General features: G+C 39.6%; 4 protein-coding genes and 1 long non-coding RNA gene across 11 annotated transcripts; 2 read left to right on the plus strand and 3 right to left on the minus strand.

Annotated features, from left to right (window-relative positions):
- Window positions 1-18,005: 18,005 nt before the first annotated feature.
- Window positions 18,006-31,721, minus strand: C14H16orf87 (chromosome 14 C16orf87 homolog). 2 transcript variants are annotated; one of them, XM_074839508.1, is made up of 4 exons: window positions 31,431-31,713; window positions 27,152-27,248; window positions 24,387-24,569; window positions 18,006-18,553 (listed from the first exon to the last, which is right to left on the minus strand). In XM_074839508.1, the coding sequence occupies exons 1-4, from the start codon at window positions 31,494-31,496 to the stop codon at window positions 18,435-18,437; spliced, it is 465 nt and encodes a 154-aa protein (XP_074695609.1). In that variant the 5' UTR covers window positions 31,497-31,713; the 3' UTR covers window positions 18,006-18,434. The 2 variants fall into 2 exon arrangements, with proteins under 2 accessions (XP_074695609.1, XP_074695610.1); XM_074839509.1 differs by lacking the exon at window positions 24,387-24,569 and having other exon boundaries at window positions 31,431-31,721.
- A 1,671-nt stretch (window positions 31,722-33,392) lies between these two features.
- Window positions 33,393-72,059, minus strand: LOC141929896 (uncharacterized). Of its 5 annotated transcripts, XR_012625130.1 has the most exons (7): window positions 71,850-72,059; window positions 71,382-71,444; window positions 55,088-55,198; window positions 50,034-50,152; window positions 37,306-37,409; window positions 34,014-34,134; window positions 33,393-33,902 (listed from the first exon to the last, which is right to left on the minus strand). It is a non-coding gene; the product is annotated as an uncharacterized LOC141929896 (long non-coding RNA). The 5 variants fall into 5 exon arrangements; XR_012625131.1 differs by lacking the exon at window positions 50,034-50,152; XR_012625134.1 differs by lacking the exons at window positions 50,034-50,152; window positions 55,088-55,198; window positions 71,382-71,444; window positions 71,850-72,059 and adding exons at window positions 38,843-38,912; window positions 42,352-42,452.
- GPT2 (glutamic--pyruvic transaminase 2) lies at window positions 42,262-69,992 on the plus strand. The gene is made up of 11 exons (XM_074839911.1): window positions 42,262-43,012; window positions 53,478-53,567; window positions 55,067-55,175; window positions 59,006-59,139; window positions 61,186-61,429; window positions 62,189-62,268; window positions 62,945-63,081; window positions 63,751-63,925; window positions 64,741-64,896; window positions 65,944-66,056; window positions 67,275-69,992. Exons 1-11 carry the CDS (start codon window positions 42,665-42,667, stop codon window positions 67,363-67,365), a joined length of 1,677 nt encoding a protein of 558 aa, XP_074696012.1. The 5' UTR covers window positions 42,262-42,664; the 3' UTR covers window positions 67,366-69,992.
- Window positions 71,856-79,725, plus strand: LOC141929895 (borealin-2-like). Of its 2 annotated transcripts, none has more exons than XM_074839913.1 (10): window positions 71,856-72,029; window positions 72,719-72,847; window positions 73,815-73,855; window positions 74,191-74,251; window positions 74,897-74,955; window positions 75,726-75,793; window positions 77,094-77,192; window positions 78,294-78,426; window positions 78,668-78,754; window positions 79,555-79,725. In XM_074839913.1, the coding sequence occupies exons 1-10, from the start codon at window positions 71,900-71,902 to the stop codon at window positions 79,597-79,599; spliced, it is 852 nt and encodes a 283-aa protein (XP_074696014.1). In that variant the 5' UTR covers window positions 71,856-71,899; the 3' UTR covers window positions 79,600-79,725. The 2 variants fall into 2 exon arrangements, with proteins under 2 accessions (XP_074696014.1, XP_074696016.1); XM_074839915.1 differs by lacking the exon at window positions 71,856-72,029 and adding an exon at window positions 72,343-72,614.
- Window positions 79,726-82,556: 2,831 nt separating this feature from the next.
- DNAJA2 (DnaJ heat shock protein family (Hsp40) member A2) lies at window positions 82,557-96,033 on the minus strand. The gene is made up of 9 exons (XM_074839912.1): window positions 95,856-96,033; window positions 92,907-92,966; window positions 91,722-91,945; window positions 90,254-90,334; window positions 89,805-89,938; window positions 87,927-88,123; window positions 85,106-85,250; window positions 84,807-84,934; window positions 82,557-84,299 (listed from the first exon to the last, which is right to left on the minus strand). The coding sequence occupies exons 1-9, from the start codon at window positions 95,931-95,933 to the stop codon at window positions 84,111-84,113; spliced, it is 1,236 nt and encodes a 411-aa protein (XP_074696013.1). The 5' UTR covers window positions 95,934-96,033; the 3' UTR covers window positions 82,557-84,110.
- Between the last annotated feature and the right edge of the window lie 29,903 nt (window positions 96,034-125,936).

Genomic DNA, 125,936 nt, shown 5'->3' on the forward strand with positions numbered 1-125,936 from the left:
GTTGGTATCAGGAGTATTCATCACTAAAGCATAGTAGGGCAGTGCCAGCCACACATCTAGTAACAGCACATCAAGATCTTCTCAGTGTGAGAAAATAGGAGAGTAGATAAAATGCTGGGCTGGATGCTGGAAAAGACTGCAGTAATATTCTGCAAAGAGGTGAGCAAGTTACACCTGGCAAGAGTCTCTACATACAGTCCATGAAAATGGTGCAATACAGAGTTCCCTGGCTCTTTTTCAGCCACAAGAAGGACAGAAAAATTTTGCAAAAGTTTCTCTAAACAGAATTTAGTGAAGAGTGGATCTTACGAACTTCTGTACTGACAACAACCCCATTCAAAAGTGTACTGAGACACGTTCAATGCCCCACAGCAACGACTGGCAGCTTTCTACCTGGCTTACCAAGACAAACGACCACCAACAGCCATGGTAAGAACTGCCTCACGGAGCAGGATGACCCAGTCAGTCGTTTGATAACTTGTGTCAATATCGTCTGGCCCTAAGACTGATAAATTTGTATAAAGCAAAACCCAGAAACAAGAAGGTCAGTCAATCACCAAATTTGTAGCAAACGATTTTCTTTTTACAGCAAGAGAGGTCAAGGAAGATGTAATTCAAACTGTGCCAAGTCCTAAAGAGGTGCTGATTATTAACCAGGACCTTGAAGCTGAAGCTTCCCACACTGGGTTTCTGGGAGACTTCAGCTGAAACTGGGAACAGAAGCCCACCAAGAAAATATCCACAACAGAGCTATTTATAGTAAAAGGGCATTTCTTTTTAGTTCTACCCAGCCCCATACAATACCAGTGATCATGCAATGACAGTTCTGGAAGTAGTCAGGTCTCTGAAAAGAAGCATTCAGGACAGTATGTATACCTGAACTTGGAGGCATGCATAAATATGTTGGATGCGCCAGCAAGTACATGTACTGCTCAAGCCTGAACACCAAAATGAGGACAAAAATGAGAGAGTAAAAGGTGAGTCACAAATATAGAAGACAACAGCAGGAGAACCTGCTAACTCCTGATATCTCAATTCAGCCATGGGAGAAGGTGAAAACAAACCTGTTTTGTAATGTCAGAGACTATATATAGTTTACTACTCTAGTTTCTGGGATATGAACTGTCTGAAAGAATACTCAATAGAGTATATTTAGACTGCAAACCACTATACACTGGTGCAAAATTTAAATTGGAGCATATGACATTCTTCTCTTGAGTTCCCACAAAGCCTGGGAAGACAGTGTTAGCAACTGAGATGCTCAGAAATTTTCTGGCCATGTATTTTTCTAAAAATCCCAATCCTTCAAAATGGCTTAATACTTTCACCGATTTTTTTTTTCCCAGTCTGTCTGCCTTCCTACTAGTTCTCCACAGCGTTCTGCACATAACCTGACAAGACTCTGGACCCAAGGATGGTAGTTCAGGCCCCCCTGCACTATGCAGACTGTCCCAGAGCCTGGGATCCCAGATCTGGTCTGATGAGTAGAGGAATGACTCTCCAGGTAAACAGGAGCCTGAACTGCAGGTGTCAAGGCCTGGTCTCCATCAGGCCTACCCTAGCAGCTCTGTAATTCAAGCATCAAATAGCTACACAACTGTACACTACTGAGACAACTGTTCAAAGAGAGATTAAAAGAAAGGTAACTGTTGTTCAGTGCAAGACATTAAAAAAATGAATACACAAAGATCAATATGTGAACCAAGAGTACCTGAGGAGTTCCAAATAACCCTTCTCAGGACTCCCAGAAGTAATCAGTCTGAGTAGCAAAATCAGCAAGATGTTACCCAAAAAAATGAGTGGAATGCACACCCCCTACCACAAACAAGAGGTAGCAGAGGAACACCAAGATTAGCTTATGTGAAGGACTAGGGGACTTCAGATAACTCATTAAGTGGCCACGTCCTAAATAAAGAGTCAGCTCTAGCAAGCCAGCAGAAGAGAGCAGCACCACCAAGTTAAAAGGATTGATGCAGCTGAACACGAGAACTGTTCAGCTTATCGAAAGGAAAGGCCTGAAGGAAGTATAGGCAACTTGATCTTCAGGCACATGCTAGAACACTCCTATCAATTTTGGAAACACAAAATGCCTCATCTTATTGCATGAGCATGAACTACACCCTCCATTGTACATCTGAGCAATAACACAAACTTCCAAGCAATCTGTAAACACACTCAGGTCACTGTTTACAGAGCTGCTAGTGTTATGAGTCCCTCCATAACACCAGGAGCAGCTGAGGCCAGCCACTTACTTGAGTACAAGCAGGCAGATCATCAAGTACTATGCCAGAAAGAGACTACAGTCAACAAACATGCAAACAACAGGTTCCACACTGCAACCACTGAAATCAGAAGTGTACATACACTCCAGCTCCTACCGGAACAGGCTCAAGCCCAATTTACAGGCGGCCATTCTGCATGGGAGACGAGAGCTCTCACTAAGGTTGACATTAAATTTACAGATTAGAGCAGTTCTCGCCAACTTTAAGAACCGCATGCATAGTCCAAGACAGTATTTATCTTTACATGCTTCTCTGCTGGTCATATCCTCCAAAAGCATCCTTCCCTTTATAATGTTCCATGAATTTGAGTGCTAGCTTTGTGAACAAAACAAAGAATGATTTTCCAAGAGATAATGAGTTTGGTAAACTGGTTGGAGTGTTGTAATCCCATGCAAGACATCCAAAACAAAGTTATTTTTGATTCTTAGCTCACTGAGGACTAGGAAAGCTAATAAATCAAACTAAATCTAAAATAGCTTTTACCCGTGGGCCTTAACATGTTTTCAGAAAAGAAGAACCATTATCACTAGTTTTACAGAAAGAGAAATTGAAGTAATAAATATGAAATAATTACTCAAGTCACCCAACAGGTCAATTACAGAGAAACAAGATACTCTGAATTTCATTATAGCCTTTGTACTACTGCAAAATACTAACTCTGATCTGCGCAGAGCCAAGCCACAGAATGCCTTGTAGACAGATAACTGCAGTACTGACTTTTTTCCCCACAAGACATGGCTAGTCCAAAAAACCCTGTATCATTTGCTTCGATGGTTCTAACGCCACCTTCTGTAGTCTTTCCTGAAATATTTTTCATTGGTAGTCCTCCATCAATAGTCAAAAGAAAGCTACATGTATTTCAGGCTGTTCAGTATCTTTCTTTAACAAAAAACTGAACATCAACAATTTAAACACAACATTATCTGTGCAGCATGAAGAACAGTTGAGTAGTATATCCAAATTAACAGACCAAAATGTTTTCCTTCCAAGGATTATTGCCATAAATAAGACAATAAATCATGTGGCCACAGGGTTATGAAACATATCTAGTCTTCTAAGCCATTCTGTTTCTTACGTAACAAATGATAACCAAAAAAAAAAAATCATATTGTACTCTTGGCTATATTAAATCCATTACATTATACGAATTTAATGCTTTCGAACAATAGCCCACTTGTTGAAATTAGTGGAAATTTTGTCCTTTTATTCAACTGGGCCAGAATTTGGTTTATTACTGTTGATTTAGTTCATTTACTCTATTGGCTCTTTAAAGAACAAAGATGATTACCAATATAAACTCTTTAAGAAAACCCATTAGAGCTATTATTGAACAAAGTATATGAAGAAATCCTTTCTTCAAAACTTTGAAGAATGGTCTTAAAAACCCCACAACAATCTGATCCATTCTCATTTAAAATGCAACCTCCTACATTTATTTTTTTTAATTACTTGTATGTTACTATATATACATAACATTCTTTTTAGGGTTGCTTAAGTTCATTTTCTCCTTCTCTCTGGATGGTAACGGTCTTTTCAGCAACTCAAAAAGTAGGCAAATGCAAACAAGCTAAACAGAAATAGTGTTTCCCTAGACTTCGTACTATTGTAACAGCTGAAACTTAACTCCACAGATAGCTTTAAAACACAGTGTGGTCTGATGAATAGCTCACAACGGTAGAAAAGCAGATTCCTGTTCTCTTTTCCACCAGTGGTGTCTCTGTCTCCCTCCTCTTGCAGGGTTTGTGGTCTGTCCATGGGTCATTTAAGCTTTCAAAGACAGACTCTGTTTCACTTTGTTTCCTCAGACCCTTGAGCAATGGGGTTCTGATCTCACACCTACTACCACAGAGCACACCTTTGAGGCATTGAGTGCCCACTGCTCAAGCTGATTGAGCTGCTCTTACCACAGGTCAAATGGGCTCATGCAGAATTTGGCTCCTCACTGCATCTCCTCAGTGTGAGCCTGCCTGACAGATTCATTGTCTTAAAACTCTCAGACTACGACAACTAAAGTGGAAAGCTGTAACAACCAACCTCCACATAATTTGAATGGCAGTCTGTCATCCTATACTGCAAATACACCACTGAGAACAGAAGTTTTACTGTGCCAAGGCTCTCACAAAAAATAAATTTATTTACAAAGGCAAAGCCTGCACTCATCATTTCAGAAACACCTCCTTGACATTGGCAGGTGTTTTGCAAGCCAACAGACTGCACAACCTGGCCAAGAATGTCAAACATACAGCACTTTATAAAAGGCACAGCAACCAATGCTGCATTTAGAAAATTTTTACTTTCAAACTAGGCTCACAATAACACACTAAGGAGTCCCTTACCGTAAATCTCTTTATGTAATCCGAAACACAAAATCCTCCCATGCTCAAACGAAGAGATCTGTGCAGGGAAGATTCTTGATATAAAGTTCCCATCCTGTCTGGCTTGTATGGTGGTCACCCAGGTAGCCTGCAGCCTTTTACTGAATAAAGCTGCACAGCCTCCCTGGATCTTGCTAGAATTCTGCTTGTGTGATAAACTAGGCATTTCATCTTATCTAACACTACACCAGGCATTTCAATCATTTCACTTCCTTATCAGCAGTACTAAGTTCTATCCGTATCCCAGCAGCTCACTTCCTGAATTACTGATAACAGCTACTGTAAGGCACGGAAACAACAGAAGATGACAGCCAAATCTCTCAAGTCACTAAAAAGTCCCTTCTTATTTCTCTGTTCTTTATTTTCGTCCAATCTAGCTTTGCTTTAGCTGTAACTTAAGGACAGCATGCTTGCTTCAGCCAAACAGTGACAAGACTGTCATTTATCTGACTGCTGTTTTTTTTCCAGTGACACTGATTACTGCTGCAGGCTATTTGCTTTAACATAACATAATTATTATACATGTGGGCATTTATTTTATTTCTAGTTTCTTAAGCATAGGAACAGACAGAACAAAAGAATGGATAAAAACGGACAAATATTCATCCTCCATCAGAATTCACATACCTATTTATGCCTTCAAGACTGTTTCTACAGCCTGGTGCTATGCACACAGAGCCATTCACTTCAGTCTGTAAAACACCTTACAGTCAAACAAAAGTACTCACACAAGTGTATGTTGCCATGAAGTCCATGGAGGCATATTTTGAGAGCCCTTTGATTTAGAATCTTTTATTTTTTTTCTACCTACACAGTTAGATTAATAAGCAGCCATAATGCACCTAAATGATGTTCCTCCTCACACATTTGTTCCTCAACTAATGAATTCCTTTTTATTTTGCCCTGTGTAAAATACACATTTTTTAAATTGAGTTCTTACCCGTAAAACTGCATCAGTGGAGTACAAATATGCAAAGACAGCAGGTACCAAGATGCTGGATGACCTAAGGAGGAAGTTAAGTTCTGGAGAAGTAGAAACAAGTCTACTTTCAGTTTTTATCTGTGCTGTGCCTTCCCTTCTCACTCTGCCAACAAGCTGCAGTAGAATTAGCTCTGTTTGGTTACTAGCTTCAAGTGATCTAACATTAACCTGACTCACATCAGGCATGGATATACTAAATGACAGCCACTCACTATGGACCAGCAGGCTTTGAGCAGATGGACAAGCATCTCAGACAGCAGTATCTGGGCTTAGCATGGGCCATGTCCTCACTGCTTAAATCAAAATAGAAGTGTGTTTTACCACAGGATGAGTGCACATGTACTCTCAAGGAAGCAATGGAGATAAGACACTGTACCTTTATCATTACGATTTAAGAGACGTCAGGTCCAGAAGTGTGGGTATAGATCTGGCTACCCCTCTCACAGCAAAAATACGTGCTTCGTTTCCACTTGAGTTTGTACAGCAAGATAACAAATATGCTGTTAAAAAACAAAACCAATGTGAGTACATTCAAAACCAGTGAATTAAGTTGAATGAGAAACTCTCGCAGGGCAAAAGCCAGGCAGGAGATGGCCATGCTTGCTGTGCTGCAAGTGTTTTTTACTGCCTGACAGAATGTTTTTCAGGCCGTTCAACAAACAAGTGAAAAGGCCAGGGGTTGCCTGGGGTAAAGGATGATGTGACCACAGCTCATATAGATGAGATAGTTCTACCAAGAGGTGAGTAGTCCAACATCCTGGTAGAGGGACACAGACTGCCTGAGATGCTGGACTTAGACCTCCAGAAATCTGAGATCAGTCTCAACTTCCAGATTCTTGTGTAATTTGTGACTCAAACTCTGTGCCTTGGCTTTTCCACCTGTAAAACTGAGTTAAACTCTTCCTAGCTCACAGAATCTCTTATTACTATTTCCCTTTTAAAAGGCAAAACCAACTAATAAATCCTAGGTCAAAATTGCCCCCCAATTTTTTATGTCCATCAGCTAGTTCCATGTCGTGGTACAGGAAAACTGGTGTTGAGCAGTTAGTAGTGAGACTGCTGCTGAGCCATTTTGCCTGGACAGGGTGAGACTGTTGCAGGCTTTGTGGCAGCACCTCAAGCATCATTCCTGGCATTCGCCCAAGGAACACTACCCAGCCATTCTCAACGGGAGAGGAGACTGTCCACATGGGCATCAAGCTCTTGAACATGGCCTTAAGCTTTTTTATTAACATGTAACCGATTATATGAATTAAAGACCCCTACTCCAGATCTCAAGAAAACAACAAATACTACAGCTATTCAAAAGATATAGTGCTTAATAGATGAGTCAGGAGACCCCCGGACCCAGGGGAAGAAAAAAAGTATTTTTAATACATTTGTGACTTACTCTAATAGCACAAATCATCATGTTGTTACTCCAGATTTAATAAAGAGGCACTATTACTTAATGTGGCAGCAGAGGCATGTACAGCATGTAAGCACCATGCCACGGGGAAAAGCTTGCATGACAAAGAGAATCCTTTAGGAAATTTGGCAAGCACTCCGGAACAAGCAATGCTCAGCCTGCAACCTTCTATTAGCAGATCTAAATACAGAACTGTAGTGTAAAACAACACCTTCCTGCAGTATTTTCATTAATTAATACTAAGAATATAATTATTATGATGATGAGCTTCACCAACTTTGCTTTTTCTCCATTTTAGCTTCTGAAAAGAATAAATTTGGAGTTTTTCCTCTCCCTCATTTTCATTTCAGATCTTATGATGTCAATGCTGGACTGTGTTTTCAGAAGAGTATTAAAAGCAACAAATCAGTAGCAACTATATAACATTCAATCCACAAGGAAACAGTCCACTTTTCACAAAGTTACATGTATTGCTATGGATAGAAAACAGGCAATGGACACAGGACCGTATTTTCTTTAGCACTAGGGAAAAGTATAGTGGATTTTACACACAAGGAAAAAGAGTTAGGTGCCTTGCCCTAAAATATTAAGATCTAGAGACAAGGAAAGTGCTCACTTTGAGTATAGGTATTCCAGTATAGGCTTTGTAGATGTCACAAGACGTCAGTTACTTATAGAGTAAATACAAGGCTTTTCCAAAAGTCATGCAAGTAATAGCCAAGATCAAGGTTGGTATTTTAGCTTTTAGAGCAACTCTTTGAATATGCTATACTTAAACTTCAAAACTCTTTCAAACCAAGAGAAGTTTTAATAACTAAACCAGTACATTTGGAGTAAAGACCAAGAAAAGGAAAAAGGTAATGTTAAGAGGCTATTAATTATCACTAGCTTCCCCATCCAGCTGCTGACAGATACGCCAATTCCTGCACTAACTACAGAGTAAAACGAAAGGGCTCAGCATTTTTGAGGTGACCCCTCTCATCTCCCAGCATCTGCCTCTGGGAATTAGGAGGAGGTGCACTGCTCCACAAACACTTTCCATTTTGAGGGAATTTATAATCTAAACAACATCCTTAGTTGAAACTGTTAACATGGCAGTTAATACAGATTACCTTCCTTCCTGAAAACAAATAAGGAGAAGTTTTAGTCCCTTGGCACATTTTTTTCACGCACACTTAAGAGTTACTAAATTACTAAAGTATCTCAGAGCCCTTCTGGCATTAATACTAATATTGATGTCACCCAGTTTAACTTATCACGACTATGCCCAAAACACCTAATTGAAGGTTCACAGTTCTCTTCCAAAAGGGATTTCCAAACTCTACCAATAACTTACCCTTTCATTACGCTTCCATCCATGCAACAAGCTAGAACTGAATGCCAGCATACAGGAGTGTTCCCAGGGAAATGCACGCAGAATCAGCAGGCAGAGTATTGATACCAGAAATGTTCAAGTCCCCTTCTGTACCTGATCAGGAGTCTGTGAAGACTTTGACTGATGAGGTGTTTTCTAAGAGCAGTCAATTCCTCGTTGTCTCTGTGCCAGTATCAGCACATTTCTAGAGCTGCTCCACTCACAATGGATTAGTATTAAAGGCCAGGTCTGAAAGCCTCCCCACCTCATTAATATTAATTTTATATTTTAAAATCCATTTACACAAGGACTCACCCCCAAGGCTAGAAGCCATAAATTATATCCCATCTTTAAACCTGCAGTATTCACTCTTATTGTTTCAGAAGGAAAACACTAGAAGACACAGCTTTACGCAGGTTACTTTTGTTTAAAAGAACAGTATCATTAGCCCACGAAGATTTGCACTACCAGGAGCCCTGCCTGCAAAGCACAAACACAACTGTCAGCAGATTTTCATTCTTTCTTTATTCTGCTTTTGTTCCAGCTGCCAAAGCTGGTGGGTATAATGTCTGCAGCTGACCAAACTCATGAAAGGCAACTTACCTGGTTAACACTTCAGAAATAGGTACAATCACCACGAAAACAAATTAAAAGACACTAAGTGACTCAGTATTTACTTTGTCTCCTGGAAAGCATGGGTAGATGATTTTGCATTCAAAGCATACCACATTACAAAGCAACCTGGCTTTGATAGTCACAAAAAAGGTCCAAAGGAGAACAGATTCATGCCTTCTCTGTAAGGATGAGGACAAATTTTCAGGTAGCAGTCTTTATGTCTGTATAGCACAGAGCCTTGTTACACACGTCAAGCCTACAGCCAGCAACAAACTAGTTTGGGATGCTGAGGCAGACAGCATCTGCACCCTTCTAGTCTCCACTAGTGAAAGAATGAACAGCAGAAGGAAAAAGAAAGATGAATTTTTCTAGTTTTACCTTATTCTCCTACACAAAGCATTTGTTGTAACACAGATTTACTGTTCAACAGCCTGTTGGTTTTTAACACGGAGAGGTAACCTTTTGCAAAAACCTGAAACCAGAAGAATTTGACAGCATTCCTCCACTTGCCCTCAAAAAAGCCTACAGCAATAAGAACAGATCAGGCGTGTTTCCCATAAGATGGGATAAGTAGGCTATCACTTGTATTGGATGATAGATTTTTATCAAGCTCCTATTTTGCACAAGCACTATTCTGTACTTTTTATAAAGAACTAACACATACTCTCTTGCTCACCCTGTGGCAGCCACAAAGCATAGTTGGTAATTACTACCTCCCATTTCAGTGGTCCATTAACTAGAAAAGATATCATTTCTGTAAGCCCCATAAAGTACACATGCAGCACGAAAATTGTATGTCCAATGAATATACATGTGGAAATCAGATTTATAGGATCCTTTACAATTGAGTTTGAAATTCAGAGGTATTTTAGATGCATTTTAACTTTGGCAGTCTGGATTGATGACTTTTTTCTCTCTTTTAATCAGTGTGCACTAACTAGGTTCATTCTGGTACTCAAAAACCTTCTTTACAAGATATCTCCTCATTTTGAATCAGCTCTGAAAAACAAAGATTAACACTCTCAATCCCACTTCCAGTGGTGGCAGGGGACCTTGTTCATCTTCCACATTGTGTCTGCATCAGTTTCCCACAAGAAAAGCCCAGTAAACTCACAACTAAGGATACAGATGGGGAAACCCAAACAACACAAGAAAAAAAAAAAAGAATATAGCCTCTGGAGAACCCCTTTCTCAAACCACTGTAAAAGGAACTGCTCAACTCTGAGAACAGCTTGAGTAGCAGTATCTTTACTCCTCCTACAAATACAGCACCTCTCCAGTCACCTCTCCCTCATTCTCCAAATTGCCCTGCTCCTCCTCACATCTCCAGAAATCTGAAACACGTGCACTGTTTTCTCCACCATGACATCCTACAGAAGGTCTCCATGTCTCTCTCCCAACAGCCTTAACATTCATCTTTAATTCTCGTCATTATACCCTTCTCCATTGTCTAGCTAAGTCTAGATTTTCTTTTTTCTACCCTCACCATTCCTAGCTTGGTCACTCTGGTCCCTGCCTCCTTCTCATGTCTGGAGTGAGTGCAGTTACCTTACTCCCTTTGCTACATAAGAAAACTCCACTGCAGCTGTAATGCTGGCTAATAATGAGAACTGCGTGCCTGAAATCCCAGAAATTGAGATTAATGTAATCATCACATAATAACAATCTACCAATGGCCTTTCAGGTCATTTTGCTTTTGAGTATTACTGCAGTCATAGAGAGTGCAAGCTGTCAAAACCCCCTTAAGATATCACAGCTTGATCAGCAAAGAGGCAGCAGTAAATTGACAAACAGCAAACAACAATCTCAGAAATAATTAATAGAATATAATCTCAACCCATCTGTTAGTATCACAAAATATCTATATATCATTTTTGGGACTTTCTAATATTCCCCATGTTCAAATAATGAATCTTCTTGTTTCCCAGGAATGCATTTGTAACATAGGCATTCGAAACAGAATGTGTCCCTTGCTCTCTTCTATTTGCTGTATTTTTATTTTTGATCTTTCTACACTGGTAGGAGTAGGGTTCTGTTAATTTTGTTTTCAAGTTCTTGAAATACATTAACAACCTTATAAAGATTTTAAAAGACAAAACATTTTATGAGACACATTTTCCTATATACTATTGCCATCAGTCTCAAAATCAGAATTGCTGAACAGTATCTGTTTCCTCTTCCAAACTCTGTACTCCTTTAACCTTTTTTTTCCCCCCCCAGAACTACATTTAGATGCATACACGAGCTGTACATAAATGTGAGCTTCACTGTTGCTAAGTAACTCTGTGCCAGCAGATAGCACTGCAAATGTTGCAAGCAACATCATACAAGTTGCCAAGTTCGCAATTGGGTCAGTGCCAAGAAATGTAAGCTAAATATTTTGGATGAGACTCTCAGTCTTAAAAACAGGCATGAGTAACAATGAAAGAAAAATACATTGAGAAATCACTGGACTCATGAGTAATCCTACATGCTGTGGGACACTTTTTCCCTATCAGGACAGTTCAGCTATTCTTCAGAATGCAGCTATTCGCATTTATATAAATTAGGCTGCTTTCTCAATTTCCATTCAGCCCATTATTTACTGCTTTGAAGTACTATTTTCAAAACATTCCTCTATATAAGTGTTAGAAAGACATTACATAATTTTAATCATTCAGTTAAATAAATTGTTTTAAAAGCACCTTCTTGGAAACCTTTCATTGGATGTCAACACCTGTCGTGAAAAAAAATACTAAGAGCAAATTCTAATGCTAATTTTCAAATCTTAAGCTGGATTTGTTTGCTCAGTTTGGTAGGAAATTCTACTTGTACAGTTTTTATGGATTTTTTAAAGTTTTTAATTTAGTTTCTTCTTTTTCAGCAGAGTTAAGAGGTAAAACTACAGGATCAGACTCTGAATCAGTACTTGGCCAAGACTCAATATCTCAAGCATTTCATAGCTTACTGTATTATTTTTCATTCTTTGGAATTGCTGTCTTAAAGAACAGAGAGATTTGCTACTTTTTCAAGATGACAGGAAGTAATCATTACCCTCCACTGTTTCAGAAAGCTGAAGTAAAAAGCAATTATACCTTAATTCTACATTCTAAAGTAACACAGGTTCCTTAGTGAATTTTAAAAAAATTGAGCCTTGCATTTCTAACTTCATTTGAGATTACACATCAATTTACCATAGTTTTAATGCAGTCCTCCAGCTGACAGTCTCATGCAAAATGAACAGCTATTGTTTTCAAGAGTTTCTTACACTCATACCTTTTCTCTGACTTCTGTCTTGTGTTCAAGACAAAACCCTCTGTGTAGTTTCAATAGACTTAATACCTAGTGCACCTCTTAGACGTTATGACAACACTAGATCATTCATGAACTATGCTGTTAAACTGTATCCCTTTACTTAAAGAAAACTGTCCTTTAATACATGAGAATTATTTTAATTTATTTGCCAAAGAAGTAAACTCCATCAATAAACATTACTTTCAAATACATTACAGACTATCATGCAGTGCCAGCCAAATCAGGTGTTAGGACTCAGTATCATTTATTCATTTTACTGAAAACCAGGACTTCTGGTTCACCTCTTGCTCCAGCTAGATCAGCAGCCTTCGATGAAACACTTCTTTGCTGTTGTTGAGGTTCAGGACCTGGGGCCCAGACCACCCACATAGCAGACTCCAACCGTGCACCTCATCATTACGCATGCTCACATGCACATGTACACAGACACACACATTCTGACCCACAACTTCTCCAAATAAAGCAACTCTGATCTCAGCCTGAAGATTTTTCTTTATTAGCAAGATATTTTCAATAAAATACTCAAAAGCTGTTTATTCCAAGACAAAACAAAAACCACTGAGACTTGGAAAACTGCCAGACTATTCATGTTTGTACTCCTGTTATCTGGAACAGTCTCTGTTCCTAACAGCATTTTATGGTCTTCAACACTGTCCAGGATTAAAAATAAAATTTATTTCTTAACCCTTATGGCAAAAATTAAAGACTAATTTATGATTGACAGAAATAATGCATAGTAGGAGACAAAGGCAGCAAACTAACCTTTATAAGCTGGAGTTTGGGTTCCATGTACAAAGCTAAGAAGCACCAAGAAAAACACCATGCAGGGGTGGGGGGAAGATGAGGGAGGGGTACCTGACCTTTTCCTGGGGGATATGCTGCATGATGACACCAAATGATTCATAAGAACTGTGCTTTGAGCTTGAAATTAAACAACTTTGGTGAAAGCAGGTTTAAGTTTTCTTCTGAAGGAAAAAAAAACACCACACAGTTTTATTGATTTCCAGTACCTTCTGCCTAATCAATTTCTTGCTTTTTTACTTAGATTGCACATCCCAATCCACAGCTAGCAGCTATGAGCAATCCTTTTTAAAGTAAGAGCAGAAAAAACCCTAAACCATGCCAATACATTGATTTACAGATACTTTCTGTTCAAATAAGAGGGAAAAAAAAAACCAAACCACGCCAATAGATTGATTTACAGAGACTTTCCATTTATTATGAACTCACAATATCTACTGAAATCATGCAGTGTATTTCTGCAGCGTCTGATCAGCCACAAGGCAGCAAAATTGATCATCTTAATCTCAAAAGAAAAACTGCTTAATCAGATATAACTGTAGGGCAGTCAGACTGTTAGAATTCTGTAACTACTAGTGAGTTTTGAAAGTGACAGCCTAAAAAAAGAGGAAAAAAAATATTATTCCACTACTTATTAGAGCTGTCCTACCACCACTGCTACCTAAATGGCAACCTCCAAAAAGGGTGGGCAAATAACTGTGAAAAGTAACATCCTGAAATCCTACTGTAGATTCACTAGAGGTTATTTGCCAGAATCTACACTGAAGTAAAAAAGTAGGAAGTCTACTACAAAACACTGATGACATTGTTAATACTTTGAAGGATAACTTGCTTTTAGAGCCACCTGAAAGCATTGGCTAAACTTATTAACATTTGCTCTGCTGTATTTTCATAATAAGCAAGAAGCGAGGCACAACAGAAAATCTGTAGAGTGAAACAGTTGGTGCTGAAAGCCCAACACCTGCCACAGGTAGTCCTAGTCCTGCAGACCAAGCACCCACTAACAGTTGAAGGATGTCTTCAAGGTCAAAGGAATCTACTTCCTGCGCCCCAAGACCATTCCATGATGCAAACATAAGCGCTGGAAGTAGAGACTATCATGAGATTTGCTTGAAACACATACTCCTAACCCAAACAAAACCACTTGCGTAGATGCACCCAGAGGTACATAGGACACCAGCAGTAGCTGCACGTGTTCATGCATGCAGAGGAACAGTGTTCTGGAGAACAGCAACTCAAAAAGGCTTAAGCTAAACAGCGGCTTAAGACAGCTTTCTGATTACAGTTTAATTACAGGTTATCAACACCTTAAAGGTTATCAGTATCTTAAAGAACAAAAGTCAAGCACCACGTCCAGTTAGGCAATAAGATGCTAAGCATCCTTGACAGTACAGTCCAAGATACATGGAACAGACACAGTGCTGCCAGCAGCCATGTCAATCACTGTTCCACTCTAAAAACCCTAGAAAAACTCAAAAAAATTAAAAAGCACCAAGTAAAAACAACCCAAAGACCTTGTCTGGGACCTGCTATCTGAAGCAAATAATTCTAGTTTCCCTCTCTGTAAATCCTGCTGCCCAACCACAGGGTGATGATAATTTGTGAAGTATTCCCCAATACTTTTGCCCCATTTTCAACCATAACAGTATTAGAGTAAAAATAACAGGATAATTAGAGATGTCTGTAAAATTTGCTCAAAGAAAACTTACTTATATAGGACTTCCAGAGGAGGTGAAGAAAAGTTTCCTTAAACCATTTTTTATTAAATTACCAACTGAAAGTTCAGATTTCTTTGGTCTTGACAAATTATTCATCTTTACCAATTTTCACAGCTCAAGAGCTAACATCCCACACAACTGATGAAGCTATCTACTTTCAGTGCAGATAGCCAGCAACACCCATTAGCAGGATTTTAAGCTCCCAGTTAGATATGAATGAGTTATGTTCTAAAGAAAAATAATCTTTCAGTGTACGTTCGCTGAAAACTGAATACTATGCTCTTCCTAGTTTGAACAGTAAGAATGCCTGCATAGACAGCAGCTGTCTTTAGAATAAGGCTGCCATCTAGTAGCAGAATAGAGTAAATGCAGAGAAATCTCAAGCCAGAATTCTAACTGTGAACCCGCTTGATGGTCTGACACGCTATTACACAGAACTACAAACACCGGAAGCATTGTTCTTCAGGAAAAAAAAGGGAAAAGAAGTGGCAGGAAGCAGAACTTGCTAGATGGTGGTTTATAAACAGAAGTTCTCCAGTACAATCCTAACCTATTCAGTTCACAACAAAGTTTATCTAGTCAGGTAAGTCAACATGGAAACGCAGTATAGAGGTGGAGTGGTATTTTTTTGGTGGTGATATACTTCATCGTCTTTCAAGTTAATTAGAAAACCTGCAGCCTAATTCACTTTTTCTGAAGGATTTTTTCTGTGTGAGGTCTCATGCTACAACGTGCAATGAAACAAATTAAGTTAGACTGAACCACGAAGACATTCAAAGGCAGGGCCTAACATCTTATACTGGAACTAGAGTCACACACAAAAAATTTTGCATAAGCAACTTCCTGAAGCGTTACCATATTTATTCTCGCTTCTTGGCAACTATGCAGTTTCCAAGTCAGAGTTGCAGTACATAAAAATTTTACTCCCTCATCATTTAGCTGTCACTGGCTTTATTTTAGTTTTGTAGACTGAGAGCCAATACATTCTACAGCTATACTGCACAATGACTTGACACAGCATTTCATCCATTGATCATCTCTAACAACACAAAGGAAGAGCTCTTGAGATGTCATCACACTGATGCCCATTTCATACAATGCAGATGCTTTCCAGTTCAGTCACTGAATATATTCCAAGAAATCTATGTCTTAGCATAACACAGTCAGAGTTACCAGGGTTTTTGGAAGATGCTGAAGTGTCCTGTCTATGTAGGAAAGACTGACTTGTTTCTGGTTTGTGAGAAGAGAAAGCCAGGACTCTTGTTTTGCAAGATCCACTGGCAAAGAACCACTCTCTCCCTAGGACATTTTCAAGGCCACCTGCTTCCACTGCAGCTTTCTCGAAGAAACTGGAAGTCAGCAGGAGAAGAAAAATAACATGATGGCAAGCGGGGAAAAAAGCTGACAGCAGAGACCTGACGAAGACAAAGGGAAGAACCACAGAAATAGAATTCAACCGCTGTTTCAAGTGTCTCCACCAATGAAGGAGAAAAAACAGCCTTGCACTTTTGAGAGGTATGAACATATTTTTCAGTACTTATCAGAGAAGGCACCAATCTAGATGTAAAATAAATCGTAAAGTTAAATTTGGTCACATCTAACAACATTAACGTCAGTCCTCTGAAGATAATTTTAATTCCATGTACAGGAGCAGAAAGAAGTAGATACCTGTAGGAACACAGGTTAGAGTGTTGAACAAACTGCATGAGTAGTTCCCTTTGTCCCTCCTTAACACAGTAGATCTTGTTCTAGCAACAGAAGCCACATAAGCCTGCTCACATCCTTAAGTTTTCAAAATTAGAACTTCCCTTTTTTCATTCTGACTTTAATAACTTACCATGCAAACATATCCTCTATCCTTAAGAGTTACTCATCTGTCCTTACTACTGGTATCTGTGACAGGCTACAGTTCTGGAAAGCAGAAGTCTACATGACGTAGGGAAGTAGGTCTTGTGTTTGCAATTCCTCATTTACTGGAACAAAGACAAATGTACATTAGTGGTTCAAGCGCATTTCCAAGCCCATCCCTCTCATCCAGTGTGAAAAAGGATCCCAATTACTCTTCAGCAGTTAAGAATTCAAAATCACTTCCCACGTTTCCTGCTTCTGCTTACAAAGTTTGCATTTGATTAGTCCCTTGTGGATTAACTCAAAACTGTCACAGCTCCTTCCTTGAACCAATAACTAGTAAACATTCAAAGCCAGACTAACAAATAACAGTATTTGTTAGTCTAGCTTTACTAATAAAATATCTGCTTCCACCCGGAGATCAGTTCTGTAGCAGAATCTCATTAGGTATCTCTATTAAAGTAACATGATACTGAAAAGCACGACTAATATTGAAGAAAACCCAAGACATTTAGTTGCATTTCCCTTCTTAGAAAACAGTGAATGAAAAGTGACAAAAAGCTAGTATGTCAGATTTTATGAATTACCTCCTACACCGCCTTCCTCAGAACTTTACAGGGCTTGAGGTTTTTTTTTCTTGGTAAGACAAAACCTGCATGTATGTGCTAAAGTAATAGTGCAATTTGAGCCAAAACTCTATCACTTTAACAAAGACTACTGTGTTGAATGTCTTCCCCAAACCTATTTCTACAAAACCAGTTCATTCTTGCACTCTCAGGTAGACTTTTGCTTTGGTATTTACAGTCAACAGTTCAAAGACTTTTAAAAGACAGACAATAAAACTATTGAGAGTAAAAGGAACTAGTATATCCTCATCTTTTGGAAATACCAGTAAGATGTTAGCTGCAGATCTACATCTCTGACGCCTGCTTCTCCCCCTCTCCAGTAAACAATGGGCCAAGAAAGAGTATGGGAGAAGTACTTACCAGCTGGACAAGGCAGACACCCAACAAATAGTTGTGACAAAACAAGTATTTAGCTCTCAAACTTCAGGAATCTGACCCCAAGAAGTATATGTGATTTTTAAAAAAACTAACTCTATCTAACAGGGAATAATTTTCTAGAGAGAATTCATAAACAAAGTTGTCAAGCAGAGTAATCCCCTAAAATGAAACCACTTGAATTTTCTTCCTATCAGAATTATAATCACACCTATTAAAAAAATGCAAATTTAAAGTCATCCCTAGGATGAATACCAGATTTCTAAGTGGATTAAAACCAACACACCCAAAGTATCATAAATGTACTTCATTCCCAGTTCAATAAAATATTGGAATATCAATTTATTAAAAAGTTATGTGAACTGTACATACGTAAACTGCAATATAGCTGAAAAATCTGAAATATATAATTTTAAAGGAAAATCATTTATTTCTGAAAATATTTAAAATATTGCATTTCTGGCAGCAAATTTAAAAGAAGTGCTCTGGAATGGGTGCAGTCTCTCTGTGCATTTGTCTAGCATTTGTCTTCAAGGCGTAAAACATATCTGCTTTCTGATTTTTCATAGCACAATCCTGTGAACACTTCCTTTCTCACTTGTGGAGACAGAATTCGATTTCCAAGAACAGCAGCAGAATTTTAAGAGGAAATACTACGGTCCTTTGATGGTGCAGACAACACGCTTTCCGAGTCCACGACACCTTGGAAATATGCTAGCCATTCTGCATATAAATGCATCAGATTGTGCTCACAAGTTACAAAATAAGTCTTTGATTGATAATTTTTCTGTTTATTTCCGCCAAGGCCACTGAAAATACGAAGGCCTTTTCATCTGAAAGGTTAGCATACATGTCAACTTCCTTTTCTTGTTTCTCTGTAGAAGAAAAAAAAGTCACTATTAGAAGCTTTTTCCATTATCCGAAGTTAATGCAAGTTACATAGTAGTTAATAAATTATGTGAATGGAGTACTGGAATTGAAAAGAAGTTAGACAATCAACTCCTATTCATGGAAGGATTGAGAAAGAGGAGGAAGAAATGGAGGCACACAAAGGTGCTAGAAGAGTCACATGATTAGTCATCCAAAAGCATGACTGATTTTCTGTTCTTTAACGATGAAGAAAGAATGAGTCATTAACATGATATTGATGCCTGACACAAACGAGTATTCAAGTGTACCTCCATTTTTTTTTTGCTTTTACATAAACAGCTCCCATCCTAGAAAACAAAGTTATTTTACAATATCCTCATTAAATAAGACATTTCTCCCCTTATTTTACATCTAAATAACAGAAATCCAATAGTTTAATTACAGTGTCCAAGACCAAAGAGCAAATACATGGCAGAAGTCAGGTTCCAAATTTGTCACCATGAACATTTCTGGACTTTCTATACTGCAGACTTTCAATCTTATCCCAGATAATGAACAGTGCTAACACCTCAGTAAGCAAGTGAAAGCCTCTGAATTCCCTCTGCTGGCATTGGCTTGTTTCAATGCTACAGACACACAACAGCAAGCCATCAAAAATTTCCATACTGCAGTGCTGAAGTACACTTAACACTCTAGCATGTGACAAAACTCATAGAATAGTACAATTTCATAAATACCACTTACTCCAGATCATGACTATTTATATCTCAGTTTAGCTAGCCACAGGTAGCTGACACAACTCATTAAGAAACAACAAACAAACAAACCCCCCCAAAACAGCTTTGTCAGCAGAAGACCAGGCTTGTAGACACAAAGAAGAGAGAAATACATATAGAGCTTTAATGTTGTTGTCTAGCTGTGGAACTGCATCGCTAATCCCAGTTCCACAGTGGCCTGTACTAATTTACAATCACAACACAACGCTCACCTGACAGAGCCCTCTGTCTCATTAACACACAGACACATGGTGCACACTCATTTTGCCCACAGCACGCTCTGGCAGACTGCTCCACCAAGACACCTAATTCAGCAATGGTTAAGTGAAAGACAAAGCAGCATTGGAACATAATGGAAAGCACCATGTGGAAAAATCCCAGTATCTCCTATCTCCATCTACTCACACGGTTATTCCTTCAATGGGTCCACATTCATAACAACATTTTTAGATTTGGTTTCACATCTGTGTTACAGCTCACAGACGCTATTCCAACAGACTGCCTTCCCTGTGAAGTCAAGTGCATGTGGTAAACAACTAAGTGGGAGAAACTGAAAAATCCTTTACCACTTTGTTCTGACTTAACACTGATAGAGACACACAGCAACAAAACCCTCTACTTAAAAACTTCTAGAGAACTGAAATCACATACAAGCTCACCCTTCCCTGCAAGTAAAATTGCTTAGTGAGGAGCCTGGACACAGAAAGATGTATCAGTTTTTAATCTGAAAACAGAAACTTGCTTAGCAAACTAAGGTAATCAAAGCACATTTGATATTTAGAGTGTGATTTCTGCTGGTTCCCTGGCTATGCAAGACAATATCCTCTAGTGTATTGAGTTTGAAATGAAAGCTAAGAAACGGAGTTTCACTTCAAGTCCTACCCTGTAGTTCAAGACAAATCAGTTTCTATATGTACACTCAGTCTGGGTTGCTCCACTTCCTCCCTCCCACCATTTACAAATTAACAATGCTGGGAGTTGTTCTGAGCAGAGACACTACACACACTGGTTATTCCACATTAACCTTTTCTATTTTCATATCTAAACCTCTCCCCTTTTTTTCATACTTCCCAATTCAAACAAACCCAGCCATCACCTGAATATGTCAGCACCCAGCAGATTTTTTTCTCCCCCCTGCTAACAGATTGTAGACCTAAAAAAAAAATTCTCAAGTTTCCCTTCCCCCTGTCCTCCCAAAGGACTGGCTTGTTTTGAAAGACTTCAGCTTTAAAGAATTTAAATCTTGATATCAAACAGTATCAAGGATTAACACAGGTTTGGGAGCTTTATGTATTCTTAAAACAATTCCAGTTCTCACTGTAACTACTGAGGAGCTTGCCCTGCATGATGCTTTATCATATGCTACTCATAGGATATCATGGTTTCTACAGACACTATTAAAACTTTCTGCTTCAGTCTAATCTGAAAGTAGTTTTGACTCATTTCTCTATTATTAGCAAAAGACTGTCTTACAGAATCACAATAGTATTTTTAACATCTTACAAAAATGGTAAGTCTTTTGCTATACAACTGAAGGGCTATTTAGGTGAAAATCTTCAGTCTTTCTGGAGAAGGTATCTCACAACCCCAGATCTCCAGCAACACACTAGACCCACAGCCCTTAAAATTGTGATTATGTATAAATCAGATATGGACCCTACCCCTCAAAAAATTTGTATCGATTCAAAATCCAAAGTTCTGAGATTTACTATCCAGGACAATAAGTTAATTCCAATGTGCACGCTGGGAAAGCAAATGTATGAGTGATACACCCGGAAATTACTGAAAAAAGAAAACTTCCATCAAGAAATTTAATTCAGCTTAAATTTTATCAGGACACTGAGATGTAGGTTATCTTTATAAAGATTCATCCCTTGTTAAGTATCAAGTATGCTTTAGTAAGGCTCCAGCCACTTTTACTGGGTCTCACTTGATGGTAACCTCTTTCAGAACAAACAATACCACTTCCTTCAGCATATGAGGGTTTTTGTGTTTGTTTTAATATAATCAGAGTTGTTACCTAGATAATAAGGCAGCCTGGGAACTGGTTTAGCTGTGTATCACAGTCCCACACAGTAAAACAAAAAACATACCACCACCACCACAAAAGCAGAATCAAATGATTATGAAGTGTTTCTATTTTTAAAATATATTGTAGCATTTCTGACAAAGAAATTGACAATTTTGACAAGCCAAGCCTGCAGGGACAAGGTCCTGTTTTCCAGGGTCATCACATGGCTCTGAAACATGTGACAGGAGTATTGTCTGAGTCCCAGCTCAATCCACGTCAGCTTCCTCTTTCCTCCCCCTCCGTTTCTTCTTACTAAATCTGCAGGGAAAATAGCTTATTTTAAAAAGCCCTTTTGCTTCTCCTATTCTCCTTAATTGCTGTTCAATCCTGCTGCTCTTTGTTCTAATGTGAGCCAGTCACAAGGATACAAAAGAACTAGTCAAAGGCACAGACATAACTGAGAACAAGCAGCTATGTATGAAAAGAGCACAACAAGCTACGAAGCAAAGTTGCAGATGTCATGGGTGTCCTCAGGAAGAAAATTTTCACAGCTGGATGGTCTTCAAATGGACAGTTTATCTGCTCTTGAATGCTATTATAATACAGGTGTTCTCTGTCCTCCTAATTTTCCATCTACAAATGCAGTAGGCATTGCAGAGGCACCAAATATTTAACAGCTTTGCAAGCAGCAGCCTCTTTTCAAGTCTTTTGGGGGAAGAAGAAAGCACAATCTCTAGTGGCAAGTAATGTGTACCGAAAATATCCTAGAAATATACAAGAGGCAAGAAAATAAGATAAAGTCTAACACTAAACCAATGTCTTGCATTCCAGAGCTGACTTTCAACACTATGTAGACTGATACAAGGATATCACACAAGCAACGTGTCACACAAAAATCACTTTAACTGTAGTAGAAGAATTAAAGCTGCTTAACATTCTTTTACACAAACAAGACTATCAAGCAGCAGTTTTGGTAAAGGAATAATATGTTTAGAATTCCCACTGATTACACATAGTAGTTATGTCAATTTTATAAGCCACTTGAAAAGGGAGAAGTCAGTGTTAACTTGTTTTATAGTAATTACTTACAAAATGATGGGTTCTCTGCTGAATTTGGTTTTATAGCCTTGACAGCCATATATATCAACTTTTTGTTTGTTTTGGTTTTTTTTTAAATCTGCCCAATAATCACCACAGTGGTCTACACCCATTACAGTCTGACATAACCAGAAATAAGAAGTAAGAGAATATCCTAAGCCCACTTATTCCTAGCAGCAAAGTGTGCTGTACTGATGAGGAGCAAAGATAATTACAAATGGGCGTGAACCCAAGCTCTGTACCAGCTCTGCAGAAGAATTCAAGGAAGAAATAGTAACAGTAGTCACAATACCAAGTAAAGGGGATGGTAGGACAGGACAAGATGAACGCAATCTTCTCAAGTGAGATTCAACTTTAAAAAAACAAAAAACAAACCACAACACCAAACACCACACAGGCACTCTTACTCAAAAATCTCACTGCATCTGTACTTCTAGTTTTCTGCCTCAGAGCACTGGTATATTGTCACACTTTGGCATATGCAGCAAGAGCTTAAAAACATTCAGCCTAGTTTTAAATATGAAAACATGTTCTCTAAATATCCCTCACACTTTCAAATTCTTGCTTTTTGGAGACTATAAAACATGCATTAAGAGAATGGATCTTTTCTTTTGATTGCTTTCCTCTTTTTCCAGGGGACAGGAAAGAAGATTTACCAGGAAACCCAACTAGCTTACAGGAATTTTCTAACCAAAGCTGTGTGCAAACTAGACTGGTGGTAAAATGCCTAGAAATGATCCTGTAGGTGCTAGACAAAGTCTAGCTTGGATCAGTAACAAATAGGGAAACTGTATTCTGTGAAGCTACGTACATCATTAAGCCATATGCAACAGTGAAGAGATAAGTGTATCCCTGTTACAGTAAAGCAACTGCCGTCCAGAAAACATACAGAAATCAAATTCTATCTCCTCTTTCCACAGCCAAAGCACTAAACCAACAAGAAACCCCGATTTATTCTTTGGTTTTATAGGAAAGAAACTTTAAGAACAGATTTACATTAAACAACAGAGACAACAAAATTGGTTTGAAAACTTAGATGTTAAAAGGAACTCACTTTGCAATATGGATTCACACCCGTTTGTTAACAAATAAGGTGGCAGGGAAAAAAAAATTGCATTTCTGAGTTGTGCCACAAGGTACGCTTGAAGGTTTCAGTAGTTTTAAGAACAAGATCTTCTAAATATTTATATGAAGCCTTGATCTTCCCCTCCTACCTGCCTTCCAGACTTTTAAGTCCATGATAAGTTCTGGATTCATAATTCAGGCCTAAAATTACTATCTCCAAAACCATAGATAGCAAATGCACTGTCAATAGGCTCTGAAAAAAATAGGAATCATAAGCGACAGTCACATACTTGAAGGGCTCCAAAATTACCCTAGAACATGTAACAGTCTCTTTATTGTATAAAGATTAAAAACAGCAGGTCACCAAGGAACCTTGCTTATTAAATAAGCAAGGAAGAATTCTTTCCTCTACAGTACTATTCTGTAGAAACATGGGACAAAAATTCAGGTCATAGTACTGACTCAAAATGCCCTTTTTACTTTGACCCTTTGAAAGGTTTCAAGGAACTTAAGCAATCCAGTCATCCTAATCACTCTGACAACAGGCATCATTATATTGTTTGTCCTTGTGATATGGAGCAGCGGTACCTCCAAAAAAAAAAACCCAAACCAAAAAACTACTAAGCACTACAGTGCAATGGCTTTCAATGTAAATGTTGAAACTTGATATGGCGGCTAAAAACACAGACTTAGTTCTTTGTAGTCAGTTCTAACCAGACACTGAAACATAAAACCAGAGGTCTCTATAGATGTGAAACAGTCCTTTCCCCATATTAAGATATCAGGTATTGGGTGAGCTAGCCTAGTTACTTAAATGATTTGAATGGTATAAAGGTTTATTGATACAAAAAGAAAACCCAATGAACATTATTTCTCCAGTTCTCATACCTCTTTCTTCCTCGTGCTTTTTGGCTGAGGCACTCTTAGGTCTTCCTCTTCCTCGTCTGCTATGATCTGAATGGCTGTTAGACCTCGATCTTTTTCGGTTTTCTAAGTCTTTATTTACTGCAGAATTTATCTTCTCTCGCTTAACTCTCTCTGTCCGTCTCCTTTTGGCCTCACTCTTGTTTTCTGTGCAAATGAATAGAGATGGTATGATCTAGGGTTGTTTTCATCTTTGTTCTCAATTTATTCTTAGTGCTTACCCTACCCAATCACCTTTTTTTCTTTAAATATCTTAGCAAAAGTGGTTAGATGTCTGTACCCTTACACAGCAATTACATCTGCATGATATCCATGCAAAAATTAAGGTGTCAGATCTAGAATGACACTTCACTTCTTGATTACAAGGATCAAGCCTTTACGTAACTACTTCAAATGCATTTTGCAACACGAGACATCTGCTAGTGTACAGGAAGTTCACTGTTTCCCATGCAAAGATGGAAAAAACTATCAAGACAGCCCATTGCATTTGTTTCCACTAGCCAAAAAAAAAAAATTATCATATAGGTAAACAGCAAAGTACTTCATCTTTTAACACTAACAATGAAAACATTCCCACTGCTCACAGAAATCAAAATGCTGAGTCAACAATGCTGTCAGTAAATGCCACATTACACAGCATACATGTCCCACCAAATCTAGCCTATGACAAGGCCTCAGAATACTTAATGCTGAACAGGTGTATTGTTTTCCTACACACCAGGGTAAAAAAAAAAAAAGTATTTACACAAGTGTTAATCAGCTTGGGTACTGAAAATAGTACAGTCACCACAGAACATTATTCAACACAGGCTAGTTGCACAGTTGCAAGGCTGCAGCACTGTTTTGCAGTAGCTATATTGTTGAAAATAGTGGAACATCGTTTTCTAAAAGAAGTTGCAGTTACCTTATGAGCACAATATAGACATACATGGTCTCCCACTATACAGTCCTGGGGAACTGGTTTCCTTTTGCTGCAGTTGTCCCATTAATCTTGTATAGACAAAGGATACAAATTGGACAGTAGGATAACTTGTCACTAACTGTAATACAAATGCTGTATTTCACAGTATCACAAAAAGCTTGAGGTAGCAAAGGACCCCTGGAGACCAACCTGTTCAAGCCTGCTGCTCAAGCCAGGCCACCAAGAGTCAGTTGCCCAGGACCACATCCAGGTGGCTTTTGAGTATGTCCAAGGATGGAGACTCCATAACCTCTCTGGGCAACCTGTGCCAGTGCTCGGTCACCATCACTGGGAAAAAGTGTTTCCTGATGTTCAGAGGGAACAGCTTGTGCTTCAGTTTGTGCCCATTGCCTCTTGCCCTGTCACAGGGCACCACTGAAAAGAGCCTGGCTCCATCTTCTTTACAACCTTCCTTCAGGTATTTATATACATTGATAAGATTCCCCTGAGCCTTCTCTTCTCCAGGCTGATCAGTCCCAGCTCTCAGACTTTCAGAGGAAAGATGCTCCAGTCCCTTCATCATCTTTGTAGCCCTTCACTGGACTCTCTCCACTAAGTCCGTGTGTCTCTTGTATTGGGGAGCCCAGAACTGGACACTGTACTCCAGGTGTGGCCTCACCAGCGCCAAGTAGAGGGTAAGGATCCCTTCCCTCGACCTGCTGGCAACACTTTCCCTAATGCAGCCCAGAACACCGTTAGCTGCCTTTGCCACAAGGGCACATTACTGGCTCACAATCAACCTGCTGTTCACCAGGACCCCTTTCCTGCAAAGTCCCTTTCCAGCAGGGTGGCCCCCAGCACATATTCGTGCATGGGGTTCTTCCCCTCCAGTGCACTGCCTACATACAAAGCTGAATTATACAAGAGCTCTGCTCTACCAGATTATGGCCTTCAGGCGGAGGGGGGACTTGGGGGAGAAAATTGACCAACACTTCCCAACTACCACAGACATTGCTTAACCTCCTCCACCTTGAAAGTTCAGTTATCTAACATAAAGTCATATAATTCCTACAAACTGGTAGACTACAAGTATCCTTCAAAATAGTGATACAAAGTATCAAATATTTAGCTTCCATTTTGTAGGCCTGGTAGATTATTTTAAAGAGTAGAATTTATAGATAACATACTTTTTTTAAAAAAAACATCTTCCCTGACAGATGCTTGTTCTGACTAATTCCTACTAGGACTGAAGGAAGTGATAAAAACGAACACAAGGAGAATGTTAATCATGTCAAAACGCACGTTCAACTGACTTCTTATCGAGCCCATCAACAACAAAAGACATACAAATTAGACAAACAAAAAATACACTATTTTTTAATTTAACCCATGCAGACAGAAGCAACACCCACCTGGTTTTTGATTAAACATATACCAATTTTTACTTTCAGAAAACCCAGCTTCAATCAGCATGTACTCTGAAATCTGATCCCTTTGGCACCTCTAGACGTTTAGCTTCAAAATAGGATTAACAGAAAGCTTCCTGTAAGGAGTTATTTTGTACAGTGACCAATGTGCACAGCTAGAATATACACAGAATAAATGCCAACATCACAAGTGCAAAGGAAGTAAGACTGAAAACACCAGTTTCCCTCTCCCTTAAAATTCAAGGAACATTTAACATATTCAAGTCTACCATGCACAAATTCAAGGGAAAGTGAACCTGACAATAGTCAATTTACACAGAGAAGTAAAATACTCCATCCTTTGCCTCTAAGAAATAAGGGGAAAGAACCGTTGCCCCCTTCTTCCCAACTCTAAGTATTACCTGTGATGGGTGGCGATCTCTCAGCACGTTTAGCATGCAAGAGTTTTCGACTAATAAATATGTAGCCACAGGGACATGATTTACATGCAACAGGAACCTAGGAAAACAAAAGACAAATATTTCAGTTCATTTCAAATTATGACAAATTTCCTGTCCAATGAAGAAAAAAACCAAGTAACTCACATTTTGTCCTCACAGATTCAGTCTGTACTGCAAAGTATGGCCTGTACTATTATACAATTATATTTAAACACAGTAAAAACAGGCTCTGCTGTGAATCACCCAGCAAGCCTTTTCTTTATGCAGTTGTTAGAAAACAAGCTTGAAATGTACAGCTGTTGTGACTGCTTTGTACTGCAAACCCTTTTCCCTAGACTGTCAGGAAGGGGGTGGGGGAAAGTGGAAAGCACTAAAGCAAGGGTGAATTAGGATAAAAATACAATTTCTCTTCAGAGCTCTCAAATATCCCCAGTCAAATCAGTCAGACACTCCCAGTTTTGCTTCCTTCATTTACTTCTAAAAAGAATTTAAAGAAAAAGTATGAGTTAAAACTGTCAGTACATTCTGAATACATCCACTTTCAGAAGCATCTGAAAGCAACTCCTTTAGAAAGCAGGAGCAGCTTTAAACAGGAGGCACAATAGAGCCCGAAGCAAAACAGATGTATTTGTACCACACTCTACGCCGGTGGTTACAGAAGGACCTAGTTAATTCAAAATGCAAATAACCTACCACAGCTAGTTCCACCACCATAAGACAATTTAAAACAAGATCAGAAAATCTAGAAAAGCCACACTTACATGAAAAGTGATCAAAAAAAAACTCTGAGAAATTAAAAAAGTGATACTGATTAATTAATTACAAACCTCACTACCTTCACTTAAAGCCAAGATCTTCTGAGATCTTTTAAAGTAGTAAGGAATACACCATATTGCTTTGATTAGGTTTAAGACCGAAAACACAAATCAAAGCAAGTTTAAACAGAGTTCTGGAAGAGATTAACATAACACACATTAGAGTCAAGTCATGTTGAAGCATGACAGTGGGGAAAAAAGCAGGAGGTAATTTCTCAAATGTAATTCTTTAAGACAGGTCTCTACAACTTCACCAATGTCCATTGAAACAAACAGAACCATGACTGCCTGCTCAATTTTACCAGACATGCAGAAGAACCAAGTTCCAATGTTCTACAGGCTAGGAAAAAACCTGCCACATTAGCACATGAATTTGTAAAGGGCAACCTAACTGCTACTCAGAACAAACAAATTATTTTGCTTTATGTAGCACATCTTAACTCCTGTACTTCACCCTTTGAACAGCTTACAGACAGCCTTTTGATATTGGTTTTATATAACTAGAGACTTTTTAATTCCCTTTATGGAGACATTGACATAATAAATACTAACCAAGGTTTATTGAACCTTAAAGCTCAGAATTTAGCAGACTTGTGTGCACACTTATCTCCTTGTTCTTATGTCAGTGTAAGAGTACCGAAAAACACTACCTAGCAGAGTTTGTCTATATTGCTAAGGTGATATAGGAGTTCCATTTAAACCTATTTTTGAACATCTGGGTCTTGCTGATAATTCCATTTCGAGGCTCAGCGTGAAAAAAATTGGGGAAAGCCACCCAAGGGGATTGGAGCAGACCCAATATTTTTCAGCGAACTTAGCCATGTTTAATATTGTTCTCCTGTTACAGGTTTGGCATGTAGGAGCGTGTGCCATTGCAGGGGGCGGGGGGGGGGGGGATTAAGTAGGAAGGGGCTTATTCACTGAAATGTATGGCTTATCCTTTGAAGATCTACCCTGATAACATCCTGTGACATAATTAAGGCAACGCAGCCCTACAAACACTATTTTACTGTTTAACATTTTCCTAACCAAAAAGAAATTTAGTTTCTCATACAAGAAAGTTTATGCGAAGGTAAATTAAGAAATTATAATTATTTCTTCTGATTGACTGAAAGGCTCCCTAGTTTAATGGGGCAATGCTTTGGTTGGGAAAATATAATCAAAAAACCTTTTTTTTTTTTTAACTTTAAAGAAGTCTAAATGGCAACTATATATCATCTAAATTACAACAAAAAGTTTAAAAGCATAAGAAGTGTTACTCAATATTATGCTCCAGTATTTGTGGCTGTCTAAGTATTTCCATGCGTGCCACTTCTAGTGAAGAAATCAGAAACAAATGCAAAGCCCTTGTTTATGGAAAAATTTAAGAAATGCTAGTACAGGACATAACCACTTAAGAGTCACACAAGACCTTCCCCACACTGTGCAAAGGGCTGACTTGTACTGCAGGTTTTAGGTTCTTGTCCTGTCTCAAACATTTGGCACTGGAAAACAAGGCCTTATGAGCAATGCTTGTGCCGGGGCAGAACACATATGCACATTAATTCCACATTAGCCACAGAAAAGCTGCTAACAGAAAATCTATACTGACATATGCATATCATGTGTTTTAGTTTTAAAGCACAGAACAAAGTGAAAGTTTCAGCATCAGCTTAAAAATAATGTTTGCTTACTTGCTCTTCCTATTGTTGGTGGTTTGACATTCACTACATTTATTTAAAAAGAAAAAAAAAAAAAAGGCAACCAAACCCAAAAAAGCCTCACCACCACTTTCATACTCCTCACTCAGTTTCTCCTTTCACCAACTGAATAACCAGAACTTGGCACACAATTTTTTCTCAGAAATAGAACTTGAGTGACGTGCTTAACATGTGAGCATTTGCAGTGGTTCATCTACTGCTTAAAAGATGAAAAGAAGGCCCCACACAGCTTAACATTCCAAACTGTTCCAGGATGAAACTACAAAACCTGTGCAAGTCGAAACAAGTAAGATGACTTTTTAAAAATCTTTTTAAGAAAAATGGCACGAGATTATTTGAGTATGGCTGAAATAGCATATACCAGTCAAGTTTCAGGATCAAATAACAGAACCGTGTTTCCCCTGATGACATGTGGAAGCCTCTCCCCCTGCCCTGAGCCCCACAGCAGCCTTCTGCAGCGCTGCGCTATTGTTCCAGCAGAGGAGCACTGCTGTAACAAACCGGCCTATTTTTAACAGTAACATCATTACCAGTAAAGAGCGTAAATGAAGACAAGCTCGTGATAGAGTAGCAGTGAAAATTTGCTGTTGTTAATGTTTAAGTATCTCCATTTTTCGCACGTAACAAAACTGCAGCGAGACATCAACAGTTCACGTATGCATTTGGATTACACGATAGAAATTGCAGTGAAGGTCTCAATTTTGCTGTTTCTAAACTACTCCGTGAGAGAACACCACAACTGAACGCTCTTCCGACTAGCCTTGGGCACATTAGTCATCCAAAGGGCGAACTGTACTGTAAAATTACTAAGTTCATAGTATTTTTAATAAATTGCATAGTTACTAAACAATACTAGCACATAAACAAGCAATTCTGCACGTCGTAAAGAAATCCTTCAGCATAATGTAACTACCACGCTACCCTGCAAGCGGAACACGGTATTTAATCCACATTCCAAGCAGAGACGGCAAAGGGAAACCATCATTTACATCATCCAAACATCGCTCCACAGCGGCACCGAGACAGCCGCGTCTTTCCCCTTCCTCCCTCAGAAGCAAACCGCTCCGCCGGCAGCTGCCCGCCCTGACCCTGCGAACGCGCGATGCGCGGCGGGGGGCACCAACCGGCGGCCACAACCGACGGCCGGCGGAGAGAACAGGAAGCCGGGGCTGCCCGGGCCGCCGCGGGGGGCAGCGCGGCGGCGGGGCCCGGCAACGCGGCCGCCGAACTCCGCTCGGCTCGGCCGGGGCTGGGGCCGGGACAGCGCGCACCCGCCGCGCCCCGCGGGGACGGGCCTCGGCCGGGTCGGCGGCGGCGCCGCCTCTGCGGGACGGTGGCTCGGGGCGGGGAACACCGGGGCTGCGCTGAGGGAGCGGGTGCCGCGGCCCCGCCACCGACCGCAGCCGAGGGACCCGCACCCCACCCAGAGACGACCCGCCGACGGGGGCTTCAGCCCACCGCCCCCCGGTCCGCCCGAGGCTCCCAGACCCTTCCGGAGCCCCAGCGCCGGGAGCACCTGTCCCCGCGGAGGTAGCCGGCAAGCCCGCCCGCCCCGGCGCACCCGGCCGGCGGGGCGGGCTCCGCACCCTGCCCCGGGATGGGCAGAGGCAGCGGGACCCGCGCTCCCCCCGCTCACGGCGCCGCTGTTTTAACCCCCGCGACCACTAATTGCCCTTCCCCGGCGGGGACGGCCCTCGAGGGGAGCGGGCCCGGCAGACGCCTCACCTGCTGGTCGCACTCCGGGCAGGACTTGGTGGCCATCTTCACTTTCTTGGCCCTGCTCGAGGACATGCTCGCTGCTGCTACTGCTGCCGCCGCCGCCGAAGCGCCGGCCGCCCCGCCCCGCGGTGGCGGGGAAGGGCGGGCGGAGAGAGAGCAGGGGCGCGGCGCCGGCCGGGGGCGCACGACCGCCAGGAGCCTGCGCAGCCTCCGCGGGCCCGTCTGTCTGTCCGCCCGCCCCCGGCGCGGCGCTGCGCTCCGACAAAGGAGCGGCTCGGCTCGGCGCCCCGCCGCCACCGCCGCTCTGCCCGCCCCGGCGACGGCACAGCCGGGGCGGGGCGCGTGCGCGCGGAACCGGCTCCGCCGCCGGATTGGCTGCGCGCCTCGCGCCGCCGGGGCCGCGCGCGCGGGGGGGGGGGCGGGGACTGGCGTCACGGCCGGGCTGCCACGGGGCGGGGGCGGCTGCGGGGCCCCGGGCGGAGGTAGCGGCGGCGGCGGGGGCGGAATGGGGACCGCGGCCTCTCCCTGTCGGTCGGCCGCCCCTCTCGGGGGAACACTGCCCGCCGGTTCCCGGCTGTCACGTTTCCACGGTCCGGGGCTTGACTCGAGGTAATCGGTGCCAGGGCAGCAGCTCCTTCACTGCTTCCCGCCACCTGTGCCCCTCGAGCGGCGCCACCGGGATGAAGTTACACTGAAACGCACAAGCAGTCGGGAAGTCTTAAATCCTGTTTTTCTGCTCTTCATCTCAATTCAGAAAAAGACTGAAGTCGAGAGGGAGGGTTATCACCTGCTGTTCCGTTATCTTTGGGAGCCTGGTGGTTCTACAGTCAGGGCATTCAATCACGCCTCTGGAAGTTGTTATCCTTGCAAATTTGATGTTTTTACATTAGTATGTTAATTTTCCTGCCACTCTCACCTAAAAATATGAATAGCAACATGTAAGCTAACTGCACTTTAATGTTTCTCAAAAAATACATTTTTAAAGAAATACAGCAGCTAGAAATACTCATTTCAACTCCAAAATTCCTTCAAGATAGAGCTCTTGGACTGAAACTCCACATCAGCATGTAAAAGCTTTGTATTCCTACAAAATGTTTATATCTGAATCACCTCTGGAATTAAAAAAAGAGGAAGGTGATCATGACAATACTGTGATTAACAGGAGTCTGGATGATTATTTTTTTTTACTACAGAATGTCTACAGGAGAAAACTGCAGCAAAGTCTTAACAGAAAATTCTTTTTGAAGATTACTGTTTAAAATAGCCTGAAGTACTGCTGCCAACTAATATTTAAGAACTGTACAGGAACTGTAATGCTTTCACATGGGTAGCGATGAATGCATCTGTGAGGCTGGCTCTGGGCCCAATATAACAGAGTTTTTATTTTATGTTTGTAGTTCAGTCTTGAACTCAGTTTGCTGAACCTACATATTGAGAAAAAACACTGGAGGAGAGGCAGTTTTAGTAAGACTTTTGTCTATACTTCTCTTTCAGGGAAATAAACCTAAAGTTTGAGGGAAACTTTTTTAAAGTGATTTTTACAGCTATTTAAATGTTAATACTGTCTACTAGCTCATTACTGAGTTACTTTGATGCATTTGGTCAGTTCTTGGTGGACAGGAATCTAGAGGGAGTATTTATTCATCTGCCAAGACAGCTCAAATAATTTTTCCCCTGCCAGGCAAATTAAAAAGACACTTCTTCCTTCAGGCAGAAAAAGACTGGCACTTGTCAGAGCTCCTCACAGAGGAAAATTCTCCCTACAGCTGAAGGCCCAGTGGTCTTACATTCCTGTGGCTTGATGACCCTCCCTACAGATCAGATAGCTCACGGTATCCTAGTTGCCAAGTAAGCTTGTCCAGAGTCTCACTAGTGCTTGATTTATTCAGCTTAATTGTTGAGGCTAATTTATTACAGGTTCTGTGAAACCTGAAAATGGAGTTTCAGATTCAAAAAAGACACGCATGCTCTAGATAAGCAATATGTTTTTATTACAGATGTCTAAGGGACATGATTGTGGCACACACCTTAAACGTCGACTGTAAAAACTAAAATCTTCTGAAAGGCCACATGGAGTAACAAATACATATATCTTTTCTGAGGAATGTCTGAACATTTAGGAGATAACACAGGGAAGTCATGTGATATAATAAACTTAACAACAGTAAAGAGGTACATCCTCACCTGCATCATCTGAAATATGGTTGTTCTTAGCCATCTTGATGGTTATTCTTCTCATACGACAAAGTCCACAGGTGACAATCTTAGGGTAAAATTTTCCTTTTCTCAATTTTAAAAACAAGTGTCTTTCACTTCATACTAACCATGATGTCCTCAGAGTAGATTCCTCACATGTACTGTTTGAAGTGGGAGGTTGCAGTTCTGGCTCCAAGTACAATCACTCCAAGTCATTTACTGTCTTCTCTTGTTGACAACTTGTCTCTATGATTGCCAGGGGCAGATCTCCAATGAGAGCTCCTGGACAAAACAGAATAACAGAACTCTGGACTATGCTATTTTTCACATGCAAACTGAGGAAATGCAAGGGTTTTAATCACTTCTAATCTATTTAGGCTTCACTTTTCCCACCTGGCCCAGGAGAACATCTTCCCACCCTTCCTTTAGCAGTCACCCCAAAGAGAGAGAAGCCATCTCAAAGCATCCTAGAGGAGAGGGGCATATCTTGACAGAGACACCATGAAGACAGCCCCTAAATGAAGAAGATTATGATCCATATTTGTACAAAATACTGTACTTCTCATTGTACTTCTCACTGTACGTTTTTAGAAGTCTTTCATATAAATATTTATAACTTTGTGTATTCACTAATATACACGAGTTAATTAAAGACACTGAAAAATCTGTTCAGTAATAGACCAGCTGTACTGTTTCTTTGTTGTCCCATGTTCTGGCCACACTCTTCCTAAATTAATTAATGTAAAACTGTTCTGAGATTTAAATGACCAGAAGGATCTGTTTGGGGAATAGGTTTTCTACCTGTTTTCCACTGGAAGTCCTACATGTCACAACTGGCTGCAGTAGAAGCTTTCACATTATTTCACAAAAGATTTTGATTTCAGGTGATAAAACAAATGCATATAGAGGTAATTCCTCCAGATAGCTTTATATTTTTGCCAGGGTAAAAAGTAAATACAATAAAATAACCTCAACATTTTGATTCTAAATTACTCACATAAAGCAAAAGAGGATGGATGCTTATTAAACTATTCTACAACTAAGATTTTCACCACTAGAATACACAGTAGTAGTGAATTGTAGGCAAACAAAAATAAACACATAATATGAAGTACATACAGTCAAAATATAATTAGAAGTGGTTTAAATCCTGAATATTGATAGTGGGGGAGCATCACCGAACTCTGATTATCATCTCTCCACACAAATACTCCGAGTGGTTTTCTAGATGCTGTGGGTATCTAGGTGCTGTAAGTTACAATGAGCATATGTAAGTATTAACTTTGTCTCTTATAGATAAATGTAAGATACACAGGTATACAGTTTTGTTTGATCTAGTTTTACTGATTCTATGCCCAATGCCTCAACTATAATACCACCCTTACTGCAGCCTCATACACGAATTTCTCTTCCTGAAGACCGCAGTCAGTGTTCTCAGACAGCAGCGTGCACTACCAGGACCAAAGCAACAGGAAAAGCACTTAGACCTCTGCTATCTCAGCAGGGCCTGAATTTCTGAGAGGTAAATTACATTTATGCCCTAGAAAGTATCCTTCACATTCCCAGTTTGTCATGCCAGCTTTCTCCATCCCTACTACCAATATTGTATGATGAATAAAGAATCAAACATCATCTGCAATATCCTTTCCTGTGACAGTACAATCTATTGATTTTTTTCTATCATTCCTCCTGCATGAGTCTCTGTCTCGAGCCCAGTTCCCACGCAGGGCATGAGAACATACTCTTCTGTACTTGTGAGCATCGCTCCCCCATGTATGGTGGTTTCTGCATGAGTACAGAGTTACTGAATTGGCTGATGTGCCCTTTTTGCTTTTCTTCTTAGTATTTAAGCAATGTCTCAGAGGGTGGGGCTTGTTTTCCTGTTCTCTCTGCGTATTGTTTTCAGCCTATACTGAATTTCAATCCATTACCAGCAGAGGTCTTTCTCCAGAGATACACAAAGACAAGACAGGTTTATTTTTTATATAAACTGTGACTGTTGCCAAAAGCACGAATGTGTTCTATGTATGCAGGACATCCAGATTTCATTCCTGAATCGAGACAAAATCCATGCAACCAGGACCTTGAGACTACTTTGGGGTTGGTTTGGTTTTTTTTTTCCATCTTAACCAAGAAGGTCTAGCATAGTAAAACATAGAAAGACTCTTCTGGTATTTCAGAGGGTCTTTATAACAGCAGGGGGCTCTGCTGTGTATAGTAACAGTATCTAGTAAAGAAGTTAATGAATATACAAGAGAACTAACAGTGATTTATTACAATACCCTGCCTTTCTTTCTAGAGCAAATAAACCAGTCAGTGACAGCTGTTCAACTATTCTAATACAAACAAAAATATTTTCCTTATTAAATGCAAACAAGATAGTATTCGTAGCTAGACATCTGATTATTAAGAGTTGCCACAGACATCTTTTTCTTGTTACTCTAATTTATTACCACAGTAGTTTTGAGTTCTGAAAGTCCAAGACTATTTCTTTTGCACTATTTCAGAGATTTAATCCAGCACCGAGAAAAAACAAAACAAACCAAAACATTTTTAAGGGTATACGTACCTCCTCTCTTAAGAGAGTCAATAATGAGTGGCACTTTGCAAGACCAAGCCTCCTTTAAAATGGGTTTTACACTAATTTAAAATAGAAAATAAGAAAGTTGTGCCATTTCTTTATTTAATGAATAGCTACACATGCCTCTGTACGTGTCTATTCCTGATGGCTTCTTTTCTTTGCTGTTGTCACAACAGAGTCCAGCTGACCTGAATGGTCTGAGATCTTGGGGTTCTTTCCCCCCTTCACTGGAATGCAGTGTATATGTCTGCTACCTCTACTTCTTCCACACTACAGTATTTTGGCACGCAAGTATAATTTTACACAGAAAAAATCCCAAAGGAGGAACAATTCACATATCTAATCCACATTAGAGTTGGAGAGAGAGGGACTTCATAAGTTACATTTCTGCTCAGCACTACAGACAACTGGAAGCATTCTGCTCTCCTGCAGCAGTTCCCTGTGAGCTCTCCTGCGAGGGCTGACAGTCTCAGACTTGCCTAAGAGCTGACAATATGCAGCAAATTGAAAACTTAAATTTTTAAAATGCTGTGCAACCTTATGTCAGAAAGGTTATAAAATGCATCCTGATTAAGTAACGACTTCCCAGTCAGCTATATTCAGTGGAGGTTTATTCTTTCCACAGATAAAGTACCATCTAGAGAAATATTATATTATTATATCTAAAACACATGGATATTCATACCATGAACAGAATGTATCAGAGGAAAATTACAAATAATAGGAACAGGTAGATGATATTTGCAATATTACCATGAATGAATTGTAGTGTTACAGTGTACAGCTGGTAAGAGGAAAGTACTATAGAAAAATCAATTTCTTATACAGACAACCTTTAATCCTGTTTTCTATGATTCTGGTTTGGGCAACTTCAGTAATCACAAGTTTGCAATACTTAACACTATTACTATGCTCCTCATCAATTAATTTCAGGGTAGCTGTAATCTGAGTACCCTCCGAGTCCTTTCATAAGAAATCGAAGCTGTGCCTAACAAGTCCTTTGAGATCCCATTACTCTGAACTTGGGCAAGAACAGCATTTAAGTGGTACAAATGTTGGCTTTGTTCCCCACATACAGCTAAATATTGAGCGTTTCCCACTTACAAAGCATTGTGTTCTTCAAAAGGTTGTTACCCATTGATGTCTTTTGGTTTCAGGAAGCCCACATTCAGGTTGCCTTCCTGTCTCCAGTGCATATTAGAGCTTGCCTGAAAAAGAAGACCATGCCACCAGTGAAAGTATGCCAGCTTCTACCAACACAGTGTAATTGCTAGCTATTTCAGACAACTATGACATAGTGATGAGCCAGCTTCAAAGCGTTACGGCATCACCAAGCTGCCCAGGTAATCAAGGCCCACTCGTGCTTTACAGTCACTGCAGCACTTTCCCACCTCTGTACCTGATTGTCCACCACAATCCCTGGCAACAGAGTCTAATCAAAGTGAAGCCCACTTCAGTAAATGACATTTTGCATTTTTTTAAGAAGTCTAATCTTTTCTATACTTTGACTGTGCTTCTTGAAACATTTTAATTTCTAGCTCCTGTATTTTAGTAAGTTGCTATATTAGTAACGGGAAAAAAACCCTTTTCCATTCAACTGCTTGATTTTACTTGATTCTTAAAGCAAATGTGTCCAATACAGTGACCTTGTCCATATATTTTATAACAAGGAGTTATATGTTGTTGAAACCTTCTAGGGGTAAAAACTTGGTGGGAAGATCCCTCTCTAATTAAGCTGAAGCATAACCTACAAAATGAGTCTTATGGCCCAGGTCAACAATGGTTTTTAAAAAAGATTTATTTGCTTTGTGAGGCAAGTCAGCTTCAGATGAGATTTTTAAAAGAAGCTGTTATTAATATATTAATAATTTAAATTCTTTAATGCCTGTAGCAGCTACCATTCCATAAAAAAGTCTTCCAACATTTTATTCTCATGTATCAGGCCTTTTTCATGGGAAACCTTATTAAAATCCACATGTTGTTCAGAACAGTTTGGTTCCAACAAAACCATCATTTTTCACTAAAAACCTTCACAGCAGTTTTATTTTGAATGTAGTTTGTATAAAAAATGCCTTGCAAAATAAAATTATATTATTTTCATAGAGCACCTTTTGAATTAATTCTTACAAAGAGAATTCAGTAGATATATTATATATTACACATTTCATTTTGGGTTTGTTTTTTGGGTAGGGGGTTGGGCTTTTTTTTTTTTTTTTTTTTTTGCTTATCATGAGAGAATGAGAGCTGGTAAACATTAAGATACCAAGTCACTGAACTGACACTTTTTCCACTGACTGCACTGAGCTTTGGACCAGATCTTAAAGGTTTATGTTCAGTCTGAAGAACAGTAGGAACAGTAACTTCTCTGAAGATGCTCATTATATTCTGAGCTGCTACTGTCAGCAGTATTTCACAGGAAACAACCATCCTCCATACTTGTATAACACAGAACTCAGAAAGGGTTTGCCCTTTTTGCCTAAAAAACCAAAGTTTTTGCAACGTGGTTTCCATCTATTTAGTGTCCTCAAAGATTCCTAAATATCATTAACAGCACTTTACCATTTTAAGCTATTAAGCATAGTTTTCTATCTGGTGCCTTTATTTAAATGAAACAGCAGAAGAAAAATGAATGCATAGTTACCACACGCCATTATCGTAATCATGGGGTTTAAACCATGCAAGTATTCATGACAAAGAAGCTTGCTGAAGGTCTGTCAGAATGGAAACATGTGACAGTAGCTGTTAGTCTGTTTATCAAGGTTTTTTCTCCAACTCTCTACCTACCTTTCTATGTATTTATGCATTTGCTGTTGTTCTGTCTCTCCAACTCCTCACCATCAACATGAAATTTATTATTTCAGCTTCTTATGACTGCACAAAAACCATCTTATGTCTTTATGACTAAAGATGGAATGCAACATGAGGATCAAGGAACTGCCCTCAGTAAGCAGTACTTGCCACCTTCTTTGTCTGGCTTGTCTGAAACTTGTGTTCATATGATTTGTGTAGGATACATAAACTCAGAGGGCAGGGTGGAGAGAGAGGAAGATTTCCATAAGTAAATACTAAAAGATACTTCATCCTTAATAGGCCATTGCACAAGATTTTTACAAACATGCATTAACCAGTTTCACAGCTCATGAGGTAAGTTTTCTTCTCCTCCTATGATACGTAGATATGCCAAGCCACAAGAAGTCAAAGTGGCATGCACAAAGACTGTCACACTGGCATTGGAGCAGAATGCTGACTCTCCTGAAGTCATCAGGAGCTTTGCTGCTAACCTCAAAAAGCAAGAAGATAGGCACAACTTTGCCTCAACGTTGCAAGTTCATCATACACTCTTTGCTTTCCTGAAAGTATCTGTATTAAAATAATGTTTGGAGATACATTTATCATAATTAAAGCAACAGATACTTTTCCTATAACACAAACACCACTTCGTAATATATTGAACATGGAGAGACTTTTTTTCACCCTATTTATTTCATGTGTGCATTTCTAAACTTAGGAAATTAATCAGACTATTGAATTTCAAATCTACAAATATTAACTTAAATGTTTTACTAAAAATGTATGCTTTGGCTTGTGCAACATGCTTTTTAAGATTGTTAGCCTTATTCCAATGCTGCCATGCTATGTTACGTGTGAACAAGCAGCATTACAGAATTTCCAAACAAGGTTTCATGTCTTGCTTGGATTGCCAGCTAGAGGCAGAAACGGAGATGTCAGGCAATCTGTACCCTTCCTTCCCGGGGGATCAATCAGAGATACTGTGGCAGTGCTGGCTGGAAACTTTCTGCTACGCCAGCTGTTTCTGGGGGGTGGATGGGGGGTGGGACAGTAGTGTGTGGACCAAGAGCAAAGGTTAATTTGTGTTCTTCCCCTAGCAAATTAGTGGTTCCAAATCCATTGGACTGCAATTTTTAATATGCTGGGTAGCATTTCAACCTTGATATCTAATGAACCCTGAAACACTCACACTCAAACCAAGACGTCTGGGAAGTGTACTTGTATACAGTGAATGTAAATATTAGAATTTAAAATAAGTAGAACATTCAAGGTGATCTGATTAAAGCTTACTGCAAAATCAATTCTGGTTTTGTTTTTGTGGTAAATTTGGCCTTGACAAGTCTTACCACAGCTTGAAATCTTTTCTTCTGAACTACATTTTATCCAACCTGGAAAAAAAGCACCATGACACTGCTTGTTAACTGTCAGTCAGAAAGCCAGATTGAGGTAACACTCAGCTTTCCAGATACACAACTGATGTCAACTTTAAAGGAAAAGTGTTGAAATATACAGGCTCCAAAACTTGACATTTCAAAAGTTAAAAAGGTTTTAAATATGGGAAAAAAAAAAATCAATGAGAAGAAGATGCAGACTGCAGTGTCCTGAAACAGTTATTGAAGCTGCAAACAAACAAAAATGTCCTTCTTGGAACTTCAATTTGTAACATATAGTGCTTCACTGGGTCACTTTGTGAGCAGAATTTTGGAGGGAGGATAAGCAGTGCCAGACATACTCCACTCAGCCTTCACAAGCTGAGCAGTAAACAAGAAAAAGCTTTCAGTACAATGAGTGCAATGACTGGAAATACACGAAGTTTAATTCCTGAGTAAAAGAAATTAGTTTTCTGCACCACCTCGAGACTGTCCCTTCAGCACAAAAAAAACAACCCATTTCTGTTATTTTGTTAACTATGAATTGACTGAAATTGTCAAGTAGCAATCATTTTTAAATTAGCGCAGACCAAGAGCTAAAACTATTATACTTGAAATAGAATAAGGACTGGAACAAATTACTTATGAAACTAAACACTATGGCCAGCAGAATCTTGTTAGGAAGAAGAAATAGTAAAGACAGAAAAAAGACTCAAGATATAACTGTATGGGACAAAATGAAATCAAACTTAGCAAAAGCAGCTTGCTTTCTCTTAATTGAGCAAGGAAAGATACAAAAACACGCAGAACAGAACCCAAGACTCAAACCATCTAATTTAGGCACCTAAAATAAGGAGCTGGTTTTCTATATTCTCTGTCAGTGGAGAAAGAGAAAGTAAAAAGAAGGTTCTACAAAAACAATTCACAAATAAACCTGATTTACAGCCCAGGCTCTTACTCAGGGAGGTAACATTAGGTCATAGGAATATTCCTGAGTGAATGATCCCTTATTCCACTCTCTGAGCACAAACAAGGAGTCTCTTCTGGGCACCCAGGACGGGTAAAACGGGCCTTCTCCTCCCTAGGGGCAGCAAAGAGGAGAGAGCGTTTCTCTCTCTCCCCTGAATTCTGCTGCTGTTGTATTTCATGGCAGATCTCCAGTCATTTGCTATGAAAGCTGAACCGGACCCGAGAGATAAAAACATTTTCATCATCTGGAAACAATGAGGAAACTGTGAAAGAGGACCGACTTGTTCCTGCGGGGGGGAAGGATCCGGAGCGAGCGCTCGGCTGGCAGCGGGACAGCGTGAGGGGTGAGGCTGCTGGCGCCCAGCCCCGCCGCCCGCGCTCTGCCCCGGCCGGGCTCTGCGGCAACAGGTGACCCACCCGCGGAGCCCCCGCCGCTCGCCGAGCCCCACGCCGCCTCTTCATCGCCCCCACGGGGCTGGCAAGCGAGAGCGGGGGGCTTTCTTGCCCAAGGGACAGCTGAGGACCAGCGGCGGCAGTCTCGCACCGCAGAGCAGAAAGCCGAAGGCAGACAAAGGCAGCGCGCTCTGCCGCGGGCAGGGGCGGCACGGCCCGGCCGAACCCGCCGCCGCCCGCTCCCCGGCGCCGCTCCGGGGGCTCGCACCGGCGAGACGCGGCTTCGCCATTCCCTCGGGAATCGCCCCGGGGCTCGCCCCCCTCCCCGGGTCCCCCCGGCACCTCCAGCCCCGGGAGCGCGCCCCGCCCGCCGGCGGCGGCAAGACAATGCGGGACCGGGCCGGGCCGGGCCGGGCGGGGAGGCCTGTGGGTGCGGTAGTTCCCTGCCCATCACCTGATGCTGTGGGCAGGCGCAGCCGAGGGCTGCAGGAACTACGGGGCCCGCCAGGCAGCGCGCCCGGCAGTCTCGCTGGTGCAATCCGCACCTCGGCAGGGCGCGGGCCGGGGCAGCGGCGGCGGGCGGCGGCGGGCGGCGGCCTGGGGAGGATGGCGTTATCCGCCGCCTTACCGGAGCACTAGCGCGGGCGCTTCTGCTCGGGAGAAGGGGGTCTGCAGCGCTGTTCTGATGCAACGGTGGGATCGATTGCTCCTCTGGTGGCATCGCAACACTGCAGGATCACTTGTATCCGCCGCAATTAAGTTTGCAGGATCTGGACATGGGAGGGTCGAGCGTGCCCGTGTAACTGTGCCAGCGCTCGGGCGTTTCTCGGGCTGCATCTCCTGCCCGCGCGCGGCTGCCTGGCACCCGGCTCCCACCGCACCATCCGCCGAGCCTCAGCACCAGCAGCCTTGATCTGGCGGCGGGAGCTCCCTGAAGGACCATGCATCGGTTTGGCTGGGTTGCCAAGCGAGCCGCGGCGAGCCTGGGCTGCAAAGGACCGGGGGTCCGCCGGAGCGGGGGCAAAGACACGGCTTTGCGCTGCGCCGCTTCGCTGGCGGCGGCGGGGGGGGGGCGGCCGCCGTGTGCCCGGCTCCCGCCGCCGGCGCGGGGGGGCACGGTGCGCTGGAGCAGCGCTGCCAAGGCCTCCGCCGTGAAGATCAACGAGAAGGCGAGCAGGGAGAAGATCCTGACGCTGGAGTCCATGAACCCGCAGGTGAAGGCGGTGGAATACGCCGTGCGGGGCCCCATCGTCCTTAAAGCCGGCGAGATCGAGAAGGAGCTGCGGAAGGTGAGACGGGGGGCCAGGGCAGGGCAGGGCAGGGCAGGGCAGGGCAGGGCAAGGCAGGGCAAGGCAGGGCAAGGCAAGGCAAGGCAAGGCAAGGCGGACACCCCGCCGCTCCGCTCCCGCGGCGTGCCCGCCGCCGCCCGCACTGGCCCTGCCCCCGGGGCACTCCTCCGCCGCCGCCGCTCCTGATTGGGGCGTCGGGGGGCTCGGCAGGACGGCGGCCGGCGGTGGGGCCGACGTGGCAGGCGGTGAGGCCGGCGGGGCCGCTGACACCCCGCGGGGCCGATTCGCGACCCTGCAGAAGCCTCGGGAAAGCGGGCGGCCGGGGGAGGCGCGGCGGCGGCGGCGGCGCTGCCGGTGCCGGGCAGTGCCTCGTTTCGAGTTAAAAACTCGCAGACCACGAGCAGCTTGTCCCCCATCCCCGTTGCTGCCCGAAGCCGCGGCCGGACGCGCTCTCCCCGCGGGGGGCTGCGGGATGGCCGGGGCCGGCAGCCGCCTCCCGAGCCCGCCCCGGCCCCGCTCCGCTGCTGGACACCCCCCACTCGCGCCCCTTCCCACGGGAGGCGGGAGAGGCACAAAACAAAGAAACCCGCCCTCCGGCTACTGTTTATCTCGTGTCACCGATTGCGTAAGGTAAATACGGTATACCCCCATAAAGCAGTGTTTACATTTCTTCAGCCACTTTGACCCTTTGCTCCAAGCCCACGTCCTTCGTGTTATACAAGCGGGTGACTGACCAGCTTTCATCACGCTGAGAGAGCGTTGAAAACGTTCCCGAGGATTCTGCAGACACTGCCTTGGCCGGGGCAGGGAGGCCCCGCTCCAGCCGGCGCTCTCCTGGCAGGCGAGATGGAGCCAGGCTGCCCGGGCACCGCTCCGCAGGCTCCCCCAGCACCCCCCCGCCTCGGGGTTTTCCAGAGCCGGGGGGACTGATGCTTTCTGAGGAGACCACTTGATACTGTTCTGCGCTTTTTCTAGTAGCACAAATTGAGGTACTTAAGGACAAGAAGCCTTCAGAGCACAAACGCTCTCTCGGTAACGCTGCCCGAAGTTTTAGGTGGTTAGCACTTCTAGGAGGCTCAGGCAGTAAAGCCTGATACACGATACTCCCGAGGGTCTGGGCCAAAATGTACTAAATAAAGCATCCAAATCAGTCATTGCTTACATTTTGTTCTTCATATTCTCCTATTCCTTATCCTAATACTAAGACTTAGCATTGAGAAAAACCCAGCCAACCCTTAGCAATTCAGGCATGGCTTTTTGCTTGTACTGTTCACATCACAGCTTCCCCTGTCAGCATGAGGACTACTTATTTTTGTTTTGAATAAAGCATCTGGCAGAGTTACTCTTCTGTGATTTCAGATATTATTCCCTGCCTTCACTGCTTTAGAAAGTCTTGCTAAAATGGATTAGAGATACTGCAAGACCAACTTGATTGTGTGTAAAATGCTTTGAACAAAACCAGTGCCATAGCAATGCTAGCGAGATTATTTTAATTCTTTGGTCTTTGTGTTACTTGCTTCCCTTTGTTTTAAAAGGTGAAGCATGTTTTCAGTTCACTATTATATACATAAATTACTTACATCTAACTCAATCATTATTAAAAACAGCTTCTTTTTTTAGAATTCTACTTAAAAACTTCAGAGTGATGATGGAGATTTCATTTCAGAACATTTGTTTTGACTTTTGCCTTAAAACTTGTTTATAAAGGTGTCATTGACTTTATGCAACTAGGTTCTCTCGTGGGTGCATTTTCCAGAGTATAAAATCTTCCAGTGTTCTCTCTATGTTTGTTTTCAAGCTAACATCACAGGGCAGGAGATATTACTTGACAAAACAAATATAATATGACCTTCACTAACTCCTCCCAACTCCCCTGCTTACTTCAATTACCAGCTGAGTCACTGGCAGAGAGAGTAATCTTCAGTGCACTTCTTAAAACATGCAAGATCAAGTCACTGCCAATCGCTTTATTAAAAGATTGTTATGGCAGTTTTGTGCCCACTTATGTGGCATTTTCCATTTAAAAGTTTTTTTCTTGAACCAGTTTCATGGAATATTATCAATGGCTACCAGCATTCATAGACATGTGACTGCTCTAAGATGAGTAAAGAGAACAAAAGCCTCCCTGTTGGCAGGGAAGGGGGACAGTACTGCTGCAAAAGTTGAGACAATGTATCTGCAGAGAACACTAATCAACTAATCAAAGGAAGCAGCAATGCTCAAGTTACTCAGTCCTCTTCTCCTTTCCGATAAAAATACTGTTATTCCTTCTATTGTTTAATCAAACAGTCTGGTAAAGGATACAGCCTTGAGTAGTACCTAGGTTCCTCATAACTGAAATACTGTAGGTTATCTAAATGTCTATTTTTTGGTCTAAAATTGACTTCTGTGTGATCACAGGTCAATGGCACTTCTTCATTTACTTTTAATTAAAACTGGTCAACTGCTTTTTTCATCCGTCTCAACCTTAGCTCACAGAGTGAAGTCAACCACTGCCAGCAGAATTAACACTGCCTGATAAAGAGGCTGAAGTGGTTGTCAGAGAAAGGATTGATGCCCCACAGCATCTCTAGATACATGATTACTCTTCATTGACAGCAAACGGGTTGTGCCATAGCAACTCTACTACATATGATGGGGAAGGAGCTTTACACAGGCATGAAAGCATGGACTCCTTAGTATGATGTAGAGGTGCTGCACTAGCTGGTGGTAGCAAGTGCAGGCAGAGGTGAAGCAATGAAATGTCCACTGGTAAATCTGCATTTGTCCTGTCCTGCCAAGATGCCTTTGAGTCATTTGCTTCTAAACTAAAAGCATCATAAATGCAAACACTGCCTAATCAGATGCAATAGAAGCTCTCCCTGTTTAAACTTGGTTCAATTCAGTTAGACTTCATACTTTTGTAACTTATACAACTTGTTATGTAGACTATAAAATAGCTACTTGAAGCTGTTTGCACAGTGTAAGGTTTCATCTTCTTTGTGGTTTGTTCTGCTGCCTCAGATTCTAAATAGCAGTTCCTCTGTTATTGTATCTGGCACTTGTTTCTTTTGTGTATTAACTGCAAATGATTACAACAGGAGCTGTAACTCCATGGTGCACATAGAAATAAGGACTAAAATGTTACCTGAGAAGTCTCTGACTAGGCAACTGAAGGGATAGTTCTTAAAAAATAAATAACAATGAGGCATTAATTTCAGCTGATGTGCTCAGGATTAAGTCAATGTAAGTGACAAATTAGAATACTCTCTTAAAGCAGAATAAGGTTGATTGTTCAGGAGTACACATGGGGCGTGCTGTACTTGGACTTCTAAATTTTGTTGCCCTGTGACCTGTGTTCATCTAGGTGGAAAATTGAGGTTTTGATCTACATAAAGTCTTTCCAGCTGGAAATCTTTATGCAAAATCACTTACTTGAATCACTTCTCTGAGTATTTTTTTTTATAATTTTGAAATTGCATCATGCTTCAGAAGTGAAAACTGATTTCTCTTCCCCTTTGCTAATGGTAATCATCATCTGATTCTGGCTTACTAAGGTGATACAGGGAGAAAGAACTGACTTCAGCCATTTTCCTTGGTGTTTCTGGAAACTTTTGAAAGCAAGCTAGAGCACAGGTGTATTTTAATAAATGATTATACTCTCAATAGAATGTAAACAAGTGAGATCTTTTATCTATCACCCCTTTTTAAAGACTTGCTAACAGATGGCCACCGTATCAAGTGTTGACTTTATTTACATTGCAGACTAGAAATTTTAGCCTGAACGTGAATTCAATGCAAGAATAACGTGATCTCTGGACAGAGCCCTTCTCTTTACTTAATCAGTAATAACAAGCTAGCTTTATCTTTACATAGGCAGCACACACACCTGATTTGTTACTTTGTATTCACGCTAATTTTAACTGACCTTGTTATGGAAAGTCCCTTCATATCTGTTACTCTGACATCTCTCTCCACTTACACTCTCCTTTTTTCCCCATTTCCTGTTTAGGTTTTACATAATGTCAAGTTCTGTCAGGTTAAGTTGGCCCACACGTACTTGCAAAGCATGTGCATATTAAACAGCATTTTATAATCCACAAGTCAACTCATGTAACATTGGAAACTGTGCCTGGCTTAGTATAAATCACACAACATTAGGTCCCTGTTCAAAACTTTCAGGTTACTGAAACAGAATTGTAGGGCAGAAAAAGGTAGAGGGATAGTATGCAGAGATATATTGGTAGCATGTAGAAAGTTCCTTCAGTTCACCACAGGTGGTTAGCATATTCTGCCACTGCGTCTGGAACTACGTGCCCTTAAAGGCAATACGCAGTCTCTACACATTGAAGCCCATTTTTTTTCTGAACAGCCACTGTAGTCTGAATTACTTTTGCAGTAAAAGTACACTCATCTCCTGTGTCGATGTTTTTCATTTGCGTAACTACTGCAAATAGGTTCCTGTTGCATGTTTATTCTTCAAGTCACTGGTTCACTCCCTACATTTCTGTTTAGATAATACAACTATCAAAATCCCTTTTACTTATGTGGCTATAATCTCAGGTGTCTTCTGCTAAAGCATTTTGGCTAAAAGATTGTAGAGCTTTTTTTTTTTTTTTTACTAATTCTTCAGGCTTTTAAATTGAGTAAAGAAAGGCTTTTAAATTGAATAGAGAAAATTCTGACTTAGAATCCAGACTTAATTGTAAATGTGAGTTGACTGTGTCCCTGGGAGTTGTGGAAAGATAAAACACAGTTTAGACAATGACATGCAGAAATATAATTTGACATGCCAAAAAAAGATACAAGATTGACTGGTACACCCAGTAATGAAAGATGTTAAGTTTAAATTACCATCCTATAATTTTCTGCTTTGAATACGTGACTGTGTGCACACTAAGAAAGTATCTTCCAGGCAAAAGCATTTGACCTCATTAAGACAGAACCGTGGTTCTTCAGTTGCCTGTACATGTTGTACATGGAAGCAAATCTGTAGTAAAAGCCATGGTTTTTAACAGGGTGAAAACTACTGCAGATGAAGATGAAAGAAAATCAGTTTCAAGAGTATAATTACCGAAATCATATGTTCAGAAGCACACAGTCCACAAGATCCAGTTATTTGATTCTTTTCTTGTTGAATACAGTAGCAAAATCTATTCCAAAATAGCCCTTTTCCAACAGGTCTTCAAGTTAAGAGGGTTCTAATGTCTAATCTTCTTCTAATAAGCATTATTTTAATTCTGTTGTTTACAGTCACATTAAAATCTAGGGCTTTCTTCATAGAGGCAAAATTTCTGAATGCAAATGCACTCTGAACAATGTATAAGGCAAAAGCAATTTGAGGACAACTCCTGTTCTGTAATCCCCAAATCAGATCTGCCAATTAATGGTCAGCCACACCGATTTTCTCATCTGATATCAGGGGGCATGCAAGTCATCACTGCCATTTCAAGTCAAAATCCAGAATTTGCCTTCTCCTTCCTTCCAACAACAGTTCATGTCAGCTTGAATTACACATGCATAACACAAACTCAAAGCCTTACTTCGTGGTAAGCAGGTCAGGTTTATTTTTCTGCTGTGAGCTGTTTTAATAAGAAGATTGGAATGCTAATTCAGGCCTTCAAGTCCCTATTAGTTAAGAGCCTCTGGGTAGTGCTTTCTTGGCTTTTTGAGAGAGGAGAAAAAAAAAAAAGCAAGCAAGCAACTTGGCTACTACAGCGTAGATCTCAACTATGCTGAAATGTTTGGTTTTGCCAGCTCTCTTATTATACAGCTTGTTTGTGCAAGTCACAGCAAAAACAGACTAGCATGATGTTTCATAGTGTGATGTTATTGCCCGATAACCATCAAAAGGAGGCACAAAGGAATGGCAATGAAAATGAAACAATGAGGAGCAGCAGCCAAGAGTGGACAAATTCTGAAATTCAGAAATAGTTGAAATACCATGTTGTTCTGGGATTAAAAGCACCTCACATTTTCATGGGCTCCTCAAGGGAACCCTTTTCAATTATTTCCTATCACCATTACCAAATCCAAATCTCGCAAACCTCTCTACAGACTGAGGGTTTTCCTTTGAAATTTGCTGAAGACTTTAGCAAAGACAGCTTTAGGTCACTTGGCACCCTTCTTTACTCTTTGTGGGCACAGTGTTATTTCGCAATTTGCCATCCTTCTTAGATGGCACTGTTGTAAAGGGAACCTCCAGGCATACTAAAACTCCTGAGAGACAAACCAGCTCCTGGCAGTGCATTGCCTTCATGTTAGTTCTTTGGGATAGTGTATGTTCTGGCATCACATGGTTTCTCTGATCAAATAATTCTCCCAACACTTCTTGCATGGTGACTCTCTCCTTGAGACACCATCATTTCATACTGTACTTGTTACCTGCTGGGTTTCTTGAGGCCATGGGGATGTCTAGGGGAATAGGAAGCTTCTCCAAACCTGGTTAACAACGTAAAGATTTGTATTGAATCTGCACTAATGAATTCTGGTTCACATATGAAAATCCCTTCTCCCAACTTTGTGTGATACTTAGGACACAGTTGTTAGAATAATTCTGTCTGATCTGCTTCAGGTTTCAGAGGCTTTTCATCTGGTCTTTTAAAAGACTGCATTTCCTCTGAGAAGAGGAGAGTGACAGAAGTAACTGCTGAAGGAACTAATTTCCGAAGAGCTTATTCCAAATCTGTGAAGATTCTTTTATTCCATTAAAATCCTTTCATTAACAAGAAGACAGCAATTGAAAAAAAATTAACACATTTTTATATTTTCTGCTTTACATCTGAATTTGAAAGTGCAAGATGGCTTCTTCAGCTTTTAAAATGGCTACTACAATTAGTCCCTTTGCTAACAATTTCAAAAGAATGGCAGAAGATTGGCTTTGTTCCTAAGATGAAGATGAATTATGTTGTTAGGACAGTGTGAGGTGCCACCAAAGGCAGAAGGCTGTAGCAGTGGTTGTTTTATAGGGCTGGGGATTGGTTTTTCTCCTTGATGTGGTTCATACCCCTTCAATAGACATGAGTATCAATCTGGTACTTACTGCTCCCAAGTTTGTTATTAGAGCTCCTGTTCTGCAAGCTTCTCTTTTCCAAATCTCTGCCTGCTGGCAGAGGCCAATTACAATCCAGTCAGACTGCCCCTGGAACACACCTTGAAAGCCTGCCCGTAGTGAGACAGAGAGAGAAAGAATACAGAAGAGAGTATGAGAGAGAGAATATATGAGAGAGAGAGAGAGAGAGAAAGAGAGAGAATATGAGAGAGGGAGAAGCAGGGGCTGGGGGGGAGCAGCTCTCCATCACTAGAAGAAAGCAAAACAATTCCAATGGCCTAGTTTCTACTCCCCCTGTATGTTCCTTGGCTTGCCAGGGACTTAAATTGTCTCAGCACAGGCATGTTGCTGACATGGTCAAAGACTGCTTAGCTTTCTGCAGTGAAATAAACCTTGCCCTAACAAACGATGTCCTGTCGCAGCACTCTTCCTGCTGTTCTACAACCTGATGTTGAGGTTACCAACATCCCATTCACACTTCCTCCTTTCATACAGATCTTTTCGTAGACCTTCCAAAAAGTATTTGACGTTAATCTTCCCTTGGATACCCATGCACACCAGTGCCATCACCATAGCAGAAACCTTGACACAAGTAACAATGACTAATGCCACTCTATCTTAAGGATTTAAGTAGAATTCCACCCTGAACTCATCTGCAGAGTCATAGGCACTGTCTAGACTTCCTTGATGCCGGCTTCTGATATTCTTGCTTTGAAACTTCAACTCATTAGCATTTGACACTTGTTCTTGCCTGTTACTGTTCCTTTCTGAAATGGTAAGATGTGACTTTTTGTTCTGAAGAAATCAAAACTAAATCTGAACAACTTTGATATTCCTTCTTTCCATAGAAGGACTGGAAATCAAGTCATAGAAAAAAATGAGAAAAAAACCCAAGTAGTTGTAACATTTTTTTTCTAGATTTCACTAGGAGGGGATATAATGAACCTCGTGAAGACAGTTCTGAACAATTGCTGATATTAACTCATTGTCAGGGAAGGCAAAGGCCCCAGTTATTTAAAAGCATTTCTCTTTTGAAAGACAAAAAGGGTGACAGCTCTTGTAGCTGAGACCAAGAAATACACGTTAGTCAAGAGGACCAGTGGCCTTTAAGCAGGTATGTGGGAACAGCGTGTACAACACAGAAAGCCTAACTGTTCCTTCTCTACCAGGATTTTACAGTCAGATAATTGTTATGTATGTTTTGCTATTTTCTCCATATTAGTCATTTCAGTAGCAAAGGTACTGTGTGGGGTTTATGGAGTAGGGGATGATTATACACTTGCAGTTGATGCCCAAAGGCAGTGATGGCATAAACACTGAGTTTGGCACTAGCAGATATCTGGATGGCATCAGTGCTAATAAGCTACAACACTATTTACAATAAACCTGACGGAGACACCGAAAAGGTTTGTTACCTTTGTTGCAAAGGCTGTACCACTATAAAAACTACAAAGGTACATTATGAAATGCAGGGTACCTTTCAGCATTTCACTAATTCAAAAAGCAACTATTTTTTTATCGCAGATCACAATAGTATTTGCGTGAAAAAGGCATCTAGTTTGTCTAGCATATTTATTTTATCTTGTTAGGGGTTTCGCTTGCTCTGGTTTTAATCTGGTAAAACAGGGTATTTCTGTTCCACCTTACTGCTGAGAACTGCAATGCTTTTTTAGACTGCCTTCTTAAGGCATGCCTTATTCTTTAACAAATTTGTATTACTGTGCAAATCCAGTGAGACTGCTTCAGTTTGCTGTAAGAAGAACTAAATGCAACCAAAATCTCTGGGAATTTTTCTTAATTTCATGCAAATTGAATTTGTTTTCCTTCTACATGTATCTTTATTTTCCTGCTTATTTGTAAATTGGAATGAAACAATGTTGTGCTACCAATGGACCCCTCTTATTTAGGCACTTAGATCAGCAAAGATAAAAGCAAAGGATGTGAGGGAGTCAGTGTGACACTTTCAATTATTTTAAGTGAACGTTTTTTTCAATTCTTGCTAAATTTAAGGCCATATAAAATTGTCACTTTTGAGTGAGGATGATGTAAGTCCAATTGTATTGTTTTAATGCCATTTCTAACTACCTATTTAATTTCAAAAGAAAAATCTAAATGCTATCACTTATATGATGGACTGGATCTGTAGTGGGGATTTGAATCACATTAGCACATAACCTCTCAGCCACATTATGCAGCTGTAAACCTCCAAATCTTGGCATACCTGGGAATTTGTATTCCCGGTGACTACTAATGTTTTGGTCATTGTTATCTTTGCACATCTGGGTTCCAGTCTGTCATTGAAGTCCAACATATAATCCATGGTAGAAAAGCAAAAATTAGTCAAGGCTTGCCAGACATATATTCTATATCCAAAGCCAGTAACTTGCTGTAAATACATAGGCCAGGAAGAGGCTTTGTGAGTTCAGTCCACAGCCAGAGCAGGTTGTTATATGTAATTTTGTACAGAAAACTAATTGGTCTAATTTTGCAGTTCATTAGTCCACATGAAAATTCTGTCACTGTTAGAAGGCCTCCCTACTATCTCTCGTACTTAAATATACATTAGAAAAGCTATAAATTTGTTCTTGCCTACCTCATTTATTCTTCTTGTAATGTTGGCCTTTACTTTCAGTTCATCTTTTTTATTTAAATCAATGGTGGTTTTTTCTACCAGTCAGTTCCTTTCCTTTTTCCCCTTATTTTATTTTGCTTTTTTAAAGAGCTGTGATTGCTAATCAACATTCATTAACTGTTTTCCCTCTGTTCTCATGATGTATTCAGTTCCTCACAGGAAAAATGGCTGGCTGTTCAGATTTCAGAGATTAGGAAGCTTTTAAATATTCATGGTGATATTTAGCACTTCTGCTGTTTATCATATACAGCCTCACTATGATATACTTTGTATAACATCTGTATATGGAAAAGTGGGGTCATCACACAATGAATATTTAATCTAAATAGAAAATAAATAAGCAAGCAGTATCTTTACTCTTTTTACTCTAAAAAGTACTAAAGGTTTCCTTTGTTGGTGAGTTTCTCACATGTCCTCAAATCTTTTTAGCTTCTTGACTGATGCATCCCTCCCTGAGGTGTATCAAACAAGTTGCTCTAATACTGACAATTCAAAATGCCTCTATTTAATCTTTTCTACTTCAACATGTAGTTTCTAGGCAAGTCAATCTCTTACTTGTAGCTAGCAGAAAAAAAAGCCAGCCTCTCATTTAAAAATGTGTCACACTCAGCATCATTTCTGTAAAGCATTTAAGATTTACAGGCAGTATTGTATAAGAAATGCATTAAGCTTTACATTAAACACTCTCTCTGTTCTGAGATTAGGCACTGTTTAGTTACAGCCATATGACAGTTACCAAAAAAGAGGAATTCTTTATCATCTAGTTCAGCCCTAACAATACATTGTGAATTATCTCTTTTTAGGGAATCAAAAAACCTTTTACTGAAGTAATTAAAGCCAACATTGGAGATGCACATGCAATGGGACAGAGGCCAATCACCTTCCTCCGTCAGGTAAGAATATTGTAAAATATGATTCTTGATTTTTTGTTAGATTACCAAGAATGCCTTAAAGTCTGTCTGATGCGTATATTATTATAAATGATTCCCTACATGCACTTAGACTTACAATAGTTCTTTTGCAAAGAATTACAAATTTTGATTTCTGAGATGAAGTCTAAGATGGAGTCTAAGTTGCCTGGCTTCCTGAGTGTCCTCTTTCAACACAGTAGCTTTCCTTACTTTTCAGATCATTCCCCATCCATACTGCCACTTCTCCTATGTTATCAGTCAGCACATTCATTATCAATAACGCACTTCAAAAAAGAAAGCGGTTGTCTTCAAAGAAAAAAGCAAATGCCTTTCTTCATCTGACAGTATACTTTAAGATCTGTACACAGTTGGGTGCAACTAGTTGTACTGTTGCTGATTTTGCACATTTTACCTCTGGGCAAGCTAACTGGTAGGTTAACTTTTAGGAAAGACTACAACAAAATCCACATTTGTATGTTATTTCTAAAACACAAACTAGTATGACGCTATTTACTGAGCATCCCTTACACATGTAAAATCCTCAGTCTATAATAATGTAAATTCAGTGAGTTGCAGGACAAACTGAAGCTGTATCAAACTGGGGGTCCAGGTGATGGAGATTATAAAATTGAGCTATACAGCAAACTGTCAGCAAACTAGGAAGACCAGAGCTTCTTACAAATTATTCAGATCTAACATTATTAAATAAAATATTGGGTAAATGGGAAATCCTTTCTCCCCATGACTGTGTGCCCACAGTGAATTAATTCTTCAGTCACTATCCCACAAGATGACAACAGCCTATCCATATTACACCATGTAAGTGTAAAAATGAGAGAGAGACTGGAACAAATTTAGCTGATCTCAAGCAAGACCTCTAGATTCTTTGTGTCTTACATTCCTTCATAAACTTAATTCTGCTAGGTCATGTTTCTACTTTTACTACGTCCTATATCACCACTTCTTTTTTAATTAAATATTTCCCACAAATTCAAATTAGTAATAACTATAAGTTATTTTTGGGAAGGATTATTAGAACGTGCAACTGGGACTTCAAAATTTGATCATATTTCTCAGTTCTGCTCCATATTTAAACTCTTGATTTCTTGTCAATAAAATGGGCTAGTAATACACAAAGAGTGGAGGATAGAGCTGTTTAGAGATAACATATGAATAATTAACTGCATTTTACTGTGTTCACACTACACATAGCTCACGTGGACTCCAATCTTCACCGTCCATAGCACAAATAGTTAATAATTCTATAACTGTTTTTATCAACAGAACTTAGAACCTGATAAGATTTCTTCACTTCTATAAGCACTACCCTTAAAAAAACAACTGCAAACTCTTCATCAATAAACTTTGTTTGAAATTAGCTGGTATTTGTGATCTTCATTTCCAAGGAGAGTTAACAGTAATATTACCAAATTAAAATAACCATTGAGAAGTGGCCAATTTACATTTTCTTGGCACTCTAGGTAGTGGCACTGTGTACATACCCAAACCTGTTGGACAGTCCAAGTTTTCCAGAAGATGCCAAAAAGCGAGCCAGACGGATCTTGCAGGGTTGTGGAGGAAACAGCTTAGGTAAGCGTCTGTTTCAATTGCTCCTGTTGGTATTAGAATCAACAAAGGTAGTTTCAAGATCTGCAGTGCTGAAATTTCTTAATTGTGTTTTATATGATTACAAGTCAAATGGGAGATGGCCTAGGGCAAAATGATAGGGGGGAGGGTTCATGGTGTGGCCTACTGACAAGCAGTGACTAACAGCACAAATTTTTTATGAGACTTGTCACAGAAGAGGACAAGATGAGGATCATACAGTTATGGAGCCCTCATCACAATAACATCTAGGCATAACCCTAAACAGAATGCTGAGCTTTGTATTAGAAAAGTAAGTGGCAGAGAGCACTAGTGAAGCTTTATTACTGCTCTTATGACATCTGTTAATCCTGGGCTCTGACAGCTATGTCTCCTGCTACGTCTAGGTGGGGCTGTTTACAATTTTATCATCTTGAGATGTTTCTCTGCCCAGGACTCTACTGTCCCTGTAATGATGATATCAACAAACAATATATGTCCATCTGAGCTGATCTAGTTCACAGTCCTGTATCTTAATTTTGAACCATCAGTCCCAGTATGTTTGTCAGAATATGAACTGGGTTATCAGAAACTCAGGTACCAAGGCGATAATGCTCTGCAAAGGGAAAGCTACACAGCTGAAAGGTGGGTTTTTTACTTAGCTGAGATAGTTTTAACTGAAGATGTCAATGCCCTGTTTCTCCAAGGCAAAATAATAACCCTTGAAAGAACTAAAGAACTCTGTTCTTCAACAACTATTCCTGCAAGAGTATACATATAATATACAAATAAATAAGTACAAACTTTGCATATTGAGTAGGGAGGAAATGGAAGAGACAAATTCTTTATCATCTGGCAATTGTATTGCCTACTTGTACCTGGGAAATGCCACTAGAATTTCTGCTCTGCAGATAGTGTTACAGCTGCTGGGTATGGCAAAGAGTCTGGCACACGTAATCCTTCTTTCAGGTACGCCAACAGTGACATTTCAGAGTACGTATTAGAGTAAGTGGCATATTGCTTAATCTTTGTGATTGCAGTGCCTATTTGCACTGGCATATTTTCAGAGTAGGTGCTGTGAAACTTAATAAAATAAACAAAACCTCAATAGTTGGTTACGTTAGCAGTATTTCAGCTTTGGACTATTCCTAACAATGCAGCCTAATACAGAACGTATTTTATCTTTACCTTTTTTGCATTGGTTTTGTTTCTATATGTAGAACCCTAAAAACACATTTATCAAAACTGAAAAGTTCCTCTAGCTCCATGAATTCCTTTACTTTGTAACAATTAATTCACATAGTACTAGTTGTCATGTAAGAGTTACTGGGGATACATCTGAATTTTGCCTCAATCTTTCTTTGTAGTGATTTTCAAATCAGGGACATGGTAAGAGTTCTGAGAATGCTGGGTCTTGCCCCCATGCTGGAGCAAAATGAAAGGAATTCAGCCTTGCATGGTATTTCAGAAATATATTCACTTTGTACAAAATCCCCTTTTCAGCAGAAGATCACATATTTCAAGTAATTTGCATTAGTTCAGTAGACGCTGAGGAAGTAGGCCTGAAACAGTTGCAATATTCAAATAAGATGATAATTCTGAATACACCCTTTTAATTTCAGTGGATAAATTGGTAAGTAACTGGAGTCTAAACAATTTTTTTCCTTATATTATATATATATCTATCATATATATAATTATATATAATAATTATATCATATACCATATATCATTATATAAAATAATTATATAATTATACCATATATCATTATATATCATAATTATAATGATATATTATATATATTCCTGTCCCTCTAAATTCCTGAATACTAAAACCACCGTAAGCCTTACTGATCTGCTGTACTGATTTATGCCTTCTCTCCACCCTCCCTGTCTCCAGTATCAAGTATCAGCCCCTTCTCTTGGCCTCAGTTGCTCATCAGCCTCTGCACAGCACTCCATAAACACGTGGTCTGAGGCAAGTGGATGTGCAGCTGAATGGAGGTTACTCCTGTCGCTTTGTTGGTAGTCTGACAACTTACTGCTGTTCTCTTCATGGCCCAGAAGGAGAAATTGGCTTTCTTGGGAAAAATCAAAGGTCAAAAACTGATCTCTCCATGCAGCTTTAAGTGCTGTGTTGTGTTCTAATAAAACCTTATTTTCAAAAAATTTGTCAATCCAACAGAGAAGTGGCTTCAAGACATATGGTCAAGCTATTTGAAGTGTTGTACCCACATCTATACCAGCCTACTTAAATGTATTAATTGCAAAGTTAATATGAATGTCTTGACCTCTGGGTATGAACTAGAATAACCTCACCTCCAAAGAATGTTCATTTGGCAAAACCCTATTCATAGCAATGCGTCTTCCTACTCCTAGACCATCTGTGAAGGCTCATATATGTCCTCAACTTCTGTTGTGTTCAAATACTCTGGGATTCCTTTGACATCACTAACTTTGCATGTGGGATAACTGTCATATCTTTCCAGGCAGTTGAGAAACTTACCTCTCTCCTATATATAAAAATATCTAATATATGCACGTGCAGCTTTTTGGGTTGGGTTTATTTATTTGCATCCTGCAGTGCAAACAGATGGGTGCTAGTCAAAGCTTTCAGTTGCATACAATCAAGTGTAGAACACCTGAAAACTGAATTCAGGTCTTCTGTATATCCTCACCGAGTCATGGGACGCAGCCCTCAGTGGAGCACAAGACAGAACGACAGCTTAGGTTTGTTCTCCTACTTTAACAGTAGCTTCCTAGCTGTGGTCAAAGGCCCATGTATAGACCCAGTACAACTTTTAAAAACTTTTAAAATTAAACATTCAGGACATCAGGGAACTTGGTGCCCTGAATTACCATTTTGTCCTATGCAGTTGTGCAGTACTTGCAAAGGTTCTTTGTCTTTATAAATCACGCTTTCACAGAAGTATTATCAGGCAGACTGCTAGCATATAACTTGAGTGATAAGAGTTAAGTCTGGCACAATTATTCCACTCCACCCAACAAGCAAAGAAGATTCTGCAGCTTCATGACAGTGTTCTAAATTAGATGTACATTTGTCACTTCATTGTCCATCACTCCCAGGCTTCATAGCTTGAATCCATTCCTCACCTTGGCTTAGGCTTATTTTTACTCTTTAATTATTGCACACACTCAGCTATGATGCACACAGGCATCTAACATTTTACTTTATTTAAGATTATTAGTTGTGCTCTGTAAACTGCACATGAGGCTTATAGATTGGAGTGATCCTAGATGTTTCTGCTATAAGTAACTGAAAAGCGTTTGTGGGAGATGCTGTAGGGAGAGAGAGCAGCAGTTGACAATTTTCTGCATTTCAGACTGTGGGAGAAAATGGTATTATATTATCTTCATATTGCAAATAGAAATCTTATTTTTGTCATGGATTTGAAGAAGTTATTTTCCTTTCTATTGCACATGCTACCTGTTCCTTATTCCCATTACTTAAATAGGTGTTGGTTGATATTCCGAAGTGGTTTTCAACATAAAGAGAACAACTAGGAGATAGTCAAAATGGGATTGCTGTCCCAGTTTGCAAAGTGGCCTTCAAATCCTACTTTTTACCAATTCAGTACACTATTTTTGTATTTTAGTAATACTTATTATATTTGCCTAATTCCAAATGAATTCTTTTGCTCTGTGAACAAACGAACTCCCTTTCCTACTCCTTGAAAAAAAACCCAATCCTGGGGATCCAAAGCCCTCATATATACAAACTACTTGATACAATACTAGCTCAGGAGTTTTGCTAGCAAACAGAAAATCTGATGTTCATTGTACTCAAGTCTCATCTCATTCTCTATTTTTCACAGGATCTTACAGTGCCAGTCAAGGTATAAATTGCATCCGTGAAGATGTTGCTTCATACATTGAGAGAAGAGATGGAGGGGTCCCTGCAGATCCAGATAACATATATCTTACCACTGGGGCAAGTGATGGTATTGCTGTAAGTGTTGAAATTAAACCTGTCTTGTCTTGGTATAAACTATAATTTACCAGTTACCTCTGGAAATACAAATCTCTGTGGAACATCTGGTCTCACAAACTCCTGTGAGTTTGATCTAACAGCTACTGAAGTCACATTAAATGGATATCCAATACACCCAGTTATGTGGATGTAAGATGCCAGCTAAGAAACAGGTCTATGGAGACAAAGTCTCTTAATATACATTAACTTGTACCTTTTGTAAAGGTAGTATAACTACATAGGTGCCTAAATATAAATTTAGGAGATTCAGACCATTCAGACTAAATGATGGTGTCCTCAGTGGTAAAGATACATAAGCATTGAAGACTAGAGGGTATGAATCAGTAGCAGAGAAAAGAGAGAATGACCTCGGAGGTGAGAAGTCTCAGCAGCTCTTCTTTCTAGTAAACTCTCTGCTACTGCAGATTAATGCCAGTGAAAATTCCAGAGATCTATTTCAGTAGTCAGGGTGTTTGGGAAAAACGTCAGGTTTTGGCTTCCACCAAGGTTCAATGATGGTCCTCAGTTAAGACAGGAATAACTGTCTCTATTAGATTTTTCCTTTACATAGACACATTTACTGATATTACAACAACTAGCAGTTCTTTGCTTTTACTAAGGCAGCCTTTTATTGCTCGTTTGTAAAAGTGGGTTTTTTTTAAATGACATCTAGTGGCAGAATGCAGAATGACAATGTTCTGACATGAACAACTCTCCAGATGTCTTTAGTGAATTGGCTTTCCAGAGTTATGATGCCAAGTGCTATACTGGCAGCTGGTCAGGAATGGCAGCATAGCATATCAGATCTGTACCGTGCTTATTTGATTGAGTCAGTGATGAAAAGGCAGCAGTACAATGAGTCTCATTATTTGGCACTTCCAAGGATAAGATAACTATTGTTTCATAACTTGGGGGACAGAGGGTGTTAAAGAGTTTGTAAATTTGCATTTGGTCCTGATTATACATTTTGGATGCTTGGTGTTTTTAAACTAGTGGTGGGTACAAAATTATGTTGATTATAAATCATTAGCTTAGCAGCTGAGTTAGTATGTGATGAGGGGCACAGAAAGGCAGATTTTGTTCTAGAACCAATGAGAAACTTAAAGGATACCACTGTTATATCTGAAGAGATATTTTTGTCTTTACACTATCAATTACATGTTGATAAGGATGCCTGCTTTGATTGCACCTGTACTTCAGAGTTCTCCATTTATAAATGCAAGGAATCTCTCCACTTCCAGCACCAAATGCACTCTTTTGTTCAATTCACATGTAAAAAGCCTACACATAGATGCACACAGACACACAGCCGTTGGGCACAATCCTCTGGACTGACCTTAGCAAAAGCATTACATTTCTGTCTGTATCTTCTGGGCATAACCTACACACGATACATTACATTTCCATCCAAAGTTACATGCGGACTTTTGGTCTCTTCTATTGCTTGAAAATGAAACCATAATGCGAGTCTCTAGCTTTGTTCCCACCTGGCCACAACTGCTCCTAATTTAAAATAGGTCTCTCTGTTCCAAAGGAGAACCTTCACAGGTCCCAGTTCTCATTTCTGGTTTTGTTTATTGGCCTCTTGTGTTTAGTGAGAGAAAATGAGTGGAAGGCAACAAGCAACAACTAGCTGAGGCTTCTTTGCTTACAACTGATCACAGTAGAAAAATAATGATCTTGATGTTCCTGTTTCCAACTTTCCCTCTAGCCTTGTGCTCAGAATGCTTTCCCTAAATTTTGCAGTTGATCAGACATGATCTTTAGAAGCTGTGACATGCAGAGGAATTCCATTAAGCTGAGTTAGACCATCCCCACTCAGCCAGTAACTTAACTTGAAATAAATGCATGCCCTTTGATATGAGAAAATTTCTGTATGCGTCTAGAATAGAAATCTACTTTAACTCTAGATTATTTAGGAAGGAAGATCAGTAACTTATTCTAGAGTATACTATTAATTCTGGTGTGTGACATACTATTAATTCTAGTGTGACTTTTTTTTTTTAATTCCTACTTTTTCTCCAGACAATTTTAAAGATCCTGGTCTCAGGAGGTGGAAAATCCCGAACAGGAGTGATGATCCCTATACCACAATATCCCTTATATTCTGCAGCCATATCTGAACTAGATGCCATCCAAGTGAACTACTATTTAGATGAAGAAAATTGCTGGGCTCTAGATGTGAATGAACTTCGCCGTTCCTTGAATGAAGCTAAGGCATATTGCAATCCGAAAGTCCTCTGCATCATCAACCCCGGAAATCCCACAGGTCTATAACAATTTTGTTTAATGGATGGGTTTTAAGACCATTTTTCTTCCCCCCTCTTTCATTCGTTTGACATTGCAGGCAAATCCTAAATACGTATCAAATATGTAAAGCTGCGTTCTAGAGATGACTGCTCTAAGTAGGATAGTATGTCATACTTTTAGAAACTTATTTTCAGTAACATGGAACTCCAGGGATTTGGGAAGAGAGGAGGGAGCAGGTTCGCTTCACTGGATCCCATTTGAAGCCACTGCTTCCATTGAACTTTTGCAGACTTGTGGAATGACTTTCAATCACTTTTGGTCTTTATCAAAGATCTTGTCTCTGACATGGCCTGTAGCCTCTAGCCTCTGAGAGGCAATGACTACGGATACACTCTAAACTCAGTGGCAATCACTGCCTCCCTCAGAAGAATTTAGGGTTTTGAGTAGTTCAGGCTGATTAATGAGAAACTAGCTCCCCCTAAACCATCATGCATGTGAGTATTTCAAATGATCAGTTATACAAAGAGTACTCTTAGTAAGTTATTGATTGATTACTGTATCTCACACTTTGAGATGGACTAAGTAACCTTGAACCATCATTCCTCCAAAAATGTTCCTTAATTTCACACTAGTGAATTGAATTCTAAAATTCAGTAGCACTTTTCTGAGGAAGAGGGTTATCTCACTGAAAAACTAGTAGTCTAACTAGGTCTGGGCAAAAAGATTTGTATATATATGCTCCACTAACTTTCTTCTTGCTTTAAAAATCAAACTGTAGGACAGGTGCAAAACAGAAAGTGCATTGAAGATGTGATACACTTTGCCTGGGAAGAGAAACTTTTTCTTCTGGCTGATGAGGTAATGGAATATTCTGTTCTCTCAAAAGCATAGCTAAGAGTATGCGTACAAGGTGTAATTTTGTTCCCTGTGTGATATTGGTATTTTTTAAGTACAGGGAGCAGATTCTCTGTTATCATATTAAGACACGAACAAACATGCAAGATTCTTAATATCAGAGGATTAATATGAGACATGGCTTGACCTGGATTTGAACTAGACAGAAAGTGTAGGGGACACAAACAAGGAGACACAAGGAGGAACTTTGCTGAAACTGACCTAAAAACCTGTGTGATACTCAGAATCACAGAATCATCTTGGTTGGAAAAAACCTTGAAGAGTATCTAGTCCAACCATTAACCTAACACCGACCGTTCTCAAGTCCTTGGTCCACACAACTGGTCATACCACTTCAAATGAAAGAAACAGAAGGAAAAGCAATTTAAACATACAAGTAAAGGTTAAATTATACCAAGAAGCTCACTGTTCTTCCAAAGGCTAAACTATTAAGTAAGGCCACATGAGATAAAATGTATCATTACAGTAATTATTACTTAACAAAGAACCTTGTGTCTTCTAAGGGCTTTAAGTTTTGAGTGTTACCACTCTTTCTTCAGTTCAGATCTGGCTCTCTAAAAGGCCATCTTTTATCCTTAGTCGGGGGAACAGAGCACATTAATGTCTTCTGACTGTTCAGGTTTACCAGGACAATGTGTACTCTGAAGGATGCCAGTTTCATTCTTTCAAAAAGATTCTGTATGAGATGGGACCTGAGTACTATAACAATGTTGAGCTGGCCTCTTTTCACTCCACCTCTAAGGGATACATGGGCGAGTAAGTCTGTTTTTTATTTCATCTTCCTCATTAATCTGGTTGGACAGCCATTTCATGTTAGTGACCTGAAGGTAATCACTAAAAACTATAAAGAAAAGGAAAACAAGCATTTAAAGCACAGATTAATGGATTAGTTCAGTGGTTTTGAAAGTACCAAATAATAAGTGTATTTATTTCAGACACCTGATGCCTCAGTTCCACAAAGGTGAAATCCTACAGTCCTAAACTGGACCTGTGATAAAGGAAAATAGTCTCCAACATTCAAGGGAACAGCTCAAGAATCACTGGGACGTTTGATATTACAGATGTTTGGGTTTGGTTCTTTTGGGGAGGAAGAGATGGAAGAAAAAGAATTTTCTGATTAAGTGAATGCTGCTACGGCCATATGCTCTTGTTCTGAAGAGCAAACAATCCAAGTTAATCATTAGTTTGCCTAACAGGGAAGCTGCATGTACATGATTTTCTCTGTATGGGATACTAGGGCTTAATGACATATCATTTAGTTCCATCTTACATCATTACCAGTATAGCAGCTGTTTCAACAGCCTGTGTATTACATATTGTAAGATCCTCATTAATTGTTTTTCCACTTCTGCAGTTATTTTTATTGCTTTTCCAGCATTTATACACTTAAGGTTGATCAATCTTTTCTGTTCACTTTAATCACAGATGTGGCTACAGAGGTGGTTACATGGAGGTCATTAACTTGCACCCAGAAATTAAAGGACAGCTTGTTAAACTGCTTTCTGTTCGCCTTTGTCCTCCAGTCTCAGGACAAGCAGCAATGGACATTGTAGTTAATCCTCCAATACCCGGAGAAGAATCTTACTCACAGTTCATAAAGGTCAGCAATAACATGCTTGTTCTTTTGTGCATTTTCTAAACCTATCCTAAGTATTGTGAACTCAAAATATGCACAGAGACCAGACTTCTTTCCTTTCTTCTGGGATGATCCTGTAGTAACACCAATTTACAGAACTATGCAGGGTATTTTAAATTAACTCAATATGACTACCTTTAAAAATATTTTTTTATTCCTTTCATGGTTTCTTTGTTTAGGAGCCAAAAAAAGCTAAGAAGGCATTATCAAATCAGCTTTCTTGCTGATTCAACTTTTCTCCTGTGTTTAGCATGACAAAAGAATTACTAAATAAGATTTGTTTTTACTAAAATCTAAACAGGAATGTAAGTTCAAATACAGTTATAAAATCAGCCTTGTTCTTAGGTATCCATTGCCTCTACATACTGAACAACATGATATTCACTATTGAAGTATACATATAGTTTCTCACTTGTAAAACAAACTAGATCTGGCTTAAGAAATTACAGTATTAAGTCAGATCAAAGGTTCAGCTAACACGGTCTCTAAAGATAGCCAAGAGTGGATGCTCAGAAGGAAGAATGTAAGAAGAAGGCATGCAGATAGAGTTCTACAGGTTGTTGTCTGTCTACAACACTTTCTAGTTGTATCCTGCTAATGCCTTTTTGCATTGCTGTCTTTAAGAGTATGACTGAATTAGGAACATCATTTGCTCTAATAGCTCAGCAAAGCCCTAGAAGTGCTTAATTCAGGGAAGGCTTCTTCAAGATTCATAGTCTTCTCTGGCATTTTTATTGCCACTTTAAATATGACAAACTGAACACCTTCCTTTTAAACAGGAGAAGGAGTCTGTTTTGAACAATCTTGCCAAAAAAGCCAAACTAACAGAAGACATGTTTAACAAGGTGCCAGGAATTCACTGCAATCCTCTTCAAGGAGCTATGTATGCTTTCCCACGGATCTTTATTCCTTCCAAAGCCATTGAGGAAGCAAAGGTCAGTCAGTCATTTTTACCCCAATCCATTTTAACCTTCACACACTTGTGCCTGCCACTTCTAATGATGAATTTTTATTCCAGAGATACAGTAAGGTCATGTAGTTACAAAAGCAGTACTTCATTGACTACGTATGATCTTAAATATAACATGACCTTTATTTTAAGAGAGGAAAACAAAACAGAGCATTTCATCACAGTGGTAAGGCTTCCAGGTTGAGAATGTTACCCAAGGATGTTAGGTGGGCAAGTAGCTAGACCTCTGCAAATTCCAAATTGCTGCCCATGCCTGGGTTAGGTAGGCCAGCACATGCGAGGGGGATTGTGAATGGCAGCGTGCTACCAACCCTGCAAAAGAAGCCCCGTTCAGCAAGTGTAGGAAAGAGGTGGGGAGGTTTCCTTACAAATTTTACTTCTGCACAATACCTTTTTGTATTTAGAGCAGTAAGCTATATTACTAAATGACAAGTCTTTTTGATCCTAACTAGAGCTCTATTACCTAATGTGTAATATTAATTTTTGTAAAGGGAATTTTATCAGCATAGCTGAGGACAAAAATAGGGCTGTTTTTCATCTGATTATTTGATTAGGCATATAACCTGCATGTATTTAAGAACTTCCATAGTTATTAATCAGGGGACTTTCTAGTCAGCAGATAATTCAGGGGAAAAAAATAGTAACTGCCAACAGAACTGGAACACACAGCTCTCTTAATTTCATCTTGTCAAATGTCAGTGGCTTACACTTTTGTAAGTACAATTTTGAGAGTTTTGACAAAAAATTACAAGCAAGTCAAGGAGAAAACAAAAAATATCTAAAACCTTTCTTCTGAAGCAAGTGTTTTGTGTAGGTTCTTCAGCCTTGTTTCTCCACGAAGTAGTTATTTAATTCACAGTGTGTCACATTAGCAATTCTTCTTCATCTTCTGTAGTAAACAGAATAAGAAACTAATAATGTAAGATAAGGTTTCAGGAAGAAAAGCAGTTATGGAACTCTATATATCTGGAATATTTTGACTTCAATAATTCCAAAGCATCTGTTCCCTTAGGCTCATAAAATGGCACCTGATATGTTCTATTGCATGAAACTTCTGGAGGAGACCGGAATATGTGTTGTACCTGGAAGTGGATTCGGCCAAAGAGAAGGAAGCTATCATTTCAGGTACAGTTTCTGTTTGTTTAAAATCAAATTAATTGTAATAAGCTAAGTACCATCCCAGTACTTCCTCTTCTGATTAAATACAAGGATTTTTATTTCAGTTTATGTTGTCTCACTTTCTACTGGACATTTTCTGCGGACTGACAGCTAGGTCAAAGACCTGGTCTGCTAGATGAGCTATTCAGGTTTTTATGGTTTTCACAGCTTGCTGACATTCTATTTTTATACACTGACATTTAAAATGCCTTCTCCACAAACACAAACAATAATAATAGCTGATACTCTAATCTTAAAGTTGGCTAAGGCGTTACAAAAATTGCCCTGCTTTCTTCTGGGGGGAGGGGGGATTAAACAGTGTTTTCATATGAAGAAACTGCATGAAAAATACAGTATCTTCCCTATAAATCTGCTCCTTAAACATGCTGAATAACTATTCACTTTACCAAAACAAGATACTGGACTAAATCTAATACCAAAACTGTGAACATAAACTCTATTGCTTTTGCTTCCAATAAAAAGCACTTCACTCCTGCAAGCCACTGATACCTAGAATTTATCATGGAATTTAGATCTGAAGCAACGTAACAGAGGGTACCTTTAGCCATGATAGGTCTGCAGCACAGATAGCTGGGTTAGGTATCCAGGTCCACGCAGCTCCAGAAAAAAGCTAGTGTGAGTCCATTTCCTGTACCAGTGTGGGAAAAACATTTTGTTCTGTAGGTCTTGCATGCAGTCTTGCATACATACTCAACATGATTTTCAGGTTATGCAGAAGAAGGAAAAAAGAGACTAACAACTGCAGTGTGGGATGTTGCATTGTTTTAATGCTTCTGAGTTAAGATTTCAATTCAAAAAGAAATGTACATTTACTCATAACTGCCTGCCCCTAAAGCTCAAAAAACTGGGTATAATTTCACATAACTGCCCCAAAAATAGAAACTGAATTGCTGTTATTTCTTACTGATAATCTTCTTTATCACTCAACAGAAAATAACAATTCTTGAATTCCTGTATATTGACCAATTGAACCAAATTGCTCTAATAGTATAGTTCAATTAAAGCAAGAATGCAGAAAAGAGAATCACATCAAAACAGATATTAAACTTAACACGTTACTCACTGTGCCCTGAGAGTAATCAAGATTTGTGCAAAGATCAAAGTTTAGTTTGTTTTGAAGATAATGTGAGTTGGTTTTTTTTTCCTTTAAATATTATTTTTCAGAATGACCATTCTTCCTCCAGTAGAGAAGCTGAAGATCCTACTGGAGAAAGTGAAAGACTTCCATATAAAGTTTCTTGAAAAATATGCATGAAACTACTGTGGCTTTTTCCCCTCATCCCGTCCCCTTCAAGGCAAATGAAGAAAATGAACAAAGATGTGCTGAGAATGTGCTGTTCATCTAATTTAACTAAATTCAAAATAGATAGAACGAATCTCAGATACTGCTACAACTTACTGGACTATTAAATTTAATGTCTGGTATAGAAGACATTGCTACACCAACATTTTTTAAAGGGGAAGGGGAGAATGTGAAGAAAGCGGTGAGAAGAAAGAGACAGTAAATGATTTTGTGCCTTGATTGGAAGTTACATTCGCGAACTTTTGACTCAATAGGTCGGGGAAGGAAGTTGCTCATTAAAAGTACTACTGTTGTGTGGTTTTTTTTACAAAACAGAAATGCCAAGAGCAATTGTTTAGCTAGGAACATGTTTCCCATCTTAAAATTCTACTAAACAAAAATTCAAAAGCCTACATTATAAGTATTGTTTGGTTTAATTTTTGTTGTTAAGTATGAAGTGTTCTCCAAATCGAAATAAGCATGTAGGTACAGCGTGCTTATTTAAAAAAATATCTTTAGCAGATGTGCGCAGATACGTTTGAACCTCTGTTAAAAAGAAATCCTGCCATCACAGCATAATCTGAGTGGAATATACAGTTTACATGAGAGGAGTGAACATGGTGTCTGCCTGAACCCTATTTTTATGAAACTGAAATATAATGAGGAATATTAGCTTCTTATTCCTATGCTATTCAACACATTATCCCAGCATAAGATAAGAGCACTGAACGCTTCCTCTCACGACTCCGTAAGGCTCCTGTTAACTCACATCTTCTATATACATGGAACATGGGAAGTTCCTGTTTCAAAGCAGGTGTGAGTACTATCAATCCTTTCAAGTAGGGCAAAATACAACACTATTTCAGAATCACTTTATCTATGAAGAACATTTGTTTGGAACCACATGACTGAGCGACCCGTTAGCTGGCCAAAATCCAGCTTGAACTGGCAAGGACTAACAAATGTTGTTACCAGGAGAAATGCTGGGGGTGGTTTCTAATGAAAGAAAAGGTATTTAAAGGAAAATGTCTTGCACCAAGCATAATGATAGTTCAGCTCACACATAAATCTTCCACAGTCATACTGCTGGCTGAATGATCCTGGGTGCTTATTAAAATCCAGCCAAACAAGGTTGCTATCTAGGAGTACAGCTGTAGTACTCTACTAATCTGTGCCAGTTTCCCTGCACAACAAAAGGCGGCTTCTCTCTAGAACTGGAAGCTGGACACCTTCTGCTAGCACTGATAAAGGACTGAAGGAACATAGCTTCCAGTATTCAGCCATGACAGCATTAGCATTTGTTAGGTTTAGGGTCAACTTTACAAAAGTTTATTAATTAAGAATATCTCATTTAATCTAGTCATTAAGTTATTATTTACAAGTAAACTCATTTTAATATCTACTAGCACTTTGTTAGGCTGCCTCTGTAGCTGGTTCAACATCCTATGCTGATCCAGGTTACTAAAGCCAAGGGCTAGAGAATCACCATATGGAATATGTGCCAATCTGTTATGTGTGGAAGACAAGAGATGTTGCCAATAATTGTCCTTGCAACAGCAGCTACTAGCCTATGACATACCGTTAGCAGCTGGTGTACTTCTCACAGTTCCTTAATGAAGTCTGTGAGAAGAATTTAGTACTTCTTAATCACCTGCCAGTGGTCACAGGTTCATCAATGAGAATGGTACGCTGTTACACAAAGTTACTATGGAGTCTTGGAGAAAAAATTTATACTTTTATCCTTGCAGAAATGGACTTCTTGGAGGACAGCAGACTGAGAACACTTATGTTGCTACTATCCATTGATAAATACAACCTTTTCTCTGTTAGCAGTCTCCACTTGGCATCCTTAATATGCACTAATAAAAAAAATCCAGAAAGCAAAACTGTAGTTAAGAGGTCAGAATATTGATGTAAAAATAAGACAAACAGCACTTTCCTATTCTAGGAATGTGTCCAAATCAGATCTGGCTTTGGACTCATAATGCAGTGTAGATTGAAGCTAAGATCTAACAATGGGAGTTAGAATATTTTTTTATATTTTTGTAACTACAGCTTTTTCATGGGGTAGTATTTGTAATCTAATAAGTCAATAGATTTTATATTTGCCTTGCATTTGCACCTGATACTTCTGGAAAAACAATGTAAAGGTTTACAAGTTTCTAATGATAATTTACAGGTGTGAAAGGCTTTTTGTTTTAAGTCAGGACAGCAATTCTTACACTTTTAAATCAAATTATAATGGCATAAACTGAGTTTTTTCTAAACATTCTATTATGGTGCCTTTTATGTTTCTGACATTATAAGGGATAACACTTTGTTCTTGATGCATCTCATATGGAAGGGTGGTGATTTCTATTGTCCATCCACAATATTTGTATGTACTGTGATAAGGTTAATGTGCATTTTTGTGGAACAATCCTGTAAAGCTCAGAAAAGAGGCTTATTTTCAATGTCTTCGAAATATTTCATTAATAACAGACAATCCTTACTTTCAAATGCATGCTTCTAGGTTTGATTTTCCTACAGGTGCTCCTTATAATGGTATTTCAGATGTATGAGACTTCCAAATAATAAAGCACATGTTAAAAAAAAAAAAAGGTTATAGTTCTCCATTTCCTATGTCAATGGAGCAACACTTGCTGGATTGCACTATAAGGCATTTAACTTCATGTTCAAACTAGTACTTACTTTAATCCATGTACCAGATTATAAAATTTCTGCATCACTCCAATTTATGGACTTGACATTTGTCAAACTATTCCTTACCAATGCAGAACTGTACATAAAGATGGTCTTAGGCATGTTTTAAGCTCATAATTAATCATATCTTTTAACGTACGGAGTTGTAACCAGGAGTTAAGCAAGCTAGGCTTCTTTCTTCCTAGAGAGGATCAGTCAGTTAAGGCTGATCAACCATGGCCTGACAGCTTTGGTAAGGGGTTTCTTTGGTATTGTCAGTTGTTTCCTTTTTAAAAAACTTCTCACACAGCTTGTATGAGACTAAATTTACAGAGCAACACCATCTTGTCTTTTTGCTGTGACACGTCAGAATGACTTTAGTGGTGTTTGTTTGGTAATTCAAAAGAAAAGGAAGTTTAGGGAAAGGGAAGCTAGTCCTGCTTCTCTAAACATACATGCATATCCCAGCATCACTACAAGAAAGCAAAAGCAGGCTAAGCACCACTAAAAAAAAGCAGAAGCAGGCTATTCTCTTCTTTGTATCAGGTATTTGAGTGTTTTCTGGAGCAGAAAGATTTACCTGGGTTTTTTTGGGCGTAGGTTGTTTGTTTTATAAACAAGAACATGGTCTGATATAAAATGGTTTTATTATGAATTGTCAGATTTTTTACAGTTTTTGAGTGACATGGGCTGTCCCATCTGGATCAGTAGATAAGAATACTGTGCCAGACGCATGATACAGAAAAAGCTACTAACTTCAACATCAACTTGCTTGCAACATCAACTACATACACTGTGAAAACCACTAGTGTTTTAAAACATTATCTAAATTACTTTTGACACAGTTCCTTGGTCAATAAAGAATACAGGTTTGGTCATTTGTACAAAACCTAAGATACTCATACCTCTGGTGTGATTTTTTATTTGGATGCATGAAGATAGTAAGTTTCTGCAAGGAACTCTACTTTTAAGGATATAGCTTTGAAAGATTTTATAGATTCAATGCTATGTGTAGTCATGCCTTTCTAAAGTTCCAGGTTATTACATGTTTATTAAATACTCTCTTCACCTGCTTAGAGTTTACATGTCCTGTAACCATTTGCATCGGGCAGGTTATTCACTTTGCCAGCTCTGAAGCACTGCATATTCTGAACACTGAACAGCTAAGCTGCTAAAACCAAACCTCAGCTCTGAACCAGGCTCCTTCCCACACAGCAAGAAGGTTTCCCAGTGCCTGTCCAAGCCGTGGCAGCACAACCGCTGCCGGCCCTGGCCCCAGGCACCCCCCGGCGCCGGGCCCTACTCACCCCGGGGATGAGCCGGCACCTGCCCTGCCGCAGCTCCTCACGGGCCGAGGTCAGCAGCGGCCGCTTCAAAGCAATGAACAAAAAAGCACAATTAATTCAGTGGCACCAGGACAAAGCGGGTGTGCGGGCGGATCCCCGTAAGCCTGTCCCGCTCCCCGCGTTTGCGCCTGTCCGGCCGCGGCCCGGCCCATCCCTGCGGCCCCACCGACACGGAGGACCCCACGATCCCCACCCTCGCCGCCTCCCCGCGCCTCCTGCCCTCCCTTCTGCCAGGAGAGGCCGGCAACCCCCGGGGTACCCTCCGCCCCCCGCCCGGGCAGCTCCCGCCCCGCAGACCGAGGCCTCCCGGGACGCCCCGTCCCCGCAGCCCCTCACAGGGGGCCGGGTCGCCCGCTCCCACCGCCCCGGAGGGTGTGTCCGCCCGGGCCCGGGGGAGGGGGGGAGGGAGGGAGAAGCCCCCGCTCTTACAAAAGCTTCCCGGGCGCGGAGCGGCGCGTTTATCCCGCGGGGTGGCAGCCATGCCCCTGAAGAAGCCCGCGGGCAAGCGGCGCAGCACCGACTCGGGCGTGGAGCGCGACCGCGGGGCCCTCTCCCAGGAGAAGAAGGATCAGCGCATCGCGCTCTTCCTCCGCGACTTCGACCACCAGGGTAGGGCTGGTGCCCGCAGGTGCTGCGGCGGCTCCTGGCGCGAGTCGGCGCGCTGGAGCTGCCCACACGGCGCCGTGGCGGTACCGGGGCTCTCCGCCCGCCCGCCCTTCCCCGCCCGGCGGGGAGAGCCTCTGGGCCGGGGCCGGGGCGCGGCCAGCAGCGAGGAGAGCGGAGCCGCCCGCCGCGGCCCCCGCGGGGCGCCGCCAGGAAACCGAGTCCCGGCTCGGGCTGGCTCCGGGGCGCCGCCGCTCCGGGAGGGGGCGCCCTGGCGGCCGCCGGGGCCCGGGGACGAGCGGGCCGCAGCGCTCGGGGCCGCCGGCGGGAGCCCCGCCATGGCGGACGGGCGGGTGGACAGGCGGCCCCCTCATGGCGGACGGGCGGGTGGACAGGCGGCCCCCTCATGGCGGACGGGCGGGTGGACAGGCGGCCCCCTCATGGCGGGCGGGCGGGGGCCCCCCCGGCCCCCCCCTCCGCCCACTTCGCCGCCGGTCTGGGGGGCGGCTCCTGTCGTTGCCTGCGCCGGGTGTCTCGTCAGCTCAAGGAGTGTCTGACGGCGACTTTGGGGCGCTCGGACTCCCCAGTCAGGTTACCCCCGATGAAGCATTGTTCTGTTTTTTAATGCAGTCTATTAGTGCTTATACTTGGAAATACATAACACGTATAGCAATAAAAGCCTGTTTGTTTTAAAGCCAAGGAAAATATCCAGGAAATGAAGAAAGACCTTGATTCGCTTTTGCAAACAGCTGAGAAGGCGTTTACAGTGGAGCTGCTGAAGATGCCGCTTGCCATCAGGAAAATGAAAAGACAAGACTTGCTTAGTAAGTGTGTGTGGCCTTACATTTGCAAGGGATGGAGACATCATTACAGCACGATGTACCCTTGTGAGAAAACCTGTAAACTTGGGGACTTTTATGAAAAAGTTTGCTCTGTCTGCTGAATATTTTAAGCTCATCAGCAACGGTATTACACAGCAGGTGCTCAGTAAGCACTCTTCTTCAAGTAGACTGACCTGTGTAACACAAGGTGTAGAATTAGTAGGTAACAGTGTAGAGAATCTGGAGCCGCCTTCTATGTGTGCTCTTAAGTCATCTTGTTTAAAGCCTGAGAGAGAAGGAATAATTACAAGTCTAGTATTTTCTGTGCATAAAAACTTAAGCACTTCTTTCCATGTGAATCTGTTCTAGCCACAGAGATGATTGTTTTTTCAATAATTTGAAGTCTTTTACTACTGAGCCTTTCTCATCTAGTTGTTTACCTGTGATGATAACTGAACAAGTTTAATTTTAACCTTATTTATGCAGCAGTTTAAGCTGTGGTGTACAGTCAGTGTCAGATGTATATTCTGGTGAGAACTGATGTTTTTGGAATCTATCTTGCAGCTGGAAATTGCAGGGGGCGCACAAAGATCAAACCTAAGACTCTTGAAGAACTTGAGTTTACTGTAAGCCTTTGCTGAGTATGTATTTCAATGTCTTTCTTGAAAACTTCTGCCTTCAGCACAGTGTATGAATTCAGGTTATATACTGTGTGACTATGCTTAGTATCCTTTCAAAGATTAAACATACTGAAATGGTCCAATATTTTCATTGTTGTTTTGTAGGAGAGACTATCCTGCAAGACTTGACTCTTGTTCAAACACAACATATGTGCTAGCTGAGGTTAACTATTTAAGCAACAGTAATCCTGAATTACTTGTTTAGCTTCATAGCCCATAAGATAAGAACCTGCAGATAACAGTTATGCAAGTAATAGTATATAAACAAGTTACATTTTCTTGAGTTACAGATTTGCAAGGAGGGGAGGAAATGGCTCTTGCTGCTGTGGTGGTAAGTGTGTGTTTTCAAATTCTATCACAGCTTAGAGGAGTCATCTTGCTGTAAAAGTTTCAGTCAAATAATTTTGTTTGGCTGTCTGTTTAAATAGAAGATGATATGAAAAGGCTAGACAGCCAGCTGTGGTGCAGTTATCAACATTACCTAAAGCCTTAGGGTCATCTTCTAGCAGAAATCCAGGTGTTTCTGAAAAAATAAACTGGCGTTTAGCCAATCCCAATTCTGTCACTTTCTCTTATGCCCTTTTAGTTCACTGCCTTTTGTAGGATAATATGCATTTACTCAGCTAAATCTGTTGACTTTCCCTTGTCGGATAAACATTTTTTCAGACTGACTGCTCTGTAGAAGACACACCAAATCCAAAACTGGTGAGGACCAACAGCAAAAAAGGCAAGTCAATCCATTAATATATAGCTTGGTTCTTAAATTTTCTGTATTGGTTTGAACTGAGCATTTGTAAAGTGAATGCTAAGCCTGGAGGATACAGGAAGGGAAGCTGTATAACTAGAAGGACAACATACAAGTCCCCCAGCATTCAGTGTGGAGGATCCTGAGCTTTGCTACTGTTGAGGTACATTAATACATAAGTGTTCCTGCCCTTTGGATTTATCACTGAAAACGGCAAGAAGAGACAGATTTAAGTGACTTGTCAGTGCTTCATAGTATAGCAGAAAAGCTAGGAAAGTTGCCCATTTTCTCACAGGTTTCCCTTTGACCTCCTGCCCATTGAGGTTTGTAAGGAAAATACTGTTTCTCTTCATACTCCAAAGCACGCAATAAGAAGGACACTCCCGCCGAAATGTAGATCTATTTTGTCTGGGGATTGAAGGGTTATCTTGTGTCTTTTAACTGTCCCATGTGTCACAGTGTCTGTGACGAACACACATAGTTTGTTTTGAACTCTGTCCCAGGAGAATGACCATCGGGTAGCAGAGCTGATAGATAGCTGTCACTGGGTAACGAGGCTTCAAATACATGAGTTTGGTGTTTTGAGCTCTTGATGACATTTTCCTTGTCTTTCTAATGTATTTCTAGTTAAGGTAACTACAATTGTTGAATATGAAGATGCCAAGCATATTTCTGCAAAGAAAAAAGTAAGTTTATTCTGAACAAACAGCATGAGGGTTTAATCAGTTCTGACCTGCTATGAACCTTGCTAGATCCATGACTGGGCAGGCGAGTGGCCTGCTGCTTGTTTGAAAAATCAGTTGGTTTAAATTCAATGTATTTTAAGTTAAGCAGGGCCAAACCATATAGTAAATGAATTCCTTAATGATTTCTTAATTTCTGCACTTCTAGTAACTCATTCATACCAAATTGCAAATACTGGCATAGCCGTTCTCTCTTGACTTGCCAATAAGTCTTGATGGTTTGAGGAACGATTTTTTTGAAGAAATTCAATTTCATGTTTTAATACATGCTTTTCTATATTTGAGTGACTTGTGCATTCTTTTCCACATTTCTAAACCAAATAGCACAGGTGTATTAATTTTACCACCTCAGTCCATCTGTGCCATGCAGTGCCTCAGCCAGACACTGAAGTATGTGGCAATATGACAACAAAAAGATTATATGTAGAGTTACAGGCATTAATGATAAGAGGGGTTACAAGTTGGAAGGGTGTATATTATAAAGGTGGTTGGTTGTACAGAACTTCAGTATGAACAAAGATGTCTTGGCATTATGAAACTCTTGGTTTGGAATGCATATTTGCTATTTTATGTGTATGTAGAACTATAGAAAAGGCAGCACTATGGGGATTAATTGTTCTTTTCCAACAGGAAATTCTTACAGTGTTGTTCCCTGGAAGTATCTGTCATTTTGCCTTAAAATGCCACTTTTAACTGCAGTCTTACATTTTCAGGTTTCCAAAACAAAGTCGTTGGTTACTTTGGCTTCTGGTTTAAATAGCAAACTGAACCCTCTTTCTAGGTAAGACTGACCTTTGATAGCTTATTTAACTCAGCTGAACTTGAGAATGCTGAATAAAAGCCTTTTCAGATGAAGTAGCTGAGATTTGAGGCCAATAGGAATCCAGTAAAGATGTCTTCCATAACTTGAACCAGATACATTGTAGTGATGTGAACCCTGAACAAAAAAGCACCTCTAGCTGATGAAGGGATGTAGTTCTCTCTCTCACTCACTGAATGGTGCACAGTTCTCAATCTGTGTAATCAGTATAGATTTCCAGACAGTATGTAATGGAAGAGAGTGTAAGGGAAACATCTTTGTTGCTCTGTTCAGACTAATGAATTGTTCTGTCATAATTTTGGCCTCATACAGAGCTGAAAGGGAGGTGTCATTAGCAGGAAAATACATGCTTGCAGAAGCACGTTAGAGCTACTTGCAGTCAAGATGGACCAAATTCAAGTCTCATTATAAGATCTAATAAATTAAAAAATTGGTGGATATCTGCATGAAATTTTTTTTGAGAAGCTCCTGCTACCACTCTGGCTTTGGTGTGCATACTTGTACCCACTGGCACTTATTTTAATACATTCCAATTGTCTTCAGAGAAATGCAATATAAATAATTTATCAGTGTTTAATGTGCTTAAAAGAAATTTTAAAAAAATCTTAGCCAGGTTTAATTACTTTCTGGAATTGGGATTATAGAATTTTGGGCTCAACAAAATCAAACTAGAGAAGGCTGCTTTGCCTGGGAAGTCTAACTTTTCAGTCTTTGAAGGTTGCTTTTATTAAAGTACACTAACACCAGGCCATAAACATGTGCCCTTACAATATCTCCAAAATGTGTGTGGGAAAAGGGAGATAAGAGGAAAGAGTGAGATAAATGATCATCAAGATTTCTGTGAACTGAGTTAGAATCCAAAACCACAGAGGTTGATTTGGGTCAACCACACAGGACAAATACCCAGAGAAGTAATAGTGAAAAATTAATTCCTGCTGAAAAAGAAACTTCCCAAGAAACTTTTTCCAAACTCAAATAGAAGGCTGTGGATGCTCCCTTAATTATACCCAACTCAGGTATTGCAGCCCTCTCTTATCTACTAGCATAAATGATCCTTTCATTCCCCTATGGTGTTAGGTCCCATCGTATCACATCTATCTCAGGAGGACTACTTCACATGTATATATACTAGATCTCTACCATGGAGCACTTCAGCATTCTCTAATTCACCAGTTGTCTATCTTCTTCCTAGCTAAAACTCTACAGTAGATGAGGAGAAAATAAAAAACCCGAAACGAACAACCACTTTTTTTTTTTTAAGGTCTGTTTACTCTTCTGCAAATGTGACTGAGACCATTAAGTCTCTTGCTTCTGATTGCAGTGCCACAAATTTCAAAGCCACACCAAAGGTATCTAAAAGGTAAGGGGTTTTCAGCTTATTCTTAATAGTTTTGTTAAATACCAAGACACTATATATCTACATTAATATCAATCTCGGTATTAATCATGATCAATCTAGATTTAATTGGTCTTTATGATCTGCTACTAAATTTGGTGGCAGGGATGGTGAACCAGTCACACCACCTGTTTTGATTGTGGTTGTTAACTTATGTTCTCATGGAGGTACAGGATTTCATGTCACAACTAAGCCAGTTTAAAAAAAACAGATTTAGAGTATAAATTCTACTCCCACCCACTGTTGTTTAAAGGTATAGTTTAGAGCTTAAACTAATTCTCTGAGCCCAAGCTTGATTAAAATGTGACCAATACAGCTTGCTTTTTTTTTAAAAAAAAAAGCAACCCCCCAAAGAACCCCAATCAAATAAACTGACAATCAGTTCTTTGCATATTGAACAGTTAAGGTTTTCCGTTATTATCATTCTCCATACGCTAGAGTTTGGTTTTGGCAGAAGTCATCAGCTGAAGTGAGGGGGTTATGAAGCTAGTAAGTGGCTTAGTTTCACCTTGGCCTGCTATAAATTTCAGAGGTGTGTTTCCATTCAGAAGATACCCAAATCTTACATTTTTGAAGTGGAATAAGAACAATTGTATCATGAAGGAAGCTTAGGAACTTTGGCATAAGGCACACCTTGTACCTCTGAGAGCTAGCAGCTTCAGTATTTTTTGATATCTCTCTCTATAGTAGACAGATACAGCACATGTCTCATCTTAAGCCCTGAGGCATGAAGCTTCCTCTTTCCAAAACTATAAGCATTCACTGTTGATATTGGAGTGGATATTCTTGTTACTGAGTGGTCCAAATGTCAGCTTGCTCACTGGCCTGTAGGACAGGCTTAGAAAGTTACTGCAGTGTTTCAGGGTCATAAAATGTTACCTAGTGGTGCTAGTAAATGCTGTGATGGTTGGATTTCCTGTAGTCTTCTGGCAGAACTGGGAAAATTTAAATACTACTGTCTTTCTATTAGGTATGTTTGCTACTACTTGCATTTGCCTCATGCTTGGAAATTCCCTGCAGAGCATAGGAAGATAACCTCAGAGGAATATTTTTATTGTATTCTAGTGCTAGACTACAACAGACTGTCTCCAGAACTGTACCTACCAGTGGAAGAGGTCAAGGCATGTTGCTAAGAAGTAAATCAGTACCCCAAGATAAAACTCTTCCATTTGTAAACATTCCCCTGGCTGATGGACAGGTATCAAACCTTTTTTTTTTTTTTATAAAACCATTTTCATCTTGTAGTAGCTGATAAACTGTGAATAGTCTGATAGCAATAGCTCTTGCTATCCCTAAATGAGCTGCTGTTAAACAAAGGAAAAATGGTTACTTAAGTTCTGTAGTGTAGAGGGAATCATGTGAATTTCAGAAAAGCAGGCCATGCAAGTAAAAACTTTCAGAATCGTTTTTACCTTAAAACTGCTTCTCTTTATGTTTAGACACTCTGTACGGCTGGTGGAGACCTCCATAATATTGATGTGCAACTACTAAATCAAGATACAGTACAGCATATTCATAACTTAGTGGTAAGCTTAAACTACTAGGCTTACATATAAATACGCAGACACCTAGTCTCAGGTTTTCATGTGAGATACTGCTATGAATGCAAATTCTGAGTGCTTTAACAGTTCTGAAGTTAAGCCTAATCGGTTGGCATAAATTGGAGGGAGAAATAGGGCAAGGGAGGAACAGGGAGGGGAGAACTGCTGCACACAGATAATGTGTAAAAGTAAATGCACTTAAATAAGCCTGTGAGTTTGGTAATTGCCTGGGGAACCACAGAAGCATAAACTCTTTCTTTCTTATAGATTGCTCTGGTGTCTCTCCTACAATGTGAGCAAACTGCCATTCTCTATCTCATATTCACAAAGGCTTACAAAGCTGCAGCGAAGTTCTGATTCTTGTTATAATCTATTATTCTACATCCCTTGCTGAGTAAGAACTATACTCCTGTTAATTCTCTGCTGCAGTTGAATGGTAATTGCCTTACCTTTGGTTCAGGGAAGTAAACTGTTTTGAAGCAGGATGAAGTTGAACAGAATTTTGTAGCACATAGTGCCTGACTCTTCTGAAGATGAGGGTACCTGGGCTTTTGGATGAAGTAGTGTGTAGCACTAGAAATCTATCTGGACATAAAAAAAATATTAATCAGTTCAGTCTTGCAGGTGTTTAGACTTGAGTGCAGCTATATGAGTTGGCTGTTTCATAACATGGACCTGCTGCTGTAGGTAGAGAATGGGGGAGTGCTTGCTCACTGCTTGCTTTAGCAGTAGTGACTTCTCTTCTGTTGGGTAGCTTGAACTAAAATTAATTTTTCCCCCCTTAGAGTGAGCTGACTGTACTATGTGGAAAAGCAACTAAACCAAGTTAATGGAACTGTCTTGTGACTACAGAATATGTGCTTGCTGCCTCTCAAGTGTTTAGAGAATGTCTATAATCTCTTAATAAAGCTGTATACTGCCCAGTAAATGTTTTTATATAAAAGCTTACAATGTGATGTGTATTGTTAAATTCCTATTATCTCTGTGAAGGATATGAAAGCAGAAGAAAATAATTCTACTTTTTGAACTTCTTTATAAAAGGCTTAGCTAACATCTAATCTCAATTCACAGTACAATGAACAGTAATAGGTTGTATGTAGGAAATAAGTTTTAACTCTGATACTCTAAATAGGACTTTTGGGGGGTTTTTTACATGGCTATTCATAAGTATAGAGCTCTATAATGTTATTTTTCCCATGCATGCCACAAGCAGAAGGTAGTGTTGGTTTACTACTCAAGTTTAGTCTTCCCAGTATCAGTCTCCCTGAATTTAACTCCGGAATTAAGCTGAAGTGCAAAGCATTTCAAGACATGTATCTTTAGTTCTGTGGTGGCATACATGAATCTGACGCAGGAATTAAATGTATTTCCAGTCTCATGCTGTGACATGACAGTAATGGGAAAAATGACAGGTACTAATGCAGATGTACTGTAGTTTGTGGTGGTAACCCAAGTTTTCTAGTACTTATGTACTTCTGAGTAATTTGTAGGAAAGGCTGTTAACATCCCTCCAGGTGAAGATGCCAGTCCAGCAGTCATGCTGCTGTGGGTGCTCTAGTATTTTCAGAAATTGAGGATGCACTTGGCTTTTACTCTCCCAGTGGTGACTTAAATTAAAGCGTTTTCATTGTGGTAAAGGATGGTATGAAAGACTCCTACACTCATTAAACTGAAACAATAGTTTAAGAATGAAATCTAGATTAGTTTTTCTTCTGTTTCTACCCTTGTTTCACTTAGGGAAACAGAAGTCACAAGTTTCAAATAAGGAAAAAGCAAGCTTTCCAAGGCCTGGGAGACAAAACTCATAAAGAACATGCGGTTAAAACACTCTCAAACCTCTCTTAAACTATGCTCTCACTTGGTAACCAAAAAATACAGGAATAAACCTCATTCAAATTATACATGAAGTTTATAGAACACTCATGAAGAGTTAGTTCTTCAAGGCAGTAGTTTAACCTGAATTAACACCTCTTCTCCCTTAAATTGATAAGATTAATCACATCAATGTGGCATCAGCTTTTGATTATTGCAGGTAAAGGGGCATTTCAACATGAGTGATTTAACAATTGGACTAATGTAGTGTACTACACTAATGTAATAAAAATTGCAATGTAGTACTGAAACCTTCAGTTTTTTGAATTTTTGGAAAAGGTATAGTGTGAGGCATGCTTTGTAAGACAGGCCAACACAGCTTTATTGTGGATCTCAGTTGGTGTTTAGTTGTATTACAAAAATAGCTGCTAGTGTTTAAATCGAGTCTCCTCTTGTTAAAGGGTTGTCTGAGGTACAATTTAGAGATTAGCTTTTTTTGTGACAAAGACTATTACTAAGAGCTAGGAAAGTGTTTCTGGGCCCTGACACAAAGGGCAAAAGCACAGAATCTACCCTGGAATGAAACATAAGGACTCTTCAATCAACTGAAGTCATTCTTATGAATTGTCACCAAGCTAGGAAGTCTCCAACACTCCACTTATATCTACCATCTTCCTTTTAAATTTGTAAGAGGCATACAATTTAATTCCCCACACCTTTTCAGTGATTGTCTGAACTTCTTGCATCAGCCTGAAGCTACAGTGGAAGGTTATGGGTTAATAACTAAAATACAATTTTCCTGTTATATGCTATTTAGAGGGCTGAGGAATTGCTGCATGTTAACAGATAAATCTTTGACATTTCATTTTTTTGAAACAGCAGTAATCTTTCTTTCACTGATTACTTCTAACTTCTCTGCAAACCTATTTTTCAAAAGAAGATAGCCTCATCTTTTATGTGAACAAGAACCACACCAGTGTCACTATCTTATAAATAAATATATGCTGTGAGCACCTTTGTACATTAAATGCACTGAGGACAAGATAAGACTTTCTATAGGAGTCAACTTTAGGTCAGTTTTAGTCACTGCATATACAGAACTAAGTATGTCACAAACTAAGCTAGACAAGACTTCCTGAGGTTTCTTCTTTTCAGCTTCTTGAGGCCAATGGTAAAGACAAAAAGTCATCTAAAACAGTTCTGGTGATCACATTTTCTTCCCCAACATCCCAACTACTCATTTGTTTATAGTACCACCTCTAACTTAAGTACTTATTTGCAGCTGTTATTACTGAGAACACTCAACTAATGTTTATTCGATTATTCATTCAACAGTGAAAGCATTAAAAGCTATGTTAAGCATAAAACTCAGTCAGTAAGCTGCTAAAGCATTAGTAACCGTAGTAATATATTACTTGCAACTTAAATATTGAAGCCAAGACAGTGTAGACTCTGAATTTGTGAGGTTTTTCTGAATTACAACTCTGTAAAGGGATACTTAGTAAAGTAGAAGATACATATAAGGGCAGCTCTGAATAAGTCACCACTCAGTGAAAGATGCTGCTGTCAGGAGCCTAAATTAATGCACTTTTGGGACTGAAACAGAACTAGACATACAGTGATTGACCTTCCCTCCATCCCTTCACTTCAGCATGCTATCCAAAAAGTTACTATAAATCCTCTTCCTCTCTCCCCCCAAAAAAACAATTTGCACGTAAGGAGATAAAAAGTTTAGAATACATAATCTGTTTTCCTCCAAGGAGGTAAATCCTAAAGCTACGCCTTAAAAGCAGAAGACAGACGTTTTAATCATTCATGCATTACAGGGTAACATGACCGACTTCTTGGAAATATAAACTGGGAGAAATGATCAGTATGTAACCATGACTTCATGAAAAGCAACCTGGAGTTTTAATAACTGAAAATAAAGATTCACTAGATGCGAGTACCACGGCGTAAGAAGTCAATACTGAAATACAGATCAAACAGTATTTATTCTTGCTTCAGTTTTAGAGTCTGTAACAAGGATGTTCAGCAACACTCAAATGCCAATGCCTACCCAAGCACATGGAAACCCCTGGAGTTTGTCCCTCCAACCTCATCAGTAAAGTGTCAACAACTATCTGAGCAATAATTAAACAAGTCACACTTCAGATTTGTAAAGAAAAGTAGAGGCATCTTTCAACTTCCTCGCTTCAACGGGGAGAGAAACCTCACTAGAGAGAAGTAGCTTACCAACAGAAGTTCATGCACAGTAACATTGTAACAAAATGCTTAGATAACTAACTGTACCTGATAATTATTTAAGGTCACATTTTCACTTTGTTGTGGTATTTTTACCAATTAAAAGCACATAAAAAGGAACAGAACTGAAGCTGGAGAACTTAATGTCATAATAGTTAAAACAGAAAGCTCAAACTATTGGAAAAGTAACAAAACCATCTACATTTAGTGCTTTTCCAGGTCAAAAATTTTTGTCAAGTACAATACTAATCTCAAGTTCTTTACAAACTGTGTTAATCCAACCACAAGTTGCCAGGCATAATATTCATTTTAAAGAAGACTTTAAGACTGGAAACATGTCTGGAAAGTCAGGCCAAATCAGGCTTTGAATTTGGATTCAAAGGCTAAGATAAAGACACCATTATTTGGGGATTTAATCATTTTCATTTAAAAGGTTTTGTTATCTTCTGATTGAACTCATGATACCCTTGTGTTTTCTTCACACAAAGGGGACATGGCTGCAGACTTCCCTGTGCCCACTTAGTCATAGCTCATTTCAAGAAAAGACTTTTATGTGGCACACAATTGTTGTCTAACTGCAACCTGGTCTTAAAGCAGCTTCAGCCTCCCTGTGTTTATAACATGTCTACCATCTACATAATCTCTTTGTACACAGAGTAGTTAAAGCCACTGGAAAAGTAAGAGTTACAAGGCAAAAGAAATATATTATACACCAACTGCTTTTATTTAATTTCAGAAACCGTTCACAAGATGGTAGAAAAAACTTACAACCACTTCTAATTTAGTCTTCCATTGTTCCCAGTCAGCTCTAAACCCATTATGTGCAAAGCCCATTTACCATGCATCTAGATGATAGATACAGGCTATGAAATTCTTTATTCTACTTGTAGCAGCTTATGCAGGTGCAGCCAAATACCAAGCCTCAGGACAAATTGTACACAAACTTTACAATGTAGAATTTGAATTTAAAATATGAAACTTAAAATCTACACAAAACTGGTAAAAATCAAGCACAGATACGAGGACAAACTTAAAACCCATTGTGAAAAGGAGTCTCGTCTTCCTTTCAAGTGCTTTATTCTGCTACACAGTCAAAATGAAGATGTAAGCTTGTGGTTAGTTTAAATTACACTCTGTAGATACTATAGACCAATTTAAAAGTTACACATACAGCAATAGATGTCCATTGGTTCATCTGGATTACTTATACAATCCAGCTGGATTGTTGAAAACAAGTCAGGCAAAATTTGAAAGAAAATCCTTGTGCAACTTTTTAGACAAACGTTTACTGATGGGCACACTGTACCCCAGGTCCATGATGGCTGCTTTCTTCATCAGAACTATCGTTATAAGCTTCACGTCTCTGGCCACCACCTGAACCACGAGTGGTATCAAATTCCTGAAGATCTACCTCTTCTGCATCACCAATTACATTGGGAAATTCTGGTCTAGCTGGCAGAAGATCTTCAAGTTCCTGCCCCAAAAAAAGAAGTGTATTCAGTACTGCATCTACAACTGTTAAATAAAGCGACTGGTTTCCCTCAACTTCAAGACTCCCTCCTCAGAGCAGGTTTGGTTTAGAAGTCTAAGCTGACGTAAACCTGAACCGCATACTCATTTGAAAGTATTCGGTATCAACTGGAAGATGCCACTTAAAGAAAACCAACAGCTTCTCGTATCATCCACCAAAAGCGCAATCAGTAAATACAGTTGCACTCTGAAAACTTATCACGCAGCAGCAGGAAGATTCTTCCTCCTGCCCTCATCTGCCCAACATATGCACAGTTCTTAAATACAGGTTCCATAAATTCATATTCCAAATAGGTATTTTCAAGTTACACGTTGCCCATAAACAATGTTAAAAACAATTGTACTTGCATCTAAATTTAAGCACTGAAAGCAAGCACATGAGGTACAACAATCACACTTTGCATACACTGTGAAATAAGACCACCACACTTATGCTTGAAAAACTACTTACTGAAAGCTTTTCTGGGCTAATCCAGTTATTTTCAGGAAACTGAACATCAAATTTAATGTAAAGATCCCCCTTCTCAAAAGGATTGCGATACTGTGGCATTCCTTCACCTCTGACTACACGAACACAACCTGCAATTCAAAGAGAAGCAAGCTGGAGAGTGCTACTTCAGAACAGATTTTGCTCTACACAATTCTCTTCCATTGCTCTAGCCTAGGTTCAGTTAACAGGACAAGAATGGGATTAAGTGTTCAAGAATCACAAAAGCACAGTCAAAGAAGTCCTTATCAGGTCAAGCTTACCTGGTTCAATTACTTTTCCAGGAGGATATTTAACCACAATTTGACGTCCATCAAGGTGCTTAAACGTGAACTGAAATCCACACAGTGCTTCAACAAGTCCAATCTTGTGCGTCATATGCAAGTCATTCCCATCCCGCTGGAACACCTAAAAAACAAAACCAAGAGATATTTTTTCTAGTCCTATAAACTTATCTCCACAAGACTCATTATTTAGAATTCATTATTATTTAGTCTTAAAATTTTATATCAGAGCAACAGCCTTTGTACAAAGTTAACTTGATTCTGTAAATTCAAATAGCTTAACATACTTGGAAAGTTTATGCCTGATGAAAGTGTCATCTAAGATAAAGCAAACCACACTATATATATCTGATGTAAGGTTCAAATGAAACAAGAAGGCCTGTATAGCCGTAGTGCTTTTACCCCCAAGATCTTCTACACAAGCAACCTATAAACAAAACTTATGACAGCTTGACACTACTTCCCCTGCACCAGAGTACAACACACATGTCTTTGTTTCTCAACATTTAACTAGTCATCATGTATATCTGCTTCAGCTAACTTTATCTACAGCAGGGCTCTGATCAGTTAGTCCACAGCTGTCATAAGTGATTTTTAAGCCACATCACTCAGGATTCTTAGTCAAAGTAGATGTGAGCTTTATCCACTAGCAGAACCATGACTCTCACCTCAAGGGAAATTTTAAGAACACCAAAAGCTTCACTAAAAGTCAGTCTAGTTTTATTCACTAGGACAGAAGGTACAGTATTTTTCAGAATTGTTAATACTGTAAAACTACATGTAGTTCATTAGAAGACTAAGACAGAAGTGGCATCCACCATCTGGAATTTGATGGCGTCATGCACATCTGACTGTTCTGTACGCTTACAGACCATTTCTCCCTTAAAGTTAAGATCAACTACGATCCATGTTTCAACCTGTATTACAGAAGAAAGAAGAGAGGAACGTGTAAAAGCTATGCAAAACTGATTGACAAATTATCAGTCCTTGACACAGCTTTGAAAAGCTTACAAAGTACCTAATTTTCAGATAAGCAACATTATATCCCTCATATGCAACTGGAATTTAAATTTGTACCCAATGCTATTCTTTGTGTCACAACAGAACTTCCTCCACTACCATCACTCCAACATTTTTTCCAGAGCATATGTCCTGGTTTGTGTGTGTGGTGGGGTTTTTGGTAGCAGGGGAAGGGGTTACAGCAGTGAGCCCCTGTGAGAAGCTTCTCAAAGCTCCTCTGGCTACGCATCGGACCTGCCTTTGCATCAAGCCTGAGTCAATTAGCTGCACTGCTGTGATAACATATTTAACAAGGGGAACCTGGGAGGAGTTGGGGGAGTTGTGAGGAACAGCTGCAAGGAACATATCTGAGCAAACACCAAGGTCAGTGGAAGAAAGGAGGAGGAGGGGCAGTGTGCTGGAACAGAGACTCCCCTGCATCCCATGGTGAGAGGGCAGGGCCACCCCCTCCACCACCCATGGGGGTCACCGGTGGAGCAGATACCGATTTGCAGTCTGTGGGAGGCCCCAAAGAAGGCCAGGACCCCATGGTAAGAAGACCCTGCTGTTGTAGTTCAGCACTGGGAGGACTGCAACGCTCAGGGGTGACCCACATGCCCATGGGAGTGACTCATGTCACAGTTGGTTTGTGGAGGACTATCTGCTGTGAGAGGGGGACTCTGCTGGAACAGAGGAAGAAGGCCTGAAGTTCCACCCTCCCCCGAGGCAGAAGAAGCAGCAGGACTGACTGCACCCCCATTCCCTGCGCCCCTGGGGGGAAAGGGGTAGAGATATTAGGAGTCAAGTTGAGCTGGGGAAGAAGGGGGGATGGGGCAAGGTGTTTTCAAGATGTGGTAATGCCTCTCAGTCCTACTCTGTCTATTAAGTGTTATTGTCATTAGTGTCTGAATTAAATTTATGTTCTTTTTTCCTTCCCCTAATGAGTCTGTCTTTTGCCCATCACGATAATAAATAGGTCATCCCTCCCTGTCCTTATCTCAAAACCACTGAGCCTTCTGCTTTATTTTCTCCTTCTCAGCACTGGGGGGAAGGGGAGAGTGAGCGGCTGCGTGGTACTCAGTCACCCTCTCAGCTCAAACCACAGCAGTATAACACAAACTACTACTAATTTCATCATAGTAATACCTAGCCTTTCTAAACAAAAGCATTCAAAAGAGGCAGCAAGTCACCTCAACTCTGTCCTAAAGGAGTTTTAACACAGGAAAAGATAAATTACAATATTTAATTCAGAAGTGCAATGTATGTACTTCAGAAAAAAGTAAGCATAAGCCTTAACAAACTAGTGTAAAATAATTGTGTGTGTGTTTCGTTAAATACATCATTCTGTGTTACATTTCCACAACCACAGTAACAGAAATAAAAAGCACCATCTGGGGATTTTAATAGGAGTTCCATGCCATACCGCAAGACATTGGAAAAAAAGCAACACCTAGCATGTTGTTACTGTCACAAGCAAAGCAGACTGAAGTTAACGTCCTGAATGGTTCTTCACTGTGTCCTCTGTATCAAAGTCAGCCTGAGCTTACCTGAGAAAGCTATGTTTTATTAGCATTAGGAAGCACCAGAATCTGCATGTCCTCTGGCTACAGTCTTGCAAAGTTTTTTCTGGCTCACCATGAAAGCCATGTTACTTGCTATAAATCTATTTATTAAAAGCTCTTCACCATCTCTCCCAGAGCTACAACTACATGAATTACTTTAAAATGAACAGCCGTCTATATCACTTAAATATTAAAGACTAGGATAAAAGGGATTTAAAATATAAACTCAAAAGCATTACCTCATTCTCCTTTTCTTGGAGTAAGAGGACAATATCGCCTGGTTCCACACCTGGAGCCTGATCTGCTTCTCCACTGAATGTAATTCTTTGCCCATGTTTCATGCCTTTGTCTACATGGACTTCAAGTATTTTTACTTCTTTGATCACCTTCTTCCCTTCACATTTTTTACAGCGGTCTTTTTCATTAATTACTTCACCTAAAGAAAGACAAATTTTGAGTTTAGGAATTTCCTCCTAATTGTATCTGATTCTGAAGAAAAACTATTTTAAAGTAGGCTGAAGAATACATGCAACACAACTAGTGGTTTAGAAGTTGCTTTTATGAATTCCTCATAAGAGGAAAGCAAGGCTCAATTTACCCTAGCTGGAAGAGGGGGAAGGAAAAAATAAAGGAGGGAAGGGGAAATACAAAGATACACATAACCTTCCAAGCTATCTTATCAAGGATTTTGAGAAGTGACAGTGCTTTCGAGAAAGGCAAAACCAAGCCTTTGTCTATAGCTTCTAGTGTTCCTTAGGTCTTGATTTGACTCCAGTATCCTTACTACTCCTAAAAAAAGCACCTACTTTTCTATTCCTTGTATGCTGGAGGATGACAGCTATAAAAGAAAGGATGAAGCTAAAACCAAACTGAAGCACCTTCCTGCCCTTAAAAGTCAGAATACAAATTTCAAAATATTTCAGTAAATTTAGGAAGCTTAATTCCAGTTCTGTTAACAACAGTGAAAAAAGGATTACTGGTGGGTTTTTTTTGTTCACCAACAGCCACATTTTGCAGTATACCACCACCACAAAGTAGTATGTAAATGCAGCCAGTAGAACTAGAGTGCATACAAAATGGGGGGGGGGGGGGGGGGGCAAAGATAGCCGGTCAAATCAGTTTAATGCAAGAGCAATACATAGGTTTTCCCATGAAAAGGAACAAACATTTTCTGACACATAAGGGATTTCACTTTTATACTCTGAAACTGAATAGTTTTGTCACATTGTCCATCACCTCTAGCAAGGCAATGACTTTTTCCAACAAACTGCAGGATAACTATCCAAAACAGCTTAAATTCTCTGTTCTACTTCACCTTTATTTTTCAAGTAAGCTTTTGTCTTTGTACAGAGTAACCAAAATATTAGGCCACATGCACTGCATAATTTCAGTACTTATTTCCAATACTCCTCTATGTGCCACAAGCAGATGCACTTGGCTTAAGACATTAAACTTGCCAGTTTAAATCATCTTCCTGTGAAACAAAGCGTAACATTATGATGCAGCTGAAACTACTAAATATGTAGGTTAGGTATGTAAACTGGGAAAACCATGTTCAAAGACAGCATCGTTTATGAAATGTGTTGACTGCTCACAAAATACAACACTAATTTCTGAGTATTGCGAACAGTAAGATCATCCACAAGGTGACATTACTACTCTGTACGCAGCTCATGAGCTCAACTTGTTCCCCCAAACACAACCAATTCAGCAAAAGGTATCTTCTTAATTTGAAGAAGTTAAAATCCAACTTTAGGTTTCCATTTTTAACCTAAACCTGACCTTGTATATTAGGAGACTTCAAAAAGACAAAAATCTCCTAAACCAGAATCTTGGTTTTTACTTTAACACAAGAATAATAGCAATAAGTAATATTCACATCTAAGCATTTTTAAAAACAATCAATCCCTTCTGTTCAAGCTTTCAGACTGCTTTTCAGTACATTAAACACTAAGTCTTGCTGTTGTTCCAAGTAAAATAGTTTCTCCATGGTGAGATCAGATTGAGACCTATCTGACTAGATGGGAGCAAAAATGTCCTGGATAAGTTCCTCCTGAGATTTAACCAGGAGGTTGAATCCAACTAAATCCATTTAGTAACAGAATAGCTTGGCCTACCTTCTCCGTTGCAGTCAGAGCATACAGACTGCATCTGCTGAACCATTCCAGGAGCCAGCTGTCTGATCATGATACGTACACCTCTACCCCGGCATGCATTACATTTCTGAACAGCTCCAGCCTTCCCTCCCTGCCTAGAATAGAAAGCACCAGTTGCATGAAAAGTAAGTTTTTCAGAAACATACGACAAAAAAAACCCTGCATCAGTAGGTTAACATGCCTAATTGCACTGCCAATTATGATTAGGTTCTCTCCTCCCCCCTTCCCCCAAACAAAGCCCTTGAATAGTTCCAGTTCCATCAACAGTATCATTCAAGTTCAACAATTTTCTAGTCTGAGAGCAGGCTCCAGTAAGTCAAAAATGATAAAGATCTGACATAGGAGATGCTTCATTACACTATACACCAACAAAGCAACCAGAGAACTCAAAAATATAAACAAAAACTTACCCATTACATGCACTACAAAGGACATTCTTGCTAAGTTGTAGTTTAGTTGTCTTTCCATTATACAGGTCTTCTAAAGAGACTCTATAAAATAGAACATTTCTCCTAGGTTATCATTTAACAACTTACTTCCCCAATGTAATTAAAATACTTGCCTAGGACAAATTAAAGAAAAACAGATATTCATAAAAAGACTAAAACTGCAATTTTAGCTTTCACAAGGAATCACTAAAAATTATTCATACCTATGAATATACACATGTAATCCTGAACATAGTTTCAGAGAACAGTTGTAATATTTAAATCAGAAAAAAAACAGATAGGATTGCTTGTGCTTCTCAATAGGAAACAAGCAGATCTAGCATTTTAGGTTTTATTATATAGTCATAGTTGTTTTTTTCTTTTTTTTTAGTTCTACCAGGCAGGTAAGAAACAAACCTCTCTAGACAGTCCTGACAATATTTATAGCATGCATATTTAAGAATGCATACAGAACACTTATTACTGTATTGGGCCTTACACATGAGAGAGTTTAGTGGTGAGGGGTTAGCATGTCCCCAAGGCCTCTCAATTCTTTACATCTGTGGGTTGTGGTTTTTTTTTTTTTTTTGAAGCTCTGGAATACACCTTCAAACTCCAATAATCTTCATGTATTGAAAGAAGTTTATGAACACATTTAGTGCTTCTCCTGAAAAGGTTTGTTAGCAGATAGAAATTTCAACTCAGTGTACTGAGAAAAGGTTGCCTGGCATCAGTGTTTACAAATAACAACAAAACGAAAGCTGATTAATAATATAGCGTGCAGTACTAGCTACTAAACTAGGCAAGCATGTAACACTAAACAGACTTTACTAAGCACAGTTTGCCAGCCACAGGAAAGATGCAGCTTAAGAACTTAGAAAGGACCTGCTCAGCAGGCAAATAGCCAGTCATGACTGCAAGTAGAGATCTACAAAACACAATTAGATGTGACATTCAAGCATGGCTTTAAAAAAAACCAACCCTAAACCAACCCAAACTCACTACATGCACTTTTCCTTTAATTATGCAGTTCAACTTTAGTTCCAGCTGGTATTACACTATGAATGCAAGCCAACTTAAGTATTCCCAGAGCCTTAGTACCTCTGCTTCTCCTGAATCCAGCTAGTAATACTTGGTTGTTGAATGCTTTTTTCAGATTAGAACTTCCAAACATAATTAAGGAGCAAAACCAAGGAAAATAATGCTAATGAAGTACACACAGGGTAATAACTAGGCAAAAGCAAAGCATTAGGTAGTCTATAAGATTAACCAATCATGGAAAGCAGCTCATGATGACTGCCTTCTGGGCTACGCACAACACGCAGGTCTGAAAAGCAAGTACAGACTGCAGAATATCCCAACTGAGAAACACAGCGAGAATACAAACTAGCAGAGTCAAGTACTGATCAGGAACACTTGAAAGTAGAAATTGCAGTATCAAGATACTCACTTGAGTGGATGCATCATATCTTCTCCTCTTCTTCTACCATTACGACTTCTACTCTGACCACCCATGAAATTGAACAATCCACCACCAAAGATATGGGAGAAAATATCGTCCATTCCACTGCTTCCACCGCTACCTTCTCGAAGACCCTGTTCTCCATATCTATCATATAACTCACGTTTCTCTGGATTTGACAATACTTCATAGGCAAAGCTTATTTCTTTGAACTAGAAGAGGAACAGAGTCAAAACAGTGCATGGTAATTTAGAACTTCAAGGGAGCATTTTACCACTGTTCCTTGCCCAGCATGACCACGCAGTTAAGAAGGTACACAACAGAGCAGTCTTCCACCCTCATTCTAATACACAATACTTAAAAGTCAGACCTGGGCTTATGTTGTGTTACCTCACCGTAAAATATGACATTTTATTGCAAAACTTCATTGACTTTGTTCTTTACTGTGTCTAGCATAAGACAGTTTTCTTACAAATAAAAAAATCCAACCAGAGAAAACCCCCAAGTATGCAATACTGCAGTAGCCAACAGGCAAAAAGCCCCCAGTTACATACTAATGGCAAAGACTTCAAGGTATGTTAGGCACTTAAAATACACTAACAATTGAGCAACTTACCAAAATGCATATTAATGTGTTTGTCCTCAAAACAAATGAGTATCTTTCCATAGTCATTTCTGCTCACCTCTAAGCAACCATTAGAGCCCGAGCTCTATTAGAGAATCAGCTGAGTCAACTTAATTGACTTTTTTTAATTGCTATTAGCATAACAAATCTAATTCAACCTTCCCACATACGTAATTTGTTTCATGCTGCAGCAGTTTCAAGAACCACCACACATACATTTTTTTCCACATTGGAAAAATCTGGAAAACTATCTCTATCTTTTACAAATACCCATGTCAGCCAGTGCCAGCTGACATAATCTCAGCAGATGAAGAGAAGCAGTTTCTCCCTCAGCATTACCTTCTCAACCAATTTGCCTCAGCCAACTGCTGCATTTTTTCACGAGGTACACTGGTAAATTGAGATTAGGAAGAAGTAGACAAGACAGGGTTCCCTCTCAGTTATTATTTTTCAACAACTTGTAACAGCAAGCTCTCAACACCTGCATTTGGTCCCTTAGATGCTACTGTAATAACAAACATCAGGATTTTAAACAAGGAAAGTCTTACTTTGTCCCCTGCGTTTGGATTCTTATCAGGATGATATTCCTTGGCCAGCTTTCTGTATGCCTAGTTGAAAGAGGTACAAAATTAGTTTCAATTTGGATTAATCGGGTCTTTTCTGAGAAATTCAAGTAGTGTCTTCAGGAAAAAGGAAAATCCTAATAAAGCAAAGTGAGAAAATGAGTGTTTTGAAATCACTCATATATTGAAATGATACATAAAAAATTCTGACATTGCTATATGCATAAATTAACTACTACTTGGATTTAAATACACCTATAGCCCTCAATAGCTAGAACTAGTTTTCCTTTTGTCTTCATTAACTTACAGGAAGAATCACATTGGACTTTCATTAAAATTACTTACTCAGCAGAACCCACTCAAAACCTACAATATGACAATTTAATTTTCAACCCATTTGTCTTTCACTTCAATCACAGCAATACATTAACAACAAAATGGCTGCCTCAGCGTCTCATTCAACCCTATCAGTCAGTTCTCACAATAATAATCTTATTCTTCCTTACTTATCAATAATGGGAGATTTCATCTCATTTTCAACTAAGTATATGAGTTACATGTGCAGAAACGTACAGATCATTGCTTTTATTTAACTTCATTCTTCTAAAACAGGAGGAAAAGTGAGTACAGCCAAATCTCCGAAAGATTTTCCAGAATGGTTTTTTTTTGACCTGTACTTTGACTCTCAGGACCATCACTTTTTCTACAGCAGTACTTCATCTGTTTTCTTATACTTTAGAGGATGAAAGCAAATAACACGACAGGCAGAGACGTTTCCTACAGTTTGAGTTTTTGACAGTAAAGACCTCAACTCTTCCCTCACTCCACCTCAACCTTCCCCCAGTAGCAATTGGTGAAAGATATTAATTACATGGTATAGGGTTTTTTTTTTAAATGATACATGTGAAAAAAGCTACAGTGATGCAACTGCAAAAAACTGAAACACTGTTCTTAAGAGTGGATTTTTCAAAAGCTCTGAGCATCTAAACTAGCTCTTTGGAACTACAACCTTAAAAGAACTTTTCACACAAAACTTTACAGAGATCACAACTTTCCATTTTGTACTGGAACAAGTAAGATTCCTTTTTTATATCTGCAGTTACTTCTCTTTACTGATTATCTTGAAATACTCCGTATTTATGCACGCAATCAAGAAATAAAGTTTGATTAAGGTACCAATGAAACAAAAATAGAATATTGATACTACAAGCCAAATATTCAAAACCACAGCAAGCACAAAGAACAAAAATCATAAGTCTTACAGGACAATTGCCTATCAGTAACAAAGCATAATCTTCCACAAACCTACATATTCTGTAATAAAAAAGGATTTTCCCCACATATTTTAAGGAGTCTAACCAAGAAAAAAAAAACGGAACACTAAACCAAAAACCTACACAATATTATCTAAACAGGAAAAAAGGGGCTTACATAGTGATCTTTAAAAAGAGAGCACTCACATCTTCGCTGATACAGCATTCCAGTTTAGAGCAATTCTTAAGACTACTCATGGCCCAAAAGGAAGCTACAACTACTTATTTAATCAGAAACTGATCCAGAATCAAAGTCTACACTGTCACCATGTAACTTCAATAAAAGTTAATTTAACTAACCCATGTTAAAGCGTGTTCTCTCAGGCCCTTTTCACTATTTGTTTACCTATGTTTTCACTTTCCTATACTGTTATATAAGTTAGAATATCAGATTAATGAAGCATCCACATGACCTCTCAGTGACAATAAGACATAGATGAACTTAATGCTGTTGCAGACATTTGGAAACTTTACATTCCATGATAAGGCTAATCTATAGCACAAAGTTATCTGCATGGAAAACTGCTGTTGGTTTTTCATTCTTGCAGGACAGATACCTTTAAGAGAATTCAGTAAGAAAAAAAAATTCTACTTGATTGTGCTTGGTATACAGCACTATCTTCCCACTGCATGCTTTCCACCTCTAACACTGTTTCAACACTGCAATTGCCTATCCCTGCACAAATTAGGCTGCCACATGCATGATGGGTAACACATAGTTGTTAATACCAGCACCACCCATCAGCGGAAGCAGGTCACTGCTAGTAAACTGTCTAGTTAATTACCCTCCCTCACGTGTAAAATGGTCATTAAGTCCTTTTAGAAAAAAGTGGTTTATGCACCACAGAATTAAATGGACTGGTGAATTGTTACACTGATGACCTGGCTCCAAGGTTTCGCCTCTCTCCTTTGTTTACCTTACCTTGTCGCTTTCGGCCTGTGAGGGATCACATATATGAGCAAAACGAAACCTTACTGAGGCCCACACGTGGGGCAGACAATGGCTCCAGCCAGAATCTACTAGTCCTTCACGAGGACTTTTACAGCCAAAAAGCCAAAACCGGCTGCGGATACCGCTCCGCCGCGCGGGAGGGACGCGGCGCTGCGGGGGCGAGACGAGCAGAGTCCCGGCGGCGCCCGGAGCCGACGAGACCCGGCGGCACCGGGCCAGGAACGCGAGGAGCACGGCCGGGCCCCGCCGCTCCCCCCTCTCGCCGGCCCCCCTCCGCTCTCCTCTCCAGGGCCTGCCCGCGGCCTATCCCGCTCCGCCGGCGCCCGCCAAGCCCCAGCGGCTCCGCGGCGCGGCCTACACCGGCGGGCTAAGGCGGCACCGGGCGCTTTCACCCGGCGCCGCACCTTCCCGCACCCCACCCCCCCCCCCCGCAGGCCTCAGCCGCGCGGTCGGGCAGGCCGCCGCCTTCAGGCCACGCTGCCCGCGCCCCGGGGCCTTCCCTCCACTCCGCTCCCCTCCCCTCGCCTCACCTCCCGCCGGCCCCGGGACCGCCCGCCGCCCGCCTCAGCCGCCCCGCGCGGCCCTGCCCGGCGGCGAGCCCGCCCCCTCCCCCACAGCGCTACCGCCCGGTCTCCCCGGGCGCCGGCCGCCGCCGCCCCTCCCCCGCACCTTCTTGAGCTCGTTGTCGGAGGCCCCGGGCGGCACCCCCAGAATGTCGTAGAGCTTCGTGTCGGCCACGTTCGCCATGGCGGCAGCGGGCGGCGGGCGCGGGCCGAAACGGGCCGAGGGGCGGCGAGGGCGAGACCGGGAGCAGGACGAAAGCCGCCGCGACGTCACGCGCAGACGCCTGGCGTCACCACGCCGCGACGCGGGAGGAGCCCGCCCGCCCCCTGCGCCCGGCGGCGGCGCGGCCCCGCCCCCTCGGCCCACTTCGGGCGCCTGACCCAGTTTCGGCGCCGCGCGGCAGGGGGCGCTCGTGCCGCGGGGGGAGGCGGGAAGCGGCTGTGAGGGAAGAGGCGGGAGGGCGAGTAGGGGTGCTGAGGCGGGGGGGCTGGCTGCCCCGGGCAGGGCTCCCTCCCGTACTGATGTTTGGACCAGCATCCGGCAGAGAGTTGCACGTAAAAAAAAGTAACCTCAGCTTCCCCCTCCCGTGATTTCGAAGCCTGAAGTGCCGCTGCCTGTGTGTGTGCTTCCCGGAGCCCTCTGCCTGGCGCTATTTCTCCTTGCTCCTGAGGTACCTCACTGAAGTTCATGGGGCAAGGGGCACCCATACACCAACCTGCTGTCTAACCTCAAGCACCAATATATTTTTCTTCAGGGCCATATTGCTAAGGCTTCAATAGTTATAAATAGCGTTGGTGCCCATCTGCTCCATTTTTGTGTTTTGCTCCACTTCTGAGATCTTAAAAAAAGCACTAGTTGCTATGCTAGGCCTGAAGTGACTCACAGGAGCAAAGTGTACTTGAGCAGTGCAGAAGCCCTGAGGTACTAACTAGACACCACTTTCAGCACGCAGATAAAAAGCCCAGCTGTGTTTAATTAGAGCTTTATCTCTTAAAGCCTAGCCAGGAGAGCAGCTACTGAGCCTCTCCTCAGGTGTGGTCTTTTGGCTGTTAGCCCCTAGTTAGGCAGGGGCTGCCAGAAAGTTCTAAAAGCTGTGGCAGGTGCCTGGCTGAGGAAGATGGGATGGAGTCTCTGTAAAGACAGAAAAACAAAAATAGCTTCCTGGCCTTTCTGTGGGCAAGCTTGGGGTGTTTTGAAGAGGGTGCTCCCTGAAGAAGAGGTGAGTAAGGCTGAGCTCTGAGGAGAGTCTGCTGGGACCAGATTAGTGACCTGGCATATGAGAGAGAGCAGAAAAGGCACTTTGAATGGTTTCATGGATTTGTGGGGTAGAAATTTGAATAGACTCCTTGCCTGAAGGGAGCAGATCTGAGTGCTCAGAGGCTTCTTTCTTCATTGTCTGTAGGGGGATTCTTCATTTTTGGTTCCTTGACACAGCTTGTTGCAATGGCCATATTGGGAAATGCAATCTGCTGGTGGCTTCTCTACTCCTTCTTAGGCTGGTGTTTATGGGGCCCTAAATTCCATCATTGTGTTTATTTAGTCTGGCATAATCTGATTCAGTAGACGATGGTAATATCTGCCTCTGGTATTGTAGGTGTGGCAGCAGTCAAGAGCTTCAAAGGAAAATAGAGACTAGTTCTAGAGTGAGAAAAACAGTGACAGGGCAGAGAATGGCTACTGGAAAGACAGTCCCATGGACTGTAATTATTAGTCTAGTTCAGAGATGTGCAGAAAAGAAAAAAAAAGCTTTCATAAGTAGAGAATGTTTCTTTAGTGTTTTTTGAAGGCTGTGTATATAGCCTTTGGTAATTGCATGGTTTAACATATGTAGCTAAAGCCAATAAGGCTTCACAATTTGGTTTACCGAGTTTTGGGTTTTGCACTACTTGGCTTTATCTTTTATTTTGGTAAGGCTGAATTCAGCTACTGTAAGAACTGTCTGGCATTTATACCTAGCTTGACTTTTCTGAATTGTGTTCACTTACAGATTGATATGTTTCTAGAGAAGATTATGGGGGTTTTTTGTCACACAGGATTTTCTTTTTAGTGGGCAGTCAGGTAGAAAGAAAAGTTCGGAGTGTGTGGAGGAGCAGTTCTTTGCCCTACAACTCAGACTTATAATTTTAGGAGTTAAGCAGAATCAGCAGGACTGATATAAGCAGTATTTAAAATACCATAGGATAGCATTTATATATGTCTTTGCATTTAAAAAAAATAATTTGAGGATCTGAGAAAGTGGGGTAGCTCAAGCCAGTGGGGTGCCATTCATATCTATGCCTGTAGGGGTGAAGTTCACCAAAAGTATGATTCAGGCCAGATTTACCTGTCCTGTGAGTTGAACGGCTGGTTTGCAGCTCAAGCCAGAATGGGAGCCAGCAGACTGACAGATAGTAGGAATGGTAGGTGAACTTGGTGTATCGGCTTGAGCCCAAGCTAAGGAGGCAGTTTAGAAGCAGTGTTTGTATACTTTCTTCTCCCTTGCCAAACCATCCTTGTTACTGCTGGCCTCATTTATGTCTTATACAACCAAAGCACGCAATAAATAATAAGAAAATGCCTCTGGGATGAAACTTTGCATTTTATTTTCAAGTGGAGCTAAAGAATCATAAGTTTGCATGATTAACTTTTTATTAAATTAAAATGCAGATGAATAGCAAGGTAGAGTTTCTTCTTCCTGCATACAGCTTTTACCATCGACTTGAGAGTTGTACTGACAGAACACGTTAGGCATGCAGCTGAAATGTTGTGTCCTCCCCCACATTTTTTTAACACTTGCATGTTGCCTTTGTTTTCTTTGTGTGTCTTTGTCCATTTTTAAAAATTATTTTCCTCCTCTCCAGATAAGAACTTTTTCATTTAGTTTCTAATATTATTATCACACAATGGGATGAAAAGCAGTTGCTATGTGAAGTTTGTTTTGAAATAGACTGCACAGTTTTTAGCTCTTTGAGGTATTGTTTTGGCCTTACACAGGCCCTAAAAGGGATCATTCAAATTCAGCTCTTGTTTCAGACTTTTTTTGCATTCTTTACATGAAACAAATTTAACTTCTTTAAGAGGAAACATTTTACAAAGCATTGATTATGTTTATCACTAGAGAATCGAACAGAGATCAGTTTCATATTACTGCAAAAGAAAAATAACCCTTTCAAGTTTATCAAGTTATTTTATGTGTTTAACATGGTCTTAACATGAAGATATGAGCAGGCATTGCTGACTCCTGCTTAAATCTAATACTATACAGTCAAATTTAAAGTCTTCTGTTCAAATACTTCTGAAGAAGAATGTAGTTACACTGTAAAAAAAATTACAGAGCCGATGTGGTCATTGCTTTGAGAATTTTTGGTATCAACTTTCATTAGATAAGGCAGTTGGTGTATTGTGCACATTGTCTGATTTCTAGAACTTTTCAGCTACAGAAAGATAGCAAGCCAGTAAAGAGCAAAGAAAGAACCTGAAACCTGTTGAGAATTTTAAGACTCACTAACTGAAGAGCCTGATGGGAAGTGGGCAGCTGCCTGTGCCGGCAGGTGTAGAAGGTGCAATGACCAGGCCTTAGGCCAGCCAGCCGTTCTCTTGCTGATCGGGAGGAGCACCCTGCCTGCCCTGATCCCAATTCTCCTGACCACAGAAGCAGGCTTGGGTTTTGAGACATGGTCAGAAGAGCAGCTTTGGTTTATTGTCCTGCCCCAGCTGTGGTGATGAAACCTGGGGCTGCCTGACAGGTACCTCTGCGTGGCACTGGTAATATGAGTTGCTTACATTTTGCCCTTTCCTGGCCCTAGCTTTTGCTGTCCTTACACTTCTGTTTTCCCATACCAGTCTTCTCCCAAATAAACAGCCCCTAATTACTTATTCCCTGTTGGTCCCAGTTTTGCTACATCCTTATTCAGATTTGGGTTACTTAGATACTGTTACTTAGATAATCTCAGCCTTATATGGTATTACTGATATGGTTACCTAGGAGCTGTTGGCCTTGCATGACTCTACTCCTTAAAAGATCCCTAGTAGTCTCTTCCAACTATCTCTGACGTCTGGCAATTTCTCCTGTAACTCCCCCATAAGCACCTGTGGGATCCAGCCGCCCTCACAGTGCTATCTGTAACTTTTGTTACTGTCTCAGTGTTATTTGTAATTCCTAGTGATATTTTTTCATGTCATGTCCAGTAGTTTCCTACATCTTGTTCAGTTAACTGCATCTTGTGCCAAAACCTAGTCAGTCACCTGTTGTTTGTCTGCAACCCTAATTGAGGGTAGCTAATAGAAAATCTGTTAGAATGTAACTGATAGAAAATCAGAATATTAAATGCCTACTCAGTTTTAACTGAGTTTTTGTTCTTTTTATATATATAAACATTTAAGTGCTAAGAATTTTCTCATTACAAAATGAAGGTAGACATCAGCAAAGGGGTACATCGGCAGGTAGTGTCATAACAAGCTCAGAAGACTGTACTGTAGGAATCTGTTGAGGGGGAGTGGAGAGGGAGATAGCTGAAGGGATTTTCCTTAGTTAGCAAAAAGAGAATTTAGGAGTTCCACATTTTTAAATGCCAAGTTATCCTGGCAGTTGTGCTCTACTGTATTTTTCCATTTGAAGGGTATGTGACAAATCTTTTTTTCTTGCAAGTGGAGTGTTTTGAGTTTGGATTTAGGTTTGGGTGTTTTGAAGAGTGGTGTTTTGGGGGTTTTTTGTTACTCAGGGAGTTTATCCTACTATTTGCCTGCATCACAGAGCTCCCAACAGATCCCATGTTAGCAACATGGGGAAAGGGGGTTCTTTAATTTCCTCCTTGCTGAAAGAGATTTCCATGTGATGAACAAACGGTGTTCAGTGCTATGTATAGACCATTTTGAAGATTGGGAGGGGATCAGAAAAATATACAAAGAAAATTCATCAACTTTGTCTTTTCCCAATAAACTCTCGGTCAGGTATCTTCCTTTGTGAGTCAGAGACAGATAAATTGAACGTTCCAACACTAGCTTGGCATACAGTTTCTGAGCTAAAGGTGTGAAGTACTAAGATTATTGGGCTGAATTTGTAATGGTCTTTAGCAAGATGGAAAGCCTTTTTTCTAAGCTCAGGAGAAAGCTCAAAAGGATTATTTTATCCTATAGTAAGAGCTGGATGAGTAAATAAGAAAAAAGTGTGTGTGCATATATGTATTGAAAAATTGACATTGCAAGAAGTTTCCTTCTCCATCTGAGTTGCAGTTGTTTGGGACCCATATTGTAAGCATTGTACTAAGCAATGTCTTAGGATAAACTGTGTATTTGCATCTGTGCCTGTCTTGGAGATGCACTGGAGAAGCATTTAACACGCAGATTCCAGCTCATTTATCCTATTGTTTGACAGTTTCATTATCTTGTGTATTTGCTTGGCTTTTTTTGTCTGTTGTTCCTCATGTGCTAAGACTGTGCTTTGGGGGGATTTTTATGGACTGCAGAGCTGCTTGTAATAGGAACCTGATACAAGTATGTTACAGGAATGTCAATAGTAAGCAAAGGTGGTGTGAAAGTTAGTTTGGATAAGGAATCAAAGCTTTAGCTTTGAAACAAGAAGACATGGTTGTTTAGAATTTTTTCTTAATATGTTTTAAAAAGGTTAATTTAAGACTTGAGAATCTTGTGGGATGTCTTCAGTTGGAAAAATAAACCTTTTTCAAGTTCAGGTTATCCAGTGAGAGAGAAGCACCACATGGTTAACTGGCAAAGAGAGCAAGGAGTGAATAGTACAAAATTTTGGTCACAACTCAACTATACACTTAATTTTTGACAAAAGAATTTCTAAATTTCAAGCCCATCACTTATATTAAAAAAAAACCCTCAAACTAAAACAAAACACCTTTGCTCAAATATAATTTTGAAGGAAGAGAAAAAATCATCAAAAACAATGCTGAAAAAAATCAGCCAGCCCTATTGTGGTCTCTCTATTATTTAAATTCCTGAATGAGATCCACCTTCCTTCTTTTTCTAATTTGAAGATCTCAGTGTTACTGGGAATTATACTAGACAAAATGTTTGTACTAAGGTTTGTTTTTGGAAGAAGTGTTTCAGTTTATTAGGATGTTACAGTGCATGTAACAGCTGACATGCAAGACCCTTGACATGGTGTGAAGTGGCCTTGCCAACTGTTGTTCTTTTTAGTTATGTTCTGTAATATAACTGAGTTACACTTGCATTTACTATTTTTATACAATAATTTTCTTGTTTCTGGTGTGCAGCAAGTCCAGTGGTACTTGATACTGTGAGTCCCTGAGCTGTAAGTATCTAATGTTTTAATGTTACTAACAATTTAAGTTCACTTGCACTCTGAGAACTCTTTGTGCACTACTCGGAGGTCCTGCTTGTTGTGTAGACATTTGCCTTTAACTCTGTGTGGAGCGGAAACTAAAGGCATTATTAAGATAAAGGCTACAATTTGTAAAACACATGCAAAGCCACAAACTCTGTATACAAAGACAGATTTACACAGGTGTTATGTTTTCATGCTTAAAATTTGGATGCAACTAAAGTTTACCTATTCTATACATATTCTTATTATACTTTTAACAATCTGTCCTACTGGCTCCTGTTTTCTTAAATACGTGCAAACATTCTCTGTGAAGAAAAATATACTCTTGTTTACTACTTTGTTGTTTCTATTCTTTAATTGAAGGCCTCTTCTCAACAAATGGCTTAATTTCGAAGGAGAGTAACAAGGACATTTTCTTGTCACATAAATGGAAAGACACTGTTATACCTCTGTATCTATTTACATTTTTCGTGAAGTATGTTGCAACTTACAAAATTGACTAGGCCCTCTAAATGTAGGGTGAGAAGGTAACAACTGTGAAAAGTGGTAGCTAGGTAGTGCTGAGCAGACTGTACAAAGGTTTAACAAAGATAAAAAACCATAGGAGGAGGTAACTGGGGACAAACAGCAGTTGTTTAATGTTTACTTAGAAAAGACAACTTGTTTCTGAGAATCATCCTTAGGTAATCCCTAAGCAGTCATATGGGATTTAGTTCTTTCCAGATGCAGTTAAAATACAGATGAATGATGACTGGCTGCTGAGCCACAGAACTTGGGATAGTGTGCAGAAGCCTTCTTTAAATTGCCAGGTCTACCTTATGCTATTACAAGGCTTTTGAAGGAAAGTGAACAAATGAGTGTATGTGTGTAGGTACGCTGAAGAAGGAAGTACTTACATGGGTGGTGGAAGCAGGGGAGAATGGGAATTGAGGGATGAAGAAATATTATACAGTTTTAAGAATGCTTTAGGAAAAAAAGTAATGTGGCTTCTTGAGGTAATAAGCTGCTGCTGAATGTATCCATCTGCAAGAGTGTATACCCTTTTCAGAAGAAGGGAGGCAGCAAAGGTGCAGATAACTAGCACTCTGTAATATTTTGAGGCTAGGACACATATAAAATGCAATTAAAGTACTCTGTAGAAGCAATCAACTATTCACTCAATAGCTTATTTATTCTATAGGAGAAACCACAACTGTTCATTAGCCTACCAATAATCTGTCAGTCAGTGCTTGTCTTGAAAGAAGCCGATCCAGCTTTTCACAGAGCTTGTCCTTGAACAAGGTAAACACATACCTGAAACCTGTTACTGAATTCCAGCTTGATGATCGCTTGTGGCTGACCATTTTCTCTATGCTTTGAGCTTATATTTGTAATTAATCTTACTACAGCCAAGAGTCAAATTATTGCTAGATCAACACTTTTATAGTCACTGTTTAGAAAGTGCATAAAGAATTTATTAGACAATGTTGAATACCAGCTTTTTATAAATATTTCCCATTGCACTTGCTTTCTTCATTTATATTGTGTCTCGGATAAAGTAGTTTACATGAAATATTTCACTATAGTTATTTCTATGAGTACAAAGACTGCAAAACAAGTCACAGGGAATAATGATTCACCTTAAATTATGAAAGTATCTGCATTTCTGTCCTTCCTTCATATAGCCAAAATTTTGATGTCAAGAGTTATGTGTTATTTTGGAGGGATAATCTGATAAAAGGTTTATGTAAGATAGATCTTTGTGTTTAGATAAATGCAGAGGATTGCCACATTTGGAGCTTTCCAAAATGAAACAATTTTATAAGCTGGGGCAGTATTTCTTGACCAATTTAAGAGTGCTATTTCAAAGCTGTGCACTAAAGGGCACATCTATCCTGATACATAGATTTTTATGAGTTTGTTTAACCATCCACCAATATATATGACATTTTTTGGTTTAGTTCTAAAGGTTACTTCATAACTTTAGCTTCGGTCTTGCTCCAGTTGATCTGAATTTTGCTGTTGACTTCAAGAGAAGTGGAAGTCTGGAGTTTAACCAAATGTCCGTCTAAGCTTTGTCAATTTGAAACATGTTTGAATAACAAGTTAAAATGGGAATAGCTTTTTATCTGTCCCTGAATTAATAATGGGGACAGAGTATCTGAAAGTATGTTGGTAGCTGAAAGGCAGACATCTTAAACTCTTTAGCCTTCAGGAACAATATGTGATTTAGTGGAGAGAAATATTAAAATTGTCTTGCAGATCCTCTCTAGTATTAAAAGCAGATTTATTCATCTATCTATTACCTTTGTACTCTGGGAAAATGTGGAAAAATAACTGTGTAAACTTGTCATCGTATTCCTTCACTTGAATAATGACTTGTTTCTGACTACTTAGGAGAGGTTTGGGAAGGTGGAAAGGTGAGTTAATAGTATGTCTTCCTGCATTATTTAATGACCTTTCTTTCTAATTCAAAGTGGGGGAAAAAAGGCCTGAATGAAAAACGAAATGGTTTGTTAGAAACAGTAAGACTTAAGATTTTCAGACTTACAGTCCTCGAAGATGGCTGTGATGATTTGGTCACATTGTTCATGTAGAAGATTGGGAGATTTAAGGTCATCTAATCAAACTTTCTCTGAAGTAAAGACTAGCTTCTCATTCTCATCTAAGACTATTTGCGGTATTAAGCTGCTGCTCTGAAGAACTTGTCCCAAATATGCATTTTGGTTAGTACTTTAATAGAGCACAGTAGTTATCCCTTTCATGAGATAACTGCAGTGTCTCCAGCTGAAATGTGAATTGCAAGTGAAACAGGAAAGGGGAAGAGTCCAGACAAAAGGGGGCTGCCAAGGGAGTCTAGCTTTTTTCTGTGTGCAACTTTCCTATCTTAAAATGTCATTTATATCAGCTGTATTATGTTGGACATACAACCCAGCATATCAGCAAGGTATTGGAGGTTTCTTCTTCCCCCCCCCCCCTTTTTTTTTTTCCTTCCTTACCTCATCTCTGTAAGGAATAAGGGAATTTTGCATCTGATCTCTGTGAAGAAAACAGCAAGAGAAAATACAGAAATGCTTAGGGCCACTTTGTTTATCTCTGCAAGTAGCTGTCCGTGGCAACCCCCTGCAAGTGTCCACCGACAGCCTGGCGGGGTTTCCTCTAGCAGGGCTGTCTCTAGGCAGCGGCCAGGCTTTTGGCCTCTGAGCCCTGCTGAACTGGAGATGGGGGTCACTTAGAAAATACCTCATGTCGACTATGAGGCTTGAGAAAGGTCGACTTTTCTCAAGGCCAGAGCTCTTCCCAGAATGCTTTCCAACCATCTCTGATTAAAGCTAAGAACAGTTCTTTAAGATCATTTGCCAGAAACACTGCCATCATCAGGTGGTATGCTCTGTGTTACATTACATGCTAGTGGTTCCCTTTATGAAAAGTCTGTGGTAAAGGACTTTAACTCTTCTCTTTTGCTGCTTTTGAAGTGGGAAAACTGTTTTCTGGATCTCAGAAACTTGCCATGTGGAGGTTAAGCAGAGGCAAGCTGTCTCTGTGGTGAGGAATGTGCATCTTCCAGTGCTGTGTTAGATCAGGTAACGTACTGCTGAAAATAGCGCAGTCTTGCCGAAGTATTCCTCTTCTGCCTTGGTTATCAGAGAACCAGTCATCCTAGTAAAGGAACAATTATTGTGGTTCATCTTGGATATCTTCAGATAAGCTTCTGAACTTTGAAATCTATTATTTCTATCAGTAAAGAAATTAATCCCCCTAAACCCCCTAAATGGGCATATTTCATTTCTGAATAAAACTGAAGTGTGCAGCTCAAAGGACATTCTTGTTCCTTTCTCATTTTTATCAGCAAATCTTGGGGAAAAAAAAAAGGGGGAGGGGGGAAGAGAAGCCTGGTATTTAAAGTGTGGCACTTTTCCAAATTTAAGTAATTTGTTGTTGGTTTGGGTTTTTAAATACTGTATGTGCTGTGACACTTTGGGATGCCGCTGACCACCTCGGAGTTGAATTCAGTTGCCTGGAAGTGATGAACTTCCTTCTCTTCCGGTTACTGTTTTGTCCCCCCCAATTCTCGTCCCCTTTCCCTGGAGGAGTTGTGCCCTGGGCCTGTATCCCCGGGAGTGACCAGCCAGAGCCTGGCCCCGGGCCACCACCAGCCCGCGCGTGCCGCCCGCGCGCCTCGGCTCGCGCTGCGGAGCCGCCGGGCCGCTGGAGGGAGCCTCTGCTCCGGGAATGAGCGCGCGCCCGCCCCCCCCCCCCCCCCCCCCTTCCCGGGCCCAAAAGGTCTCTTAAAAATACCCCCAAAACTTCGCTTTGTCAAACTAACTAGTTTTCATTAAAATTGCTCATCTGAAATTGGCTGTCGGTTATGGTAGAAATATCAGGATGTTGAATTGTTTCCATAGGAACTTGAAAACAGATGCTTAGGATCACAATCTACTAAACTGACAGTAAATTAAATTTGGAATAATTTTGGTAATTATAGTGAGTTTCTTGGGACTTCTGTGAATTCAATACAGTGTCAGTTTGAGCAAAATCTGCTCCATACTGCCTGGCCAGACAGCTCTGGCAGTTTGTTATCTTGTACTATGTGGGAAACCTGTTTGAATACAACCCAGTGCTCCCACTTCGGAGCTGGTAACAGAGATAACAGTGAGAACAATAAGGTTATGCTTTCAAAAAAGGAAAATAATACAATTGGAAACCTATAGGTAAGAGCTGAAAAGGAGGAAAAAGAGACTTGTAAATGGTAGACAAATTGAAATCAGTCTGACATATGCTTGCTGTACATCTTGCAGTAAAAGGAAAGTTTAGGTAAGTGCTGTGTCACAGAGAGTGGCAGCCAAAGCTACTTTTCCGTTTCATTTAATACCAAGTGTAACCATCTTTCATGAGCATCTCATGAACGGGACTTGTGACACCTGATGTTGTCTTTTAGCAGAGAACACAGCTTTGCGTGTTAAGGGATTTCTTCACTTCCCGATCCATCACTGAGGAAACAGGAGGAAAAACTCACTCCTTTAAGAAGTGTAGAGATTATCTCCTAGGGAACAAAAAATAACTTTATGAAGAGGCCTGTATCTCCTAGTCCTCTTTGATGTTAGGTGATTTTTTTTTTTTTAAATATGGAATCAGAAAATCATTTTGAACTTGAACACCCAAAATAAAATTTTGTGTTTTCTACTGGTCTCATTGGTAAGAGTTAATGAAGACAACCTATTCCATTTTTCAATTCTATAAGATGTGAATAAATATTTTGTGGAGCCTTCAATTTAACGCAGAAAATGGAACTAAGGAACTAAATGGAAGATGGAGGAAGATTTTGCCTGGTATCCAAGAAACACATATTTGGCAGTAATCCTGGGGCTTCTGATTAAATAATTAAGTTTTTCCTTTCAGCTAGTAAAGTACAGAAGAGACCAAGAGAAGGTTTTTATGTAGTATTCTTGATTGAAGGAATATAGTCTGTCATTTAACGGAGATAAAGCACTCTGCTTCAAACCATTGAAGGGGGGGAAAACAGAAGTTATAGTGTAAAAAGTTTGAGGACAAAAGAGGATGGTGCAGATTTTAAAATTCTGTTATTGTGTGAGTGCATTTAAAAAAAAACCCTTACAAAGTAACAATTTCAATAATAATTTAAAATACCCTATAGAAACTGCATTTGTTACTTCTGGGCATTAACATCAGGAGATGCTTAAGATACCAGCCTGAGTGAGTTATGCTCATATAGTTCACTAAGAAATGTGACCTTTTGACTCTAGTGTTATGATATGTGATTTGCTGGGAAAATTTTTATTTTTAAGTGAACAGGCTATCATCACTTCTGGTATGATTTCAAGGGAGTTCAGGTATTGTGGACAGACTTTTAAAAATGCATCCGTTTAAGAGAGTCAGCTTTTACCCCTTCATCTTTCATAACCTATATAAAAAAGCAGCTAAGATTTGTGAACAGATCTGCTTTTTGTTTTGATATTCACTTATAGAACTAGTGTAGTAGTGGTTGCAAGCTGGCTTCCTAACTACATTCACTGAATAGTGAAGAGCTTTTTTGACTCATGTATGGGAACACAGTATGTGTGTCGCTAAGTGTTTGTTACCTTATTAAGCTTTAAAACAGTTTGGCTATTTATACAGGGGAAAAAAATATCTGAAAGCTGTAGCCTTTAGTTCATTCAGTTCTATTAGCTAAGACCAGAAACAATCACAATTAATCAAACTAACTGATTTTGCTCAGTCAATAAAATTATGGTACATGGATTTGGCATGCTGACAATTAAGTGAGCAGCTGACTTACACTGAGTGTATTGATAATATTAGAAATAAGATGCCCTGTTGGAGGTAAGGTCTCATAACAATAATATGATGTTTCCAGATGGAGGAGTGAGTAATGAGCCCAGATGCCCTCCAGCATTGCTCCAGCTCGAAAACATTCTACCTTCAGCACTGCCTTTTCCTGTCAAGTGTAGGAACCTCTGGGCAATAACAGCTCAGTACTCCTGACGGGAAGCATCTCAGCTAATGATGTATGACAAAGGGGTATATACTAGCACTACCATAACACATAGGAAAAGGAGAGTTTGTTGCCAGTTCTGAGCTGACAGAGAGGGTAAAGAGCCTAGATACAGCACAGCATCAAGATGAGCTGAATCAAATAATAGTTTCCTCCTACTATTGGCAAAAGCTGCATCAGAAGAAGAGTGATGTGACTAGAGAAGATCAACAGAGGAGGGAGTCATTCCTTACAAAATTATTTAGTAATTCTTTGGAAGGAAAATGTGCTGTGTTTAGTCCTGAGAGACAAGGTATAAGGTATAAAATAACTACATAAATGAGAAAAAGGTTGTGTTTTTTTTTTCTTGAAGTATTTGCATGAAATCTTGAAAAGTTAAAGAATGTGTTTAGAGCATGCCTGTATATGTGTTCCCGCCCCCCCCCCCCCCGCCCCTAGTTGGCCACCAATGCCTTTTCTTAGTTCTGTATCTCTGCTGAACAGAGATGAAATTACTCAGCTGAACTGATTAGTAACTAGGCTGGCTACCACTTATGAGGTAAACTGTATGAGAACTTCTGTCTCTGGAACTAATGTATTAGCCAACTGCTCAAAGCAAAAGATGGTAATGTGTGTTGTAGAGTACTTTACAAGCAAAAGAAGATTTAGGCATTTACTCAAAATTTAGAAACCCCTATCTCATAGGATTGTGGTGTCCTAAAGAGATGAGAAATCATAGCCGACTGCTTTTTTCTAAATTAGGATTTTAAACCTTGTGTCTGCTGGTATCCTAAACAGTTACAGTGAGCTCCTCAGACCTGTGCACTAAGATTCCTATCACTTCTACCCAAGTAGTAAGTAACTTATTTTTCAGAACAGTAGTGAAGTGATTTAAAATAGTTACTGAGGTAGCTTAAGATCTCTTGCACAGCCAGCTGCACTTCATTCTCCACTCTGGCCTGATATCACCATGGATAGTAATAGCAAGATTTACATCATGTATATTTGTTTTGTCTTAGTACATTCCAATTTTCCTTCTAGTAAAAATAAATCTAATAATTTGAATCTTCTAACCTATACATTGCTGATAAATTTATACTAACAGTGTTCAGATTAAAATTTTGCTGGAGGGAATACAGGAAAGGGAAAATTGAGCTTTTTTTTATGCTTTATGTTTTTACATTAAGTATGAGAAGGATTCAGCAGCTAAATGATACTTCTGCTCTTGATTTCAAAGACCGACAGTCTAATTTCTTTAGTTATACTAAAGCAAAAATCTAGTTTGAAATGAAGATGTGTTGTATGTACCTACCTGAAAGCAAAAACTGGCACTTGAACATCTTATTAATATTTATCAGTGAATTCTTAAAATATTCTAATGGATTAGGCAATGAGTAATTTTTTGTTTTATGCATGAGTAGACAAGCCATCTTAAGACTCTGTGAAGATCATACAGAAAGTCTCTGGAAGAAAAAGAAACTTGTCAAGTATTTGCTGTTTCTAGTCCTGTTACTCTGAGCACTTGCCCATGCTATCTTTGTATATATTCTCACTAGCTAGGACATACACTGAAGTATGAAAAATTGAATGTTGAAAATTAATAAATCTTATATATGTTCTTTTTAGAACACACACACGGCCCAGAATTGACCTGTTGCTTCCAACAAGTTATGAATGAACCAAGCTTATAATGAAAGTATCAGCTAGAACCTTTTTGCCAGTTATTCTCAGTCTTGGGGTTGTGATGGGCATGAATGGCATTGTAAATCCAAAAAGATTTTACGCTGAAATTTTGGGAAAAGTAAGGTATCCATAACTGTGGAATTAGGGGCTTATAACTTGGATCAAAAGCCAAAAAGAGGACAGCTGCCTTTTATGGGGTTATGTACTGCGGGAATCAAGGGTGGGGTGGAGTGATGGTTCTGTATCCCCAGGAAATGGTGATGAACAGCAGGACCAGGTGTATGGCAGGGCAAGAGACAGCCCTGGCCACCAACTCCTCCTTCTGCTCTGTGTCCCTTATTGCTATACTTGCAGTACTGAATTTTGCCTGCACTGGTGAAAGCCTTCTGTTGGTTTGGTCTATTAGCAGTCAAAAGTCAATTAATGAATTTGTTAGATCCCATGCACAAATTGTCAGTCAGATTAGACATCCGTCAAAATAAAATGACAGAAGAATCCAAAATGTGCCAGGTATTTTGCAGTATGTAATTTAAATAAATGTACACATTAATGCATATCAGCTTACTTTAAAATGCATTGAAATGAGTTTAGAAACAAACCAACCCTCTGCATTGCCGGAAATATGAGGAATAGCACACAAGAATTCAGATGTGCTGAAAATTTTAAGTAAAAAATCAAAATCTGTAGAGCTGCTGGTGTTGCATGCTAAAACCAGCAAGCAAACCATTTACTATATGTATATGTCCCAGAAATTAGCTTTAGATTACATTGTTGTTATCTATAGATGGTCATTGTGGCAAAAAGGACCTGCATTTTTGAGAGATTTAATAGAGTGCCAGACTGTTATTGCATCTCTCGTTTTCCTGAAAATACTTCTGAATGTGTTTATTAGTAGACTTGAAATTCTGTGCAGAACATTAAGTTTTAATGCTAAAACATAAATCAAGCTTGGTAGTCTTTTAAATATCAAATTTTTAAAAACTCAGTGTGTTTTAATAAGAAGGAGTGATATTATACAGATCAGATACTACATCAAGTATGGTGCAGGAAACTCACTTGGTAAATGTCACAGTTATGCTGCAAAACTACACAAATATAATAGAATCTAAACTTCTTCTTCACATAAATCCAAACCATCATTTTATATGATCTTTTATATATGTAATACAAAACCTATCTAGTGTCAACTCAGTAATGAGTTTCATGTAATTTGAAGTAGCTCATTAGCTTGCTGATTCTTTGCCTTCATTTCATGTTGTTAGTCTGAGTAATGGAAAAGTGTCAGACCCTAGTGGCTTTGTGTCTTTGGGAGGGGGGTTGGGAGTAAGCTAGTTCTAAAACTATCTTTTTTCTTCTTTCTGCTTACAACAAAGAAAGAAGTATATGATCTGGGATGGTATTTAGACCTTATTTATGTAGAAAATTTGAATTTCATATAAAAATAAGTGTAATTGTGTACCTGTTCTGTATGTATTAGAGATTCCTCTTGACTGAACTAATAGCCATCCTATCCATTTTTAGTTTAGTGAGGAGGAGAAGGCTGTAGAGATTATGATGATATTTACTTTTTCCTGAATGTCATATTTTCTTTTAAATACTATGCAATAACCTTTCTTTCACTGTAGTTTGCTTTGTATATTAAGGCAAAATTGATCCCTGAGCAGGAAGTGGACGCAAGAGTTACATGGCTCTTAAATTCTATGTAAACTCCACTTGATACATGAGACTTATACTGATATTTTGCAAAGAGTTGAACTTCACCTTTAAGAGCTGGTTAAGGCATTCTTAACTTGATAGCAGTAGGCCACTTGTGAGGAGAGACACTGCTTAATAAAAGGTGAGTCAAGCTTCAGTTTTTTTCATGCTGAATTTCTTGAAATCTTGAATTGTGGCTGTAAACAGTAATCCCTATTTTCTTACTCACAAGACTTTGTTCTCAGCATCCGTTACCTCATACCTACCTACTGAAAGGGAATAAGAAGGTATCATATTTGTCCAAGGCATACTAGATCAGCCTACCATTTTGTCTGTCCCTATGTCCTGTTTGACATGATGCCTATAAATGAAGAAACTCCTGAAGAATGGGTATCCTTAAAGGCTGAGTTCAAATATAAAATTTGGGGATTTAATTAAAGATTGAAATGTAAGTTTTTATATTCTTTGCAATCCACTTACTTTGAGTATTTTAACCTGGACTCTTATCTGTGCTGTCAGTCAGACATGCTTGATGTGGTTAACGGTTGGTCTTAATAAGTAAATTCCACAGCTGAACTATCGTCTGTTCTTATGAATATAGGCCAAATCTTAAATCATTTAAGGAGCTTCTCAGTTTTTGTGTGTGCTTCTACAGTGATGAAGCAGGACACATTTTTCTGCTGTTGCACTTGCTTTTATTTATTGGGGTGGGGATCTCTGGTTTCGCTTTTGTGTTAGTTCTTGTACCCGAGGCCAGAATTTAGTCCAAAGCTCTATTAGTATTAAATAGTCTGAAACAAAGTCATGTTTTAGTTCAGTTAAAAACTCCAAGTTGCACAATAATATCTATTATTTTATTTTACTGTCATTATTCAGTGCAGTAAATAAATTTTGTGTTATCCTTTAAAAAGCTAGAACAATAAATCAAATTACAGTGGAGGAATTGTAGTTGACATAGTCTCAGATTCTCCAAAAATGTACAAGAATTTCTTATCAATTTCTTTTTTCTGTGGTCATGAACAAGTATCAACATTGGAAGAAAGGAGCATGTTTCTTTCATCCTCCCTGTAAGCCCCAGGAAACACCGAAGAAAGTAAACTAGTAGCTAAAATGAAATGCAGAGCACTGAGAATTGGGGAAGAGTATAGAGGTAGAGTACACATAGTAGTTTTGCAGGCAAGAAATTTAATTTGGACTGGGTTACAGAAGTTTAGGCCTGTGCATAGGTACACTTACATGTCTTAGGTCATTATAGACAAAATTGCCTTTAAGAGCTAAACCAGTACTGATGATTACCGTTTTGTTAAATTTGGACAAATGTTTGAGTATTTGAAAAAATAACTGAACTCATGGTGCTGATGATGCTTTTAAACCAGCATTTATGTAAGGCTGTACTATCTGATCTAACATTGTCTAAATTACAAATAGTCTTGCAGTCTTCCTTGCTCAACTTTGTTTCAGGGCAATCTCATTACTACTTCTCTGACCTTTGTCTATAGCTTGGTTCTGAGATAATGTCCTGGAAGGCTTGGTGGCTAATCAATCTTTCTGATTTAACAGGATTCCCTTGGTGTTCCAGGCTTTTTGTTTTTTCTCTGAGCTATCCCAGTGGTACATGCATGCCAAGACAGCACATTTTCAGTTGCGTACCAAGATACCCTAAACATTCTTTCTTCTGACTATTTACTGTGGAGAAAAAAATATTTGTCTGATTCACATTGCTTAGTTATTAGGCTCAGTTTGTAAAATCAGCAGCCTTGGTCTTTTAGAGTTCCAGGTCAAGAATAAAAAAGATAATGCAGATCAGAACTGAAGTGCATGGACAGAATTTGAAGATGAAACTTGTGCAGCACCTGTCAGCAATGTGCCTGCTTTGAAAATGTCACTACATTTAGTAGTGCTGAAAGTATCCTGCTGATCTGGTAGTTGAATAACTGAAGTAAAAGTTATGATAAAGAACAATCATCCTTTCTGACTTTCTATTAAAAATACTAGCACAGAAAGTGCATAAGTGGTTTGCATCTGTGTCCTTTTAAGACTGTATGACAGTGTAGAACAAGAGTTGTCTTTCTAAGAAAACCGATGTTGGTGATTACAGGAATAGCTTCAGGCTATAAAACAAATATATTCAGAAATTGATTAATGCTTTATAAATCTCTATTGTCTTGACAACTTTATATGCCAAAAGTCAATTCTTATTTGTATAAATATTAGTGGTTTAGAATTCAAACTTCTTGAAGTTCTGCTTCAGGGGAACAGCAAGATCCAATTGTATAGCAGAGGCATTCTATTTTAGCAGAGGTTAAAAAAAAAAGTACTGAAAACTACTCATAGGATTGCATCATTAAGTCTGGGATATCTATAGATAAATGTTACAATTACCTACTAGTATATTTCTTTTCTGTGTGTTCCAAATCTGAACACATATCGTATAGGAGGAAAACAGCTTGACCCAAAAACCAGTGATGTTTTATTTTCTGTGGCACTCTCAGTTGCTACCCTGGGCTGCTAGGTCATCTGGGAAAGATGGGACTGGAAGTTCTGTTCTGAGGTTACTTTGCAGTCCTGTCTCTTCTCACTGCATACTTTTGAGTAGCTTTTTCCAGCTGAGCTGCACAGGTAATGACTGTTTATATCTTTCTGCGCCTATGTGGACTTTAACTGTTGCCTTCTTCCTGAGTCTGCTTCAAGTCTTTAGTGTATTTTTCCAGCAACCTCTAAATTCTAGATCTCCTTTAACTTGAATGAGGCAAGGATGGAGGGGGTACAATCATTGCTGATAAGCTGTTTACTGTCATGCTTTGTTAGTTCAGCGTCCTTTTTCTTGTCTCAGTATTGTTTGTAGCTTATCTGTAAATAGTGCTGAATCAAGAAAAAGAAAATAGACACAAATAGCAAAAGGACTGGCTTTATCTACTTTTGCTTTAAAGCATCATATATACTTTGGGGTTGCTAGTGCTTAAGATACATTGTTTCACAGTGCACAACTTGAGCAGATGTGATATATGGTGCTTTGCCAAAACAAGGACTGGAGTATTCAACTATCATCTCTAAAGCTTATTTTTGAAGATTGGATAAAGTAACATTGAGGCAGTTTTGTTGTGTCAAGGTTGTCTGGAAGTAACATTTTCAAAGTAATAGGGTTGGGGAATTTTATATTCTAACTATATTAGAACAGCATTGGTAAAATTTGCTAAAAATGGCTCACGGTAGTCCATATTTTGTTTTCATTTGATACAGTACAATTTAGAGGCGTTCTTTTTACAGGAAAAAGAGCAGAATCACATCTAGTACCCATTTTTTGGGGAAGAAAGAATTCAGGTAAACAGGAAGCAGATAATGCCTATTTCTAATTTCACTGAGCTATTTATGTGGTTTTAGTAAGCAGTATTGCATGAAAGGAGCAGGAGACCCTACAATGTTTGCAAATGGATTTTTACTTTTTGTGCAATTAGCAGTAACTGTTTTGTTACATTGATCATGCATGGGATGTTAGAATTATAAACCCCATGAGGAAGTAGCAAACCCCTATGACAAAACCAGTTATGAGCAAAGCATCACTCTGATAACTACTCAAAAAGCTTGACTTCTTGCTTGGATTTGAGGATAGGAGTAGAATAGGGTATGTGGGCCCAAAATGCCTACTGACAGGAGAAGAAAGCCTTGTCCTGTGCCAATCTTCCTCCTGTTTTCTGTAGAAGCCCCCTCCTGCTAGGTTTTCCAGAAGCTGACAGATATGGATGAAAAGTGTTTGGTTTGATTTTGTAATATGCTTTTGCCTAAAGGAGCCACGTTATTCCATGATGGAATAAGAAAGAAGGCAGGTTCTTATAGGGGCATCTTTTCCTTGTGGAGCTGGAGGTATTCTATAGAATTACTGTGTAGAATCTCCCACTTTTAAGGATGAGACATTAGGAAAGTGAAGAACCTGTAAGCTATAAAAACCCCCCACAAACTCACCTGTCAGGATGTCTGTGTAGAGTTAACCACTCACAGATGTAAGCAGATGGCAGCACCATTGCAGGTTTGCTGCCTCCAACAGCCTCTGTGTTAGGCAGCCACCTGCTTTGCCCATGCCTAGAGATATTTCTACTCTTTGGTTAGAACATGGAGTTATTTTATGAGCACCTGAAAATAAGTGTTTCATTTAGTATAAAAACTATACTTGTTTTTACACAGTTGTTACTTATGTCAAAGACTGTAGACTGCTTATGCAAATAACTGCTCAGCTGAGTCGTCATAATATATCCCTTATCTCTTATCAAATGGTATCTTCAGTTGAAAACTTCTATAGAAATTAATTACCATATTTGAGACATTAATTGTTACTCTGTCTCGTATTTGAATGTTCTCTGTAGCACTAAATGTAGAAGAAAGGCTTGAGAATTTTTAGAGGATTATTTACACTAGGTTTGGTATACTTCTCAGATTGCTCTTTAAAAAAATAATCCTCAAACATTTCCAATACTAAAACAGTTTAAAATCTATTATATATTTAGTTTGTTCATCTGTCCTCTTGATATTTGCTTTAAAAGAAATCTGTGGTTGAGCCATGTTTTGAAACTCCATAGATGATCCCCATGCTTTCAAATTTCTATTCTAGTCCTCTCTTTCCCTGCGAGAGCAAAAATGTGTGTGTAGCCTTTTGAGCCTATACTGGCTCAGGATATTCAACAGTGGAACTTGCAGACTTTCATCTTCTTTTTTTTTAATCTGCTTTCATAGCCATAGGTATAAATGAAATCTTTGTTTCCATTTTCTCTAATTTTCTGCTTAGTTTCCATCAAAGCAGGCTCTTCTTGGAGGCTTTAAATAATCCATTACTGTGATGCTTTTTTCTTGAGTGTTACGGGCTTTGTTTCATCAGGGAATGGACTGTATGTTTTGTTCAGTATTGTAACCTATAAATTACCTTCGTGCTGGAACTGCTGCTTTTACTGTCTACCTAGAAGATGACTGAGCACTAGATATAGACAATCATTTCCTGCCTCATAATGTAACAGTTCCAAACCAATGGTACCCCTAAGCAGCCTTCTGTTTCAGCCTGCCATACAGCTGCTGAACACAGCACATAGCTGGTAACAACTGTGATAGTTTGTATGAAGTAGTTATAATGAAATATTTCATTTTGCAGTAAATGTTTTTGTAGACATTATCCTCTTGTCAGTATTGGGTATGGGAGGAGAGGAGGGAGCAAGAAGGTTTGCATGGGAAAGATCCCAAATAAAAGTTGCAATGAGTTTCATATGTAGTGTTACATACATTTGGTAACCACCCAAATTTGCCCACTGTTCCCATGCATTAGTTACTTTGACCAGAGACGAACTGAATCTGAGCATAAGTTAAAATCTAGCTGAAAAGATCTCAGCCAGCAAAGTGAGCTACTTCAATTTAATATCAAGTATAGTAACTAACCCTTGCTGCCATTCTCTGACCATTCCAAACTTTATAGAATTGTGTTGATTTAAATTGAATCAAAATTCAAAGTTGTTACAAAGCCTAGATTTTTGATGATGCCATAGACATGAGTTTGTTCTTTTTTTCCCACTCTTCTCTCATTTTTTTGAGGCTTTTTTGCTTCTGAAAGACAAAGGAAACACGATGCACCTAGCTTTACTGGCCATCTCTGCTCCAGAAGAGATTTTTGTCATTACTCTCTTTGTTATCCTATGTTTTGTTTCAAAGCAGTTTAGTATATCTTGTAAATGTGTTTTTCTTTCGTATTCGTAGTATCTTCACCATTAGAAGTGGGAGGAACTGTGCCCCAAACCAGATTACCAGTGTACTCTTGGCCAGGAAATGGCAGTTTAAACAGTAATTTGTTTACAAATGTTTACTCTAGAAGAACATGACCTGAATAAATGAACATCACCTGTTCATGTGCTGCCAAAAAACTACTGTCAGCATAATCTCTATAGCAGTAACAATGCCAGTGTTCTGGTTGCAGACAACTTGAAAAGATCTATCAGTAATGTACTCGGTGTATTTGCAATTTTCTGTGGATAGTTGGCTTTTATTTTTCTAAATCTAAATATAATTTACTAAAGCATCATGCCTTGCATCATGAAAGAGACATTGTGGTCAGAATTTTTTTCTGCTCTTTGTCACTTATATGCCACAAAACAATTATATTTTTTTTGCAGCACCAATGAGAGTAGTGGTTGCACTTTGCCCAGAGACAGTAGGAAGTAATCTCATGTATCAAGTGGAAGATGATTAGCTATTCAGTAACTGGGTAACTTGTGTGTTGGTGTGGTTTTTTTTTCTTCCCTTCCTTCTAGTCTAGATAAAGCAGTTGTTGGTAAGTAGCTTTTTGATACTCCTCTTTCTTTGTTTTGTTTTTTCTGTGCTGGAAAAGTAGCTCTGGAAAATTGCCACAATCTTGTTTTGGAGGAAAATATAATGAGGAAAAAATGCAGTTTCTTTTCAGTGGTGTGCAGGCTGTCTTCTTTCGGGAGTGCAATATGGTCTAAAGTTGAAAAGCCTAAGCAGAATCTTTCATGTCTGCTGTAATATTTTGAAGTAAAACTGAGTTTTATACGATACTAGTATTGTCACACCATTAGAAATGTTCAGGGCAGACAGTTAACTTTTTATTACTGCATCCATGAAATTAATAGACAAATTTGACCAGTTATCTCAAATGACTAAACCAGGGAAACACAGTGAACGATGGTAGAATTGGAAGAAAATCCATGACTCCTGACAGATAAGTTAATACTCTATTAAAAAAGTTTCTAAAACTTCTAAAATACTCTAACTTTTGAATCTTGACTACATCAGTATCCCTTTCCAATCAGTATTATTTTGTAATTTGATTGTAGTACAGTTGTGGGCTTAAAATTAGTCCACAACTACAGACAAAAATCATGTTGAAATAGTTGATGTAGAAAGGCTCATACGTAAATGCACCTTTATTCATGACATTTACGAATTAATTTCTGTGTCTGCTAATGTAATCAGTACAGGTATTAGCTACTTGACTGATGAGACTCCTTCATGTTAATGCTATGACTTAGTACCAGTTATTACTAGAATATCACATCACTGCAAGTAAGTTTCTCCTGTCCTTTGCTTATTGATTTGGCCCTCAGTGTGCTTTAGCTGCCATTAATGGAGGAACATAAGCCTTTCATTTGTATGCTTATGAGGATGTAAAGAGAGAGAGTTCTGCTCTCACTTTGGCCACTGTAAGTTGTGACCACTCTGATGAAATAAGTGAGCTAGATGACTTCTGTAAATGAAATAAGAAGTATTTATCTTGTCTCTTCACTCAGTCTTGCCAGTAGAAAGAGAAATTTAGATACAGCAAATAACTTTTCTACAGTCAGAGATGGGAAAAATCATTAATGTAATTGTAAAGGGGACATGGCATGACTCTTCTCTTGATTCATTTCTACCTTGGCCCCCTGACATAAAAGCCGGAAATGTACATTGATATAGCAATTCAGTGAACTTCTGTCTAGTGAAAGAATTTTCTGAAAGCCTCTGTTTCGGTAGGGATGTAATTGAAGCATCATTCCTTCTTCCAGCATAAGTCAGAATTTAGAGGAATACTTTTTTTATGTTCTCTTTTCGCTCTGTATGAGCTGTGTATCCAGCTTAAAGGATTTATTAAGAAGCCTCTTGACTTGTTTGTGTTCAGGAGGGGGGTGAAAAAAATTATTTCTTTGATGTTCCCAAATCTTTCCATGTAACTGGATTAAACCCTGAAACCATGTTAAGCAAAAGCTGTGACAGTAATGTTTCCCTAAAGACTGATGTGATGGGTTATTCAAGCTGACCTCTCTCTTCAATTGTTTGAATATTTTCTAGATATCCATACATTATTAATATTTAATGCTGATAGTAAGCTGCTAATAGAACAGGAAATACTTAATTCCTTTCTTAGATTTTCCACAATATCCTTCTTTCTCTCCTGTATACATATTTTTTAAAATTTAGGTTGTTCAACATGAAACTGTCCATATTTTAAATTGTATATGTAGATTTTCACAGGGTTGCTGAATAACTGTTTAGCAGATTCTTCCCTATTTGCTATAGATTTTAATGGCTTAGTATTTTAAATAGTTGCTACAGGAACATATTGTACTTTTCAATGTTTATTTGAGTTTGAATATGAATTGCTATCTGCATGAAGACAGGAGGGAGCAGTAGTCTGAGCTTTTGGTCAGATGGAGTGAAGGACAAAGATAGTAATTTCATAATCAACAGCTTTAATGGATGTTAGTACTGTAGCAAAAAGCAGAGCCAGAAGGCTTCAGCAGAATCTTCAATCTGAGGTTTGTTTTGTTGTTATTTGAGCTAACACTGACATGAAACTCTAACGAAGATGTAACATTTGTTTAGACATGCTGTGTATACACATTACTGGACACAGGGCCCCTTCTGATGAGGAAATAGGTTTAGCTATTTTTTTAAATGTTTGCTGTTGTAGCAAGCTAAAGAGGACAATATTCTTGAATAATCAGATTTGCCCAGGCTTAAGAGGTTTTTTGCACTAGAGACAAAGAAGCTGGTCTTTGATCTGCTTTATGCACCATCAGGATCATGAGTCTCTGCAGCCCACTGCTACAGTGTAAAACCTTCAGTGGTGTCAGTATAGGAAAATTAGATCATTAGATGGGTGATAAACTTCACTGGTAATGAATGAGAAATCTTGCAGTAGAAGAGTGAAGTGTTTAATAATGCTGTAGTTTTTTTGAGCTCTAGAAAAGTAAACGTATTTCCAATTTTCAGCTTTATATTGGTGTTAGAGACATATGAGTTATGCCTTGGGTTATATATACAGTTGAATTTTTCACCCCTTTGTAGACTGTCATTGTGTAGTATCTGTTCTGATACTTTCTAACTTAACCTTTTTTTATACTTTCCTACCTAGCTTTTGCCTTTCTGAAAGGGTTTATGACAAAGATTTTCTTTTAAAAACCTTTTAAAAAATAGTAAAAAAAGGCATCAGATCAGTTGTGGCATTTTGCTTATATTATCTTGACTGCTGGGAACAGAGAGAGAACCTGGTTTGGTTTAATTTGCTAAATCATCTTTCAGTTCTTCAGTTCTGGGCATTAGCCATTAATATTCTTACAAAGTCTTCCTTAAAAAGGAATAAAATCAATAAGCACATCTGACCTTAATAACAGGGTTTTACTGTTAATCAAAACAATCAAAACAGGATCACTAACATAATGTATTACCTTTCAAAATAGCTATCTAGATGTTTGGATCTGTCTTGAAATCTTTCAACTCGAGTGTGGTTTAGGGTTGAAAAGTATTTCAGTTAGTTTCAGTTAGTATAATGAAATCCACATCTAGTTCCTTAGGAGACTGTATGATTTTTTTTTTTGGCTTGCTTATCCACTGAATCTGGTGGGCTTTATATTAGACCCTAAAATTTCACTCCTGTCTCAGAGGGACTCAAAGCCATATATTTTTATTTTCCCCTGGATATAGATCAGGTATTTCTGTTAAGGTTGGCCTGGAGCCCACAGGCAAGGTTGCTATTCATTTCAGATATTCTCCCATCATTACTTAAAGTGTTTCCATGTCAAAAGAAAAGAAGGTAGCCTTACAGTTAGGCAAGCAGAAGACTAGTTATTACATTTTCATATATAAGGCAGACAAGTTGTTCTGCTTTGAGATAGCCTTGGCTTTCTGCCAGTCCCTCCTTGTAAACTGCTCTTCATAATTCAACAAGGCAACCAAACAATCTGCATTTTCTTGCAATTTTACATAAATTTTCATTATACTGTAAATCTAAAGTGACTGTTCCTTATCTTTTGTTTTTCTGGCAACATCAATTTCTCTGTAGTCCTAAAGATAAGCCATGACCTTCAGTTCTGATTCAAATAAAACTGAATTCAATTACATATTTTTGTCTTAGTAGTCCTTGTTTGATCACCCTGGGTATTTTTGTTTGTTTTTAAATGGTGCGTGACCTTTATAGGAATAGGAAAATTAATGTAGAAATATCTTCTACACTCTTTCTACTTCTCATTAAAGTTCCCCTAAGCCTTGAGGGCTGCTTGTTAGCTTGAGCTCCCTGTTTGGTACTGTTGCTAAAGAACAGTTGGTAGCCTTTATTTGTGTTCCTGAGGGGAGGAGAGAGTACTGAAAAAGAAATGGTTTTGTGCCTTTTATTTCTCTTGTTGAGCATTAGTATTTGCCAACTGTACTGCAGGACTATTATAGGTGGTGCTGAAATGTGGTCATTAATCCTGATGTTACACATCTAACAACTTGTTGTAATGTAAACTATTCCATGAATGTATGTAATGAAGCTTTTGATACTCTTATAAATTGATGTTAAAACCAGGTATTTCATAATTTTAAACACAGTAATGCAATATTTAAATCTACTTATTAGAGCTCTTTGTGGGCAAGAAATCCATGTTTGCTTTAGAGAACACTTTATCTTATGATGCTAATAATTAAAGGAAAGTTGGAACTACAATTTAAAAAAAAAAAACAACAAACTTAAAGTGTGTATTCTAACAATTAATAAGAAATAACTCATGTTTGGATTCTGCTAGTTCAAGTAAAGGATGCTAATGTCTGTCCTTGCTCCTACTCTGATGTGGAAAGTGCAGTACAGTAAAGCTTTCCAAGTTTACAGCTTTATTAGTCCTGGATCTTACAGGCAAATAACTTAGTTTTCTGTTATTGCTACTTCACCTGCACAGATCTAATGTCTGAGTACTTGTATTCAAATTTGTCAAAATAGACATAAATGCAGAAATGTCTCGGAGAATATGATAACCTTAGGAGTCATACAGAGCTCTAAAAATTACATAATATATGAGATTATTTTAAGTATCCATCACTTTTTGATTTGTTTACTATACACTTGAATTTTACATAGATATTTTTTACTGTTCTTGTATATTCCAGAACTCCCTTCACTGCTAAGGATAAAACTTAATGATAACAGAAGATAAAACGTTTTGTGGAGAATCTTTTGCCTCTGGTAAGTGCAAAGCAAACATCTTTACTCGACTAGAGCTCTTTTGTTTTTCATTACTACAGAAAAATTAAAATTATGTGGCTTTGCCTCAGGCCTTCAATTGCTCTGTTGGGTTATTAAACATACAGTGGAGAGCCAGTAATGAGTGGTATTGCTTATGTACCTTGTCTGTTTGTTCTTTACAAATAGAAGATCCATTACAGTGTTTAAGAGACTTGGGATTTATTGACTTTTTTTTCGAAGAATCTCTTATTCTCATAATTGCTTTCAAGAGTATTTTCCTGCCTTTTTTTTCACCCCCATTAATTACTGAATCATCTTTTTACAAAACAATCAGTACTAATTGACGGTGCTATCCAGTTAACTCAGTAAGCTGTCTTCTTCCAAATCCTTAGGAATATTGAGGGTATTTACTGAAGTGAGGGAACCCAATGTTGGTTAAGTAGAATTGTGTCCTTTACTACCTTGAAAGTAATTTGAGTGTGTTGAGGGGTGAGTTAAACATTGTATCAGAAATGTCCAGCGATTAGTATTTTGTCTCCCATTTTGTATTTAAAACAAAGAACCCTTGAATTTTCAACTCCTGTCTCTGCAAATAGCCGTTTAAAATTTTTGTACAACTTGACGTGCTTTGTCAGTGGCACCGAAAGGAGGCTTAAGATCTGGATTTCTGTGTTATTCACAGGAGAATGTAGTAGTTAATAAAGACAAGTGTTATGAGCAAACTGAGTGTGATAACCAGGGGCAAACTAAACCCTCTCACACACAGAACGCATGTCCTTTTAATTCTGATATTACTTCCCCATAAAATACTAAACCTTGAGTATTAAAGCATTGATGTATTCTGTTCCAGTTTAGCCATATTCATTTGAGGTTAAGGAGATAATCCTGAGCTTTGAGTGTTCTCTGTAGTCTTACTCTTCAGGTGAAAAATAAGCTGCAGTATAAACTCAGAAATTAACATAATGCTTAAAGTCTGAAAATGCTGTGGTTTAATGATTAATACTTCTACAATATAATTCTTGCTTCTGAATACATCTGGAAGGAAAACAGAAGCAACTTTTATGTAGATGATGATGTACTTTGAGGATAATTATAAGATGAAATAATGTGCTTATATTTCTGTATCTAATAAACTATTGAAATAAGATTTAACACTTTAAAGGTGTCTAGGAAACCTGTGTTTGGAAGAAGTAGTTTTTCAGAGGGAATGGTATGATGTGCATCCTTTAAGTACACTGGCAGCATTGACAGCTCTTATCCTTCAGAAGGCATGATTCAGATTCCAAAGCAGCAAATTATTTTGAATTTTGAGGTGTGTAGGTCTTAGGTACCTATTATTTGGTTTATTATAATACCTTATTTTTTCTGAACTGAATTTGACATACACTTTTTTATGGGCTTCTCCAGTATAAAAGCTATTACCATAAATTATGCGATGGTAATGGAAAGACATATACAAAGACATTAAGTTTGTGCTTTGTTTCTCCCTGAGCCTGGCTCTGTAAGAAAAGATTTATAAAAACTAAGCTGTTCTATCTGCTATATGGTAGATTATCTTCAATAGCTAGATAAGAGGGAACAAATTGACAAATCACAAATGACTGTTGTTGGTGCTGATCTAAGAAACAGATGGAAAACAGATTTTTAATCTGATTCTGTAAAATAAGAGTGTAGCAAAGGAATCTGAATGTGAAAATAAACTTGCAGTTCCATGGTGACACACAACCACATATTAGAGCGTATTGACATGTGATTTGTGTATTTATAGGGGGGGATTTGTCCTATAGAGATGGTTATTGGAAACAACAGGAACAGAAGTCTTAAAGATAGTAGCTTTTATATTGTTAAATTGAGATAGGTGCTATAAATACTGGTTTTCAAAGCATGAATCAGATCAAAGGTTTTTAATGTTAAAATCCTTTCTTGCTTTATAATTAAGAAAGTTTTAACAGCGTGATCTCAAATATTGTAAAATCAGCTTATCTTTCAGGCTGACATAAATTAGGAATCTTGTTTTGGTAAACAGTCTACAGACCTGAGCAATCATAGGGCTCATACATAAACGTTGAAATAAGGACATGTAAAAGTAAATGGATTTGACTGAGTTTTACTGTGGGCAGATACATTCCCTATTGGTCAGTCCTTATGTATCTTTGCTTATATGCATTCAGTTTTAACAGAGGGTATTGGAGATACGGGTACAAATGAGTGCAAAATCAGCATGCTCCTAGAAATGTATGGATTTAAGATGGTCATAATAGAAATACACTAACAGTACTTAAATATTCTAAGACTATGAAAGGTGGTGGGTTTTGTTAACGCCAAAAAAGTGGTTAAAGACCACAACATCAGGTCAAAATGGATTGAGACTGCAAAACCAATACTATTTTGCTGAAAACATCAGCTTTCTGCACTCTGAGGAATACCAAGCAGTCCACCCAGTTTTTTTCTCTGTAGCGAAGGGAGTTTGATTATACTGGAAGTGGAATTATGGCTCTAATAGTTACCACTCACTCCTTAAAGCACAGCTGATAACTGAATGCAACATTACAGTAAGATGTGTAGACATAGTATTTTTTTAAACACATCACGCACAAGTTTTTCTTTCAGACTTTCAGGTTCAATGTTAATTTCACATTGCTTCTAACAAAACAAAGACTGGTATTTCATTTACCTGCCCTTAATATTTATAGAAACCTACAGAAGTCATTATTCCTTTGGGTTGCGCTCTCAGATCTGTTCAAGTGTACAGCTATTGCTACAGGAAGGGTTGGGTCTGCTATTACAGAAATACTGAAAAGCTCCCTCCAGGAGAGTTTTTGCTCTGTATTGGGAATCGGGAGCAGGTGTTAACTAGGCAGGAGTATTTTGTCTTTATTTATGCTAAGGACAGAAAACCAGATTAGAAAGCAAGGAAGGGGGTGGGAAGTGAAGCTTGTAGAGCTGGGCTTGGGAATATTGGAAAAAGTTATGCACAGAAGACATGACTGGTTGTGGGAGCTTGCCTATATGCTCTGGGGTAGCAAAAAAGCAGCTGTGTTCTGACCATGTAATCAAAAAGTTACAACTGAGGCTGAAATA

This window comes from Strix aluco, chromosome 14, assembly GCF_031877795.1.
Source record: "Strix aluco isolate bStrAlu1 chromosome 14, bStrAlu1.hap1, whole genome shotgun sequence".
In the NCBI taxonomy this organism is placed as follows: domain Eukaryota; kingdom Metazoa; phylum Chordata; class Aves; order Strigiformes; family Strigidae; genus Strix; species Strix aluco.

Bases quoted from the DNA above. Each gene is read 5' to 3' on its own strand.
- C14H16orf87 (XM_074839508.1), bottom strand. From the start codon at position 31,496: ATGTCCTCGAGCAGGGCCAAGAAAGTGAAGATGGCCACCAAGTCCTGC. The intron at 27,249-31,430 runs GTGAGGCGTCTG...TTGTTTTCCTAG, and splicing joins GCCCGGAGTGCGACCAGCAG to GTTCCTGTTGCATGTAAATC. The intron at 18,554-24,386 runs GTATGAGAACTG...TTTCTTCTACAG, and splicing joins AAAGCACGAGGAAGAAAGAG to AGAAACAAGAAAAGGAAGTT.
- GPT2 (XM_074839911.1), top strand. From the start codon at position 42,665: ATGCATCGGTTTGGCTGGGTTGCCAAGCGAGCCGCGGCGAGCCTGGGC. The intron at 61,430-62,188 runs GTCTATAACAAT...ATCAAACTGTAG, and splicing joins CAACCCCGGAAATCCCACAG to GACAGGTGCAAAACAGAAAG. The intron at 63,926-64,740 runs GTCAGCAATAAC...CCTTTTAAACAG, and splicing joins CTTACTCACAGTTCATAAAG to GAGAAGGAGTCTGTTTTGAA.
- LOC141929895 (XM_074839913.1), top strand. From the start codon at position 71,900: ATGCCCCTGAAGAAGCCCGCGGGCAAGCGGCGCAGCACCGACTCGGGC. The intron at 74,252-74,896 runs GCAAGTCAATCC...ATGTATTTCTAG, and splicing joins GAGGACCAACAGCAAAAAAG to TTAAGGTAACTACAATTGTT. The intron at 77,193-78,293 runs GTAAGGGGTTTT...ATTGTATTCTAG, and splicing joins ACACCAAAGGTATCTAAAAG to TGCTAGACTACAACAGACTG.
- DNAJA2 (XM_074839912.1), bottom strand. From the start codon at position 95,933: ATGGCGAACGTGGCCGACACGAAGCTCTACGACATTCTGGGGGTGCCG. The intron at 91,946-92,906 runs GTAAGACTTTCC...TTCCTCTTCTAG, and splicing joins ATCCAAACGCAGGGGACAAA to TTCAAAGAAATAAGCTTTGC. The intron at 89,939-90,253 runs GTAAGTTTTTGT...TTTCTATTCTAG, and splicing joins CTTTGTAGTGCATGTAATGG to GCAGGGAGGGAAGGCTGGAG.